The sequence below is a fragment of the Callorhinus ursinus genome, unplaced genomic scaffold, assembly GCF_003265705.2.
Source record: "Callorhinus ursinus isolate GAN/ISIS: 27379988/994484 unplaced genomic scaffold, GSC_fseal_2.0 scaffold3, whole genome shotgun sequence".
NCBI lineage: Eukaryota > Metazoa > Chordata > Mammalia > Carnivora > Otariidae > Callorhinus > Callorhinus ursinus.
In genome coordinates, this window is record NW_027397065.1 from 85,094,387 (window position 1) to 85,224,404 (window position 130,018).

Consider the following 130,018-nt stretch of genomic DNA (forward strand, 5'->3'; position numbering starts at 1 on the left):
TTTGTAGAGCAGACCTCCTTGGAGGCGCTAAAGGAAGTGTTTCCTGGCAGAGGAGAGGGTGGGTTGGGTTATTGTTTAGTAAAATGAAGGTATTGCCACCCTCGGGGGTAGAAGCTGGGTGCATTTGCTAACTGCGCATTATAAAGCATGCATGTTCCCTGAGCTCAGCTGTGGTGTAAGCCCATTGTGTGGCAGTGACCACCCGAGGCCTCCAAGTCTCCCTGTGGGACTTGGGGACAAGGGGAGCCAGCGCAAACACTAAGCTTGTATTAGCCACGTCTTGCGTTTTTAGGGTTCTGATGCTTTGGCGTCTGGCACCTTGCTGAGCCTGGGGTGACCACCTGTCCCAGGGATAGCCAATCCCCAAATGTAGTAAATGAGCGCGCTTTTGAAAGATAAGCCAACCAACCCAGAGCCTAGACCCCGACCCCCTCTTTTATGGGGCTGTTGTTCCAGGCCACCATCCCCCTGAAGGAATCAGCCCAGAGCCAGGTACCAGACTCCTAGGGGCAGCCCTTCTGCCCAGAGCCCATGGAAGTTACCCAAACTAGCCAGTTCTAAGCCTGCCTACCATGCCTGCCTTCCCCCTCCCCATGGAAACCACAACAAAGGCTCTTGTCTCTTGCCTGAGACCCACCCTGGTGCTTCGCCGTGTGGCCCCCATGGGGGGCAGGCCCCCTCCTCTTGGGAAATGTGGGTAGCAACCTATCTTTCCCATCTGTCAGCCTTACTATACCTCCAGTTTTCTACTAAGACATTATATTTTAAAAACAAAGCTTGGGCCTGTTTGATCTGCTGTGAGTGAAGAAGCCCCCTCTGTCCATACCCCAGGAGCCGTGTGTCCCCGGGCCGCGTCCAGGACACCCAAGGACAGGCTTCCCCGTGGGAGCAGGCAAAGCCTGGGAGTGCTCATGACCAGACCCAGGCCTGATACTGCAGTGGGAGCTGTGGGGTTTGAAGAAATCAATGGAAGGTCTGGAAGCAAAGAAGACGCCCATCCCCACGCCCAAGCCCCGGTCAAATTGGTCATGAGAAGAAGCAGATCCCCTTGAAAGAGCTGGGTACTGGGGAGCCCGCTTTCCAGCTTTTCCAAAAGGGGAGGGACCGTGAGGTCAGAGGGGAACACCAGGCCTGTGGAATCCGGAGCAAGTCCCCCGCCCCCAGGCTCTCATGCTCACAGGACCCCCATCCCCCAGGGAGCTGGTGAAAAGGCAGTTGGATCCAGGAGGTCCGAAAGCTCCCAGGGCGATGCCTGATGGTGCTGACCTTGGACCCCGCTTGGAGCAGGGGCTGAAGGACGCACTCTGCACAAGGCTTGCATTTACCTGTGAGCCTGGAGGATGGGAAGGAGACTGTCCTATGCCTGGCCTGCCCCACCCCGTCTCGTATCAGATCCCATTGCCCTGTCCCCACCTTAACACACAGAGTCCCCATTCCAAAGTCTGCATTAATTCAGCAACCCAAATGGGACCCTGGTGGCTATGACTGCCGGGGAGCTTAGGAAATTTCTGGAACAGAAGATGGGGTTCTCAGAACGGCCCTGATCTCTCTCGAGGTGCCTGGGTGGCTCAGTCGGTTAAGCATCTGCCTTGGGCTCAGGTCGTGATCTCAGGGTGCTGGGATTGAGCACCACGTCGTCGGGGTCCCTGCTCAGTGGGGAGTCTGCTTCTCCCTGTCCCTCTCCCCCTCCCCCCAGCTTGTGCTCTCTCTCTCTAGCTCTCTCTCTCTCTCTCTCTCTCTCGCTCTCACTCTCTCAAATAAATAAATAATCTTAAAAACAAACAAACAAAGAATGACCCTGATCTCTAGTCCCCTCCTAACATCTCCCGAGGGACCTCCAATCTCTCAGAAATCTGGCTACTCTGCCCATCCCCTTACACATAGATGGGGGTCCAAGAAATGGCTTCTGAATTAACGAGAAAAATCTATCAATCTGTATTTGTGTATTTTGTAGCTCCAGGGGACCATTGAAAGAAAGAAACCTCCCAGAAGAAATAACCGCATTTGCTTATGGCCTGTTTGTTCATTTATCTGCTCTTCTGGAAACCGAGAAGTCCCTATTTTTAGCACCTCCCATGCTCAAGCACGGATCTGTTCCCCCCCTTCAAGCTCTCTTAAAAAGTTCACATTTCCAAGCCTATAAACCGCAAAGTCATGTCATGCTTTCAACAGGAGGAGACAGGGGGGTGGACAGCTGCTCGGGGAAGAGGCCTCCTCTCCTACGGCCCTCAGGAAACACTCATGAGGCAGGAAAGGTAGAGAGCGGGGCCTGGAGAGTCAGCAGGGCTGTTCCCGAGGCAGTCTCCCAGCAGAAGGCCCAGCTCTTCGACCTTGGCTGACCCCCTGCTTTCCCTGGGCTTTCAGAGAGGGGGCTCTGAGGGGCCCCACCTCCACCCACCCTGTTCTCTTTTCACTCCCCGGGTGTGGGGCTGGGGAGGCTCCTCCCTGCGTGGATGGCTCTGCCAAGCCAAACTCACTAAACTGTCATTTATGAGCCGCTCCCTGAAAAATGGGGTGTGAGCCAAGCGTGAGCCCCCATTGTAAACATCATTGCGAGAGGAGAGTTGTCACAACTGGGGTTCTGGGCTCAAGATTTTTCTAGCTCTGGCTCACTGGAGGAACTTGGGCAAGGCTGAATTCTCTGGGTCTCCTTTTCTCCATGAGTGACATGGGAATGATGATTGTAGACCCCGGCCCCCAGGGACAGTCCTGGAACTGGAAAGCGCTCTCACAAGGTCCAAGGGATTAATGCACCACGCAATCATCCGTGGCATCTCTCTAACGTGGCCGCACAAGGAACAGTAGTTATAGCAGCCATCTGCCGTCTCAAAAACAGACCCAGGGAGTCATTAGAAGAGCAGTAAAACGCAGGACTAGAATAGAGAAGATTTCCGAGGCGTTCATCATCTTAACGCCTCTGTGAGGATGGGAGGTGGCTGATAGGAGTGAGACCATCACCACTGATCTTTTCAATCGGAAGGTGCAGGCCGACTGGGGCGGTGCCACCACGAGCCAAGGATCGCTGGCGGCCACCAGACCCTGGGGGAGGTGAAGAAAGATCTTTCCCGAGAGCCCTGGCAGAGAGCACAGCCCTGAGGACACCTTGGTTTGCACTTCCTGCCTCCGGAGCTGTGACAATACACTTCTGTGGTGCGAAGCCCGCCCCCCCCCCCCAGCGCGTGGCACTTAGAAACCAGCACAGAGGGGACCCAGGACCCGGGACGGAGAGGACCCCGAAGGGAGCTCCCAGGGGCTGCGAGAACACTCAGCGGCAGCAAGCAGGGCACCAGGAGAAGACCCCGGTCCCTCTGGTTCCATCTGACCCAGGGCAGAAGCAGATGTTGTGGGTGCCAGCCAGCCAGGGACCGTCGCCAAGCCAGCGTGCCTCCGCGCTCTCTGCCCGCCCCGTCGAGCAGCCCGGCTCCCCACCCATCTGCTTGTACCTGTGGAAGGAGGAGCTCCGTCCGACCAGACCAGACCGATGGCAGGCCTGGATCAGGAAAGACTGTGGTGTGTGTGTTCTCTGAGCTCTGAGTGCTCGCTTCTTGGAGGGCTGCCTGGCTGTGAGTTCTCTAGGTGGGAAACTACAGGGACAGTGAGCCCCGCGTCTCCGCCTCTCATCCTTCTTTCTGCATCATATACCCTCCCTGTTTTCTCACTCTTTCATTTCCCCATTTTGCTAAGCTCCTGTGAGTACCTTGCATGCCAACCCAAATCCTTCCCGCCCGTCCATCAGCAGACCTCAGCACCGGTCCTCATCGGCCGCATGACCCTGTCACGCCTTGTCCCAGGGACACTGGGCTTCTCCTCCCACCAGGTTCGGATGGAGCGCCTTCCTCATCCGTGAAGGCAGCAGGTCTTCAGGGAATGGGGAGCGGGGCACAGGAAGCTCTCTGCAGAGCACCTGGGACAGCCGGGCTCAGGAAATGATGCGCAGCTTCAGGAATCCGTGGAGCGTCAAGGTTAATTGCAAAGACCAAGGGCCGGCAAACAGCCTGCGAGGCAGGAATGGGTTTTCATACGTCTTGAAACAAATAATGCAATATATGTTAAGAAAAAAAAGAAGAAGAAGAAGATAGCAGGAGGGGAAGAATGAAGGGGAGTAAGTCGGAGGGGGAGACGAAACATTAGAGACGATGGACTCTGAAAAACAAACTGAGGGTTCTAGAGGGGAGGCGGGTGGGGGGATGGGTTAGCCTGGTGACGGGTATTAAAGAGGGCACGTTCTGCGTGGAGCACTGGGTGTTATGCACAAACAATGAATCATGGAACACTACATCAAAAACTAATGATGCAATGTATGGTGATTAACATAACAATAAAAAAATAATCTAAAAAATGGGTTTTCGTGTTTTTAAATAGTTGAGTAAAAAAAATAAAAGAAGAATATTTTGTGACATGTGAAAATGATATGAAATTCTCAGTTGGGTGCCCATAAATAAAGTCTGATTGGAACACGGCCATGCTTGTTCGCTTCCACGTTGTGGGCGGCGCTTGCCTTCGCCCTTCAGCCTCAGGGCAGAGTAGCTGTGACAGACCGCATGGCCCGCGGAGCAGAAAATATGTACTAGCCCATGCCTATGAGAAAGGTTGCTGGCAGAGACTCTGGAGCCAGACTGTCTAACTTCAGACCCTAGATCCACTGTTTATCCGCTGCATGACTGGGGGCAAGTTCTCTCTCTCTCTCTCTCTCCCCACCTGCATTTCCATACCTCTCAAATGGGCATAATAGTCCTTATTTCAAAGTATCCTTGTAAGGACTCGATGAGTTATCACTTTACAGTCTTAGACCGGTGCCCGGCACACAGAAGTACCAAGGATGGGTGAACTTATTTTCAGTCTCCCCAGATTCTTTTTTTTTTTATTTAAGATTTTGTTTATTTTTATTTTATTTGAGAGAGAGAGAATGAGAGATAGAGAGCATGAGAGGGAAGAGGGTCAGAGGGAGAAGCAGACTCTCTGCTGAGCAGGGAGCCCGATGCGGGACTCGATCCCGGGACTCCAGGATCATGACCTGAGCTGAAGGCAGTCGCTTAACCAACTGAGCCACCCAGGCGCCCTCCCCAAATTCTTAAACATCACCATCCCATAGTAGAGTAAGGTATATAAGAATTCTTAAGCCTTCCCTCGACTCGACCCGCAAGGGTTCGTGGAACGGATCATTTCCTTTGCTTTTCATCATTGCTACATATGCAAACAGATCCAGGAAGTCTTGGCTCAGACTCCGCAAATCCCAGATGGGTTCTAACTTGTTACGTCAGAGGGAAAAAAAAGTCTGTCTTCCCCAGCAGGTGCAGGTTTTGTTAGACAGGCGCCACCTCCTTACTCTCCAGCATTAAAAGACGTCTTTGCAAGCTCTACGAATCCTGACTGTCAAGCAAAAGCAGAATGATGAAGCCTGGATTTCCCACAAGGACAGGGACGTTTTTCTTCCGTAACCATGGGTGCTGGGGTGGCGCGGAGGGTTCTGAGACAGCATGGGGACGGTGGGCACCGACGGTGTCCTCCGCCTCCTGCTGCTAACATGTGACTGAGCTGTGGCTGCGCTCCTGACCGCTCCACGGGAGACTCGGCGGCTCAGCCTCCTGTGCAGGTGGGCGTGGTCACGTGACTAAACGCACTCCCCGCCCCCCGCCGGGAAGGAGGCGACAGGCCCCACCGCTGCTCCCAGGCCTTAAGCCATCCAGCCCATGCTCCGCCGTGCCCTCCGCCCTGCCGAGAACCACACAGTTGACAGCGACACCCGAAGCGAGGGCCAAACAAAAAGATGGTCAGAACCTGGGTCCCTGAGTGACCCTGTGGAGCAAAGCAGCCCATCACCTTGGACCCGTCCCGGAAGGGTTCTTCTTTGAGAGTGAACATCTGTTAAGTCACTGGCACAGGAGCTTAGCTTTCACCCTTAACTGACACCAAGGCCCTGCAGTCTGCTTCCTTTGGGTTACAGGTGAGGAGACTGTTTGGGCAATCCTCGCCCCCACCCCAAATCCCATACTTGGCTGCAGAACGTGGGCTAGACCCATTCTCTTACCTCTTAGCCCCGAGCTCTGCCACTTACTTAACATGGACACGATATTTACTTTTTGGTGATGGGCCTATGTCACCTCAGGTCTCTGAAAGAATCCACCCGGTACTTAGCACACAGAGCCACCTGCTGCTGGGGAACAGTGTGGGACCCATCAGGAGAGAGAAACCACATAGTAATTCAACCAGGGGGCGCTTAATGTAAGATTCAATCACTGGAACAGGTTTGAGGTTCGAGGAATTGGCCGGTAAGAAGCAGAGAACTAAAGAGTAAACGAAGAGCAGACCTCATCAGGAGTAGCCCTTGCCCCTCAGGACTGGGATGGGGCACTCGAGGGAGAGGACCCCAGGGCTGAGATCTGAACGTCCATGGAAAGGGCCTGGCTGTGGCTGACGGGATGGCAGAGAAGTGGCTGTGGTGCCCAGCTCACAGAACTTGCCAGAAATCTGCCCTCCAAGGTGTCAGGGCTTATGGGGGACGCTGCCTGGCCCGCGAAGAAGAGCGGGCATGCTATTGCCATGGATTTCGAGAACATTTACGTACACACAGTGATCAACTTTTGCCCATCTTTTTTCTGTTTTCCTTAGAGACTTTCAAACTCTTTCTCTTAGAGGGACACCAGTCATTGGACTTAGGGTCCACCCTAAACCCAGGGTGATCCCATGTCAAGAGTCCCAACTTAATTGCATCTGCAAAGGCCCTTTCTCCAACAAGCCACATTCGTACGTTCCACGGTCAAGGCTGAGACACGTCTTTCTGGGAACCATTATTCAAGTGATTACTGTGGATTTAGAAATCCTGTTAGGTCTATAGCAAAGACCAGGTATTTCCCTTCCTTTTGCTTAAGCATGTCAGGGCCTTGACTGGTGGGTATAACTAAAGTGAGGGCCAAGCTGAGGTGGTACTCCCATCAGAGAGGAGGGGGCCAGGACCCTAACCCCTCAGGCCACCACGCCCCTGGTGTAGACAGACTCCTCCACACTAGAGCACGTAGCAGAGGGAGAGTCAGGTGAGCACCAGAGGGCTCTGGTCCCCCCTGTGTGATGTTGGAGAAGCTACTTAACGTGACTCTTCCCCTGCTGTCACATCCATAGCGCAAAGTAAATAACAATAATACTCACTTTCTGGGGTTGCTATGGAGCTTAAATGAGTTAATGTACGTAAAATGGGCAGAATTTTAAAACAGCTCCCAAATTCCCACCCCACTGGTGAACATGCCTTACACAATCCCCTCTCTTTGAGGATCTGGTGTGTATTTGCTTGACCTAGATGACCTTGCCCTTTGGGGGTGAAAAATGAAGACTACCTGTAACTTACGTGTTTCAGTGGCATGGAAGTGATCATGGAATCATGTTAGCTGCTGTTGCCACATACAGCTATAGACCCACATCCCGATGGTTCCTCATCCACAAGAGAGGGAAAGGACCTCTTCCTTCCAGCTCCAGCATGAGAAGTTCAAAAACAGCAATTCTCGTTAATGATTGGTGGATGGATGGATGGTGCACAGCGGGAGGAAATCCAACAGCTACACCACAGAAGGTAGGCAACTTCTCCTTCTCAGAAGTTTCCACCAGTTTCTACTGTGTGCTTATCATTCCAGAAATCCTTTCTGTGTCTCTTATCATGCATATGAATATATGGAGATCTAGCTAGGCATGCCCTTCACCCATTTTTCATGCAAATGACTGAGTGCCAGATGTTTCCCTCTCTTTGTCCTGAGCATTCGCCTCCTCACTCCAGCCGGGGGCATCTGACCTCTGTGTCATGAGGCTTCCTTTCGTCTGGTTTCTGGTTTTTCTTGGCCAACACCAGGCCCTGGCAGAAGATCAGAGAGTGGGGGTGGGGAGGGGGAAATGAGGCAGGAGTATTTGTTCCTGTGGCTGCCTCCCGGGGAGGCCCCCAGGCGTTGGCTACTCCTCTACCGAATCCACAGCTCCTGCTTGGGGTCCGCTCTCCAGCTCCAGCCCTGTGCCAGCCCCCCCCCCAACCCTGTCAGCCCTAGGTCATAAAGTCCCTCCCGTGGCTGCCGTCCCTCATGGGGTCCCCTCTCCCTTCCCCACACTCTGGTAAGCCGTCTCCTGTGAAACGGTGCCCCCCAACAGCTGTCCCACCCCACACTGTGTCCTCATCTGCGGCGAAGGCCAGCACCCGCCTCCTGTGGTTGGTGTGAGAATCCAATGAGCCATAAAACTCACAGGCCCAGAACTTGGCCGGTGCTGGGTGAATGCACTTTGATCTCAGCCGGGCGTTATCCCAAACCAAGAGTCCCTGAGGCCCCAGTGGGTGGCGTTGGCCAGGAACTTGGGACCGGCTGTCCTACTTCTGTTCACACCCCTCTTCCAGCCACTTCACTTTGGATTTGAGCATGACGCTGGGGTTTGGGGGGGGGGGGTGACTGAATGGCCCCTGTGCCCGGAAGGGAGTCATTCTCTATCCCAGGTCTACACCAGCTGCATCCGAGCAGGGGCGAGTTTGAGCCCTGCTCCACTGTGGTGGGTTACACACCAGCCATCCACGCGGCTCCTGGGAAGGACCCAACCGGGAAAGACAGGGCCTTAATGCATCAACCCCCATTTGGTTTCCTTTCCCAGCACCAGGGAAATGGAGCAGATACAAGGAGGGAGGCAGGGCGACAGAAGTGTGAGGTTAGGGTGCCCTGGACGCGGGGTGTCCTTGGCTTCTTAGCTCTGGTTCAGTCTCCTAGAAAAGGGGGTTAATTATATTTCTGCACGCACCTCAGGGGGTTCCAGTGAGAATGTGCTTTGATCACCAGGGAAAAGTAACTCTGCATAAGAGTTAGAATTTTCCCTGGGGAGTGTCTGACCCCTTTCATTCTTTAGACTCCAAGACAAAGAGCCTCAGGCCTCCGAGTGCTTCGGGGACCTTTGGAAAGGTTTAAGGCTTGAATAAAATTATAGGCTTCGAATTATGGACATAGCAATAAGACGCTCAATCAATGATTACTTTACCTATTCCTTCTTCATTAATTGTGAAATTGAGTATACATACATACAAATCTCCCTACATTTGAAAACCATTTGTAAAGCTAGATTTTCTCATGTTGCAAGAGTTCGTAAGTAGGCCAAGCGATTGCCAGGAAGTAACAGCTAATTGTAGTTAAATGAGCGACTTGCAGCTAAATCATTTTCAGAACAAAATCCCGGCCCTGCCTAACTGCCTCAGAACTCATTGGTTGCCAGGTGGTTGCGCATTCCAGAATCATCTCTACTTCCACCTTTTCTCTTTCTCACACATCACGAACACCAACCAACAAAACCCACTTTCTTTAAAGATGAAAAATGCAGAAGCCGACAAAGAGAGTTGGACCAAGTCCATTTGGTCCAGTGTGTCATTTAAAGTCTTTATTTCCTTGTTGATCTGCTGCTGCAAATCCTTCTGGTTGCGGCTGCGAGGACAATGGCTTTGGACGTGCATCTCCGCAAGACAGAGCTCCTAAGTCACCAGGTCAAAGTCGCTATCAGCCCATGTGCGCCTCTGGCTTTTCCAATCCTGCTTTCCCCCAACCCACTCCCCTGCAAGGAAGGGAAAGTGGGTATTTTCCAAACCCACACCTCACAAAGACCAGGGACTTTTTTTTTTTTTTTTTAATGTTCACTCTCCATCACTGTAAAGTCTGTTTTTTAAGTGACTAATTGGAATAATCTTTTTTGGCTCCCGAGGTGCTGAATCCAGATGAGGCCATCTGCCTCCTCTCAGCGTGTGTGCAGAGCGTGGTTCTGAACCCCCAACGATCCTATCGGGGTCCTCAGGGACCCCACCTGTCTCCCTACCACGGAGGAGCGTGTTTGCGGGTCTCCCTCCAGAGAGCCTTTGTTCAAACACTCCAGTCTCTTTGAATGGTTTATTTTATCCAACACGTTAATTAATGATTCTTGCAACAAGCTTGCAGTCAAACCATTTGACTGAGCTCCCCCAAAGACAGTTAACAGTCTGATTGAAAGCCAAACTTCCTATGGCTGTTTTAAAAAGAAATAACTACAGGATATGAAGAAGAAGAAGAAAGGCGATTCAACTGCGGGACAGGAAGAGTCCAAATCAGCAAGGGAATAGGAAAAGTGTTCTCTTTAATGAGACGAGGTCTGCTGGCCGAATGTTAGGAATCTCGTTGTTGAGGAGCAAACGCTCTAGTTTTGGCATACAGCATGGTAGCTTAATTAGGTGCTAGAACAAGATGTTGGAGGCTCGCAGGCAAAAATGAGACAGAAAAGTGCCTCCCTTTATACTTTGTTAGTTATCAATTTAGTTCATTTTCCACCTTCTGTCTGGGAACTTGGGAGCCCTCAACACAGAGGGACAGCTTCTGGGGCTGAGGCTAAGCTGAGAGTGATCCAGAGGAAGACCCACCATGTTGTGGGAGGGGCAGGAACAGAGCCCCCACATGTCAGGCTGGGGTCAGTCTAACCGGCTACTTCGGCAGTCCTTGCTGGGACCGCAGTAAGGGGGCAGGATTGGGGTGGACAACCACTTCCAACTCTGCTGACTCAGAGGCCACCCTAAAGAATATTCTGGAAACCCAGCTTGAACGTGACTGTTCAGATGTGCACTTACCCAGAAGCAGAACCTGCATCCTGGTCGTCCCCCTGAGATGACATTTATGTTCAGGTGGCATCCGCTAGACAAAGGCCAGCTCATGTTTCTGGACCGCGTTCTTTTTGTTTGAATGTTAGGGCGCTCGTGGGCACCAAATCAGACCAAAATAATTTTGAGGGGCTGGAAATTTTTTTTAAGGGAATGCTATTTCCAGTTCTATGACAAAGTCATTCTGAAGACCTACCTTTTGTGGGGCACCTCAGTGGCGCAGTCGGTTAAGCATCTGACTCTTGGTTTCAACTCAGGTCATGATCTCAGGGTCGTGGGATCGAGCCCCCCATCTGGTTCTGTGCTGAGCACAGAGTCTGCTTCAGTTCTCTCTCCCTCTCCCTATGCCCCTAACCCACTCGCGTGTGCACTCTCTTTCTCTCTAAATAAATAAAATCTTTAAAAAAAGACCCACCTTTTGAGACAAAGGACAAACAGCAGAGCCTGTTCACCAGCAGGGGCTGTTTATTCACCCCTGTTGTAGCAGGTGTCAGTAGCTCATTCCATACACGCCCTGCACAGAGACACGCACGGCCTCCCCCACTGGCAGCATCCAGAGCCAGAGGGACACGGCCGATGAAGCTCATAGCCTACCTAAGAGCTCACTCCTGGTGCTGTACGTTCTATGGGTTTGGACACACGCTTAACGATATGTATCCGTCAGTGTGGTATCCCACAGAGTACTTCCACTGCCCTAGAAATCCTCTGTGCTCCACCTGTTCATCCCCCCCGGCAGCCATCTTTCCACTGTCTACATAATTTGCATTGTCCAGAATATCATACAGTTGGAATCACACAGTAAGCAGCCTCTCAGACTGGCTTCTCTCACCTCATAATACGCATTTTAACTTCCTCCGTGCCTTCTTCTGGCTTGACAGCTCATTTCTTTTAGAGTTGATAATAACCCAGTGTCTGGATGCACCAGAGTTTATTTATCCACTCACCTACTTCATTCCCTTTCAAACACCTTATGAGTTTTTTTTTATTTTTTATTGTTATGTTAATCACCATACATCATTAGTTTTTGATGTAGTGTTCCATGATTCATTGTTTGTGCATAACACCCAGTGCTCCACGCAGAACGTGCCCTCTTTAATACCCGTCACCAGGCTAACCCATCCCCCCACCCGCCTCCCCTCTAGAACCCTCAGTTTGTTTTTCAGAGTCCATCGTCTCTAATGTTTCGTCTCCCCCTCCGACTTACTCCCCTTCATTCTTCCCCTCCTGCTATCTTCTTCTTTTTCTTTTTTCTTAATATATGTTGCATTATTTGTTTCAGAAGTACAGATCTGTGATTCAACAGTCTTGCACAATTCACAGCGCTCACCATAGCACATACCCTCCCCAGTGTCTGTCACCCAGCCACCCCATCCCTCCCACCCCCCACCACTCCAGCAACACTCAGTTTTTTCCTGAGATTAAGAATTCCTCATATCAGTGAGGTCATAGGATACATGTATTTCTCTGATTGACTTATTTCGCTCAGCATAACACCCTCCAGTTCCATCCACGTCGTTGCAAATGGTAAGATCTCATTCCTTTTGATGGCTGCATAATATTCCATTGTATATATATACCACCACTTCTTTAGCCATTCATCTGTCGATGGACATCTTGGCTCCTTCAGCAGTTTGGCTATTGTGGACATTGCTGCTATAAACATTGGGGTGCACGTACCCCTTCGGACCCCTACATTTGTATCTTTGTGGTAAATATCCAGTAGTGCAATTGCTGGATTGTATGGCAGCTCAATTTTCAACTGTTTGAGGAACCTCCATACTGTTTTCCAGAGTGGCTGCACCAGCTTGCATTCCCACCGACAGTGTAGGAGGGTTCCCCTTTCTCCGCATCCCAGCCAACATCTGTCGTTTCCTGACTTGTTAATTTTAGCCATTCTGACTGGTGTGAGGGGGTATCTCATTGAGGTTTTGATTTGGATTTCCCTGATGCCGAGCGATGTTGAGCACTTTTTCATGTGTCTGTTGGCCATTTGGATGTCTTCTTTGGAAAAATGTCTGCTCATGTCGTCTGCCCATTTCTTGATTGGATTATTTGTTCTTTGGGTGTTGAGTTTGATAAGTTCTTTATAGATTTTGGATACTAGCCCTTTATCTGATATGTCATTTGCAAATATTTTCTCCCATTCTGTTGGTGGTCTTTTGGTTTTTTGGACTGTTTCTTTTGCTGTGCAAAAGCTTTTTATCTTGATAAAATCCCAAAAGTTTATTTTTGCCCTTGCTTCCCTTGCCTTTGGCAATGTTTCTAGGAAGAAGTTGCTGTGGCTGAGGTCGAAGAGGTTGCTGCCTGTGTTCTCCTTTAGGATTTGGATGGACTCCTGTCTCACGTTTAGGTCTTTCAACCATTTGGAGTCTATTTTTGTGTGTGGTGTAAGGAAATGGTTCAGTTTCATTCTTCTGTATGTGGCTGTCCAGTTTTCCCAACACCATTTGTTGAAGAGACGGTCTTTTTTCCATTGGACATTCTTTCCTGCTTTGTCAAAGATAAGTTGACCATAGAGTTGAGGGTCCATTTCTGGGCTCTCTATTCTGTTCCATTGATCTATGTGTCTGTGTTTGTGCCAGTACCATACTGTCTTGATGATGACAGCTTTGTAATAGAGCTGGAAGTCCGGAATTGTGATGCCGCCAGCTTTGCTTTTCTTTTTCAATATTCCTCTGGCTCTTCGGGGTCTCTTCTGGTTCCATACAAATTTTAGGATGATTTGTTCCATTTCTTTGAAAAAAGTGGATGGTATTTTGATGGGGATTGCATTGAATGTGTAGATTGCTCTAGGCAGCATTGACATCTTCACAATGTTTGTTCTTCCAATCCAAGAGCATGGAACGTTTTTCCATTTCTTTGTGTCTTCTTCAATTTCTTTCATGAGTATTTTATAGTTTTCTGAGTACAGATCCTTTGCCTCTTTGGTTAAATTTATTCCTAGGTATCTTATGGTTTTAGGTGCAATTATAAATGGGATGGACTCCTTGATTTGTCTCTCTTCTGTCTTGTTGTTGGTGTATAGGAATGCCACTGATTTCTGTGCATTGATTTTATAGCCTGCTACCTTACTGAATTCCTGTATGAGTTCTAGCAGTTTTGGGGTGGAGTCTTTTGGGTTTTCCACATACAGTGGAAAGTGAGAGTTTGACTTCCTCTTTGCCGATTTGGATGCCTTTGATTTCTTTTTGTTGTCTGATTGCTGTGGCTAGGACTTCTAATACTATGTTGAATAGCAGTGGTGAGAGTGGACATCCCTGCCGCGTTCCTGACCTTAGGGGGAAAGCTCTCAGCTTTTCCATTGAGAATGATATTCGCTGTAGGTTTTTCATAGATGGCTTTTACGATATTGAGGTATGTACCCTCTATCCTTTGTACTGTGAAGAGTTTTGATCAAGAAAGGATGCTGTACTTTGTCAAATGCTTTTTCTGCATCTATTGAGAGGATCATATGATTCTTGTTCTTTCTTTTGTTAATGTATTGTATCACGTTGATTGATTTGCGGATGTTGAACCAGCCTTGCAGCCCAGGAATAAATCCCACTTGGTCATGGTGAATAATCCTTTTAATGTACTGTTGGATCCTATTGGTTAGTATTTTGGTGAGAATTTTTGCATCCATGTTCATCAAGGATATTGGTCTGTAATTCTCCTTTTTGATGGGGTCTTTGTCTGGTTTGGGGATCAAGGTAATGGTGGCCTCATAAAATGAGTTTGGAAGTTTTCCTTCCATTTCTATTTTTTGGAACAGTTTCAGGACAGTAGGTATTAATTCTTCTTGAAATGTCTGATAGAATTCCCCTGGGAAGCCATCTGGCCCTGGGCTTTTGTTTGTTGGGAGATTTTTGACGACTGCTTCAATTTCCTTAGTGGTTATAGGTCTGTTCTGGTTTTCTGTTTCTTCCGGGTTCAATTTTGATAGTTGATACATCTCTAGGAATGCACCCATTTCTTCCAGATTATCTAATTTGCTGGCATAGAGTTGCTCACAATATGTTCTTATAATTGTTTGTATTTCTTTGGTGTTGGTTGTGATCTCTCCTCTTTCATTCATGATTTTGTTGATTTGGGTCATTGCTCTTTTCTTTTTGATAAGTCTGGCCAGGGGTTTATCAATCTTGTTAATTCTTTCAAAGAACCAGCTGCTAGTTCTATTGATCTGTTCTACTGTTCTTTTGGTTTTTATTTCATGGATTTCTGCTCTGATCTTTATATTTCTCTTCTCCTGCTGGGTTTAGGCTTTATTTGCTCTTCTTTCTCCAGCTCCTTTAGGTGTAGGATTAGGTTGTGTATTTGAGACCTTTCTTGTTTCTTGAGAAAGGCTTGTATTGCTATATACTTTCCTCTCAGGACTGCCTTTGCTGTATCCCAAAGATTTTGAACAGTTGTGTTTTCATTTTCATTGGTTTCCATGAATTTTTTAAATTCTTCTTTAATTTCCTGGTTGACCCATTCATTCTTTAGTAGGATGCTCTTTAGCCTCCATGTATTTGAGTTCTTTCCCACTTTCCTCTTGTGATTGAGTTCTAGTTTCAAAGCACTGTGGTCTGAAAATATGCAGGGAATGATCCCAATCTTTTGGTACCAGTTGAGACCTGATTTGTGACCTAGGATGTGATCTATTCTGGAGAATGTTCCATGGGCACTAGAGAAGAATGTGTATTCCGTTGCTTTGGGATGGAATGTTCTGAATATGTCTGTGAAGTCCATTTGGTCCAGTGTGTCATTTAAAGTCTTTATTTCCTTGTTGATCTTTTGCTTAGAGGATCTGTCCATTTCAGTGAGGGGGGTGTTAAAGTCCCCCACTATTATTGTATTTTTGTCAATGTGTTTCTTTGCTTTTGTTATTAATTGCCTTATATAATTGGCTGCTCCCATGCTGGGGGCATAGATATTTACAATTGATAGATCTTCTTGTTGGATAGACCCTTTAAGTAGGATATAGTGTCCTTCTTCATCTCTTATTACAGTCTTTGTTTTAAAATCTAATTTGTCTGATATAAGGATTGCCACCCCAGCTTTCTTTTGGTGTCCATTAGCATGGTAAATGGTTGTCCACCTCCTCACTTTCAATCTGGGGGTGTCTTTGGGTCTAAAATGAGTCTCTTGCAGACAGCATATGGATGGGTCTTGTTTTTTAATCCAATCTGATAGCCTGTGTCTTTTGATTGGGGCATTTAGCCCATTTACATTCAGGGTAACTATTGAAAGGTATGAATTTAGTGCCATTGTATTGCCTGTAAGGTGACTGTTACTGCATATTGTCTGTGTTCCTTTCTGATCTATGCTGCTTTTAGGGTCTCTCTTTGCTTAGAGGACCCCTTTCAATATTTCTTGTAGGGCTGGTTTCGTGTTTGCAAATTCCTTTAGTTTTTGTTTGTCCTGCAAGCTTTTTATCTCTCCTTCAATTTTCAATGAGAGCCTAGCTGGATGTAGTATTCTCGGCTGCATATTTTTCTTGTTTAGTGCTCTGAAGATATCATGCCAGTCCTTTCTGGCCTGCCAGGTCTCTGTGGATAGGTCTGTTGCCGATCTAATATTTCTACCATTGTAGGTTACATATCTCTTCTCCCGAGCTGCTTTCAGGATTTTCTCTTTGTCTCTGAGACTCGTAAGTTTTACTATTAGATGTCGGGGTGTTGACCTATTTTTATTGATTTTGAGAGGGGTTCTCTGTGCCTCCTGGATTTTGATGCCTGTTTCCTTCCCCACATTAGGGAAGTTCTCTGTTATAATTTGCTCCAATATACCTTCTGCCCCTCTCTCTCTTTCTTCTTCTTCTGGGATCCCAATTATTCTAATGTTGTTTCATCTTATCGTATCACTTATCTCTCGAATTCTGCCCTCGTGATCCAGTAGTTGTTTCTCTCTCTTTTTCTCAGCCTCTTTATTTTCCATCATTTGGTCTTCTATATCGCTGATTCTCTCTTCTGCCTCATTTATCCTAGCAGTTAGTGCCCCCATTTTTGATTGCCCCTCATTAATAGCCTTTTTGATTTCGACTTGGTTAGATTTTCGTTCTTTTATTTCTCCAGAAAGGGTTTCTCTAATAACTTCCACACTTTTTTCAAGCCCAGCTAGTATCTTTAAAGTCATGCTTCTGAACTCTAGGTCCAACATCGTACTAATATCCGTATTGAGTAGGTCCCTGGCTGACGGTACTACCTCTTGTTCTTTTTGCTGAGGTGATTTTTTCCATCTTGGCATTTTGTCCAGAGGAGAACAGATGAATGAGAGAACAAAATGCTAACAGGTTAACAACGTCCCCAGCAAATATACTCTATACAAATCAGAAAAGACCTGAAACCAGGGGAAAAGAAAGGGAAAGAGAGAAAAAAGAAAGAGAAAAGAAAGAAAAAAAAAACAAAAAGAAAAAGATAAAAACAAAAACAACAATACAAAAAAACAGAATATGATCAAATATGATCAGGCTAGTGCACAGATCAGTGCCACACACTAGATTTTGGGCGTATTTTGGTCTGTTAGAAAAATGTGCCTCCTAAAGTTTTAAAGGAAAAAAGACTTATATATGTACAAAATAAGGGTTGATACAATGAAGGGATGGAAGATGACTGTAAAGATGAAAATTATAAAAGATTTTATAAAAGGAATTGATAAGATAAGAAGTTGTTTGAAAAAAGAAAGAAGAAGATTGAAAAAAAAAGAAAAAAAAGGGGAAGAGAATGTGATCAGCAGGAGACTAGAACAAAACCATACACTAGTGATTTAGGGTATATTTTGATCTGTTAGAAGAAACTGCATCTCAAAATTTTAAAGAGAGAACAACTTATATATATATGCCCAAAATAAGATAACTACTATGAAGGGATAAAATATGACTCTAAAAATGAAAAATAAAAAATGTTTTTTTAAAAAAGGGATTGATAAGATGTTGGTTGAAAAAGGGGAAAAGAAAAATATTTTTAAAAAGTTAAAAAATTAACTTTGAAAAACTAATGAATCATGGTAAAAAAAAAAAAAAAAAAAGCCATGAATTCTATGTGCAGTATTCCCCTAGCGCTGGAGTTCTCCCGTTCTCCTTGATCGGTAAACTTGGTCTTGGCTTGCTGGCTGTTCCTGCTGATCTCCTGGGGGAGGGGACTGTTGCCGTGGTTCCCAAATGTCTTTGCCGGAGGCGGAATTGCCCCGCCCTTGTCGGTCCAGGCTAAGCAAGCTGCTCGGGTTTGCTCTCAGGAGCTTTTGTTCCCTGCAAGCTCTGGTGCAGCTTTGGAGGACCAGGGTGAAAATGGTGGCCTCCCAATCTCCGCCCAGAGGAGCTGAGAACTCGGCGCCCCGCTCTTCAGTGCGCCCCCAGAGAAAAGCAGTCTCTCCCGTGTCCCCGGTCTCCGGCCGCACCCCGTGCTCACCCGGCCTGTGATGGAGCGTTTCTGTCTCTGGCACTCGACCCCGTGTGGAGTCTCCAAACCCAGCAGATCCCTGCGGTGCGCTCCCGCGCCGCTCCTCCCGGGGGAGGAAGGGGAGTCTCCCCGGCTCTGCTGCTTGTTGGGTCCCTGCTGGAGGAGCAGTGGCCCGACTGGGCCGCAGATCACAGTTTATGGCAACCCCGAGCTGAGAGCCCGCGCCTCGGCTCCGTCTCTGCAGCCGGCTTCCCCGCTCCGATCCCTGGGAGCTCTGCCGCACTCAGGCACCCCCGGTCTTTCTGTGACCCCGAGGGTCCTGAGACCACACTGTCCCGCGAGGGTTCCACCCCCCGCTTAGCCACTGCAGCGACGTCCCTCCGCGGAGCTGACTTCTAAAAGGTCCGATTTTGTGCTCCGGGGCTCTAGCACTTGCCAGAAGCGGCCGACGGAGGCCCCCTCCCCCGCCGTCTCTCCTCCCGAATATCGCCTCGGATTCACTTCTCCGCACGTCCTACCTTCCAGTAAGTGGTCGCTTCTCTGTTCAGAGAGTTGTCGCTACTCTCTTCTTGGTCTCCTGTTGAGTTCGTAGGTGTTCAGAATGGTTTGATCCCTATTCAGCTGAATTCCTGAGACCAGACGAAATCCAGGTCTCCTACTCCTCCTCCAACTTGCTCCGCCCCTCTGAGTTTTTGATAGAGTGAAAAAGTATCCCGATTTACATTTTTTAGTTCAGATGTTCACGTTAGCAAATTTATTTATAATCATATTCACCTATTCTCAATCTCATAAAACTCCGTCCACGTTTACCTCCTTGACCTAAGCCAGTGTGACCGGTTAGCAACTAGATGAAGTTCTTCTGGTAAATGTCAGTGGCCTCCAGTGATGACAGGACGCAGGGGCTCTATGTCCCTCCGCTATAACCTCCCAACAAGATCACTAAAATGTAAAGCATGGCTCACCCCAAATTCTACCAAATGCACAGACACTTGTTAGCAAGCAGGCCCCAAAGTCATCAGGTCCTTGGTCCCCTGGATGGACACGCTGCATCATAAGCTCTCTCCAGGGCTGACTCAGTGACATCTTATGGCTGGCCTTCCAGCTGGGCCAGGCAGAGGGTCCCCTGGGAAAGAACCAGGCGAGGCAGTGTCCCTGGCTCTCAGGTAGTGATTACACAGGAGGGGGCTCTCTCCTCCCTGAAGCAAATTCTTCCTCCAAACTTTGGGTTTTCACAAGTCTTTGAACACGGATAACTTTAATTAGCATGGCGACCAATCTATAGAGAACCAACAAGCCAAACCATTTTTAAGTTCTCCGAAAAATGATCTAAGGTGTATTAATTGCCACTTCATTTTGAAGACTTTATATAAAGAAAGCAAATAAAGGATCGGGGATGCTCGTTTCTGTTCTGTGGACCAAGTGCTGGTCTAAATTGTCTACTTTGGGGGCGCCTGAGTGGCTGAGTCGGTTCAGCGTCCGACCCTTGACTTCGGCAGATCTCATGATCTCAAGGTTGTGGGGTCAAGCCCCACATCAGGCTCCGTGCTGAGCACGAAGCCTGCTTGAGACTCTCTCTCCCTCTGCCTACGCTCTTCCCCCTGCTCTCTCTCTCTCAAATAAATAAATAAAATCTTAAATAGTCTACTTTGTTTCCTGGGGCCATGATGCTCCACCAGCTAGCCGGTGCTCCCAGGCCCACCGTTCCCAGAACAGATCCAGCTTCAGCAGAAGACACTCTTCCTAGGGGGTCTTAGGTGTGGTTGTCCGGGGAGCAAACATCAGCATTCCTGCTGGTCAGGAGTTTCCAAGGAGGAGAAAGAACAGCCAGTTTTACACTGCCCATTCCCCCCGCCCCCCGTAGCATCCAAATAGATTGTTTTACTCAAAAAGATTTTCTTGCTACGAATCTTCTCCATGTAAGGGTCTGCCAGGAAACAGGGTGAAGAGCAATTATTAAGTAGATCCCAGGACACACCGACCACACTGGGCTTCCACTATGAGAAAAACTCACATAACACACCTATATGGTTAAAGACAAACTGTATTTGGTGCCAAGGTTTTAAAAAGCACTATTTGATATTAAAAAGTGTTCTTCTCTGTAATAATGGCCTCTGTCTTCTGAGTTTTCTTCTCGAGGTTTTCTAAACTTTCCTCGTCAGAACGAAGAAATCTGAAAGTCCTATCATGCCATTCTTTCTAGATTCTCTAGATTGGAAAACAGATAAAGGCACTTATTAGTCATTTCTCACAGCACACAACACAATTCTTATGAAATGCCATCTAATTTAAAGGTTTTACGTAGAAAAATAGATGATTTCCGATCTCTAATCAGTAATTCTTACCTCTAAAACTAAAGCGTTATATTTTCTTGTACAAAAATGGGCATTGATTTCTACATGAAAAAATCAGTACTATACGTTCTTCTTTATTGGCCACTCCAATTTTAGTCACTACTGAAATAAAAGTATCCTTCTATTGGAAAAGTTGGTCCAGTGAAACTCAAAGGTCTTGAGTCTATGAAACTTTGGCATTGCCAACTGCATGTCCCTCGATTTTTCTTCTTTTATCTATAGATACTTCTATTTCTTAAGAGATGGTGAGCATTAGCACATTTCTGCTGCCAACATCCGTGGATGTAAAAATGCTGAACAATATTCATTCTCTATGTCGGTGGGGGAAAGGAGAACCATCTCGAGGGCTCGTATTTTCAAGGTAAAGGGAAACATCAGTTAGCGGTCCTAAACCACATTTTACCATAAACAGCAACCATCTCTCACAGCCCCAGGGGAATCACAGGTGTCCAAGCTTCTCGCTGTGGCTGCTTAGAGGTGAAGAACAGAATGCTGGAGGACGGTGCCTGTCACCCTGACCCCTTGCTCTCCTGGGCGTGACGATTTCCTGCCGCGGTGGCCCCGACAGCTCTCGTCAGGCTGCCAGAGAAAGTGGGCTTGCTGCCTTAGCTGTGCTAACAGCAAATGGAGGCTCAGCTGCAGTGTATCTCCCCAGTTAAGGAAGAGCCACTAACCAAGTGATGGAAGAGAAACACCAAGTGGGATCTTCTTTGGACTTCCCTTGTGAACTGATTCTTCACCCCGGGTACCAGCTAATGGCTACAGAACAAATCTCGCCATGAACGCACCATGCCAGATCCTTCTGGAAAGAGGAAGGGGCCACTTCAACCTTCCAGGGGCTTCCCAAGCCTCCCAGGCTTGGTCCTTGCAAAGCCACCTCCGGGTAGGCCCCCAGGGCATCCTGTCGGCCAGGGCCCCTGGTTGGCCTGCCCAGCCCAGCCTGTCACCCTGCATGCATGCCCTCGGCTCATCAGTACCTGAGTGTCCAGCACCTTCCACTAGGGACGCGTGGATGGGTCTGAAACACTCTTGGAAATGAGCAATGAATGCATGAATGCATGACTGAGTGAATTGATTACTGAATAGGCAGAAGTCCCTCCCACTGCAGAGAGAGGCCGAGTCAGCCCCTCTACAAAGATGGGTGGGGAGCGGGTGGGGAGAGGAGTGCTCTGACCCAGGCCAGCCGGCCACAGCACTCACCCACTAAACTCCGCTGCCCCCGTCCTGTGTGCCTTCCGGGCGCTTGCTGCTGGGATGGATTTGCTCTCAATGGATGAGCAGAAGTTGTAAGATTTAGACAAGCCCAGCTCACGAACTCTGTGCCCTGCTCCAAAATGGGTTACTGGGGTACCCAGGTGCATTCAGGCTTTTCCTGTGAGCTCTGAGGGGGCTGTCCATGTCGGGATGCACAAGGCACCAGGTTATACACCTGACCCCCCAACCACCCGGCAACTGAGTGTGCTTCTCCTTTACCTTCAGCCCCTCCCTCAAGGGGCCCACCGCCGCGCGCCCCCCCCCCCAGGCTGCAGGGTTGTCTGGGGGAGCTGGAGCCTGCACTGTGTCGGCTCCCCTGCCCCCACGACTCCTCTGAAATCACCACTGCCAAGGTCACAATGTAAGGGACAGCTCTGCAGCGGGCCACACTGGGCGATGGCCACCCGTGTCCGCACCCCCCTTCCTGGTGCCCTCTGTCCAAGGGTCACTCCTCCTCCTCCTCCTCATGCTCACCCCCTTCCTCAAAGCCTGGAGCTCCAGCTGCGCCCCCGCCAGCCAGCGCCCTCCTCACCCTGCCACAGCCGGCACCACCTGGGGGGACTCCAGCCCCGGCTGCACTCACTGGACACCCCCCAGGGTCACCCCGCAGGCCCACCAGCTCACAAGGCCTCCCCGCCACAGGTCGCATCCTGGGAGGCAGCAGCACCCTTCAGGGCAGACCTGGAAGCCTGGCAGCCACGCCTCATGTCCAGTTAGCTTCCCAAATCTGGGGCAGCCCTACAGCCTGGCCCTTCTTTGTCCAGACCTTTGCAGAAGTCTCATGCCTTGGGGCGCGGGGGGGGGGGGGGAAGGAGGGTCCTTCCAACCAGAACCCACCACCTGCTTCCCTCTCTAAGCTCTTCTCCGTTGTCACAGTGGGGGCACCGCTCCTCTGGGCTGGGGACCAGGTCAGACTCAGGAGGGCAGCAGGTCTGGTGGGGGCGTGACGCCAGTCCCCTCCTACGGCTCACCACTGGTGGGCAGCTGGGGGTGGTACTGGAGGAATCAGCAAAGAGAAGGGTGGCGCCCTGGAAATGGGGGGCAGGGCCGCAGGGCAAGGGGCCGGTGAGCGTGGCTGCAGAGGAGGGGAAGGTGAGCGCCCGCAGGGACATTGGAGAGGGGAGGGTTGAGTCCCCAAGAACTGTGGCTGTTGGGTGTGTCGGGGCACGAAGAGAGTGTCCCCTGGGAGGAGGAGGGCAAGTCAGTGGACGGCACACAGAAGAGGGGGAGACGGGCGGGGGGAGGGCAGGGATTCTGAAGGAGGGAGGCCAGGACATGGCTGGAAGGGGCGAGGCGGAGCCCAGGAGAGACGCCCGAGGCGGCAGCAGGGAGTCCCGGGGGCTGGCCCTGGCGCCCCAGGCACGGACGGTGCGGGAGGGCAGGAGGGACCCGAGCCTGGCGGTGACGAGCAGCCAAGGGCCCCCCCCCCCCCCCCCCCCCGCCTGCCGTCCCGTTCTCAGGGCCCTCCACCCTGCCTGCTGGCGGGGTCTGAGAGTCCCCTGTCTGTGCGCTCTCAGGAAGAGCAGGACGGGGGCACAGGAGTCACCCCACAAACATCCAAGGAGCAAAGGCGTGACATCACACCCCCCACCTGCGGGGCTGTTGAGATGCGCCTTCTATCTTACTCTTCGACATGCTGTGATTTTAAACCATTGGACACACTGGACTGAAGAATCAAGATCAATTCTGGATGAACTTTTCTTAGAGACGGGATAAAGAGAACCCGACTCCCAGTCCAGCACTGCCCTGGATCACGCGGAAGAAAAGCTGCCTCCTGAGGTTCAGCTTTCTTTAGCACGGCTTGGGGACATCTTGGGGACATCTGGAGCGCAATGTGTGCTGCTCTCCCTCCTGGCAAAGGCCGGATGCCCTGGAGCAAAGGTACCTGAGAGGAGAGAGAGGAAGGACCTTCTCTAGCGGCCCGTGCACGGGAATTCCAGGGAGGGCTCATACTTACACAGTGTCCTTTAAAGTGGCGAGATAGGATTCCGTGTCCACTTCAGGGATGTCCGAGTCCATCTTGGACAAGTATCGGTAGACGTAGGAGAACGTCTCAAACGGGATGCGGGCAGGCCCGCCCTCGGGGTCCGCGGTGAGGATCTCGCACAGGTGCTTCATCGAACTGTTCAATGACTAGAAACACCACAAACCAGGGGGGGGGAGACAATTATTACCTGGAATCGCTACAGTGAAAGCATAAGACACAAGCAGAATCAGCGCCTGAGTATATTTTACAGAAATTCTCCAGCCAGTATGCTCTCAATCGAAATGAAGAACTAGGTGAATTTACACTTGCCATAAACAAAGAAATAAAGAGGAAAGGTTTGATCAAGCGGCCTGAAAAGAATTTTAATCCGCAGGTTTTATTTTATATTAAAATGGGAATGAGGAAGCGTCAGTTTCCTTAAAGCTGGGCCCTAAGCCAGCCCAGAACTCCCCAGCCCCTTCAGTGCCGTGACACAGCCGGGGATGGAGCTATCAGTCACCAACGGGAAGTGCCACCTATGGGGGGGGCGGGGCTCTAGGACAGATGGCCTCGTGAGCTGTCCTGATGCCCACCTGCGATCAGCCTCCATGCAGGCTCCACACAGGGTTAGCCTTGCTCCAGGTCTTGTCTCGGTTCCAGAAAGTACCAGACCTTTCTCCCCTGCACACTGTGCATCTCGCTCATGCTCCTTCTCTCTGTCTGGGTCAGTCACCCCACCTACCCTGGCGGACACCTTGGCTTTCAGCCTGAAAGCCAGCCCCTGGAGAAGCCGTCCCACTCCTACAAGGCACATGCTCAGAGCATGCAGACCCTCCCCCCCCGAGCCAGGAGGGCAGACGGATGGTATCCAATCCCTGGTGATCTCACAAGAGCCTGCATGCTTGCAATCAGCCACGGTGGAAACACTTACACCTCATTCATGGGCTCACGCTGCCAGTCAGGACCCTTTGCCCCTGCAGAGAGCAGGCTGTCGACACTTAGGGGGCTGCACTTAGGAGGGAAAAGCAAGGAAAACACAGGTGGGCCAGGCACAGAGGAAAGCTTCCCAAGTGGGGAGAGTCACACCCAGACCTGCTTGACTGGGACCGTGACAGTGTGCAGGGAACAAACCTGACACCCTTAGGGACGCACAAATGGCTGGAGCCCTGTTTCCTACCCCGACGTGTCTGTGGGTCGGGAGTCTGGGCACTGCTTAGCTAGGTCATCCAGGGCTCCAATCGGGGTGGTGGCCAGGGTATGGGCCTCCTCCGGAGGCTCGACTGGTGATGGACCTGCTCCCACCCTCACCGAATTTGCCGGCAGGGCGCTTCCCCGGGAGCTTGGCCAGCTTCTCACAGTCATATCGGGGAAAATCCCTCCTGCCTCGGCAGGGAGAGGGGGGAAAGGGCTAAAAGGACGTCCAGGGGCCCAGAGTGGCTGGGTGGCTGGCCCGAGGTCAGCCCGCAGGACCGCCACACCCCAGCACCACGAAGAGCACCGGGCTGGCTCTCAGGGGGAGCTGCCCTGTCTGGGCGGCGGCGGGGGTGCTGCCTGATCAGCCCGGAGCTCCCCCCCATCACCACAGCTGGGGCTCGGCTCATCTGGAAAACCCCTTCCCACACTCCCCGGGACCCCTGGCCGTGGCCGTGGCACGAGGCCGGCATGGATGGCGCAGCTCTGGCGTTAGTCTGACCCCGGGGCAAAATGACGCTCCGATGGGAGAAGCGGCCTTGTCTGCCCAGCAGGTGCTTTCTCCGGGGTCACAGCCCGCGCCCCTTCCTCTCAGCACCGGCCTTGAGAGGACTTGGTGAAAACAGAGCTGCACGTTTTATGATCCATGTTCCTCCCTTGAAACTTTTCCGAGACGTGCAGTTATGTTAGCTTTTGCTTTTCCATCCGTCACAGCGGGAGAGAGTCATTACTGAGCCTCGGGAAGGAGCCGGGGAAGGAGGCGGCTGGCACGCAGCAAGCAGCAGGCAGATGAGGTCTGCGAAACCGAGCTGCAAAGGCTTCCAAGGCGGAGGTATTTAAGGAAAACATGCATCAAAGGAGCCCAGCGTCACTGCCTTCTGCAAAGGCCCGATGACGTTAGCAGGGCGAACGTTCCTGACGACGAGATGAGATGTGCGAGATGAGATGTGCGGCAATTTGTATATCCAAAAGGATTCCTAAAGCAACTGGCCTGGCTTTGCCGCCGCAAGCCTGTCTTCCTGGACCCAGATTCCTCAGCTCCCAAGGGCTGTCGGCAGGGAGGCCACGTGCTCGCCAGCCAGGAGACCCTCCTGGGCAGGTGCCCCTCCTCCAGCCTCCTGCCCCGACCCGCCCTCCTGGACACAAGCTGTGCTGGGAGGTGGGGCTGCCAAGCTGCATTTGGTCTTGGCCAAGCGTCTCAGCCTGGGCCCTGTGAGAGATTGGGGCGGAGACGTGAGAGGAAAACAGGCCTGCAGACACCTGCTGTTTCCTGAGCGTCTCGAGGGTTCCAGCTCTGTGGGGTATCTGTTTCAGAATCTTAGCTGCTCTTGGGATGACACACAGAGCCAGCTCACACCTCCCCCAGTGCACTTCCAGCTCGCCGGGAGGTGACAATCTGCACATCTTGCGGGGACCCTTTTGTCCAAAAGAAGAGGGGGCCTGGCTCCGAGGTGTGGTTTGAGGGCACTCAGGAGGGACAGCTCAGCATTGCAAGCAGGGGTCCCACCCCCAAATTCCACTTCTTGTTTTTTATAAAATATTTTATTTTTATTTATTTGACAGAGAGCGAGAGAGCACAAGTAGGGGGAGCAACAGAGGGAGTGGGAGAGGGAGAAGCAGGCCCCCCACCGAGCAGGGAGCCCGATGCGGGGCTTGACCCCAGGACCCCGGGATCACGACCTGAGCCGAAGGCAGTCACCCAACCGACTGAGCCACCCAGGCGCCCCCCAAAGTCCACTTTTAAAAAGCCGGAGGTCCTCTGCACCTACTTCCTCACCCTCCCAGGTCTTTTCTCACCTAAAACGCGGTTCTGTTTGTGGACTCGTGGCAGGGGAGGGTGGGAGACAGGTATCCCCCACCTGGCTGGGACGCGGTCCTCCAGAGAAGCCAGTTCGTTCCAGTGTCACCATCCAGGGGAGGATGCAGGGCCCCCATGTGTGAGCAGCGACCAGGCCAGCAGAGACATGGGGGCGGAGTGCACCCCAACTCTCTTCTCCCAGGGGCTGGGACACTCAGCAGTGGGGTGACTGGTGCTGGGGGCCCAAGGACAGACTTCCCACTTCAGGGGGCAGCTACCAAGCAAGTGTGTGGCTTGAGGCTCCCCCCCACGGGGGGTGGCTGTATCTTTTCCGTGGCCACAGTGTAAACGGAATGTTCATGGCACCCCAGAATGGGCTTAGCGGCGTAGCTGGGGGAGCTGAATGGAAAGCAGGAGGGGAGCGAGCTGGGACACTGCCTCTACCACCGGGCCCCCAGGCACTGGGATGGGATGGAAGCACAGCTGTGCTTGGAGGATACTCTATGAATGCCAACACGAGGGCCGTTGGGAGGCGGACATTGAGAGCTTTTCAGGGTAAGAACCATTTTCAGATAGCAAATGATATTAAGGATCATCCTTAGGAGTTGTTATTCTCTGAGACAGGAAATGTCTCATTCCGTGTCCCAACCTGTGGGCGGCACACACCTGGGGCTACAGCTTCTCTAGCGAGGGGCCCTTCCCCCACCCACTCAGGGTCTGCATTCAAATCCTGCTCAACCACTTCTAATCTGAGTCACTGAGCCGCAGTGAGGTCCCCAGAACAGGCCCTAAATCAGAGGGGTGCTGGGAGGATTAAGGAGAACACAGACAAAGGCTCCAAATGTTCCAGCCCATGATGAGAACTCTAGACGTGAGGCCCGTTCATAAGCAACGTGTTTGGACGGAAGACTGTGTTGCACACGTGCGCATTCGCCCCTGCACACAGGGACATGTTCTTGTGATGAACAAAGTCCAAAGTGCTTCTCAGAGCCTCACAGAGTTGGGCTGGTGGTTTGTCATCATGGAATTTCTCAGTCAGTGGGGGGCGGGGGGTGAGGGGATACGGGACTTCCTTCTCAGTTTTTTTATGTAATAAAAAAGATCTTCGTGCTTAAAAAACGAAGCAGAGGATTTTGATCCACGGCTTGAATGCTTAGGGTCACTGCCGGCGCTGCAGACATGTAAAGATAAAGGCCACAACATAAAATGTTACCCTTCAGCCAGGCAAGGCTCTGCACAGCACGATCTGCCCAGGGCAGCCCCACTGCCCCTCCGCCCCATTCCTAGCTCCCAACACCATACGCAGCGCAGTGCTCGGTGCTCCGGGGCAGGGCAGGGCGGACGGACAGTCGACTCCAGGGGGTCAGGTCGCCTGCTTACCGTGCTCACTCCCGAATCTTCAGCTCTCAGAACAGGACCCGGCACAAAGCCGTGCTCAACAAACATTTGGGAAGGAAGGGAGGGAGGGAGGGAGGGCACAGACGACTCTGAAATGTAAGCAGAGATTCTAGTCTTTGTAGAGACCTTAAGCTGGGTGCATCTGACCAGTGACTGCGAAGACAAATTTAAGAGCACGGAGAGTGCATCTGCCCCCGGCCATGCAGGGGCCGGGGATGAAGGAAGCAGAAATAGAGCCTATTGTGTTGACAGAGCAGCTAGGTTCCAACGTAACAGAAATCCTACGTGGAGAAGGGGATGGGTAGTGATCCATTGTAAATTACTCATCCCGTGTTTCACTTCTCCATTTCCTCCTTTTTTGAAGGTTTTTTAAAAAGCATAAAGATAGGGGCACCTGGGTGGCTCAGTCAGTTCAGCGTCCGACTCTTGATTTTGGCTCAGGTCATAATCTCAGGGTCATGAGCTCAGGGTTGTGATCTCAGGGTCGTGAGATCGAGCCCCGCGTCCGTGCTCAGTGGAAAGTCAGCTTGAGATTCTTTCCCTCTCCCTCTGCCCCTCCCCGCCCTGCCCTGCAGGGAACAACTGCATAAAGATGAATGCTAAGATGCCAAACGACACCAAAACTGTCACCTCGTCACCTCCAAGTCACAGCTTTGTCTTGGTGTACCTCCAAACTCCCCCGGCCAACATGGGCACACAGTGGCTTCTCCCCATCTGCGCCTGGCCGCCCCAGGGCTGTCTGCACTGGAGGCAGGAGTGGGGGGTAGGCCACGGCAGAGCCGACACCCTCACTTCCGACACCTCCCGCTCACCCTTCCCCCAACCCTCCCCACAACACAGACATGTGAACCAGAGGGGACCTTCCCGGACAGTCTGGCCTCAGAGTCCACAGCCCACAGCAGATACGACTGTCGAGGTGGCCCAGCTAGGGGACAGGTCGGACCCCACACTGACCAGCAAGGGTGACAAACAGTAGAGGAGGAAAGGAGAGGCGCGGAGGCTTTCTCGTGCCTTCCCCAGTGTTCAGTCCAGAAGGTGACCAAATGTCTCCACCTAGTGTCCCACACGACACATGGACAAGAAACCCTCTCTCTTGCTCCGGCTTGGTTTTAAATCCTGCGCTTACTTTTCGTGATCGGGGAGGTAAACATTACAAAGATGGATCCCCAAAATATGAAAATTCTTTTTCACCCTTGCTAAAATCTAAATTTCACAGTTAAAGGCACAAAGCATAAACATTAATTCTACTATTAGATATTCATTTTACAGTATTAAAATCTTGCTTTCACAGAGTTGCAGATGAACAACGCGACGTGAAACTATCTTCAGTAGGTACATCTGTCTTTGTCCTTCCCACCCCAACACCCCACGCCCCTGGTTATGTCTGAGCCCCGCTCTGCTGCAGGACGGTCCCTGGCACAAATCAGCCCGGGGCAGCAGTCCTCTCTACCGCTGACGGAAACACTGCCTTTGGGCACTTAGGTGACTCAGTATGCAGCAACCAGCCAGCACCTGGCTTTACTGGGGTTTCAGCAGTTCTCACTGGGGCCATTACGAGAACCAGTAAACAGGGGTCTCTTCACGGAGTGGATATTACACAGCAGAGGCAAGGAATGACCTACAACAGCCTGTGATGGAGGGAGATGGAAATCTAATTGGGAATGAATACAAGTTCCAGAAGATTGCTAACCACAGAATTAGCTTTTCATAAAGTTAAAACCCACGAAAATTAAATACTGTATTTCTTGGGGTATGTATGTGGCCCACAGGAAGCAGGAGATTTGGGAGGGTGGCTGCTTCAGGCTGGGGAGGCAGGGGGATGGCATAGAGGAAGAGTGCAGGCAGTCACGTCAGTGTGTCCGAGATCACGTAGGGTCCCTGGGGGTTTCCTACACAAAGTGACTTCTAAAAATTAACATCAGAGCTGAGTGTGCGCCATGAAGCGAGGACTGAATTATCCAGTCTCTGAGGTCCAAAGACGGGAGGGAGGGGATGGGGGCGCCCAGGTGGCTCAGTCGTTAAGCGTCTGCCTTCGGCTCAGGTCATGATCCCAGAGTCCTGGGATCGAGCCCCGCATCGGGCTCCCTGCTCCGCGGGAAACCTGCTTCTCCCTCTCCTACGCCCCCTGCTTGTGTTCCCTCTCTCGCTGTGTCTCTCTGTCAAATAAATAAAATCTTTAGAAAAGGGGGGGTAGGGGTGAGAAAAGGGCCCGGCTCTGCAGTGGAGGGAGCCCCTTCTTCACACATGTAAAATGGTAACGCTCCCTTCCCTGGCCCCCGGTGTCTCACACAGACACTCAAACACTGGAGCTGAAGAGGGAGCTTCCAGATTCCCAAAGAAGTCCTGCCAAAAAAATTAACAAAACAAGAGACAACAAATGTTGGCAAGGATGTGGAGAAAGGGGAACCCTCTACACTGCTGGTGGGAATGCAAGTTGGTGCAGCCACTCTGGGAAACAGTACGGAGGTTCCTCAAGATGTTAAAAATACAACTACCCTATGACCCAGCAATTGCACTACTGGGTATTTACCCCAAAGATGCAGATGTAGTGAAAAGAAGAGGCACCTTCACCCCAATGTTCATAGCAGCCATGTCCACAATAGCCAAACTGTGGAAGGAGCCAAGATGTCCTTCAACAGATGAATGGATAAAGAAGAAGTGGTCCATATAACAGTGGAATATTACTCAGCCATCAGAAAGGGTGAATACACATCATTTGCATCGACATGGATGGGACTGGAGAAGATTATGCTAAGTGAAGTAAGTCAAGCAGGGAGAGATAATTATCATATGGTTTCATCATATGTGGAACATAAGCAATAGCACGGAGGGCCATAGGGGAAGGGAGGGAAATCTGAAGGGGGAGACTTCAGAGGGGGAGACAAACCATGAGGGACTATGGACTCCGAGGTCTCAGAGGGGAGGCGGGTGGGGGATGGGGTAGCAGGGTGATAGGCACTGAGGAGAGCGTGTGTGGTGAAGAGCACTGGGTGTTCCACGCAACTAAGGAATCACTGAACACTACATCTGAGACTAATGAGGTGCTATACAGTGGCTAACTGAACATCATAAAAAAATAAAGAAAGAAAGAAGAAGTCCTGCCAAATCTTCACACTCCAGCCCTTCCCTTTCACCCCTCCTTGGTTCAGAGACCCCTCACTTTGGGAACTGGAGGGTCATCTCTGTCTTCATTCCCAAGGTTCATACTTCAACACCGCCAAAGTTGCACCATATCTGTTAGCGACTAATCATATATTTTAACTCAAATATAAAATAATTTTACGCCTCTTCCCATAGATGAGGAGAACACAGTATCTGTTTACCAAATGATGTGCAGTTCAATAAAAAGTCACCGATGCATTCTCTTCTAACACTTAAGTGCATTGTCATTTTATCTGCTGTTAACTATTTTAAAATTGAAGCATTCCCAAGTATTTAACTTCTGCAAATTAAAATAATTATAAGCCTACAGGACGCCTGGGTGGCTCAGCTGGCTAAGCAGCTGCCTTTCGGCTCAGGTCATGATCCCGGGGTCCTGGGATTGAGCCCTGCATTGGGCTCTTTGCTCAGCAGGGAGCCTGCTTTTCCCCCTTCCTCTGCTGCTTTTCTGCTCTCTCTCTCTCTCTCTCAAATAAATAAATAAAATCTTTAAAAAAAATGTAAGCCTAAAAATACAACAGGCACTTGAAAAAGAATTGCTTCTCTCAAACAAAGTTACTAAAGTAGTGAAAGTGTTTCTTTCGGTTACTGAAATACCGACATTACTTTTAAGCCAGGCCCCTGATTGCACAGAATTATTCATATGCTACTTGTAGGTACGTACCCCACCAAGCATGCTACATCCAAGTGCTAAAAATTTTATCCACTCCATTTTGTCTTCGCAAGGATCCAATTGCAACAACGCTCTGAAGTTCTCTATTGGCAGGCACAAATTTTTCCATTTCTGCTCAAGATCTGCTAATTCCACATACCGCTTGTGGCTACACTATAGAGAAAACACAGTATGATGAAATTTGTAAGTTTTTAAGTCTATAAGTATATTTTTTAAGTTTTAGAAACCTGTGAAATAAGATAATGCTTATGAATATTTAAACATATCCCAAGCGCCCAACCGCATGCAGGGAAAAGATGAACTCTGTCTCACAACATGGTTAGCCCTGGGAAAGCAGGGTGGGAAGGTGTGCGGCAGGAGGAACGCGGGCAGGGAGGGGGCAGCAAGCTGATATTGGCCTGTTTTACTTCTCAAAAGGAGAAAGGCCTGTGATGCAAACATGGCATGATGTTACGGCTGAGTAAAATGGGCATACACAGACTGGGTATAGGATTCCTTTCTGTCTGTGCGAAGCACTTCACAGCAAAAAATAAGCTTCAATAAATAAAATAAAAACATTGAAGATCCAACCCGCTAAACATGTTAACAGTTAAATGGAAGAAACCTTAAAATTGAAAAGAAATTCATTCCTTCCAGTTTTTTAAATAATCTGTGAAAATTGGTAATGCTTGTGATCTGCTAATAGCATTCTATGTGAAAATTTCTGAGCAATTTTAGCGTGTTTTTCCCCAAGTTACCCCTTCCAATGGTTATTCGTTTTCCCCTAAGATAGAGAAAACCATGGAATAATCCTATTTTCAGAAGTCAATGTACCACAGAAGCACGGTATGTCAAAATGTATAATGGGGACAAATCACTTTAAGATCAAGGTTATACCACTGATGTCACTTTTAGCAACACGACACAGTCATCAGGAATGCCAAGCCTGACTGGGTGATACCCTCCCTATTAACTGGTTTCTCTAAAAGCAAGGGGGTGGGGCGGGTGAGGACGGCCCTCAGGTCTTGGGCAAGGCCGTGCCAGGAAGGATCTCGTCCCCACCCAGGCTCTCTGGACCACACTGCACACCGGACGCCAAAGGGCATTCTGTCGTTCAGAGGAAGGCGGCAGCAGATTATTTCTTAAGCACGTACACAATTTTTATAAGCATATTTCAAGAAGAGACTTATAGCCCCCGTTTGGGAGTTGAATTTCCAGACTTTTAGTCCAGCAGCATCTAGTGTTTTAATTTGGTATTTAAAAGCAATTCTATTTCATTTGCCTACCATCTAATCACGAATAGCTATTTTGGGTTCTTTAAACTAGAAAAAGGCCACTGAACACAGCAGATTCCTCCTCTGAAGAAATCTGGCAGGTGTGCACCGGGAAAGCTGGCCTTGCAAAGCTGAGCCGGCGAGTCTGCCATGTGCCTTGGTGGCGGCCACGCTGTATCTTGTGAAGCTGACGGAGAACAGAGACCCTCTCCTACCTGCTTGTGCAAAACTTTCAGGAGTCCTTGAGTCAGGCCTGTGTCTGTTTTCTGAGTGGCCACGGGCATCTCGATTCTGTCCTTGACAGGAAGTGGATCTCCTCTGGACAAAGCTGAAAAATACCTAACAGCAACAGACATCTTTGAAGGCTCATCAGTACCCAGAAAACACTGGAATTCACGCGGTTTCTTAAACAAGCCGTGAGCGTGACAATGCCCAGGACACCTCCAGGGACACCAGAGTCCGAGGGCGGGGCTGCAGTCATGGCTCCTCCACTCCGCTCCCCAATGTAACCCTCTCTGCATGCCTCAGTTTCTCTGTCTGCAAAGCCCACAATGGCAGGCCCTGTCATAGGGCTCCTAGGAGCAGTGAGCTCAAGCTGCAACAGGTTGGACATGCTGCTCGGCCACCAGGCCATCGGGGGGCTCCTGAAACATGTGCTATTCTTATCAAGCACACGCTAGGAGGGGTCCTGGCCTGTTGCCAAAGGAGGTGGGAGATTCAGAACCCAGTGACCCAAGGGCAAGGTCATGGTCCAGTCATTCTACTTTGACAGTTAGTGTTTGGTCTTCCCTTCACTTGGCCCTACTGCTTTCCAAGGGGGTTGACTTCAACCATCTCTGTTCAACCCTACAGGGTCCTGGATCAGGGAAGTCACCTGTCTGCTCTGCTGGGGACCAACCACTCCACTCCATGACGTCAGATGCCACACCTCCCCCCCCCCATCCTTCACTTTTCCTGCCTGGTATTTTCTTTAGTATTTTTTTTTTTTAGTAATTTTCTTTAGTGTTTTTTCCCCTTAATTGTTCCTTTCCGGGATGCAGATATTAGTGCTTATATTGGGGGTTGGGGGGTATGGGAACAGTTTAGAGCAACAAGTCAGGAGGGGGCACACACCGGCTTCTGGCTGCCGGGGACCAGGAAAGGGTGCCAGGCGTGCTAGAGGTGGCCGGCTGCTGAAGCCACGTCATTCGCCACTCCAATGACTAACACAACAAAAAAGAAACAATATACTCAGGAAAACGCATAGTAAATCATCCACCAGGGCCACAGGCCATCATGTAAAAGGTATGAATGAGAAACATCTCTGATTATGTAACAAAGATAGCTGTTGATAAATAGATACTTGACAGGCTAAAAGAAATGTTACACCTCATCCCCTTTTCGCTCCCCATCCATATTTTGTTGACCTAACAGTTTGAGGGAAAGTCAAAACAAGGGCAGCAATGTGGGAGACGAAGGTGAACAGAAAGATCTAAGGTGACAGGGAGGGGGCATGGGGGCATAATTTTGCCATACTGTTCCTAATTAGGGTTTTCACTTATTCCGGGGACTTTATTCCTTCCTCCCCCTCAACGATCAAGCCACAGCGTCTAAAGCAGTGGTCCCCAACAATTCTCCCACCCCCCCTCCCCAGGAAGGCACTGGCAACTTCTGGAGACATTTTTGGTTGTCACCAGAGGGGATGGATGGTGCCTCTAGTGGGTACAGGTCAGGATGCTGCTAAGGGTCCTATTACACCCAGACACCCCCACACCCCCACCTTCCCCCCATACACCCCCCCAAGCAATTACCCTGTCCAAAGTGGCAACAGTGCCAAGGCTGAGAAAGCCTGCATTAGGGGCGAGCCCCCTGATGCTAATTCCCTGGAGGCACGTGTGAGCAGAAAGCAGCCTTCAGCAGGGGACCAGTTCTCACTCCAGTCACACTGCATGAGGCACCGGTGACAGAACCTAGCTGCGGCATGACTAGCGAGGCTGAGTCACCTCCACCACCTGAAAGCCTCCTCTGTGAAGAGGTTTACCTGAATGCCTCCAGCCGTCTTCCACCGCAGGTACCTCCCTGTGATTCCTGGTTCTCTGCTTTGTCTTTAGCTTTTTTTTTTTTCTTCTTCTTGTCACCGTCCCTTTGCTGGTATGCTGCTCTTCTTCCCGGAATGCCCTTGCCTTGTCTTAACCTCAAAGACCAATTTGCCCTCTTCTGAGCAACATCCCTCCCTAACAGATTCTCCTTCCTGACAGCTGGGACACATCCGAGCCCATTTCACACACACTGCTTAGTGAATAAAGCTTGCTTTTTCTCCTAAACCCCAAAATTGTTCTTGAGAGAAATTAAGTGCATGGAACATCCAGAAAGTGCTCAATTACACGTTTTAAATTTAATGTCCCAAGGGAAAAAAAAATGATTCAATCTTGGAATGTCCTGTTGACTACAAATAAACTCTTGTGTGTCCCATCTTTTATTGATGCTTGGATGATGGTTAAAAACAGAGGCTGTAATTTTTTTGGCAAGAACCTTGAGAGAATCTTTCAGAAGCAACTGACAGAAGTGTCTGTCACAAGACAAAGCACTGGATTAACAGGTAGCCTTGTGTGGTGGGTTCAGTAAGGGCCCCAGAGACACCCAGGTCCCAATCCTGGAATCTGTGGATCTTATTTTGCATGGTGTCAGGGACTTTGTAGAGGGAGAGAGGATTCTGAGATGGGAAAATTATCCTGAATTATCCTGATGGGTCCTAAATGCAATCACAAGTGTCCTTGGAAGAGAGAGGCAGCGAGAGAGAGACCTGAAGATGCCACAGTACTGGCCTTAAAGATGGAGGAAGGGAACATGAGCCAAAGAATACAAGGAATGCAGCTCCGAAAGCTGGAAAAGACAAGCAAGGGATTGAAGTCTCCCTAGAGCCTCTGGAGAGAAGGCCTGACAACTCGACTTTAACTAGGTGAAACTGGTTTTGGACTTTTGGCCTCCGGAACTGTAAAGAGAATGCGTGCCTGTTGTTTTAATTCATCAAATTCTGTGGTTGTTATAGTTGCCACAGGAAACTAATTCACCTTGGTTATACAGTTTATAGGTCAGTGAAATCTGACATGCTAGTTACTAAAACATTTAATTTTTTAAAGATTTTATTTATTTATTTGACAGAGAGTGTGTGTGCACAAGCAGGGGAAGCGCCAGGCAGGAGAGGGAGAAGCAGGCTCCCTGCTGAGCAGGGAGCCCGATGTGGGGCTGGATCCAGGACCCTGGGATCATGACCCGAGCCGAAGGCAGACGCTCAACTGACTGAGCCACCCAGGTGTCCCAAAACATTTAATTTTATACTGGTTCTTGTGATCATAAAATTGAGTTTCTAACTCTGTCTACTGAAAAGGGACGAAGAGCTTTCCTTTCAAAATGAAATGAGTTGGGCGCCTGGGTGGCTCAGTCGGTTAAGCGACTGCCTTTGGCTCAGGTCATGATCCTGGAGTCCCGGGATCGAGTCCCGCATCAGGCTCCCTGCTCAGCGGGGAGTCTGCTTCTCCCTCTGACCCTCCCCCCTCTTGGGCTCTCTCTCTCTCACTCTCTCGCAAATAAAAAAATAAAAACTTTTCTTAAAAAAAATCGTAATGGGTTTATTTTAATGGTTCTAAAGTCTGTTAACTTTGTAACCTTAAAATTATGAATGTCTGTTCCTGAAAACAGGATGTCTGTTGCTAGAAACAGTGAAGGCTCATTTGCCTTCAGTGAACTAAGCTGGGCAAAGTTTAACCTTCTAGCGGCCTTGGAATAATTACCCCAATATGACCTCCGTCGCTTTGGTTCTAATAAACTCAACCAGATCCTGAACCCTGGGAGGATTCTCTAGGATGAGGAATTTAGCCTTACAAGATTCCTTATTAAAATCATTTTACAAATAAAGGGACTGTAGTAGTTTGATTTTATAACACAATGCAGAAACTTTTTGCCCAATGCAATTGCTTTGTAAGTGTTAGTCTGAGTAAGTACCACTCTCCAACAATGGAGGTGTCATTCCTTTGTGGGAAAGTGAACATTTTGCAGTAATTCCTGGGAAGGTCAATCAACCGTGATGCTTCCTAGATAGATACTCAGGCGCAGACAGCACCAATGCGTCGGAGCAGTGCTCCAGGTGTGAGGGCAGGAGGCGCGAGCCGTCCCGCGGACCGGCCGGCCGGCCATCCCAGGCGCTTACCCCGCGGACCACTGCAGCACGTCGGCGGGCTGGGTGCGGATCGCAGCCTTGGTGAACTGCTTCAGGATGTCCGGCAGTTCCGAGGGAATGTGGATCTGCTGCGCGCAGAACATGGTATCGGGAAGCGGCATCGCTCTCCGCAGACCGGGACCAGGCTGGGAAGAATCAAGGTGTGCTGCCTGGAGGGGGAGGCCGGGCCCGTGAGCCTCGGCGAAGGGCCGGGCCGCCCTGCCTCCCCCGGATTTGGAGCCTGGATGGGGGACCGGGGTCTGTGGCCGGGCCGGGCTTGGGGGCGGGCCAAGAGGCTGGCTTCGCGAGGTCCGGGCGGCCGGCCGGGACACTCACCCGCTCCTCCTCGGGCTCTTCGGACAGTGAGGGCCCACTGCCCCTTCTAGCGACAGCCGGGAAGCGCCAGCGGCAGCAATTGTTTCACGGAGGTATCCGAGCAACCGGGACGCCTGACGGCCCCGCCCCTTGGCTCCGCGCAGGCGCACACGCCTCGGGCCGAGGCCGGGCTGCGGCCGGCGCGGGCCTGGGAGACGACGCTTGCGCAGTGAGGCTCCGGCCCCTTTTTGCCACTAACCGGCAGTTAAGGGCGGCAGGAGCTGAATGTTTCACCTAGAAAAGGACCTTTTGATCGATTTCCCACTGCCAAATGTGAAGGGCGAATTCACGAAGGACCCCCCCCCCACTTCCCCTTGCTCTGGCTACGTGAAGCTTACGACGAGATGACTCGGTCGCCCTCAGTAGGAAACCGTTACAATCAGGGGGGCTGGTCGGTGCAGGTAGCACGAGCCCCGCCCCCGAGCTCCGCCCACTCCCCCCCGCCCCGCAGGAAGGACCCTGGCCCTCCTTCCTCCAAGGCCTCGCTCTTCTTGCACGAGCCCGTCTGTGCAGGAAACCGTCCCGGTCTCCAGACCTTCACACGTGCTGTTCTCATTGCCCACTCGTTCTTCCGATATAAGAGCCCCTCAAGAGTTTAGACAGTGGGCTGTTTTCAGCTCAAGGAAGATTGTTTAACTTGTTTTCCTAAGCAAGACAGAATGGTTGAGCCTGATTGGGTCTAGAAAACATAAGCCGCGTCTTCTGATGCAGTAGCTTTGGGTCGAAGGGTAGGAGAACTGCTCCGTTCTGGTGAATCCAGGGCAGCGTACAAGGTGTGAATCATAGCTGTGGCTACCCTCAAACCCACTCTGAATGAAGCCCTAAAGCGCGCCTTCCCCTGCTCACCTCCAGCCAGGAAGAGGGAGAACTAGAATGAGCTATTGCCAGGAGGAGTCAATGACAAGCCCTTCCTCCTGCCCTAGAGGCATCACCCCCAACCATGACTCCAAATTAATAGCACTTCCAAATCAACAGCACTAGCAAAAACTGAGAACAGTCACTATTTAATGTTGATACAAAATGGGAAAACAAGGAATCTCATACAGTGATGAGAGAGAGTATTAATTAGTACATTTTGGGGGCCATTTGGCACTATATTTTGATGACTTAGCAATCGATAGATTTATCCTACAGAAATACTAGCCTGAGTATATAATGTGGACAAAAATGTTTACTAAAGCACATAGTAAAATGGGTAAACATTATAATTGTCTTTTAGAAAACTTAAATCATAATCTTATCCACACAACAGAATACAATTCAGCCAGAATTTTAAAATGAGGTAGCTACTTAAGTATTGACATAAAAGGATGTTCACGAAATATAAAGCAAAAAAAAGCACCCCACAGAGCAGAGTCTGTGATAATAGGAGTCGAATGTACATTTGCCCACAGCACATTCTGGAAGCAAAAACTAAACTCCTGATAGGGGGTTACCTCTGAAAAATGGCACATAGCTTTCAAGTTTTATTTTAACCATATACACATTATTTTGATTCTGATTCATCCATTTATTTATTCAAGAGTATTGAATGCTAAATATGTCCCAAGAACTGTTCTGAAATATAGTAGTAATCCCCAAATAGTTAAAAAAAAAAAAAAAAACTCTGAAGCTTACATTCAAGTGGGGGAAAACATACAAATATAAATAAGACAGAAAAACCATGTGATGTGTTAATACATATGAGAGATAAAAACACAGCAGAAGAGTCAGGAATGCCCCAGTAGCTGCAATTTTAAGGAATGACACTTCAGTAAAAAATGAAGAGCTTGGGGAGAGCCTAGATGAAGAACATTAAGGCACAGCAAGCAGCAAGTGCAAAGGCCCTGAGGTTTGACCTGTTCTGAAAGCAAGGAGGCTGCCAGGAGCACAGGGACCCTTAAGGCAACTGTGAACTTGGGACTCTGAGTGTCATAGTTAGCTCTCTGAGTAGAAGACTAATGTGATCTTAGATCTGAACATGATCATTCTGGATCCCGTGTTGAAAATAACTGGAAGAGAGACAAGAGAGTGTGGGCAGAGGCCGGGAGCTCAGGAGAAACTGCAGTGACCCGGGCAGGAGAAGATGATGGTGCTCTGTACCAGGATGGCAGCAGTAGAGGTGGTGCAATGTAGCCAGAATCTGATTCATTTTTGAAGACTTGCTGTCCAATTGTGTGTGAAGGTTGGGAGAGAAACAAGTGTCAAAGGTATTACCAACATTTTTTGTTTCGCGACTTCATCCAATTGCTTACCAACTGAAATGGGGACGTTTTGAGAAAATAGATTTGGGGTAGGGGCATCATGAGTTGTGTTTTGGACCTAAGTTTGAGATGTCTGGTAGAGTCCACATAGACAGGTGCACAGACATGTCTGGAGTAAATAAGTATGTGCGTGATCTGCATATAGATGGTCTTTAAAACCCTGAGAGTGAGTGAGATCACTAAGTCAACGCATGTAGGTAGGACTGAGGTCCCAGCTGGGTTGACAGGATCGGGTCAGTGAAGGAGTTTAGAAAGGAGAATCCAAACAGGCAGGAGGAAAATGTGGGGGAAGGCTGTGTCCTGACAACCAGGAAAGTGGTTTCACTGGAAAGAGGAACCATTTCAGGTGAGAGCTGAGAAGGAACCACATCATTTAGTGGTGGCCATTCGTGACCTTTACAGGAGCAATTCCAGTGGAAAAGTGGAGCAAACATCTGATTGTAGCAGGGCTGGGAAAGGAGAGGAAAAATTGGAAAGAGTACAGAAAACTGAAGGGCTTTGCTGGAAAGGAACGTGAAATGGAGCAGTTGAAGGAGTTAGTGGGGTGGAGATTTTTCTTGTGGAAGAGATGATACAACATCTGAATCATGGGAATGACCCAACACCACTTACGAGGGAGAGGGAGAACTGCAGAGCAGTGCCTCGAGCAGGTGAGTACTGTGGTCTAGTGAGCCTGTGCAGGGTGGGGGGACCCAGGGATTGCACGTGGGCCCGGGGGCAGCGTGCATACGGGGCATGCACGCTGGAGGCGACGTGCGCGGCCCGCACAGCCTGGTGAGCATATGGGCACAGGTGCAGGTCAGACGGTGAATTGACAATGTGAACGTGTGAAGACTTGTTCTGATTGCTTCTGTCTTCTTGGTGAAACAGAAAAGTCATCAGCCAAAAGAGAAAGAGGGCACTTTGAAGGAAGGTACGAAATGACCCCTTAGAGAACATATATGAACGCTGGTTATTACTTTTTGAGACTGAGATGTAATTAACATGCAATGAATCGCACAAATTTAAAATGTAAATTTAAGTTTTAGCATATGTATACATATCAAACCAGAAGCACATCAAGATAACACACACATCATCCCTCCATTTCTTGATGCCCCTTTGAAGTACCTCCAAGCCCCTCCCCACCGATCTGTAGGTCTGCTTTCACTTAGCATTGAGACTTGTCCATGCTGTGTATATCAAATTAATTGCGTTTTTAATTGCTGAGCGGTATCTCATTGCATGGATGATCACTATCTATTTACCTGTTGATAGGCCTGTGGATTTCCAAGCCTGTTTCCAGCCTTGAGCTATTACAAATAAAGCTACTAGGAATGTTCATGTATGAGTCATCATATGGACTTACTTTTTGCCTGGTCAATAACTAGGAGTGCTAAGTACTTATTGTAATGTTTACAGAACCGCCCAACTATTTCCCAAAGTAGTTATACCACTTTGCTTTCATATGTAAAAAGAAAAATTTCAAAAAGATTAAACTGTATAAAGCATTGTAAAGGCGACTTGCTCTCCCCAGGTTCCTGGCTGTCGCTGAGTGAAGCACACCGCAGGAGCCTGGAGCAGGCCTGGGGCACGGCCGAGCACAGTACAGAGTGCCCAGGGGGACCCTGCTCTGCATTCCTCAGGGCATGCTAGTCATACCTGGACTAGAACCTTCTGCTCGTTTTTCTGCCCCTTTTCCACTCTAAGGGGCTCCTTGAAGGCAGACACCATACGGCAATTCAACTGTAGTGCTCAGTACAGTGTGGGAAAGAAAACAGACACCAAAGCCAGAACACTGTGGGAGTAGGAGGGGAGAGAGTTACCTCCTCAGACCTTAATCCACTTATGCTATCAGTGTTCTGTTGGCAACAAGAGTGGCTGTACACCGTGGGGTATGAGGGGCATTACTGGCCACTTTCTGAGATCCACCATGCAATTTCCTTTGCTGTGAAACTTCAACCTCACAGATTACAGATGCCCTGCGGTTCAAAGAGCATTTCTCCTACTACTGCTGCGTTGAAAATAAAAATGCACTTGATTAGGGCGCCTGGGTGGCTCAGTTGGTTAAGCAACTGCCTTCGGCTCAGGTTATAATCCCAGAGTCCTGGGATCGAGTCCCACATCAGGCTCCCTGCTCGGCGGGGAGACTGCTTCTCCCTCTGACCCTCCCCCCTCTCGTGCTCTCTCTCTCTCTCAAATGAATAAATAAAATCTTAAAAAAATGCACTTGATTAAAAAGAAATTTTAATAAAGTTTTGAACCTAGAAACAAAAGGATCTGTTCACATGGGGCTTCATGCAATTCTTTCCTTTTTCTGCTTTTTACAGTCAACTACATAAAATGGACTTGGTTTTACTCCATTCCAAGTACCCACTTAAAGAGAAAACCTGGTGAGGCTTTGGCATGTGGATCCTGTAAACAGGTGCGGAAGTGGGTAGCATCCTGCCTGCAGCTCAAGAAGAGGGCCTTCACTATTCCCAGTGATGCTGGTCTATTAGTATGGTGAGGGGGCAAAGGGGAAGGGATGTGTTCTCTGCAACTCTACTTTAGAACTTAGAACAGAAGAGAGGAACTATAATCACATGTAACTTCTTTTTCTATGTACTATATTAAAAAATACCTAGACCATCTATGCCGATTAATAACGCACATTTCTGTAATTCTGAGGCAATCTTACAACGAAAAAAAAAACAAAAAAACTAGGCTACAACTAACATTCACTTTATTCAATTTTGTTCTCTTGACTTAGAAGGCAACAACCAACCACATAAAAAAGGGAGCATTTTAGAATATATACACATAAAATTGGTCTGGATATCTAAGGTGTTTGCTTTAATAGAAAATTGATGTCCCAAACAACTACATGTTCTATTTACCCTCTAAGACAGTCATTCCTAGGCCTTACAGTCATTACATTTCCATTATGGTACTACTTTACTCTGACAGAACGAGGCACTCATACAAAACAGATGGGAATGAAAACAGATATACACTGTCCTAACTTTATTGTATTCATGCCAAACATATTGCTAGAGGTTTGAATGAAACCCTTACCTAAAGTGGTTGCTTTTAAAAATGACACAGGGCAGTAAGAGGGTGAGAAGGAAATGTGCCCAAATTAATAAGGAGATACAGACAGCCCAACCGAGGGAGTTAGAGAATCTCCACACACGAGGTTTTGAATACTTTGGTGGCAAGACATTTTACTTTTGTCTCTTCTTGACGGGAACTGAGTAGGCAACATTCTAAAGGAGTCTTTTAAACATAATCATTTAATTTTACAATGTATAAAACTGGTCACAGTAAGTAGAGAGCTTAAAATACTCAATCCTGAAAGTGAGAATAAGTAGCTAACTTGTGAAGTTGAAAAATGTGCCAGTGTTCTTAAGACTGACGCTACAAGATGAACCATGAGAGACGATGGACTCTGAGAAACAAACTGAGGGTTCTAGAGGGGAGGGGGTGGGGGGATGGGTTAGCCTGGTGATGGGTATTAAAGAGGGCACGTTCTGCGTGGAGCACTGGGTGTTATGCACAATGAATCATGGATCACTACATCAAAAACTAATGATGTAATGTATGGTGATGAACATAACAATAAAAAAATTTAAAGAAAAAAAAAAAGACTGGCGCTACATTCTCATGTGCATGTGCGCGCGTACACGCGCGTGTGTTGGGGGGGTGTAAACACAATACAATGGAGAAATGTCCACTACTTCTTTGTTTTAAAAAGTCATGAATTCAACCTAAATTCAAGAGTTACATTTTAATAACAGCATTTGCCAATACAGAAATGACATCTCTAAGACCAAATCATTTAAGAAAAAGTTACTCTCTATTACTTGAATAAAGGAAAGAAAAAAACACAAGAATCCACAGCTATATTAGATGTTGAAATAAAAAATTACTTTTTGTTTACATCTGGAATTGAGATGTCCAATTCCACTGTCTCTCCAGCAAACTAACAGGAAAAAAATCACCTAAAAACATGGAACTTTAAGGCTAGCCATACATAAACTTCACATTGGCATTTTCTTCAGTTTTCACAACTATTAGTATTTAGTAGTTTAAAAATCAAACATAATTTGCTAGTAAGGAACAACTGCACACTTCATACTATGACCATTTCATAACTAGTCATGTGAAACTAACACCCAAATGTTGATTTGTCTTCAATTTATAAAGTTAAAAATAAAGCAAAAAGGTCTTTCCTAATTAACTTCCTTGAAGACATGTAAAATGAAGCAAAACTATGCTCTATTTTATAAAAAAAAAAAATCTACAGGAAGAAGGGCAGCAATACTAGCACTTTCTGAACCAGAGGTTTCAAATGTTTATAAGACTATTGGTTAATAATAAAATCCTGATGCTACCCATGTAAATATTATGCCAGCAAATGCTTCCTTAAGGAAGTATCATCTGATCGAAAAGAGGACAAAGCACAACTGAAAACCAAGAGGAAATCCTTAAGTACAACAAGATAAAGTTATCACCAGTGAAATGGAGGGCAACTTTTGGCCATTCATACACATTCATATATAAGTTTGGTTTTTTTTTTTTTTTTTACAAAATATCTGATAAGATTCATTTAAAATTCTGTAGAATAACAATTTTTAATCTTTTATGGTATCTGCCTAGAGCTCTTCCTGGTAAAACAGATAAATGTGTTCCAATGACTTTATATCAAGATCTACAAATTCTCTGAAAAATTAAAAAAGAAATTTAAATTAATATAATCAAGTTATGTGCCCAATTGATAATATTTTTTCTCCCAAAGAGAACAATTTATATAGACACACACCACAACAGGTGGCATTACATTTCAAAATGCTTCTAATTTTTTATTAAAGTAGGACTAAATTTCTAAGTAAAGGTAGGGCTAGCAAAGACCTTATTTCAGATTACAAGAGAAAGGACTGCTACAAAGTGCCAAAAAGTGTAACACTGAACCCTAAGTCAAGCTTTTTTTTTTTTTTGATACTGATGTTTTAAAATATATTTTTAAAGTAAAGTAATCACCACACTTTGGGAAAAATTGTTGAAATATAAAACATACCAGAAAATTGCTTTTTTGGTAGCTTATGTTTGGCTGACTTTAATATTTAAAAAAAAATCTTCAGATTAGGCTCTATACATTTTAATACTATATGGAAACTCTTTAAGAGTTCCTGAAGACCTATGCTGTCCATTTTTCTCTGAGAACTTCTAGGTTATTATTCAAAAGCAAACACCACCCTTACAATATACCATTACCATTAAATACTTGGATCGTGTGCCCAACTGTTCTATTTCTCTAAACTCCTTACTTGAAGCTTTGGTTATAAGGGGAAACCAGATTTATTAAGTATTCTGTTTTCTGAGATTTTACAACACATTTCCAATGAAATACATTCTTCACTCCTATGTTAAAAGGCTAGCTCAAGCCAGCTTTCTCCTGGACAACTACAATCAAGTTGGTTTTATTTGTAGTTCAATTCTGTAAATAAAAAGCTCTGGAAACTTTGGGATTTACTCAGGGAAAACTAGGAAAAATGTACTCCCTAATCCTCACCCAACGGTGCACTAACCAGCAGGACCAGGTGTTCTAACCAGTCTTCTCTAATGCTGCTGGTCTAAGACCACAAACCACATCTACATTTAAGAAACATCTCAGTGTGTTATGATGCATTGTTGGTGATGTTATTTTATAAGACTTGTGATCCTGCATGACTTCTGGCCACTGCTGCCAAAAAGGAAAAGAAGACAGCTGTGTATGGGGAAAAGAGGGGCTGGAGGGAACTAATGAAAATGTTCTAGTGGACTTGGTTTTCTCTAAACACAGACATGCCCCTAACAAGCACAAAAACCCAACCCCTAATGCTGATCACTAGGAATATTAAATTATCAAAATTAAAAATAATTTCCTCACCTAGCACAAGATACTATACAGTATTATAAACACAGACACGTGAAAAAAAATCAGGCAGTAGAAAATGTACAACAGCTTTGGTGTTATACAAAATAACTTCCAAAAACGATTGACAGTGAAGCACAGAGTTCATGTTCTCTTACCACAAACACTCCACTGCTGATTTCTACTTGTTTCCTTTCAAGTTCTTGGTGAGGTCTGAACAGCCAAGAAAGACAGAATGTACAGTTTACTTAATAAGAACTGCTAGGAACACCATGATACTTGCGCTCCAAAAGACGTCATTAAAAAGTCTTGCCTTTGCACTATGGCTCTGTGGCACGTTTCCTGTCAAGATCACAGCAGGTCCAAAATAAAGTGACAACTAGATTTAATAAATTAATATACATTTTGTTTAAAGATGTACAATGCACATTCTGTTTAATCCAAGGTTTTAGGGTATCCAGGAACTTCTATTTACACATGTACAGATCTCAGACAGCTACGATGTCGGAAGATGCAGGAAGGGCAGCAGAGCCTTGCACTGCTGCTCTCTGAATGCTGAGAACACAAGTCAAACACAGTTAACTTAAAAACAATGCTGAGAGATCACTGGGAAAAATCTCCAAAGAGAGAAGTCCACAAAAAAGGACACGTAAAGGCAAGGGGAAGGTCAAGGTAGTTGAGACAACCACTTTATTCTTGGGACGACTGTGGAGGTGGCGGAGATGTGCCTTGTTTGCCAGATTTCCGTTCATAATTCACGAGGCGTTGGCCCACAAGGTATCTAGGTTGTAAAAACAGGGTGGTTACTCTTATATGATCTTACATATTTAAACATTCTTCCTAAGAGCAGCCAGTGATACAGTTTTTAAATGCAAATCAGATCATTTCCACTTAAAATCCTTCAATGGTTAGATCGGTAGAAGGGAACTAGAGAATGAACACCTGGCAAAAGGCGCACAAGCAGGCACCTCACAGGGAGTTGTAGGCCGGTGGGAAAACAAGAGAACAGCAAATGTCGGAAGGTCTCAGATGCTGGGCAATGGAGCACAGGCTCTGGTCCGTATGTCAGGGGTTCTCATAAACTCACACACTGGGAGGTAAGGCACAGTAAGCTCTTTCAGGGGATTTATCTGGTAAAGGTATTTTATAGAACAGCTTAGGAGATAGATCTGAAGAAAAAGAGACTACAATTATGGCCTTCAGAAAGCTAAGTAGGGAGGCAAGCAGATCGGAAAACCTCTAGCTCTAGAGAAAAGGAGAAATCAAAGGGCAAAGTTTTCAATGAGGTCAAAGGGAAGATGGCAGAGAGGTGAGCGAATGCGAGGGACAGAAGGCGGGCGGTTGTGGCCCAAGAACAGAGCACTGTGTGTTCCTAACTCACATGCTATGATGAGAGGGAGGAAAGGGCCAAGGGTGCAGGGCTGCAGAACTAGAAACAGAAGTGACCACATTGGAATGACAAGATGTCACATCCCCAGGACGACAGCAGTCACTGTGGAGAAGCAGTGGTGTGCCTCAGTAAATGGGGCGACTGGCCTGCAGGTTGACCCTCGAAGGACAGTGGCTGACCAAGCTGAGGATGGCAAAGAGCTCAAGGAGGCCGGGGTGACAGGTACCCATTTGGAGTCAGCACTGCAGACTAAGAAGTGGCCTTTAAGTCCTTAGCCACCTGTGCAAACAGGGGAGAGTGAAGCCAGCCCGTGACAGGGTGGCCCGGGAGCTGGGTCTTTGAGACCCAGTTTACTCATCAATAAAGTAAGAACAACAGTACCATGTCCCATGATCATTGTAAGAAACAGAAAGCATACAAAGGCCTGGCATGTGCTAATGACTCAGGGTAGAAACTTTCACCATTACATTTTCTACCTTGACTTTCACCTACCACTTTTCTGCCAAAAAATACTAGCCTAATGAGGTATTTTGGCAGTTTATGCCAAGTAGCTTAACATGTCACTTTTTAAAACATTTCACTAATCCTACAGTTTCTTCATCCATGATCCCACCGTTTAATACTTTGTCTTCCCAATTTCTTTTCTAAAAGTTAACTACTCCTTTCCACCACTGTTCCCCAGCCAACCAATGGATTTTTAAACTGTGAGGATTTTATAAGTGTTTTAAACAATAACAACTGAATTGACTCTCATGTAATACACACAGCTCTACCTGACATACACGTCATCACAAAACATACCAAGTCATGTCAAGGGGTTAGCATTATGGCAATGAAAAGGCAATAAAAAGCATAGAAAGAAATGGTGTGAGTTAACTTGCCCAGGACCAAAAAGTAACTCAGTGGCAGAAAAAGGAGACTCTGAACCCATCCCCCACTTTCCCTAATACCCCAGCACCCTCCCGTGCCCTGGCCGGCCCCATGCACACCCCAGGCTCAAATACTGCTAGAGAACAGGTAAACAACAGCACCCAAGATGTGGCCTCTGGGAAGCCTGCACTTCAACAGTTTTCTACACGAAGGAACAAATGGGGAGAGAGAAAAGAGTACACTGGGCTGCAGAAAGCGACAAATAAGGAAGGCCGGGTAGGGGGTGAGAAAGGACACCGGGAAAGCTGAGGAGGGGAGCAGGGTGGGGCACAAGCACTAAAGAAGAAAGCAGCAGAAGCCGAGGCCATGTCCCGTTTGCTTCCTGCCTGCAGAACTTACTCGTCATCCTAAACAAGCGAAGTGACACAAACTGACGTTCATCACTGACATCCCCCCCTCTGTTCTTTCTTGGTGGACAGAATTTTATACTCTGACCGCCGAAGTGTACTTGTACTTTTACTGCCAGCAAATGCTTTGGGGAAGCCTTGAACAACCTGAATTTCATTCTTAAAAATATTACTCTTAAGAATCCTCAGAGTAAATAAGGTGACCATATAATCTGCTGTCTAAACTGGGACACTCACAAATAAACGGGGGTATTGTTAACAAGGACACGAGATGGCACGTGTACAGTGGGACTTTCCAGGCAAACCCGATGGAGAGTTATACACTCCCCTTCCCTGCTGGACACCACTAAACCAGAAGAGGACTCAGCTTTCTGTCAGAACACGGAAGGTCAGAGGGTGATTATCCCCGGAAGGTGTTTCCCTTGGCTGCTGTCAGTCTCTCACTGAGGTCAGGTCACAGGGTCCCCCAAACAGAGGCCCTACAATACTTCTGCAGGGGCCTCACAGCCTCCCTCAGCAATGGTCAGAGTAACCCAGTGGTCCCCCGGCTACAGGCAGGGCTGAGGCAGGCTGAGTCCTCATGCAGCCTTATTTTTATCCAAAACTATTTAATATATTGTCAGACCAAAACATTTGCAAACAGACTAAAAACTATTTGGAACAGGCATTAAAAATAAGTCTTCCTCCCCCTTCCTAGTTTCTTCCAGTCTTTTCATCTCCCTAAATGATAACTCTGTATTCCCAGTTGCTTGGCCCAACTGAATCCTTGATAATGCCTTTTTCACACTCAACATCCAATCTGTTAGCGAATCCTGTTAGTTCTACCTCAGAATATATCCAGAATCTGAGCACTCTTCCCACTGATGACTTATATTAGAAAGAAAAATTTAAAAATGAGACATCTTAAGCTAGATGAATGGAAGTCTAGACTTACTTGTCATTTTTAATGTGTTCATAAAGGCGCTTGAACTGGCGGACCTGGAAGGACAAGATCCCCATCAATACCACAACCATCAGTAAAAATGGATAAATTCGCCGGTGGACCAAGTTTTGCATTTCCGCAGTAACACCTGTAAAACCAAAAAAAGAAAAACTCTTAAGTGTATGTGGAAGGACAGGGAAATGAAAATATGTTCTTCCCCTAGGAAGAAGGGACTGGTGGGGCTCAATTAAAACTGAAACTCGTTGTGTGAAATGGAACGAGGCCTGGAGTGAGGCCAGAACGCAGCGGTCCCAGAGAGAGGAGCCTCGTGAAACACGACGAGGGGCGGGACCGTGCTTTCAGGGCCACGCAGGAACCAACCAACGAGAGGATGTTCACTAACGAGGAACAGTGAGAGTCATTCAAAAGAAAGGTCATTGTGGAGAGTGAATTAGTGGCGGAGGCTTCAAATTAGGGAAACCAGATAGGAGGCCACCGCAGTTACGGTGAGAGCCACGGGGAAAGGTGCCAGATTAGAGAATGGGCTCAGGAGGCTAGGTCAGCGGGACTTGGGGACCATTTGAGTAGGAAAGGCAGAGAGACTCAGGTGACACAGATGACCTACAAGGTTTCTGACTCATGCAGCCTGCTGGATGATAACACAAGTCACTGAGAGAGGGAACTCAGAAGAAAAGATTTGGAGGGGAAAACTTTGTGCTTATCATTCTGAATATATGCTGGGTTTAAGGTCCTGTGAGGACTCTTCAGCACACAATTGATAATATCTAGTTGATGAAGCATCACTAAATACCAGCCCCTCTTTGCTTTTCCTTTTATGGTAAAGAACGTTTTGAAAATTAAATATAACAACATTTTTCCTTGATTTTACAAGTATGGGATCACAGCACTTCTAGTCAGAAGACAACCTGAAGGAAATCTGTTCCTATTTTGGGGACAGTGTAAATGTTAATACTTTTTCACCTGCCTAGAGAAAAAAACTATACCAAAGAGCTTTAGGATTCTCCAAATCTTGCCCTAAGTTGTCAAGTCTAAGAAAAATAGTCTTCTGAAATCACTGTTTTAGCCAAATTTATATTTACAACTTAATCACATGGAGCCAGACGGCCTATGATACTGGAAGTGACATTAATATAGCAGTGCTCATGAAGGTCCTCTCTTCGGCTCCCCAGCCAGCATCACCCACCTAGTAAAGGAACCACGCCGGACGCTATGACGTAAGGTACACACAGGGAAAGCAAGAGCACAGAGATCACTGGCGCTGCCAGTTTACGAATGATATAGTGAAGGTCAATGTTCCGGATGCCATTTGCATAAACCTGAAACATGAGGGAGAAAATTAGAACAAGGGTACACGACAAATCCCTCCAATTAACAGAGCAATCTCTACTGAATCCAAGCCACAGGGAGTTACATTTATTGGTTATTTTTTATTGGTTATTTTTCCCAAAGTCAAGACAAATTTTGCACACCAATGTAAGTATGGTGCTCACAAGTTTTTACAGAAATGCATTCACTTCCTTACACTTTGTAGTTAACTCTGCTGAGGGATAAAATAAGACACCAATCTAGAATCCTAACTACACCAGCCTTGCACCATACAATGCCAGACACACCCAATAATGTTAGAGGAAGACCACACAACCTGAAACAACTGCACACACATCTTGTGTGAGTGATCTGTATTATTACTCAAGATTGCATTCATTCTATCTGAATATAAGAAAACATTATCAACAGGAAACATGTTTCTGAAAAGCCTGTATAAATGAAATTTTGACAAATCAAAGATATTTTATATAAAAATTTAATATGAAAGAATTCTACAGTGAATTTTTTTTTTTTACTTCAAGAATTTCTACAGTATTTTCATCTTATCCAGAAAGTTCTAATGAATAGCACTTCAGGGGAAAGAACGAATGGAAGTGGGAAAACTTTGGGAATAACGAAAAATAAAGATGGTGTGCAGAGGGGGACAGAACAGAAGAACACTGTTCCTGTTTTCTCCCCAGCCCTTGAACTTCTGGCCCCAGCAGAGTACCCTGCAACTCAACCCAATCCCTCAGGAATGGGCCAGAGCATTCAGATGTGCATCACAATAGGCTTAACCCTCCAAAGGCATGCTTCCATTCCAAAGAAACCTATTTAACCCCAATGCATTTAAATCAATGCAACAAGGCACCCCAGTGTTTCTCAAACCTTTTACTCAAACTTACACATATGTAGGAGAAAAGAAGGCATCAGAGAGCAAAATATTACAAAGATCAACAACGTTTCACAGCCTCCAACTGTGATTAAACCCTTATTCTTCACACTCCTTTGCAAGGGCCAGAGTCTCACCTGGAGACTCCACAGTGGAGAGATGCATGCGAACATACAGGAACTCCCTGGCTCTCCCTACCTCCAGAAATCTCTGGGTTCAGGAATTTTTTTTGACAATGTTCTTGTGCATACTGAGCTGAGAACTACTGTCTTTATTTCCTATACATCAAAAGATGTACCTTTACTGCTACAGAACTGTAACACCTAATTTGTTTGGCACTAACCTAAGGACAGGAGTGTTGCCCACAAGTACATTTTCTAGACAATTAAAATTTAAAGAAGTATGTACCAAAATCTGTTATGTTAGTTATTTTAGATAGAAATCTTCCTGAAATGAATTATCGTTAATTCCCAGCCTATTATCAGAGTACAGAAGCACAATCTACTTTTTTCAAGGTTATCACCACAATTCAAGTTATCTGACAGTTCCAACAATACAATAATAGTCTTAGGTGCTATGCAGCTAGAATATTCCTAAACAGCTTTGCTTTTTCTTAAGATACGTGTTTTTAGTTTTTAGGTTTACCATTTTTTAAGGCTCTGGGATATATATAGTTTTAAGTTTTTATTTTAATTATAGTTAATAACATACAGTGTTTTATTAGTTTCAGGTGTACAGTTTCAGCTTTACTTTATCAATCTATTTTTTTCTGCCCTTTATTTTTAAAAAGATTTATTTATTTGAGAGACAGAGAGAGAGGGTGTGTGCACAAGCAAGAGGGGCAGAGGAGAGGGAGAGAGAATCTCAAGCAGACTCTGCATTGAGCACGGAGGTGGACACAGGGCTTGATGTCACGACCCTGAGATCATGACCTGAGACAAAACCAAGAGCTGGATGCTCAACCAACTGTGCCACCCAGGTGCGCCTGCCCTTTATTTACTGTCTTGAACAGTAACCGCTTTACGCTACTACAGATTTAGAAAACTGAATACCAAGCCTACATCAGAACTCCTGCCCTGAAAAAAAAATCATATATGCTAATTTTTGCCTTTACTTTAGACAGGGTTTTAGGTACTTTAAGCCACTGGTTAAACTTCAGATAAGGGAAGTTTTAAAAAGAGTGGTTGATGAAAACTCATGGGTGATAAAACAGCGAACTGTCTTCTTAAAAAAAAACAAAGTTATATATGCTTATTAGAGAAAATGTGTAGAAAACTCAGAAAGGTGGAAAAACGAAACGTAAGCACCCCAGTGGCCAAGCACAACCCTGCCACTCACAGTCTCTCCTGAAAGCTGACTCTGCTCACCTGCTCAATTACTGTTTTCAACCACCACTGAGGACCCATCAGTGTTATAGCTGCAATGATTTTGGCGTGCAGGACTCCAAGTGCCCAGTCCTAGGGAAATAAAACCATTTAAGATTTATTTATTTGAGAGCGAGTGAGCAGGGGGAAGGAGACAAGTAGGGAGCCTGATACTACGTGGGGCTCGATCCCAGAACCCTGAGATCGTGACCTGAGCTGAAATCAAGAGTAGGATGCTTAACTGACAAAGCCACCCAGGCGCCCAGGGAAGTAAAAACCATTTAAGAGATTTTCATTTTCAGCAATAAACCCAGCATAGAGGCTATATCATTTTCTTGCATATTTCATTTCAAAACAGAAGTTCTACAGGATTAGTAACAATTTTACAGAAGACTAACAAACACTAGAAAATCCAGGGAAATTGCCCACCCTCCCCCACCCCTCCACCCCCCACCAGAGCTCAATTTCAAGGTTTCTAACAAAACAAATTCTAGTATATTTCAGAAATCTATGGTAGTTTTCCAAGAGAATTAGGAAATAAATAAAACAGTGCCATGATTTTATTTCATCAAACCACCTTAGGCTGCCGTGTTGGTTTTAGCCAAGCTAATTATGTCAAAATAAGCCTGTGGAGCCATGTTTGGCCTAAAGAAACTATCCCAAAGGCTCACAGAGAGCTTCTAGCTCCATTACTGCTGAACTGTTATTAGAACCTCCAGGGCCACACCAGGCTCCCCGCTGTGCCTCTGGCCCGCCCATGCCAGTGTTCCACCCGTGCTCCCCCAGGCAGCCGGAGTCACTGCCAACCCCACCACCCCACCACGTGACGACTTAAAAGCCAAAATCAGACCACATAAGGGTAATTCCCTGCTTACAACCCCACGGTCCTCAGCATGGCACACAACACCCTTCATAGCCTGGTGTCTGGTTTTCTTTTTTATGTATTATTTATTTTTAAAAAAGATTTTATGTATTTATTTAACAGAGAGCAAGAAAGAGAGAGCGCGCACACGTGAACACAAGTAGGGGAAGCAGCAGCAGAGGCAGAGGGAGAAGCAGGCTCCCTGCCGAGCAGGGAGCCCGACGTGGGGCTCAATCCCAGGACCCTGGGATCATGACCTGAGCCGAAGGCAGATGCTTAACGACTGAGCCACCCAGGCGCCCCTTAATGTATTTTTTTAAAAGGTTAACACAGAACATTTAGATCTATTCTTACATAAAACCAAAACTTTTTGCAGAGAAGGCTGGAGTCCTCTGTGACTACCAGCCCAAACCCTGATTCGTCCCCGGCAATGACCACTGCTAACACTGGTATGTGCCCTCCACATTTTTTCCCCTATGCATTTACATGGATCTACACATATTCATCCCACAGAAGAGATGTATCATTTTTATATGGATTTTGCTCATACTGTTTTTCCTTTTCATTGTCCACCATCTTCAGGCTAATGTTCTGATTTACTGATTTGGTTAGTATTCTGAGAGTTTTCTTTAAATGGGGTCAAAGGTTGACGTATGCTCTGAATTCTTGCACATCCTAAAAATGGCTCTTCACTCTGACAAATAGCTCAATGACATTTTGCCAGGATATAGGAAGCTTAGTTTTTCTCCCTTTTCTCTCAATGGCCTGTAGATGCTCTTCTGCTATATGGCTTGTGGTGCTACAGAAAAAAGTCCACTACCAGTATGATTTTCTTTTTTGAAGTTTGACTTCTCTTTACCTTTAGAATTCAGAAATCTTACCAAGATATGCTCAAATATGTGTTTTTCTTATCAGTTTCATCTCAATGTCCACTTCACCAAATCTGATGAGTCCTTTAATATACAGAATCAGAATTTGCTTCAATTCAGTCAAATTTTTCTGTTTCATTCCATGTTGCCTCATTTCTGCACTCTGGAGCTCTTATTAGGGGATGTTAAATCCCCTTCAACTTCCTACTTGTTCAGTTTTGCTCTGTGCTTGGCAGTGGTCTTCCAGGAGCCCAATCTTCACTTCAATGGTGACTACCCACATCTTTAATTCATCTACTGAATGTCTGAGATCCATGCAATTCAGCATCACAGTTTCACTTTGTTTTATTGCCATTGTGTATGCATACGCACAGACTCCCCTTGATCTCCTGCGTTTTTATTCTTCTGTTTGGATGCTCACGGCTTGGTGAGCAAGCAGTTCCATGTCACAGGGCATGTGTTCTGATTGCTCTGCCTGACCTGTTTTTCTGTTGTTGCTGTGCACTCCCTTAGATAAAGCATTTTGGTATTTTTCTCTGCAGGTTCGATGAGGCTCAGGTCTATAACCTAAAGGGCTACAAAAGGACATTTTAGCCGTTTAGACCTTTGGGAGAGCAAGTGCCAGTCTCCTACAGAGAACATGGCAAAAGCCTCCCCGCTGCTTCTGTACGGTCCCAGGCTCCCAGGCATTTGACCCACAAATTCAGCTTTCTTCTGGCCTTTGGGAGTCTAGAAGGCACCCAGGTGAGGTTCATGTTCACCTGAGGAAGTCCACAGACTGCTCAGGTTCAAGCTCTTCAAAGATCCACTGATATATCCAGACCTTTCCCACAGGATAGGACACAGAATACTAGTTCCTCTGCTAGAATTCCAAGAGTCTAATCTCCCATAAATCTCTAGCTGTTTGACACAGGGAAGGCAAGTAGCTTAGAGTCAGGAATGAGACAAAGCAAACTGTTCTGTCAAATGTTAGAGTTTTATCCAGAATTTTTAAAGATACCATGCTGCATATATCCATCTACAACCTGTACTTTTTCTTCTACTTAAAAACATGTCTGAGGGCGCCTGGGTGGCTAGTTGGTTAAGCGGCTGCCTTCAGCTCAGGTCATGATCCCAGGGCCCCAGGATCGAGTCCCGCATCAGGCTCCCTGCTCCGCGGGGAGCCTGCTTCTCCCTCTCCCTGCTTCTCTGCCTGCTTGTGTTCTCTGTCTCTCTGTCAAATAAAAACAAAAACAAAAACAAACAAAAAAAACACATGTCTGAGAGCTATCTATAGCAAAACATACAGTTCTACTTCACTCTTTTTAACTGCTGCACTAAGTGTCAAAGTAAAAATAGATCACATTTCTTTAGTCATTCTCTGCTGATGGACATCTGGGTTGCTTATAATTTTGACATTATAAAAAATGACAGTGGAAACAGCCTCGGTTGTACTTCCTGCCCACATGTAAATGTTTCTTTGCAGCAGATCTGGAAAAGTGAAACTGCTAGGTCATAAATACAAATATTCTTAAAACTGGATAGTTTCCAGTTACTCTGCAAAATGACAATGTTGGGTACTGTCAAGACCACAAAGGACACACATGTAATCGTGCAAGCTGCATTTACTGCTCACTGCAGTGAGGAAGAACACACAGTATGCAGAAGCTGGGGTGCTCATTAAGAATGTTAGAAAAGCTTATTTATGGTATTTCGGTTTGAGGTGCTAGGAGAGAATTTAAGGAAGCAGGGCCTTGCTCTATGTCAAATCCTTTAGAAAGTGAGGTAATCTATGTTGGGTCTCTTCCTAAATTCTATCCAGAAGCAGGGACTAACTGAGACTAAAACTGTAACAGCCAATGATGTTAGCTGGGAATGGGGGGTTGTCTTCTCATTTTTGCAGTTTGGACATGCTCATGTTTTGCCTGTGTTCCGACATGATTATGAAAGGGTCTTGCTTTTGTCTGGCTCCATCACAGTCACATCGCACAAGAGTGGTCTTGTGCGATGCTGATGTTCTGTGAAATTGTTTCTGCCAGACAGGAGAACACCAAGGCCTAGGTGATGATGCTAGGCCGGCTCCTGGATACCAGGGGCCACTTGCTCTTTTTCAGTGCTGCACACTGCCTAACATCAAGACGCAAATAGTACCTATTTGCTGCATTTGCAGTGATTACCAGGTTAAGGCAGCATCTGCCTGACCTCCTTCCATAGTAAAGCTGAATGTTTTCCTTTGGGATATCAAGTAATCTGTAAGAGGACACTTTGCAACCATTCAAATAACTACTTCTGCATTGTAGCGGTGTGAAACACGCCTGCAAATTCCTCTCCCATTAAGTGGTTGGGGTCTATAGCCCCTTACCTTGAATCTGGGCCAACCATTGTGCCTTGCTGGTATCCAATAGAATGTAGTGAAAAGCAATACTGTGGGAATTCTGAAATGAGGTCATAAAAGGTGGCGCAGCTCCTACCTTGTTTGTTGGGGCACTCATTTCTCTCAAGTGCAGTGTAAGAAGCCCAACTACCTTGATGCTACCAAGCTGTGAGGAAGCCCAGGTACATCCAGGAGCTCCAGCCAACAGCCCAGTTGGGGTGAAACCAATAACCAATGTCAATCCTCACAGGTGAGTGATGACGCTTCCAAAGGATTCCTGCCACAGCTCTCAAATCACACTCAGCTACTGAGTCTTCCCAGCTGAGGCCCCAGGTAACATGGAGCAGAGACAAGTCAATATGGCCTGTCTTATTTTCTAGCCCACAGACTCTCTGGACACAATAAATGGTTGTTTTAAGCCACACAGTTGTGACGTAACTTGCTAGACAGCAATAGTAACTGGAGACCCATCGACCTTCACCTGATGGGTTCCGTATCCACTGACAATCCTTGCTGGAATCATTTATTTTGTTAACTATTGCAAAATAGTGATTTTCTAAATCTGTTAATTCCTCTACATTTGTTAGCTAGCATTATTCTGTAAAAAACAGCTTTCCTTCAATCCCGGATGCTATCTGACTATACTGCGATAGAGCTCTTACACAAAGACATCACATGTGCTTACTTCCCTCTCTCTCACTTTCCTCTCCGAGTCTGATCCAGAGCACACTGGATTTGAGGCCGTCCCAGACATATGCTCTGTCTCACTGCGAGGTCTGCCCCTCCTCCCTCGAGTGTCGTTTCCCTTTCTTACCCACTCCTCTACACTCTACTGGGTTGTCCTAGACATTGTCCCCTACAGAAAACCAAATCCCAACTCCCAAAAACCAGGGTAAATACCTCTCCCACATGATGCTACAGCAACCTATGCTTGCCCCAGTCACAGAGCAGCCTACCTGTTACCTGTCTGTCTGGTCCACCTGCCTGTAAGGTGCACAAGAAGTTCCTGCATTGGCCTCATTTCCATCTGAGTGAGTTATACAATACAGGGTTTTAGCACTAATGTAAATATGTGCTGTTAAATGAAGTTTTTGTGGAGGCTCTTCATCTGGAAAGTAGAGGAAGGGAAATCCCACGTAATTTCATTTCCAGTAAATCCACTGTCATATACAAGAGGAAACAGAAACAAGGCTGAGAAGCCTTTGAATGACTGAAGTCAGTGCCTAGCTCTTTCCCCTAGGATCTCTTAAGAATTTGAAGTCTATGATGCTAATTTCTGGCTCTAAATACTATAGAAAAGTTTCCCTACTAGCTTTAAGATCTTTGTTGTGACCTATATAGGTTCGTCAGAATGCTTTTTTCTTTTTAAAGATTTTATTTATTTGACAGAGAGAGAGAGAGAGAGCACAAGCAGGGGGAGTGGCAGGCAGAGGCAGAGGGAGAAGCAGGCTCCCCGCAGAGGAGGGGGAGCCCGACGTGGGACTCGATCCCAGGACCCTGGGATCACGACCTGAGCCGAAGGCAGTCGCCTAACCAACTGAGCCACCCAGGAGCCCAGAATGCTTTTTTTAATAAGCCTGTGACTCTGTGGGAAAACATGCTGTAATTATTTTTAAAATGTAAGTTACTGCTTAAAGTCTCAAACCTAAAAGCAGCAAGATATATCACCTTAACTAAAAAGTGGAAAGATCAATGCATGTTAGTTTTTATCTTTAAATATCAGGTGAAGCCTAAATGAATAGTGACATTTCAACCTATAAAAGACCTTTTAAAGGAATTATATGACCTGCATATTCTGAAGGCAAAAGATTAAAATGCATTATTTAATCGATTTTGTAAGGGTTCCTACAACATAAAAAAATAAGGAGTCTTTCTAAACAAACCACCTGTAATCATTAAAAAAAAAAAAAAAATCAAGGATTTTTCTGATTCCAGGTCCACAAAGAAAAATCATGAGCAAAACTCAGGCACTTACCTGCCATGGGTAAAAAAGAGGAGTCTGATCCAAGGGAACCCTCAGGGGAGCAACAATAACCAGTTCAAACAGGAGCCCCAGCAAGAGCGGGACAACTCCCGCCAACAGCACGGCAACTATCAAAGTCTTCATGATCTATTAGGAAATGAGGCCAGGTCACTAGAGAGTCTTTCTGATTTTCAGCTAAACTCTTTATTCCATTTGGAAATTATTTTTCTTCTTTAACCTGATGCCTAACAGAATATATTATTACCTCACATACATTTTATGTTACACCATTAAATGAAATTTGAATGTGTGTGTACAAGTTCAAGCTATAACAGAAGCATGAAATTATTATGCATTTTTGCTATAACATTCTAAAAAATTCATTTTATTACATATATTAGTCAGGTGGCTGTGCTGTTTTTCTCAATCTCATTCTCAGAAGTAGGCTTCTGTTTGTCCAAGAAAAGCTACTGATTATCCCAAGCTCCTATTCCAATGGCAGCCAACTCACAGGCTGACCTGTGACCCCTGAGGTGGACTGGTATAGGGAGAAGGGCTCTGCATAACCCCAGTGAAGGTAATTAATCAATCTGATCAAACTGGCTCCCTTCAGAACACTCTATGGTCCAACAAAACTCACTATGATGACAGAAATGTCCTATATCTGTGTTGCCAATATGGTAGCCATTAGCCACATGGCTAGAGCCACAGCTCTAGAATTTGAACAAAGCAACACAAAATGAAAATAAAGTCAAAAAAAAGAGAGACCATGAAAGCATCACTACAGAATCCTGATGGAGAAAGGAGTCTTTAGAGTGGCTCTGATGTCTGAGGACCTCCCTTTTTCTTAAGGTAGCCTCAATGAGTACATCTGCTGTTTCAACAAGAGACTAATACGATGTGGGTGAAAATGCAGTATTTGCTTTTTTAAATGGCATACTAAAGATAAAGAAGAGTATCAAATGAAAACTGGTATTAGCTGGTTTATGTATTTTAAATACAGTTATGTCTCATTATCTTGTGGAATTAAATAGCAATTAAAGCCCTCTGTTCATAATATAAAATAAATCTCATGTTTTTCTTTCAATACTAATATCAACTTTCAGTGAAATGAAAATCTAAATTCAGATACAAAACTAGGATTATACAAAAGAAGAGGCATAAGTAATGACCTTAAACCTATTTACCAGTCATAGCCAACATCACAATCAATAAATCACGACACCTGGACAATCATCTTACACTGCCATTTTTTTCCCCACCTTTGTGCAACTAAGTACTTTACTGAGTAATAATTTCCATTACTTACTACACTTTCACATTAGCCAAGACATTCTTGAATTAGCAATAGAATGTGTAATTAAAGGAATCCCATTTATATGAAAAACATATAAAACTTAATCCTGAAGTCAAGATTTTACATATTCAAATAGATCAAAAAATCAAATTTTAGAAAAAATATCTTAAAGGAAATTTCCACTTAAACTGATTTTAAATTCTACAGAATATCATATTCCTTAAAAATTTCCAAAACAACTTTTCTAATTGCATTACTTACTTAAGGGCCTAAGTGGATCACTTAATAGCATGATTTTATTTTTGACCCTTGAATACATCTGACACACCTGACCATGGTTCTCAGAATGAACCAGAAAGCTACTACTGTCTTAAAGGAATGGTCCTTCTAATTAAAAAAAAAATCAATTCTCTTGACACTATCAGCATAATGAAGAAATGAAAGTGAAGATTTAAAGAAACGACTGAAAAAAAATATCCACTACTCCTGTCATATAAGATCAGTTCTTTATTAGAAAAACCTACCATGAGGGACCACTCCTTAACCTTCTGGAAGATCACTCTCCGTCCCTGTGGCATCCATGCCACGAGCACCGTCACTGCCCTTATGGTTAGCCAGCAAACATAGAGACCACAAGCAGCTGTGTAGAGCTCATGAATTTTGGCAGTCCCCGTCCAAAATGACATTAACCAACGGCCAGCAAATACTGAAAACAGAAAGGCTGATAAATGAGATATATGGCTATCTATGTAAAAAGAACTATAATCCTGATGTTCTGCTAGTATTTTCAATTATTTCAATCATTTTAAGTGATTAGTAAAAAGACATCACATTTGGATATAACAATATATTCATTAAAAACAAACAACAACAAAAACCCCCACAAACTCTAAAGAATGCAATTATTTAAGACACAACCAAAGCACAGGAAGTCACTGAGGACAAGCTCTCCTGTGACATCTACTCTGACTGGCATGCCGATTACCTTTTCTTTCAGAAATGAAAAAGATTGAGGAGGTTGTTCTTGTTGTTTTTATCACCAAATAAAATCATTATACACATAATGTGACAAAAGTGGGGAATTTATTTATTATTTATGCTGTCACTACTTTCATCATTTAGGAACATTACAAATAATTTAGATTAACTTCCAATTAACTCATTCATCAAGACAGAAAACTAAGTGTATTTTAATAAGTGAGCATAATAACATTTTGAAGCACAATAATCAAAGAACATATTAATTTACTTAGGAAAAAAGTAAGATCCAAATATGCCAAAACTTAAACAGACTTGAGAAGTGTCTAAAGAACTGCCTCAGATAAAGAGTGATTACAAACAAATTCTACCATGTACCAATAAAAATCTACATCAGGCAAGATGATTTATAAAGTAACTTTCTTCACATGGTTACTCCTCAATAAGGCTAGAGAGAACAGCAAGGTCCAAATGTCTTGTATATTTTTCTATGGATTGATTTCCTCTTAATACAGTACTATGATTTTCAAATACCTAAAAGGAGCTAATGGCTGTGCTGAGCATTTTCCATGTGTTATATAACCAATCCTCCCCAAATCCCCCAAGTAGCTACTATATCTCCATTCTGAAGATTAAGAAACCAAAGCTCAGGAACAGAACCTTGCCCAACCAAGGTCAAGTGCAGGTGGAGGCTGAATTTGAACTCATGCCTATGTGACAAAGCTCATACTCTTGGACCAATGAACCACACTGCCTCCAATTAAATTAAACCAGCTCATCAACAGTTAAGTCTTAAAAGCCGCAATGCTTGTAAGACTTCTTTGCAACCTCACAAAATGGTTTGGGTGTGAAGACAAGTTGTTTTTAAAGACAAATGTTGGGTTCTAGAGGGGAGGAGGGTGGGGGGATGGGTTAGCCTGGTGATGGGTATTCAAGGGGGCACGTTCTGCATGGAGCACTGGGTGTTATGCACAAACAATGAATCATGGAACACTACATCAAAAACTAATGATGTAATATATAGTGATTAACATAACAATAAAAAAGACAAATGTTATGGGAAATAAACACATAGATAAATATAATTTCACATACTTCTAATCAAGTGTTTTTGAGAGGGCAGGGTTACGTTTTTAATTTGTAGTAAATTATCATCAGAAAGTAAACCATGGAGGGAAACAGCCTCCTTCGCCACCTTAAATGCATACTATGACACCAAGCATTTCTAGGATTAAACGTAACTATGTTCTTCCCATTAGATGGTGAGATTGGGTTAACAGGGAAATATTCAGTTAACAATATTTAATGAAATTAAAGTACTTTGACTGCCAAATTCAGGTACTAAACTACATTTCAAGTTTTTCTTAATATTTTTGATAAAAACATGAAAATGGAACATAAAAACCACAAATGTAAAACAGTCCAAAATTCAAAAACTTAAGTTTTCTCAGCAATATGTTTACTACACTGCACCCAACCGTTAATCACACTTTGTCATTTTAACAACTGTGATTATGAGTAGTGAGGATTTAGCAAGCACAGTTCTAAAGGTCAAAGTCATTATTCAGAAACATGCAAAAAATTTTTTACCACCACTTGACGTTAAATCCACTATTCCTACAGATTAGAGAATATTCTCATTATTTTTAGAAACCTCACTTGAAATTATATTTTCTACTTGCTCCTTCCTGACCTTACTAGCCCTCATGGAAAAACTCAAGTATTTAATACAAATTTGATTTATAAAATTACAGAGGTAGTGCTATAATCAAGATACTAACTCAATATACATTTATGTGCTTTTAAGAGATGAAAACTATCTTCCACTTAATGATTACTTAAGCAGCTAACATGTATCAGTATGGTTTAGAATTTTCTGGCTTACTATACACACTAAGTGGGAGGGTGGGGGCAGCAAGCTCTTCCTGAGACTTTGTCACTGGCTTTGGACTCGACCCCATTTACCTCTGACCTGTGCAGAACATGACAAACTATTATATTCATCCACAGTGTCTTGTTAGATAAGGAGATGGTGTCTAGCCAAAATTTAAAGATTAATATTTTTAAATACCAGATGATAAAGGGAAACAGTCTGACTTATTAAGTGTGTAGTAACACCATACAGTGGACTGAAAAGATACAGTGAGGGCAAACATAATTAACATCAAAAGACTGGCTTGAAAAAATTATTTAAGCCACAGATAACTTTTTGAAAACCCATTCTATAAAGAGACTATCTCCAAGAAAACTGAGCGACCACATATACTTTACTTCTAAAACTGAATCAGGAATTTTATCTTGATTTTGTTCTCCCCTCTGTTCCAGTACAAATGACTCCAAGGAGAGGGGGAGCCCTAAAAAGATCAATATCCCATATTCAATCAAAAATAAGGGGCAAACTATTTCAAGTTTATACTTGATGAAAGATACAAAGCATCTTCTCACGTCATTAGCTCATACCTGGTAGAGTAAGGCAGATGAGGCTGGCGATCAGTAAGGTTATACACATGAAGACAATCAACAAAAAAATCTGTAAGGCAAAACATAAGACTGCATAAATGGTTTATGTGCTCAACGTATTTCATGACACCCCTCAAAGAATCAGCACAATTCTCCCAGTAAAAATAAATTGCCTATATTTCCAGGTTTCCTTCCATTTCACATAAAAAGGAATTTTTATTTTAGGTAAAATTAACACAATTTTGGCCAAAAGAAAATATTTGAAATATATTTTCATATAATCAGACACATCAGCAAGTAACAAATATATTTTTTAATCTGAGAGCATACAAATAAAACATAATCAGCTTAAATTCTCCCTATTAATTAAAACTAAAGACATTCACATTTTAATCAAATTCTCAAAAACAAGTTTTCATGAAAGGAGAGTGCTGTCCAATCAGAACTTTGGAACCTGCACGGCCCAACAGCAGCCACCAGCACAAGCGGTCACGGAGCGCCGGACACAGGGTCAGGGTGAACGAGTAATGAAATTTTACACTGCATTTACTCTGGTGTAATCCTACTAGGAAAGTACTTTTTTTTTTTTCCGGCTTTATTGAGGTGTAACCGACAAAATTATAATATAAAGTGTACAATGGGATTGGCTATATGTACACATTGTAAAAGGATTCCCACCATTAAAGTAATTAACACATCATCATACCACATCCTTACAAATTGTATTCACTTTTAATTAAGTTTAAATGTAAACAGCCACACATAGCTAGTGGCTCCTGCACTGAGAAGAGCAGACAAAAAGGGAACACGCTAAGAGGAAAGCAGCTGCCCTGGACAGAAAAGGAGCAACTGTTGCTTGCCTTCTACCTTACCAGGCACCCCTCTTCCCCTGCCCAGAAGGCAAAGCTCTAGCGGGAAGACTGAAAAGGACCTACAATCACACTCTAAAGAGAAGCCTTTAAGGCTGTCAGCTTTCGCTGCTCAAGAAACCTCCTACCAATTCTCTCTGTTCTGGGCCAGAAAGTACCTTCTGCCCATCTAAGAGCCTCATCTCCCAGGACTCCTCCCATCTCTCATGCTCACCTGCATACGCCCCACCCTCTAGATACACTTAATTCCCTGCACTTCCAAACCTACCATGTCTAACCTGCCTCTTGGTTTGGCACGTGCCTGGAGTGCCCTTCCATTTTTCCATTTTGTTCTCTGTCTGGCCTAACCTTAGAGACTTAAAATCATCACCTCCTCCACAAAGATCCCTGAATGCCTTCCTAAAAATCGTTCTGTGGAGCAAGGAGTCACCAACTGTGCAACAAGTTACCTACCACAAAGCAAGTGAGGTGAGGACTAAGACCTGAGAATCAAATTTAACAACACAAAAGCCACCATGGTGACCCTTGTCAGGAAGAGTTTTGGTGGAGTTTGGGGGGGAAGTTGTGCTGGGACAGGCACTTCCTCAACCAGTCTGGACTTCAGTTTCATCAGATGTAAACATGGGATTACTACTCCCTTGCAGTATTGGGATGGATAGTAAGTGGGAAAAACATGAGAATGCCCATTCCAGTTCCTGACACATAGCTAAACTAGATCAATAATGTTAATTTCTTATTTTCACTAGGGTCTTTAACACTGCTGCTTTCAAACAGTAGGGAGCTAAAGCACACAATCTCAACACTATGATCCATCTCTAAAATCTGATAAACTTATCTGACATTTACATATATCAGGCTGCTAATGGGAGAAATAGAGGTTCTTGTCAGGAGACTGTAAGATATGTCTATACAGAGAACTACATGCTAAATAGCACTAATATCAACACCAAATTTCTCAAAAGAAATTTGAAAAAAACTTGACTTCCATTTAAGTCTTCTAGTACCTACCCTGAGTGGAAAATTTAAAGGCCGACGATAAGGCTGAAAGCCAACCGGCCCTCCTTGCTGGAGTATGGCTTGGTGGGCTGCATGTAGGCCTTCCCCCACCACAGGAATAGCGTTGTTATTTCGAGCATGCTGGTTATTGTTAACTTGTTGATTTGCGCTGTTCTCATTTTCTTCCTGGTCTCCCAATAAATAGGAATGAAGATCCCTGTGTAAAAATTACATTCTCACTTCAGATCAGAATAAACAGCAGATATGAGACTTACTTTCTTATTATTACTTAAGGTAGAAAATGTACAAGTAGAATCTGTACACAGCAATGTTAAGTACTTCATTCTGGTCTAAATGTTGGTACCTGCTTTAAAGTAAACCTTTCCAAATTTAATGTTAATGTCCACAACACCCCACAAATCCAGCTCAGCTACTGTGTCTGCTGTGGCGTGGGGCTCAGCTACAGCCTCCAGACCACACTTCGGTCACGGTCACGGCAAACACGCAAGGGCAAGGAGGCGGCGGCCTGGGGCAGGCAGAGACAGGCACCTGCTCAACCCAATGCAACCAAATGCAGATTTCACAGTAAGGTCTCTGCAGAATACCACATATTTTCTGAAAGAAACATTTAAATTACAAAGATCCAACTTTAAAATAAGTATCTAATATGGAAAGCTTGAAAAAAATAAAGGCAACATGTTGACTAAATGCCGGAGAAACCACTTGCCAGGATAGGACTTCTAAAATAATCAGGGTTGGGGCGCCTGGGTGGCTCAGTCATTGAAGCTTCTGTCTTCAGCTCAGGTCATGATCCCAGGGTCCTGGGATGGAGCCCCTGTTGGACTGCCTGCTTGGTGGGGAGTCTGCTTCTCCCTCTCCTTCTGCCCGCCCCCACCCCCGCTCTCTCTTTCACAAATAAATCTTTAAATAAAATAAAATTTAAAAAATAATCAGGATTAAGTTGGTTTGCTTTTAATGCACTGAAAAAAATGTTTACTTATACCCTGTGTAATGCAGGCAAAGAACCTGGGCCAGCCGCAAACCTCTGTAAGAGGGTAAAAACATGCATACCTTCTCCATAAAAGAACGGACAATAATAATTAGAAAAATGAGAAAAATTAAGAATTAAAAAGTATCATATACAACCTGCCGATACCACTAAATGGTCTCTTCTTAAAACTACTATTTCCTGGGGGGGGCGGGGGGGCATGGAACACACTCTGTCAGAAGGGTTATCACGGGCCTACTTACAGCAAGTATCCAGCAGTAACAGTCCATGCTCGCACAAGCCCCTTCAGCCACTGCCGCGTGTGTCCCTGTTCAAGCAGCGCTGGCAAGACCACCTGAAGCAGAAGCAGCTCAAGGGACAGTTCACTCACTGGAGCATCACTAAGACAATTATAAACAGCTGTAATTTACAGTGTGAATCTATTTTCCATTATAATTATATCAATGTTAAACATCTGATGGGAAAACTCCTTGGAAGAGTCTTATGAACTCACCGTCGTTAACACCCCTCCCCAATTCTCCCTTGAAGCCAGCAAGGCTTCCCCCTCTGACTCCTCCAGAACTGCTCCCCACAAGGATCACCTTGGTGTCGTTAAATCTGATGATCAGTCGTGGTGCTCACCTCACTTGCTGTATAGCAGCATGTTACACAACTGGTCACTCCTTGCTCAAAACACATTCTCCCTAGATGCCTTTCTAGATCTGTTAGTTGTCCTTCAGCTCCCTGGGCTGGAGACAATGACGGTCCCAGGCTCTGATCCTCTCTCCTCTCATCTATGCAAGCTCTCTGGATAAATGCAAACTCATGTGGCTTAAAAATACCATGTTTCTGTAAATTTCTATGTACCACTCCGACATCTACCCTAACTCCCAACTTTATATCCAAAGTGCCAACTCAATTTCTCCTACAGACGTTAGACATCTTAAATTGATCATTATCAAATTCCCACTCTTCCCTTTCAACCCTGTTCCCCCACAGCCTTCCTCACCTCAGTAAATGGCAACTCCATTCTTCCAGATGCTCAGGACAGGAACGTCCATCCTTGACTGCCTTTTTTTCACTCCACACTCAAACAGCAAGAGTCCTACTGAGTGGACCCTAAGAACACCCTAAATCTCAATTCTCATGACCTCCATGGCTACTTCCTTCACCTCAGCCACCCTCCCCTCCCACCAGGATCCCGGCATTATCCTCCCAGCTGGCTTCCTGCTCCTGCCCTGGCCACCCTGAGCCAGTCTCTTCTCATTCCAGCAACCACAGTGATACTCGTTAACCTGCACCAGATCACTCTTCTGTTCCAACCTTTCCAAGAACTCCCTAAATCACTCAAGTTAAAGCCGAAGTGCTTACACTGGCTTAGAAGCCTCTCTAGGATCTGACTTCCCAATGACCTTTCTGACCTCAGAGTCAACTACCATGCTTTCCTTCTACTCCAGCCAAACTGGCCTTCCTGCTGCTCCTCAAACAGACCTCAATGTCACTGCACTTGCCCGACCCCCTGCAAGGACACTCCACCTCCAGGAATCCACATGGCTCACTCCCTCAGTACTCCTTCAAGGCTTTCCTCAACTGTCCCCTCCTCAGGTCCTCATCAGTCACTTCTAAATTACAACCCCATTCTGACTACTCTCTCTATTCCCTTTGTCTGCTTCATTTTTCCCCACAGTATTTATGGCCCCTGATATACTATACTATGTTTTATCTATTTCTATGGCTGTCTCCCCCTCACTGAAATGTAAGCACCACAAGAACAGAATTTTCCTGATTCTGTTTTGTTCACTGTTATATATGTAGTGCACAGAAAAGTACCAGGCATATCATGGGCCCTCAACTGTTTTCAATGGAAGAACGGGAGTAAAAACCACCATATAGTCCAAAAACTTTGCTAAACTTCTAGGTATAACTGACTACCAAAATGGGTCTATCCTAACAAATCTAAAGCCAAAACCTGTGCTTCCTGGTTCCATGACCAGATCCAAATACATAAGGACGGAGTAACGATTCAGTTAGGGAAAAACTCAGAGAATAAAACCTTAATTTGGATTTTGAGGAAAGATAACAAAAGCTTGCCAGGCAAACAGGGGGAGGAAGGTTATTCCAAACAGAAAGGGAAAAACAAGGAATAGCTAAGTATTTTAGGGAGACTTAATGGAAGGGAGCATGGCTGGAGAACAGAATTCAAGTCAGACAATGCTGCGACAAGACACTGGAAAGTCAATGTGAGATAATGCCAAGCCTTGCATGTCTTTCTAAATGACCCAGATATTATCACGTAGATTATGGAGAGGCAGGGTGTTAAGGATGGGTTATAAATGGAGAACAAGAGGAAGGCCTAAACTAAGGAAGTGGTAAATCAAGTTGGATTAGATAAAAGATCTTTTAAAAGGAGACTTGGGGTGCCTGGGTGGCTCAGTTGGGTTAAGTGTCCAGCTTTTGATTTCAGCTCAGGTCATGATCTCAGGGTCCTGGGAGCAAGCCTGTTTGGGACTCCATGCTTAGCAGGAAGTGTACTTGAGGATTCTCTCCCCGCCCTTTGTCCCTTCCCCCACTAACATGCTCTAAAATAAATAAATAAATCTTTAAAAAAATAAAATGAGACTTAAAAGATTTAAAGACCAAGTAGAAATAATTGGGTGACTCAGTCGGTTAAGCATCTGCCTTCGGCTCAGGTCATGATCCCAGGGTCCTGGGATCAGGGCCCGCATCAGGCTCCCTGCTCAGTGGGAACCTGCTTCTCCCTCTGTCTGCCACTCCCCTGCTTGTGCACCTTCTCTCTGTCAAATAAATAAAATCTTGAAAAAAGGAAAAAAGAAATCTGAGGAAGAAATCCAAATTTCCTGGCAGATTTCTGTTCAGGTAACTGAAAGGATAATGCAAGTCACTAAAAAAAGGAATACACGAGGAGTGGTAGAAAACAGGTTTTTGGTGACTTAAGCTTTTATTTTTTATCTTTTTTTAAAGATTTTATTTATTTATTTGAGAGAGAGAGAGAGAAACAGCATGAGAGGGGAGAAGGTCAGAGGGAGAAGCAGACTCCCCGCTGAGCCGGGAGCCCGATGCGGGACTCGATCCCAGGACTCCAGGATCATGACCTGAGCCGAAGGCAGCCGCCCAACCAACTGAGCCACCCAGGTGCCCTGACTTAAGCTTTTAAATCAAAAAGATTTTATAACCATAAGCCTTATATCTTATTTTTAATCTATAATTAACTATACAACTATGGTGTATATGATACGCTTTTCATATAAAGATGTTTGTGGCCAACATGCTCTCATTAAGTATGGTAAACATTTTAATGCTGAACACAGGCATACATTTGCAGAAAAATAAGTAAGTCTTCCTTTGGAAAATGTAAATGCTAAACTAATGCTTATATAATCAAAAATGGCAAAATTCAACTATCAAATGATTTCCAGTATCTGTTTAGAAATGAATGTTTTAAATGTATGGACTCTGGATATCAACAGAGCTAAATTAGTAAAGCTTCCAAATTTCAAAAACTCACCTGTAGAGCATGACATTGTATGGAAGAAAATTAGGCAGCAAACTCTTAATTATACGTATAGGAAGCCAGAGCATCAGGAGGACAATGGAGCCAAAGACAATCTGCAGTAAGAAAAAAGGCATGACAGCACTGTAAATCATTCCCATGAGAGACAAGCAGACTCCTGCACATACCCAACCAATACACAATCCAAGTCTACACCCACCCAGGGTCCAGAGCGTTCTCACTCCACACACTATATACATGGGTCACTCTGTGAAAAGAATGCATTCCTAGGGAGGCTGTTCCTCTCTCTCTCTAGGACACAAGGGCTCAAACACAGGAGCCACAAAGAATAATCACTGCATGGTATGTGAAGAGAGTCAGAAACTTACAACGAAGGATGAGAGTTGTCTGCAACTTAATAAATCATTTGGAAGTATTATAAGACATGACCCATATTAATGGCTACAAACTTTCCAAACGGCACAATATTGCTTTTTAAATTTTATTTTGGAAAAACTTAAGTTTTAACTAGGTAATTTCTTCTTCCAGATGGGAAGAAGCCTTGATGTACTTCCGTAAGAATTTAATTTAAGGGGCACCTGGGTGGCTCACTCGGTTAAGCATCTGTCTTTGGCTCAGGTCATGATCTCAGCGTCCTGGGATTAAGCCCCGCATTGGGCTCCATGCTCCACGGGGAGCCTGCTTCTCCCTCTCCCTCTGCCTGACTGTCTGCCTACTTGTGATCTCTCTCTCTCTGTCAAATAAATAAATAAACTCTTAAAAAAAGAGTTTAATTTAAAACCTATTAATGAATCTCCACTGCTCCAATGCATATTAAATGTAATTCAGAAACCCATAATTTGGCAATTATACTACTAAAAAACTAGAGGGCATTTTTGTCTTAGTAAACATTTTATTTATGTTATTGAAGTAACCAATAAAACTATTTAACAAAGAAGTTCTACAAGCTTTGATAAACATAAATTATTCAATGTATCTACTCTACCAATCCCTGACCCCAAAAATCCCCAACAAAACAAAAGGGTAGCACACTTTACTTAAAAATCAGTAAAAAGGTATGCTTACCACTGACAAAATAAATCTTCGGAGATGCCTATAAATGGGCAAATGGATCATTTCTTGTACTGGATTAAAATCTGGATCATTCAAATTCCTTAGAAACCATAAGACGCCAGGTCGAAGTACCTGCAAATATACATGTATATATATATAAATTTTTTTTTTTTACCAATATCTTCAGACTCCGTATATGAGCTAAAATATTAACATAAAAATAAGCTCTTAAAATTTTGGCTTCATAATAAAATGGGCCCCAGAAAATTCACATGGCTTTCCTATGAAAACAAGTTCCTAAATCAGGACCTATATGAAAACTATCTTGTGTTTGATGTCCTTTGATGCTTTAAATCATTCAATGAAAAAAAATTTATTAAGTACAATTTGTCAAGAAATCTAAGTCTGAGGTGAAAAGCAAATACTTTTTTTTAAAACACTGTCACTATATTGCATCATCTGGTAAAAAAAGAAATATGTTGCAATTTATAAATGTTCTAAATAGAAGATCTGATTCCAGTCTTACACTCCTGAGAGGAGTTATCTTGTTAATTAAGAAATCCTAAAGCTTCTCAGCATTTTCATTCTACTGTCTACATCTTTTTTCCCTTTCTCAATGGAAATCACCAACCCAAGAGGCTGTGGGTGACAGGGCAATGGATGAATCTGGGTATCAGCCCTGGGTGGTTCAATTCACTGAGTTACCCCGTGTAAAGCCTCTCAACTGCCCAAACTGTATTTCTCCATTTTCCAAGTGAGGGGGTATATGAACTCTAAGGTTCCATCCAGCTCCCCAATACTAGGATTCTGTACCAACAAAAAACCACCACACCGAGGAGATGAAAATCTTCGATGTAAAAACATTTTATCACTTAAGAGGGTATTTCAGAGGTTATACGTAATTACAGTTTTGAAAAGATTAAGTTAGTCTCAATCACTTGTTTCAAAGAAAGAATACAAGTTTTATCTGCAAATAGACTTTACTGAACTTACACTATATAATTCAGGAGAACATTTTGACTCCAGCCCGCTTCTTAACTCCTCAATATCTCAAAGAACAAAGTACACCAAGAATAGCATTAAGCCTTGATGCTTTTGTATTCCATTCACACTGGATTAGTCGGCCTCCTCTGGCAGCCCTGCACATTTTCCCCCTTGCATTTCTCCATCACCTCTTTCAATGTAGAGTAAGCTGACTTGTCCAATGGCTGTATTCCTTCCCAGGATATACGATCAAAAAGAATGGGGATCCTCTCTTTGTTTCTTACTATTACACATCAGCACAGTATCTGGCCCAGAGTGAACATGCAGTAATATTTGAGGAAAGAATGCGCAGCAGCAAGTATACTTGTCAAAATTACTCATTTTGATACTTCCCACTGCATCAGAATGACTGAGCATGAGATATATACTAATTAAATACTGACCCTACTTTCAGTCTCTTCAAATCAGTAAGGACTATATTCTAAAACTAGGACGAGTACAAGTACCCATCAGGCAAGTGAAACTGGAATCATAAAGGACCCTCACTGTAATTCCATACTTAAGGTGCGTGATTACGTATCTTACATTTTGATCCTGCAAAACCATATCCCCTTTGGGTATTTCCAGCACTGTATTTCCTTGAATGAAGTCCAAGACAGACTCACATCACATAAAATTCCAAAAATTTGTATGAGAAGATGGTCGCAATAACTACCAAATAAAGCAAATGCTTTTAGTTTTTTCCCTCAATCTACTCATCTTTCAAACTTGTAATTTTAGAAATATTAAAACTTGTCAATTTTTGAGACAAATGACTAAAAAGAGTTTAAAGAAATAAAGCCAAACTCACCTACCAGTTACTCCCTCTTAGACAAAAATAATAGAGAAAATTAGTTAGGAAATCATCATAGCCTTTGAGGCACGACTTGCGGTTAAAACAAAAGTCCTTCCCATAAATTTACAGTGTCGGCGTTTCCCTGCAGAACTTACCTCTCTCAGCAAGAGGATGAAGGAGGCGAAGTAGAACACATACACCATTCCCACTAGCCAATGCAGAAACATGGTAGTACCTGGAGCTGACTGAAAGCTCAGTTCTCGATCTTTCAGAGTAGCATCAAACATTTCCTAAACCAAAACAGAACAGGTGAGAGACATTTGTACCACTTACATTTGCCAAATTAACATCTCCATCTTCCAGGAAGTGAACAAATCACTATACGTATGGGTTATGATGTTCTAGGACTACAGTTCTTCTAATGGCATTTCATGGTGTCACAGAAATACAAATGATACAAGGCTGGATATTAGTTCAAAGATGTAAAATGACACTTTAAAATTTTAAATATAAGAAGCAAGACTGATGAACCAGTTGGTGACTAAGAACTTTACTAATGCTGCTGAAGAACCATTTTTGGTTAACAATAACTTTTCAGGGATGCCTGAGTGGCGCAGTTAGTTGGGTGAGCATCTGACTCTTGGTTTCGGCTCAGGTCTGATCTCAGGGTCCTAAGATGGAGCCCCGCATCAGGCACCATGTTGTGTTCTGCACTTGGCGCCGAGTCTGCTTGGGTTTTTCTCCCTCTCCTTCTGCCCCTCCCACTGTCCGCGCTCTAGCAAATAAATTAATTAATTTAAAAAAATACCTTCTTTCCATGGTTACAGGTCTACATTCATGACAAGTTCATTTCTTTTTTTTTTTTAAAGAGAGAGAGAAAGAGAAAGCACGTGCACAGAAGGGAAGGACAGAGGGAGAGAGAGAGAATCTTAAGCAGTCTCCCTGCGAGTGCAGAGCCCCACACAGGGCTCGATCTCACGACCTCAAGATCATGACCTGAGCCAAAACCAAGAGTCAGACGCTTACAAGACAGCGCCACCCAGGTGCCCTTCCTGACAAGTTTTAATAGTAAGGTACAGGTGAAAATGTTATCTCAGAACCAAAAGCAGCTTTTCTACATATAAAATATTTTTGAAAAGTCAAAACCTGATTATCACTGACAGCAATTAAATATTATAATCAGGACTGAGCATCTTAGTTAAAAGAAATGGTTAGAGTTGAATTTATTATTACAAAGACAGTGTTCTTATCAGATTGTTCTCCTTATGTGTATAATGTCTTGGCATTACTGTAAAATTTAGAAGAGTAAAATGAATAAGAAAATTCTTCACTGGTTATTAGAAAGGTTCCAGTCAAAATACTCTGACATCAAAAATTTGCACAAAGCCTCAAGAAAAAAATCAGGTACTCAAGAAAAATTAGTAACATTAAGATTTCACAATGATCCATTCTCAGGAAAAAAAAAAAAAAGGCAAATTATCACATAGAGTTTCCTTTAAAAGGAGTCCATTCTAAAGATCTCCCTTTTTGACACCTTTACATTATTAGATTATATGATAATGAATAATAAACTTACCAGGGAACAGATATCCAGCCACCAGCCACAAATGAGAGGGAACACTCCAATCTCTACCACCACTAACAAAGAGACCTTAAGTAAAAACAAAAACCATCAAATACCATCCAAATGGGGAGAAATCATTTCCAGTTTTAACGTCTAACAGGAATTACCTTAACAACGATATAGCAGACTCCCAGCAAACGACGAGACCTGTGAAATTTAACAAGAGTTGCCAAGCCCTGTAGCATCTAGTCAAGGAAAAATCGAGCATTTAAAGGTACAAAGAAAAGGTACTTATTTACCTGTGCTGCCTAAATAATTAGGTATTATTTGACAGAATTAATTTATTTCATATTTCATCTGCCCTCATCCTCACTACAAATAGCTACAACTTTTACTGAGAGGACAGAAGAAGAGAAACAGTTTTGTCCTTAACAGGAACAACTCTTTGGTATGAAAAATAGTATCACCAAACATCCATGTCAGTTCATTAAAGGATACGTGACAAATTATCAGTGTTATTGCTAAAAGTATATACCCAACTATGGTTGTGATTAGACCTTCAAAATGAGATGCTTGGACCTGGAAATAAAAATAAATAGAATTTAGTTTTACCATCTGGCCTACCTCCCAGCTTAACAATGTATTAAACAATCCAAGAAGACTCAAAGTGAACTGTCTCAGCAACTTACAACTAGACAACCATAAAATCCCCTTGAATGACATCTCTGCAAACCAGATTCTCCCACTGTCAGCGATCTACTCAGGCAGACAAAACAAAAGTAGAGTGATTTGAACGTCACAAAAACAAAAGCCACACGACACTAGTCTGCACTCTACTCCATCCGGAGGAGGACTGCGGGCTGAGCAATGAAAGCAGCAGCGCACCGTGCAAGCAGCCCACCTGCCAGGTATGCCTTAGCTACCTCACCTCCTGCCCCCAGGAGTGACTGCTTAAGTTTCCCCTGCTCTCCAAATCCGTTCCATTTCAGCTTATAGAAAGTAAAAATTTGGACAGTGAGACAAATCTTTTAGGTGCCTGAATTTCAGACAGCAAGTGCTGATAGTTTGGAAACTCAAATTTATCAAAGCACGTATCTGAACTTTTCAAGTTCTTGTGTTCAACCAGTGAGAACTGAGAGCTGTGTTAAATACTGTAACACATCTCTTTGCTCTTTCAGAACACTTCAGAATGTGATCTTTCAGGATTCACAGACACAAACTAAACAGAACATTCCAGAAATGTCAGCTCCTCCTTAAAAGACTAGTTCTTTCTGGGGCCCCTGCAAAACAGTTGTAGTTGACCATTCAAATATTTATCTATCTAAAAACAAGAACAAAATGTCAAAATTTAAAAAAATTCTTTAGAAAACACTGTAGCCCATCATTCCAAGACAGACCAATCCTTTTTTTTTTTTTTAGTTGACTAATATACTATTACTTTTCTAAATTCACTATGGGAAAGCTTAGGAAAAGGGAGAGAAGGAAGCGAGGTAATGCAATGGGTCAAAAATCAGCCTTAAGAAACTTTCCAGTAGTGGGGCGCATGGGTGGCTCAGATGGTTAAGCGTCTGCCTTCGGCTCAGGTCATGATCCCATGGTCCTGGGATCGAGCCCCACATCGGGCTCCTGGCTCAGCAGGGAGCCTGCTTCTCCCTCTGCCTCTCTCCCTGCTTATGCTCTCTCTCTCTCTATCTCTGTGTCTCAAATGAATAAATAAAATCTTAAAAAAAAAAAAAAGAAAGAAACTTTCCAGTAGTATGCCTTTGGCCCACCCAACAGGAAGGAAGACAGTGCACCATGGGATTCAGGACACATTTTCCTTAGCTGGCAACATGACCTACTATGTCTTGAGCTACTGCTAGTTTAAAAAAAAAGAATGAGATCGTCTTAGATAACTATTCCTTTGCGTAAGGCAAACTGAGAAATGAAGTAACTTTACAACACTAGCGTTTACTTAACAAATATCAAGTCTGGGGGCAAGTAATGAAAGTAAGTTTGTAAAAGTATTATACTCACGTGTTCTTCAAATCCCAAGCCAACCAGGGAGAAATGACCAATGTGGTAAGGGCAAAATGCTAAAAGGGGGAGAAAAATTAAATGAAAACTTCAAAATCAAAACAATGAACACTCCTAGTACCAACCCACAGTAAAAGAAACCAGGGCTTTTTGGAGAAATGGAAGATTCCAGAACTGGGGCCAAAAATGTACTGCCTAGGACATTATAACCAGAGAACAACAAAGATATCAAGGTCTAATACGCTCATGACAAAAGGACAGAGGAACCACCATGAAGAGGGTCTTACTGGCCAAGGAAAGGATGACATGAGCATCAAAGAATGACCAAAACTGATGGAAACACACAGAATACTTTACAAATCCATGAGTTCATAATACTCAAAAAGGGGAAAGCCAAAAACAACACAAAGGGAAAAAAGGTAACATTAAAAAAAAAAAAAAAAAAAAAAAAAAACCACTTTCCTCACCCCTGGAAATAGCCCATCAATTGTTTACCCTGAAAACTGATTAACTGGAGGGACAGAATTGTATACCTGTCTTGCTGCTTCTGAACAAACCGGTTCAGGTTAACTAATATATTAATTAGATGCTCCAGTTTAAAAGAAATCAGGAGACAAAGGAGTGAGGCGGCAGACATCATACAGGAAACAATTAGACAAACATAGAAGGCAAGACACTTACAGGACAGCTAACCTAGTCTCTTCAACAAATCAATGGCAAAATAAGGTAGGAGTAGATGAGGGCAGCAAAGAGAAGAATATTCTAGATCAAAAGGAACTTAAACTTAACAACCAAAAGTAATGTGTAGACCTTATCTGGATACTCATTCAAACAAACCAACTGTAAAATGACACTTACGGAGACAATCTAGGAATTTTTAAAATGATGGATTGTCAGGAAACACTAAATTCTGCTAGGTTAGTACAGTGTGATAATAATACTATGGTTAAATGAAAGAATACCCTTGGGGCACCTGGGTGGCTCAGTCGGTTAAGCGTCTGCCTTCGGCTCAGGTAATGATCCCAGGGTCTTGGGATCGAGCCCCGCTTCGGGCTCCCTGCTAGGTGGAGAGCCGGCTTCTCCCTCTCCCTCTGCCTGCCACTCTGCCTACTTGTGCTCTCTCTCTCTCTCTGTCAAATAAATGAATAAAAAATCTTAAAAAATATATTTAAAAAAAATGAAAAAATATCCTTAACATTTTCAGAGGAAAAATTTTGTAGTCTCTTTTCTTCAAGTCTTTCTTGTCATGTTAATAAAATTTTACTTTCTTTCTTAATAAAACTGAATTACGTCTTCCTTATGGCAAAATTAATTGAACAGCATAGATTATTAGGGAAGCAGGGAGGGGGACTCAATCATTAAGACAAAAGTCAGAGTGAATCTATAGGGATCTGGCCACCAAACCTTTTTAATCAAGTATTCCATGGTTGGCATTTTTTTGAGTAAGTATTCCCAACATATGGAAATTTACAAATCATACACACATTTTACTAACATATTACGTGTATTTTAAGCACAAGACGGGGCGCCTGGGTGGCTCAGTCGTTGAGCGTCTGCCTTCCGCTCAGGTCATGATCCCAGGGTCCTGGGATGGAGCCCCGCATCGGCCTCCCTGCTCAGCAGGAAGCCTGCTTCTCTCTCTCCCTCTCCCCCGCTTGTGTTCCCTCTCTCGCTGTCTGTCAAATAAATAAAATCTTAAAAACAAAAAAAAAAGCACAAGAAATTCTTAGAGTAAGAAAAAACTATATGCAGAATTTTTCCCATTTTGTTGTCTCACCCAACTCCGAGAGTGACTCAAATAGACCGCTGAGAAAGGCAAATTTTCAAGTTCCAACTCTATTTACATAGGGAAATACTCACCTGAAGCACCAATTGTGAACAATCAATTTCTATCCTATTACACAGCAACTACTAGGTAAGTATCCTGAAATTAAGGTCACTTTCTCAGTATCATTCCCTTCTACTAGGAGATAGCTGCATTTTAAGTTTATAATTCTGCAAAGTACATAACCACAAGACTCCAAAAATGTAGGTCTAAAATTCCAACAGAGCAACCCAAGTAGGAAAGAAACAGGAGTGTGGCTTAATCCCAATGACCCATTCACCTTTAAGGGAACGTACACTCCTAAAAAGAGGAAAACAACTTGGTTCATTTCAAAAGATTCTAAGTATAATATACATAGATTTATAAAGATTTTTTTTTATAGTATAAGCTTAGAAGGTTGGATTAGAAAAAAATTTACTTAGATGTGATCTGCTTTACATAAATGAGTGTTATCTTTTCTGTAATTCATGTGGTTTTTTTCCCTTTAAGTTCATTTTTTTTTTGTAATCTCTACACCCAACGTGGGGCTCGAACTCATGACCCCAAGATCAACAGTCACATGCTCCTCTGACTGAGCCAGCGAGGTGCCCCACTATAATTCACATGTTAAAGGTGACTTTTTCCTCCAAACATTAATTCAGCATTAAGCTTTTCTTGCAAGAACAAAGACTAAATCTAGAGATCATTTTTTCCTCTCAAAGAAAATTTAGCCAAGAATCAAAACAGTTTCACACTCTCTATATACAATTATTTTACATAATGAAAAAGGTATGCACAATACTTCGCATTTTTATGTTTCCACCCCCCATGCAAAAGGAAACAAAGAAGGAGCTTCCTATTAATTTGCACCATCTTAAATAGCTACTAAAAATTAAGAATCAGTGGAATTTTTTCAAGATAATTTTTTTGAACAAGATACCTGTAAATTTATTTTGTTCTTTTATGGGTAATATTCAGAAATTATTTTTTTGTCTTAACCTCAAATTTACATAATTCAGTGTCTTTTTGACATGATTTCCTGTTGAAGACAACTGCTAAGTCACAATGTGGTCCCCTAACCCAAAGCAATTAACTTGGAATTCAGCGGAAAAACTTTGGAAAATCTTTATTCCTCCTCCTCAGCAGGAATTAAGGATTAACTCACACGCATAAAAAAGGAATTTCTCAAAGATTATCCCTACAGAGTGATCTGTAGCCTGAGGTGTCTCTAAGGGAGAGACAATTCACAGCACAATCTAACAAGAGCCTGATTCTATCAGACTCCACTTTCTTTCCCTTGACAGATGCAGGAATTGAATTCTAAGGCATTGTTTTACTTGATTCAGTTTCTTTTATCTTTCTCAAAGCAGGAAAAACCTGTCACCCCTCTCTTCCTTTCCCTGATTACTCCCAACATCAGGGATTCCTGTGTGGTCACAAGAATCCTCACAGCTGCAGTTGGGAAAAGTGTTTGGAAGTGACTGCATTTACTGGTATTTGGTTCTACAGGATTTCACACTTAGGAAAGGTTCACTCCCTCCTCGAGCCTATATCCATCTCTAGTGACAGCTCTCAAGCCAGGGTCTCTGGTAAGGCCTTGGTCAGGATTCTGAGAAAAGAAACAAGATCTTCGGCCAAAGGGAAGAGGACACAGATAATCAGCACAAAATTAGTTCCAGAGACAGGATGCTGCATATTCTCAAGTCAGTCTAAAATCAGCTTTTTTTTTTTTTAAGATTTCATTTATTTGAGAGAGAGAGAGAGCACATGCGAGAGCACAAGCAGGGGGAGCAGGAGGGGGAGAGGGAGCAGCAGACTCCCCACTGAGCAGGGAGTGCCACGCAGGACTCTATCCTAAGACCCGGGGATCATGACCTGAGCCGAAGGCTGACGCTCAACAACTGAGCCACCCAGGCACCTCTAAAATCAACTTCTATAAAAAGAGATGGAAATGCCAGAAAGCAGAGATGGTAGGTAACTGTGGTCAATGTTGCTTGGGAAAGAAAAGTTATCTGTATACCTGGGGCCTTACTATACAGGATGACTATCTAAAACCGTTTCACATATTCTGGTGTTTAAAAACGGAAACAAGGGGCACCTGGGTGGCTCAGTCATTAAGCATCTGCCTTCGCCTCAGGTCATGATCCCAGGGTCCTAGGATCGAGCCCCGCATCCATCGGGCTCCCTGCTCAGCAGGGAGTCTGCTTCTCCCTCTCCCTCTGCTGCTCCCCCTGCTTGTGTTCCCTCTCTGTGTCAAATAAATCAAATCTTTAAATAAAAAATAAAAACGAAAACAAAATCTGTAACAAGGCTCCTAGAAAACTGAACTCCTATCATACTATCATAAATAACAGCATTATAACCACCACTTACCAAAAACAAGAATGAACAATGTGTTTAAAGACACCACCCAGAAGACATGTTCCTAAAGGAAAAGAGCATTAATAAAACATATTCAATTCTTCTTCCATGTCTAACTGGACTACTCCATTTAGACTGAAATTTTCACTCCATAATGTTGAGATTTCATTACGTGCAACTTCTCATTTTTCATTAGACAGCTCATAAAACTAAGCCTAATAAAATTCAAGTTCATAATGTTACATGCCGGAAAAAAAATCCATAAGCATTTCCTCTTCAGAAATTAGTAAGCCACTACAAACTACACAGATTCTCATAAATAATAGCCAGATTTCATTTAAATCAAATGATGCTGAAAAATTCCAAATGGAGGAAAATTTGAAAATCACATTAATTCTGAACTTCACATCAATGTATATCACACAGTGCTTCTTTCCAGGGTCCATTTTGTTCTCATGGCTTCTGCAAGATCACTTCTCTTCCTTGGTCCCTTTTCTGCCTATGGCACCCTCATTTTCCTAGCAGAGGTCTTAGAATACTCATTCTCACTTGGCCATTCATCCACCCCTTCCCCTATTATGCGTGATCATCAAGATGATTGCTACCTTATGTTAGTTTCAGTCAGCAGGGGTTCTTCGACAAGTAGCTAAAGTCATCTTGATACCCAAAGCCACTTAAAAATCCAAAGTGATTTTAAACTATAGACCCTGAAAAGAGCATCACTTCCCCTAAAGAACAGGTTCTTTAAAGAATTATTCTTCCCCTCTTTACTAATAAGGTAGATAGGTGAGGTTCGGCAAATAGTGGATACCTAACACATGAAACTGAGTCTCACTATGAGCACTGCAAAGCATTAATTAATACACTGCAAGGTTTAAAAGAACACCAAGTTCTTCTGTATTTCATTTTCTTTTCTAAAAATCAAGTACGTAATAACGACCATTTTAAATACTATTACCTTTGTTCTTTGCCAATATTTTCAATGCACAAAACAGACTTTCTTCAACATATCAAGCAATCAAAAATCAAAGGGCATGGTGACCTTTAGTATAAAAAGCCATACTATAAATTTGAAATCGCTGAATCATTAAGATAAATAATTAAGTCACAACTCTATTATTAAAAAATATTAGCTTTACTTACTAGAAAAACTAGCGATCCATCAAGTCCTAGCATCTGAAATAATAACGATATGCATAAATTCAAGATGCAACAGGATTTTTATTCTATTTAGAAAAAAGGCTCACTTTCAATTATATTTAAACATAATCCTTACCTACTACTTTCCAATACAGCTTACCATTTTCAGAGAGTAAGAAACTTGTTTATTAGAGTTTTATATTTGGGCCTCCTTTTATTCCAAATCATACGATTATAAAGTCAAAACAGTTCCATCATGGGTTTAATTCTTACATTAGATAAGGAGCCAGACAAGATTTCATGATATATCAACTGCAGTATCAGAATATTTTCAATTTAAATTTACTTCATTTTACAGAAATCCACAATTTGTTTGTATTAAAGCCCAGAAAACAGAAAAATAGTCAACAATAGATTATAATATTTTTAATATTTTCACTACAAACACCACATCAATTTTCTCTAGAATAATTAAAGTTCTACTGCAGCGTCCAATGACTGTAGCTACAAAATTGGTGTATGCATCTACATATGCCCAACTTTAACACATAGTTTAAGGTTAAAACACTAGAACGCATGATAGAAAGAATCTTACTCTTTCCCACGTAAGCTCTTCTGCAGCTCGGTCCCACTCTAAAGCATTCCAGTTCATGTCATCTGGAAATATAATTGTAGTTGAAAGATTACTGATTGAACCTGAACCATAAATAATAAAACATATGCTTTTAATTTGGTGTTTTGCAAGCTGCTGATGAGAAGCTAAACCACATTATTTGCTTGTTAGGTAATAAGAGTACATATACATAAATATAACACACATAAGGTGATTCTAGATTGTGGTTAAGTGCCAGAAAGGACATAAATAGGATTATGTGAAAGACAGGAACTTAAACTCTCTGAATCGAGAGTGAATCTGGCAAATGTGAGAAAAACGAGGAAGCCAGGGAACAAGAATTCTCCAGGGGTGGGGAGGGGGTGGCAGAAGATACAGTATGAAAGGCAGACAGGGATCAGATCATACAAGGGGACTGGGGAGGCGGTTAAACCTGGACTTTGTTTTGTTCTTTAGTATAACAGAAAAACCACTACCAGATTTTAAAGGCAGGAGAGCACTACGAAGAGTATGTGGAGCACGAGTGGAAGAAAGAAGCTGCGCACTAAGAAACTATTGCGTTAGATGAAGAGAAGGAAAGGATGGCCGCACCAGGGTAGCAGCAGGCTGCCTTCTTGGAGCCTCTGAAGATAGACTTGCTGCTCCCTACAAGGGTCCCTTGTTCCCACCACACAACTTGCTTGTTATCCTTCAGGTCTCACCTCAAATATCACTCACTCTGAGCTACCCGGAGAATCTTATTTAAAACAGACTCTCCCAACAGCAGCCTCAGAGCAACCTGCACATTTATCACAATGTGTCACAAGGTATTTGTACATTTGGGTACTCCTGCTTCTTCACTAGACCAGAAACTCTATGAAGGCAGGGACCTGTTTGAGTGCCTGGCACCCAGGAGTCACTCGGACACCAGCAATGTCCAGTGGACCTGGAGACAGTGCAGTGCTGGACACGAAAACTCTGGAGCGGGGAGGAGAGAAGTGGGAACGGTGAGCTACCGCCCGCTGACTGGTGGGCATGGTCCTGGATCTTCTTTAGATTCTGGAGTTAGACTGCTAGAAAATGAGAAAATGGTTTCCTTAATGGCATCTGTCCTGCAATGTACCTTCAAGAATTCTTCTTTGATATTAAAAGTTGTGCTGACTCAAGAGAAATGGAAGGGAATAAAGTAATGTGTATCAAATTCCTTTTAAAAAATCAGAGTCTAGTACAATTTACAAATCATTCCTTCCTAGCCATCCTATAAAAGTCCTGTGTAGAGTAGGATTTTAAAACATAAAATGAGGGGCGCCTGGGTGGCTCAGTCGGTTATGCGGCTGCCTTCGGCTCAGGTCATGATCCCAGGGTCCTGGGATGAGCCCCTCATCAGGCTCCCCACTCGGCGAGGAGTCTGCTTCTCCCTCTGCCTCTGCCTGCTCCCCCTGCTCTCTCACTCTCGCTTTCTCTCAAATAAACTTTTAAAAATTAAATAAATAATAAAACACAAAATGTGCCCTGCTTCACAAAAAAAAGTATTTACACATATGTATATCCATAAATAAATCTGCCAAAATAAAGTGAAAACAGGTTAGAATCAGAACTCCGAACCCATAAAATTTTGAAAACGCCAGTCCTTCTCCTCAAGGGAAGCTGGAAATGGCCTCACGGCCCCAAAGGCGGGGGGGGGGGGGGGGCGGCGGAGCCAGCAGCCGTTACCCTGGGCTCCGTTGTGGGCGTCGGCCGCGTCCTCCCCGCCCGCGTCGTCCTCCTCCTCATTGTCCTCCTCCTCCTCCTCCACCTGCTCATCCTGGGCTTCGGGGTTCTCGCCCACCACCGCGTTCTCGGCTGGCGGGTGCGCAGGCTGCTCAGGGGCAACATTCTCAGCACCATTTCCTCCCGCTGGAGCCTAAAATGACAGAAGAGCCCAGAAATGTAGCTCACTTGTCTCAGTTCTGCTCTTTCCAAATCGCACTCTTCCTGTTAAAAAAAAAAAACAAAACTAGCAAACGAACACAAACTATTAAAACTCCAAAAAAAAAAAAAAACACCCACCTCTCAAAGTCACCTTTTCTCAAGCATCTGATTTTGGATCTACTCGGCATATAAGAATATAAACAAACTCACTGCACCGTGTATATATTCATTCAGTATAATTTAGGATTTCACAAAGTATTACAGAAAATGGGTCAACAAATCTGACTAACTTTAACACTTCAGGCACATCCCAAGCCAGTTACTAGTGGGGTTACAGAAGTTTCTATTCATGCCAGCAGAGCAAGAATCAAGAATTCAGAAAGTTAAAGCCATTACCTCTTTGGATACATAAAAACAATATATTATAACATGTCACAAAACGCAAAAAAAAAAAAAGGAGGCGTTCAACAGAGTAAAAACAAGGAGCAAGCTGTCTATCTTAACAAAAGCGCAGAGAAACTCCTTCTGGAGCTCAGTTTCAGGAAACAGAGCTGCCTCGGCCAACAAGAGGTCCAGATACAAGGACAAACTCGAAGAAAACCAAGGTTCAGATTTCCCATGACTGCAGTTGGATCTTGCAACAAAGAGAACTTTGGTTGCTTTTCACATGGAGGCTGGGCAAGAAGGGAGCAGCGAAGATTCAGCCAGTGATCCCGACCCCAGGCTGACATCCCTGTACCTGAGCTCTGAGCTCCTGAGGCAAGACAGCCTAGAATTACTTCTGCACCAGCATCTCCACAGTCTGCTCCTGTACGTGAACACTGGGTCTCAGCTACTGTCCAGCAAGCTCCTATAAAGGGCTAAGGACTTCCCTGGGCCCAGCAGCAACCTCTGCCTGGAGGCTGCAGGGTCGGGAGAATTCCTTCATGGAATGATCTGAAGGTCTTCGACACAGAGTTCATCAAGGCTATCTGGTGGAAGCCCAGGAGGCTCTCGTGGAACCTGGACCTGGGGAGCTTTTCTTAGGATGATCTCTGGCTCCTCAGCCATCATCTCAGTTGGTGGTGACCTTATTTGATCATTCTGGACTTCTCTATTTCTTTGTGTCTTTGGTACTGTTCAGTCTCCATTCTTTAACTCTGGGGTAGCAGAACTCAGACTCCAGCACAGGTGCCACACTGGAGGGTGGGGGCAGCCCACGATGAGACTCAAACCCCACAACGAGCTCTGGGAAAGGGCCATAATCCTTCTTTATAAGGCATCTCCTGACTTTACCGACTGCCTCAGGGACAAACATATATTTACTTATATACCTATCTGTTTATACCCATACAGATGTGTAACTTAATTCTCTGTTATCAGTTAAACACTTGAGGAAACAGTTTCTAATTCCTGCTCAGTAAGTAAACCTGTCCACATGGACTTTGTCAGTTCCCCCATGCATCATCCTCCGGCTCTTAACTGGGTTCTGCTACCTACCAAATGCAAAGACAGTTACAGTTAAAGGGGCACCTGGTAGGAACAAATGCAAAGACAGTTACAGTTAAAGGGGCACCTGGTAGGAACAAATGCAAAGACAGTTACAGTTAAAGGGGCACCTGGTAGGAAAACACCGAGTTCCGAGTTCCGTATGGAGTTAATGAAGATTCTAAAAGAGCAACTGCATTAAATGTTTCAAAATATGAGATACAATGATAAAAGTATTAATACTAGGTAAGAAGTGTCTTTTCTTTCTAGTCTCATTTCTTGTATGTGTGACTTGCTAAGGAGAAGTTACACTCAACTCTGTAGAGAAAAAAGTATGGCAGAGTTTGACTGAAATCGAACTGCACACTGACACAGCAGAAGTTCCTTAAATGAAAAATTAAGTTCTTAATTATTTTGAGTATCTTAGAGCCAATTTTTCATAATAAAATCTTATGAAGCATAGTTTTAGTACATAGCTAATATTTTGACATTTTCAGCCCCCTAATTTCTCAGCACGCAAGACACTAAACGTCATTTATCTTATCCTCTATCTCTTAACACGTCTAGCAAATAAATGCTCCTGCATCTAACCTAAGCACACATCTCTCATAAAAAATGAAACTGCACCAGATTGTGTAACAGTGTTCCACTGATTCTACTTTTAGTAATGTTGCTACTGGGAGCAGCAAACACAACGCATTTTACATAAGAAGAAACTGATGAACCAAGAAAGCAGGGAGCCTCTTCAGCATCCTGCAGCATGGCAGCATCATCACCAGGGAGTCTGTATGCTCACTTCCAGGCCAGCATTAAGCAGTCAATCCAAGCAAAGGGAATGAAAGAGCATTTCAGTACACCCCCCAACAATGATCCCAATCTCACTCAAAAATTAAGAAGCAAAGCAGAAGTGCCTTCTTGTGATTTTTTTTGCATTTCCCTTAATCTTCTCCCAAACCTTTTCACTGCCCTGCTTTGCAATAAGGGGCAGAGGACTCAGGGTTTAGATCTTAGAGAATGACAATAATTCCCATTCCTATGCAAACAGAATCGATTCAGGGGTGGAGGGAGTTACCTCATTTTGGTGATGCCCAGCTGCATTGAAGGGTGGAGCAGCATGCTCCAGCCAAATCGGTGCTCCCCCGTGGACTATCTGCTCTCGCAACCACACAAGGCTGATGAATGCACACAGTGTGCATGTTACCACAAAACAACCCTGCAAACAATCCGCCAATAAATTGTCCCTATTAAAAAAAAATTATTTAGAATTACTCCAAAGAATGCTTAAAATTAAGAAATGAAAGGTAACAACATTTCATCTTAAACTAAAATTTCAGGAAGAGCCAGAAGTCAGAATTTTCTACGTAAAAATCAGTTTCTCAGAATTATTTCTGAGAATGGTGAAATTCTATCTATCTTATAAGCTGGCCAAATACATTTGTTTATATATTTCTATTATATAGTAAGTGAAAAATAACATCAGAACTACACAGAAATTAGCTACCTAGCCGTTCTCTGAACATGGTTTAAAAACAGGCAGGCAAAAAGCAAAAACCAAAAGCAACCAAACACTGACAAAGGCCAAGTATGTATGTAATTTATGAAAGCTGAATGACTGTCCAACCCACACTAAGAATTTCCTTATCCTTATTTTACATACAAGTTTAATAAACTTGGTTAGCTGGTACCCACACAAATGAAGATAATCAACAAATCAGAAGAGAAGAACCTCCAGAGAGGCCTAATGACAATGTAAAGAAAGAAAGCTGAGAGATAATCAGTATGCAATGTGCAAGAAAAAGAAGTCTATAATACCCTTTAGATATCTACCACTTAGAAAGCAGATTAAATTTTGATGCTAACTGCAAATATAAGCATGTTATTAGTTCGTCAACAAATCCAGACAGACAGATGATGTTATGACACGTGCAGTACTGGAACTCCAAAGACTTCTTTGTTCTTTTCCTCCCAAGGGGCCTGTCCTTCCCCTAGTCTATGTCTGATTTCAGAATAATTCAAGGAGAACTCAAGAATCCTGGTGGCCTTAGGAAAACCCTTTATCATAACAGAATGACTTTTTCCTCCATGGAAAATATGAGGAAGGGTTCATTTGAGAGACCTCAGCCTACTGGCTCCAAAGTTAATGAATTGATGTGGCCCACAGATATGACCTGAAATGTCTCATGAAGGCAATTCTGGTGGCCCACTAATCAAAAACCTAATCAAAAGAGGAATCCTAACCACTCCCGTGCTAAGGAACCCTCCAGATTATTAAAACTTTGATAACTTCAGACTAAAATACCCACTTCTCTACTCCGTACTTGTCATCAGCAATAAGAATAACAATTGTTTGATGTCAATTTTCACCAGTGACAAACCCTTTGTAGAGTTCTTTTCCCTCATACCTAGAATCTGGGCTGGTTCTGTGACTTGCCTGGACCAAGGTGAGGCTGCCTGAGTTTAGAGCCTAGAAGAGAGCGAGCTGGTGAACTTCAACTCTCACCCTTTTAGAATGCTGCCCTGCGACTACCATGTACAGAAGCCCTGATGGCTTTCTGCAAGATGAGAGGGCACATGGAAGAGAACCGAGGAACACAGCTGGAGCCATCTTAGACCATCCAACTCCAGTGAAACACATGAGTAACTGAGGCAAGCCCAATATATGAACTAATCAGCTGAGCCCAGCCCAAATGGCTGACCCCGAGAATTATGAGCCAGTAAAATTATTGTTTTAAGCCAGTAAGTTTTGGGGACAGTATGTTTTGAAGCAGTAATTAACTGATACGTTGCGCCTACAGATGATCTCAAGAACTGAGCTACAGATGTAAGCAGCTGCTACAATATTAAGAAATTTAAGGTAAAATTTCAGAAATGAGTGTAATACTACAGAGAAAATGAAACACAGCTCATTAAAAAAAAAAAAAGTAGTTCAGTTAAAAGTGCTTTCAGGAAAACTGGCTCAATTCTTCAAACTGTAAAAGGCAGCATGGGATTACAAAACCAAACCACGTTTACAATTTCTTTTGACTATCCCCAGCTATGCCTCTGGTGTTCCTCCTGTGTCAATCAGCAGTCTCACGAAGGCAATTCTGGTGGCCCACTAACCAATCGAGTTAGAAAGGGGGAGCCTGCCAACATAAGACAAGCAACAGCTCTGAGCTTCAGTGATAATTCTCCTATACGTTAACCTAATACTCAAAATTCACATTATAGTTTTTACATATATATGTGAATTTAATCTTTGAATAGCCCACCCAAAGCCCTGAGGCATGATCTTCCTCACTTTACAGAGGAGAAAACGGGCTCAGAAAGGTCCAATGATTTGCCCAAAGTCACCAAAAAACCTGCAGATACAGAAACTATATTCCAAAGCTAGGGTTCCTTCTGTTACAACCAACTACACCTTATTGTATCACCTAAGTGATCACACCCGCCAATCTGTTGGTCGATGGTTCTACCAACAAGAAGTAAAGGTAGTAGGTAAGTAGGATACCACACCTTGTTTGGCATTTCACTGACATGGCTTCCATAAATACCTGTTTTTCATATAGCCAAAGCCTACCAATTTGGGCTTTGGTCAATGTTAACATATTTAGCCATTTAAAACAGAAACCATTAGAGAAATAAAACATCTCTGCTTCATTAAACTGCATAGATCGGAACTCAAGTCACCTTTTCTAAACAACTGAAATACAGACTCGTCACTACCATGCACTCATTAACTACAACGGTTTACAGAATTTTAGCCCAAACTAAATGAACAAGAATACCCTATGTGAAATGGTTCTTTTATTAGCTTATACATATTAAAATAAAACTTCCATCACTCTTAGCAGTCACCCCTTGCTTTTATCGGACTTCCCTCACTACTTCCAATATGCATCTTTGCAGTGAATACAATTCCTAAATGCAAGCCAGAGGTGAACGATGTCATATACACAAAGACATAATGAATAGCGGCTGAGCCGTTTAAGACTAACTTCTTACACTTCTATACTGAGACCATGTTCTGGATGGCTGAGATAAAAACCTGATGTCCACAAACGGGAATGCTGTCCTGTTTGTTTCTACTGCATCACTTCACAAAAGGCCTGTGTTTTTATACAAAGGGTTATCATCTTACGCTAGAGTTCCAAACTTTCAAATGTGTTAAATTACTGCTTCTCTTTTTTGTCACAGCCACAACTAGGAGCACCCTATTTCAAGGCCCCTGTCTACTTCTAAACATTACTTTATCAAAGCTATTCTTTATTAATGAAAACAAAAAATAATTCTAATGTAAATAAGTTCAAGCTGAAAATTTTTATCTATTATTCCCTACAATGCCAAAGACACAGACAGAAATGAAATAACCTAACTGTTCTATCCCAAAAAGGTATTACCAGCAAGTAGAAAAACCAAGTCACAGACACATCTAATGTTTCTAAATATTTAGAAACATGATTAAAAATAATGATGCAGATGCAGGAGACTTAAAAGAACTCCTCCTTAATTTCTTTTCTATCAGAAATACAGTATGCCCTCCTGCTCTCTTCTTTTGCCTTGTGGCTTATTTTTATGGTAATATACTCTGAATACTTCGTTCCATTGGACTGTTTTGTATTGTTCTCTGTCTTTACTGACATAGCAATCGGAAACCTAAGGTCAGCTGGGTACAAAAGATTTAGCAAATAAGGCTTAATATTTAATGATCTTGATATAGTTAATCATTTACAGCATTCCTAATTCTGACTTCTAATTAGAAGTAATAAAAACACATCTTTTTTTTTTAGGTGTACTTAAACTTTTTTTCTTTAAATTTTTTTATTGTTATGTTAATCACCATACATTACATCATTAGTTTTCCATGTAGTGTTCCATGATTCATTGTTTGAGCATAACACCCAGTGCTCCACCCAGAATGTGCCCTCCTTAATACCCATCACCAGGTTAACCCATCCCCCCACCTCCCTCCCCTCTAGAACCCTCAGTTTGTTAAACACACATCTTTCCCAAGAAAACACAACTACAATGCTTAATGTCAAATTAAGATACAGTAAAACAATGACAGTGAACAAGCTTTTAGTCCATATTCTAATAATCACAAGAAACATTTGAAAACTAAATTTGTATTCAAATGACTATGTTGTTAAAAAATCCACGTTTAAATGAACTCTCAGCATAGGAACATGACAACACGTATCTCACACTGCACAGCAGCCTATTTAACATACCGTCCCACCCTTACAAAACAGTCCTTTAAAACGGGTATGTTTTAAAACAAGCATGTACATATGTCAGCTACTTCTACTGTAGCTGTAACTGTCAGACTAAGAGACCTAAATTATTCTTTGTCCTTCGAACAAAAGGACTTTTCAAATTTTAACAAGAATAAAAGCGTGCAGGAAAACTGAGCACTAGCTCTGCTGTGCAGCTTCCCAGCTTCACGAGTACTCACGTGGACAGCATGTCCAGTGGCAGTGTCAGTAGTGAGCTCACGGAGCCAGTAAACAAGCACTTGTAGATACGGCCTACCAAAAAGGGCAAGATGGCACACGGTTACCACACACATCATGAACTCAGACAGGTACTCAATTAAACGGAGGTAAAGTGTAAGCCCCTGAAATATTTAGTCTTTGCAAGGCTGTCCTAAAATACTACATTAAAAAAACCCTGGGGCACCTGGGTGGCTCAATCAGTTAAGCGGTTAAGCGGCCAACTCTTGGTTTCGGCTCAGGCCATGATCTCGTGAGAACAAGCCCCATGTTGGGCTCCATGCTCAGAGGGAAGTCTACTGGAAGATCCTCTCCCTCTGCCCCTCCTCCCACTCACTCTCTTTCTAAAATAATAAATCTTTAAAAAAAAAAACAAAAACAAAAACCCCAACATGGTTAAGCATAAAAACAGTGAAGAGTAAATGTCACACACCAATGTTAAAAGCTTAGATTCTCTATAGACTGACTGACCTGTTTGTATCGAATGAGCTTAGATGTTTGAAAAGGAAAGAAATATATAGTAAAGATCTCTAAATTACAATATGGACAATTTTTTTAACCAAGAATTCTAAAATTCATTGAGTCTGCTCATGAAAATAAAGGATTTCAGTTCTGGGGGTATAGAATTTGAAATTAAGAAGACTTTTCAGAAGAGTATATGCTCCAATAATATGAAGAGCAAACTAACAACCAATTTTTTAAAAACACAGATTCAAGTGTCCTCAAAAAAAAAAAATCTTAAATCTGGCCACGAAGGGAAAAAAAATAAAGTATGGGTGAATGCACAGCCATCCCCTTATCCTCTTAGTCAGAAAGGTAAGAACAGAAATAGGGCCCAAGAGGAAACAGCTGAGATTTTCTTTCTAACCAAACCTGTATATTAGTTTAAGCATTCCCTATAGCCTCGTATCAGAAATTTTCAGCGACTTCAATGGCTGTTTTCAAAAACCAAATCAAAATGAAAAGGTAGGAAAAAATTTCTGTAATAGAAATTTCTTATCTATGTGTATAAAATATTCAAAGCAAGTATGCTTGTAACAAAGTAAAACTGACAACAATCCAAATGTCTGTAAATAAGAAAATGGATTCATAAATTAAAGGCCTCCTTCCTACAGAGTGCTCTGATCCATTTAAAAACTAAGGTAGCTCAAAAAAAAAAAAAAAAAAGAAAGGTACAGTAGCTCAACATGTTCTCACATGGAAAAATACCAGGGTACACCACTAACTTAAAAAAGTTACAGACTATGTATTTTGTGATAGAACTTAAATTTTAATTATGGGCATGTATATGACCATATGTAAACAAGTCAGAACAGAGATCCAGCTTGTTAACTACATTACTTAAATCTTTTAAGTCCCTACTTAACTTTTGATTATTTGATCTGATTTTGGAGAGGTGTGTTAGTCTTCCACTTGACTGTGAACGCTTTACATATTCCAAAGTCCTGTACTCTGGTGCATAAAAGTTCTTAAGTTTTGGGGCACCTGGGTGGCTCAGTCATTAAGCGTCTGCCTTAGGCTCAGGTCATGATCCCAGGATCCTGGGATCGAGCCCCGCATTGGGATCCCTGCTCGGCGGGAAGCCTGCTTCTCCCTCTCCCACTCCCCCCTGCTTGTGTTCCCTCTCTTGCTGTGTCTCTGTCAAATAAATAAAATCTTTAAAAAAAAAAAAGTTCTTAAGTTTTGCTTTCTTATGACTATGCCCTTTACTAATATGAACTATAATGCCTTGCTCCATTTAAAGCTTTTCATCTTGAATGACATCTGGCTGATGAACACTGTTCCTGTGTTCTGTCAGCATTTGCTAACATCCCTCTAGCATTAACCCGGGCTGCTCTGTACTTATTTCTCATAGTAAACCACGTTCCTCTGTACACAACTGTGTAAACTCTTATGATTACAGAAGTTGCAACCTTTCCTCTCTTATTTCCCTCCCTCTGCCCTCCGTCCCCGTCCTTCCTTTTGTTGGACTTTCCAAATATTTGCTGTTTCATACTCTGACCTCTCAGGACAAAAACTCATAATCCCACTTCTATTCTTCTGGCACTTACCTTTAAGTTTTGTTACTTTTTATTAAGATAAAATTTACATGAATCTTAAGTATACGTCTGGGTGAATTTTTATGTATCTACATATCCAGGAAACTGCCACCTAGATCAAGATATTCAGCATTTCCAGCTCCCTGGAAGGCTGCTCAATCCCCTTCCTAGTCAATATCTCCAGCAAAAAGATAACCACCATTCTCATCTCTATCACCATAGATCAATTTGGCCTACTTTAAAACTTCACATAAATGCAATCATACAATCCAAACTCTTTTGTGCCTGGCTCCTTTCTCTCAAAGTAAAACTCATCCATGTTATTCCATGTCCCAATAATGAGCTCTTTTCTCACTGCTAAGTACCACTGCATTGTATAGAAAAACCACAATCGAAAAGATGCCTGTCATTTCCTCATGTCCGCGATCTTTCACCTTGTGAAAGTACTTACTAGACAGGTACTGAAACAAGTGGATGCAGCTTTCATCTCCTGGGTTTTTTTCTCCTCATACGTGCAACTTCTTGTCTCTTTGAGTTACATCCAAGAGGACCCTTGCTCAATCTCCTAGTCCACTACTTCACTTTTCAATAATACCTGTTCTGCTATTCAGTGTATCCCCAAAGATTTTTATCTTCATAAATATCAATTTTATTTATTTTATTTTAAAGAAACACAAGGATATTAATTATACTTATTTAAAAATCTCATTTGCATTTAACTCCAAAGAATCATAGCTACATACTCTGGCACCATATACTATCTACCCTTCTGCATGTCTCTAAAAACAAAAACCCAAAAGGGATCAACTAAGGGCTAGTATACCAACCTCCCTGAAAACCTCCTATATCTTGAAAGATAAGCCTCCCAATTATTCAGGACTATTACAGATACATGAGCTGTCTTTTAAAAGGGAGGAGAAAAAAAAATCTCAAAATAATCTTAACTTTTGCAATCCCTGGAAAGTTCTAATATACTTCAAAGAATAAAAATCAAGATCCTTCTAATTTGATTTTGCTTCTTCAATTCTTTCATGAACTTTCATTATTAGCCTCTGTATGCTGTTTCTCATTCCCACATTCATTCAAGAAAATGATCTGTTAAAAACAGTTCTTAATTTAGGTGGACAATGTTTCCTAAGTGAGGCTTTCCTAATACATGAAATTGTAACATCAAATAAGTATCATTCAAACAAAAATATGATGCAATATTACAAAATTGAATACTTATACAACTTTATAAGTTGTACAACTCCAATCACAGAGAAATGAATACTCACATGCTGTAAGAGGAACAACTCCCAACCATGCAAAGGCCACAAGTGTATAATGAAACCAGTATCGTATTGCAGTGCCAATACTTGTAACCAGTCCGGCAAATATGTCTTGGATGGGAAGCCGTGAAGGCATATCTGGAGAATAAACTAGTAGAGAAAAAAAAAGTACATATAATTTCATAAAGATTCAAAAAGAGCTTAATTCAAAAATATAAAATAGGCATGTAGAGCTAGCTTAACAATTTCAATCTTTGTATTTCCTATTAAAAAAGTGAATCAAACAGTTAAATAATACATTTACCCAAAAGTCCTTTGAGAGCAAATCACATGTGAAATGTAGAAACCAACAAAAAAAGACCTCTGTGCAGGAATAAAGATTCAAGAGAAGTTCACATCCCTCAGTCACTGCCATGAACTTCATGCAAAGCTAACTTATACATATTTCAGCATTTAAACAGTGCTATTATCTGGCTTCCCAAATTATAAAAGATCAGATACAGCGAACAGGAGCAAAAGGTGAAGCTGTTGACATGTTACCAAGAAAGAACCCTCTTAAGTAAAAACCACCATATCACCTTATACCTGTCAAATGGCTAGTAACAAAAAGATAAATGATGTGTTGGCAAGGATGCAGAGAAAAAGGAACGCTTGTGCACTGTTAGGTGTGAGAATGTAAACTGGTGCAGCCACTGTGGAAAGGAGTATGGAGGTTCCTCAAAAAATTAAAAATATATAGTATCATACAATCCAGTAATTCCACTTCTGGGCATTTACCCAAGGAAAACAAAAACACTAACTCGAAAAGATATATGCACCCCTATGTTTACTGTAGCATTACTTACAATAGCCAAGATATGGAAGCAATCCACGTGCACTGGTAGATGAATGGATAAAGAATTGTATGTATACTTATATACACACAATGGAATGTTGCTCAGCCATGAAAAATAATAAGACCCTGCTATTTATGACAACATGGATGGATCTAGAGGGTACTGTGCTAAGGAAATTAAGTCAGTAAGTTGAAGACAACATATGATTTTCCTTACATATGGAATCTAAGAAACAAAACAGATGAACAAACAAAAAAGCAGTAACAGGCATATAAATAGAGAACAAACTGGGAGTTGCAAAAGGGAAGGGGGGGGTGGGCAAAATGGGTACAGGGGAATAAGTCATAGGGATGAAAGGTAGAGCAGAGGGAATATATACAATAGCACTGTATGGCGAAAGATGGTAGCTACACTTGTGGTGAGCACAACACAACATACAGCTGTGGAATCACCATGCTGCACACCTGAAACTAACATAACATTGTGTCTCAACTATATACTTCAATATAAAAAAAAAGAAGACAATGACCCAGTCCTCCTCCCAAATACAAGCCTTAGACACAGCACTCAGAAAGTACAATCTGTAGCAAAGTCATTTCATGTAGAAGCAAACAGCCTACTGACATTTGTTGGCCAATCACACCTCCCCACCCAATTTTAAAACAATAATTAATATTCCAACCAGTAAATTCAGGTCTTCCCATCTCTCTGTAAGATGTGGTTCAACACACTCAGAGAAAGGTTTTGCCATATTTGAGAGAGATTTCCTTTTTAAATGGTTCCAATGAAAACCACTGCTCTACCACAGGTATCTCAGAAAGAACATACAGGAGGAACAAACACCCTTCTCCAGTGAGGCCAAAATAAGGAATTATGATGTGTAAAGTTTTAAAATCAATGATATAAAATTAATGAACGAACTATTATAAAACAATTCACAGCTACAAACATTAAGAAATAAGCTATTAACAAATAGCAATTTTTTGCAATATACCCACAAAGACCACTTACTTTAAGAGGATACTTGATAAAGTCATTAAACCAGTAAATAAAGTTTTTGATAAGATAAAGAGAATGGCCTATGTCAAATGCAAACTAAAATGTACCAACACAAGCTTTTATCGGTCTCAAAATAAAAAAGCTCACATGAGTATTTCCTATGAAACTTCATGAAAATATTCAATTACTTAGAATTAGTCTGCTATAAACCTTAAGTTGCAGATACTATTAAAAAAAAAACAAACACAAAAAAACCTCTGGAAGGAGGGCAATGTACTACAATCCCAGAATGAAAAGTATACTTCAAATTCTTGACAAGCTGCCAGTATAGTCCTCTACTTATTTAAGATGAATAACATTAAGGATCAATCAGTAGGCACAGGAATTATAAAATATAACTGGAATTTTAAAGACCTGCAAAATATGTGCCATAGGCTTAACAAAAATATTAAGCTTATAAAGTCTCATTTTTAAAAAGTGAATTAGGGGGGGCCCTGCCTGGCTCAGTCAGTAGAACATGCGACTCCTGAATCTTCTCTTTATTATTATTATTCCAATCTACACAATTTTAACTCAAAAGATATCCCGTTTGAACAGTGAGGACGTATTTGATAAAATCAAGACATCGTTATTAATTTTTCTGGGTGAATGGTATCAGAGTCACTGTTTTTGAAAAAGAATCCTTATTGTTTAGAGATACATATTAAAATATGTACAGATGAAATTATAAATGATGGGATTTGCTTTAAAAAAGGACAGAGAGGTGGGGAACAAGAACACAGGTAAGGAATACCATGTAAAGGCCATGAGCTAAAAATGAGTCAAACTAAGAAATATGAACATGGGGGTTTCATTACACCTTTTTTATACATTTGAACTTGTCCATAATAAAAAATTTAAAAAGAGGGGCACCCTGGGTGGCTCAGCCCGTTAAGCATCCAACTCTTAATTTAGGCTTAGGTCATGACCTCAGGGTCCTGAGATCAAACCCTGCATGGGGCTTGTGCTGAGCATGGAACCTGCTTAAGATTCTCTCTCTCCCTCTCCCTCTGCCCCTCCCCGCCCCACTAGTGGCGTGCACACTCTCTCTCCAAAAAAATAAATAAATAAATAAATAAGAAAGAAGAAATATTCTATAAATTAAATCACTCTCACATAAACATGCATCTGTGTGTTAAAAGCTGACATGTACTTTTAAAAAATAATTTCCAAAATGTTACAGTTTGTTATTATCAATGACAAAGTTAAAAACAATTGCTTTAAAACTGCTTAAAAACCTTTATGCGTGCAGTTATAACCCAAAAATGCAATGCAAACTTCTAAAGAACTTACTTGGTGTGAAAGCAAATCTGTGCTTGCATAATTCACAGTATTCTTTTCGACTGTGTTTCAGCCACTGAACTAAGCTGCAATCACAAACGCATTCATTAAGTACAGTATTTACAACAAAGAAATTTTCAGGTTTCACTGAAAACCAATGTTCTGTTTTATTAAAATGTAACATATCATGGAGCTTTTATAATTGTGATGGTTTCATATTTACAATATTCTTTTTAACTTTTTATAATTTAATGCCTTCTGAAAGTACAGAACCATAACAGATGAAAACAATATGTATTTCTACTATTAAAAAAGTTCAATTAACTAAATTGTAATCTCCTCAAGGCTAACCTCAACTATGAAAGAATCTCCAAGCATCACATCAGTTCTAACACTGGTCTGATAATACTGCTACCCTGGGTAGCTCGGTCTCAATCCTGGTTGTCACTAAGTGGTTGGCTGTGTACCCAGAACAAGTTACTTTAACATTTCTATGCTTGTTTCCTCATCTGCATAATAATAAAAATATTCCACCTCATGGTTCTAAGGATTAAATGAGTTAAGATGTATAAAAGCAACGAGCACCCAGGCACAAGGCACAAAGCATTACATAAATGTAAGCTATTATCATGCCAAGCAGAATCAGAAAACCTTAACACTTCCAATGAACAAAATAAGCTCTCCATGGTAGAAATGAACAAACAGGTATCACATGTACCCGGAAAACAATAATGCCAAAATAACAAGGAATGGTAATAAGGAATATGGGTAATTTCCAAATTTTCACAACAAAATTAAAAAAAAAATAACTACTACAGAGAAAGTTCATTGAAACAATCCCCCTTATTTTACAAATGACAAAACTGAAGCTCAGACATAAAATTTTCTAACAGGATGACTCACCATTCTTGATGGATAAACTTAATACTGCCAGTACAGACGCAAGGATGATAGAGAGGTTTCTCAGGTGTTCCTTCAGACCGACACACTCTACATATGTCTGTGAATGAAAAAGACAAACTGAGTTATCTTTGATTATAACTTAAAAAAAAAAAAACAGAACCCCCAAACAAAAATGAGTTAAAGCAAGAATCCATCAGCAGCAGAGAAGTGTTATTATGATAATAATAAAGTATATTCCAAAACCAAAAAATTTCCTAATATATAAAAAGGCCAGTTGTTCCTTTCAATGAGAACTGTACTCATTAAACTGCACTCTTCCATAACTGATGCTAAATAGAAATACACAAAATCAGGTCACCAATGGTATCCTAAGAGTTTACAGTTTAAAGTCCTAAGTTCAGTCCTAACAGTTTAAACTCCACAAAAACACATCCAAGGACTTAATAGCAGTGGGCAGCATAGGAGACACCCCTTTAGCTTTACCTCACTCCACCAGAGACCTAGAGATACACACAAATAGGGTGAGGGGGCACCCCAAAACCACAAAGGTGCCAGGACAGAGAGAGGTGAGACAGAGGTCACCTTAAGCAGAAACTACCAGAGCCCAGCACGACCTGGTCGGAGGCCAGATGCAATAGCTCACCCTTTACTCCTCCCCACGTGGTTCTGAGCACATCTGTCCACGTTCTTGCCTGGGGTGGCCCAATACATTGAGGAAGAACCTCAAATGCCAAGAACCATCCCATTCACAGGCTCCATAATGCTCCCTCTGAAGAACAACCTATGAAACCTGGTCGCAACTTTTATTTAGACCTCTTCTCTGTGATCTGCAAGGCGAAGTGCCCACCCCAAGTGGGCAATCTGAAGGGCGACAAGCAGTGTGTACTAGAGACAGGGACTTAAGGAAAACTTTTAAGGAAAACTTTTGATCTCAACAGAGTTCCTCATTCATGGGAAATAACTGCAATCCAAGCCCATCATTAATGGATGTAACCAGTCCCCAGCACCCATTGGGACTAGGGTGCACACACATTGAGCAATGTAGAACTTGGCCCCCAACGTTAAAAAGCACTGTGTCGCTCAATCTGAGCTGAGCACCACTTAGCAAAGTTGAGGGATAATGAGTACTCAGGCTGGCTAACTGGTTAGCGCACTAATCCCCGTCGTTATCAATAAGCCAGGCAAATCACTGCCGACATAGAAAGGCCATACACCACCACCCACAGAAGAGCTTTTGCTGTGCCAGTTCCACCTACATGAGAGCCAGGAGGGGCTGTCCAGGTTGAGTCAAATAAAGCACATGCTCCAGGGCTGTGTCTTTCAGTTACCTTTAGAACCACACCACCCCCCCGCCCCACTACCACCACCCGAAGGACTCTGGTTTCCTGGGAGCAACCTGAGGGTCATGAGAACAATGCTGGCTGTTGGAATCATTTATGTTCAGAACTACATGGGATCCAAGCCTCTTCAAACCTCCCACTTTCACCTTCATCCTTGATTAATGAAAACATCTTTGGCAAAAGCTTTCTCTCTGGTCCGTCTTGCACCAGTCTAAGACTTTGGGCTCTGGCAACGCGGTATGAACATCCCAACGATCCTGCCTAACCAGCTTCTGCAAAGTTCTGACACAAACAAAACAGAACTACACTAGAATTCTATGATTCCCAGGGCAGTATCCTGGCAGCTTGAGTCTGCTTTGAGCACTCTAACTTTCTCCAAATGTAAACTTCAGCCTAGGGAAACTGGGCTAAGAGCCCGGAGCTCACCCAAGGGGGTGGGGAAGACCTGGAAGGACCATCCCGCCGTGGTGGACCTGCTGCTGCCCACATGGGCGATCCAACATCAAGCTAGCATTTTAACTGCACTGAATTCAATACCTGCACTGGAGCTGAGATTACCACAGTGGCCAGCAACCGGACTTGCCCTGCAATGGATCCTCCTTAAAGGAATCAAAATGGACTCACTGAAATAATAAGCTCTCAAAAGAGTCCAGTGTTATTTTTCATCACTGCTCTCCCAGATCTCAAGTAGGTAATCTGCACATCTGCTGCCTTGCTTTGTTGTCGAAGTTGATCATCAAGCTCCCTTTATGGTACCGAGCCTGGATTCCTGGTCAGGGTGCCACCGTAGGCACTATGACTTCTACCTAAAATAGCTGACAGGTCCATGGGACATGCAACTGATTAGGTTATCTGGAATCACCAGAGCTGCTGGTGCCTGTGGGCATCAATTAGTTCCACAATTACCACAGTTATCCAGGTAGGAGCGGCACAAGCACTTAAAGCCATTTGGAACGTGACCACACCAGCCACAAGGGCTAGGATGCCTGTGGATTAACTTTAAAGACAGACATGTGCTACGGAGGGATTAACCAGGTAGGATGGTTTGGGTGCAAATGTGGGTGAGCCGGTGCAGACAAAGGGTGAAGCAGTCCCACACTGTCCTGTCTCCGCAGCCAGCTCTCAGGCAGCTGCAGAAGTAGGGCACAGCAGCGAAAGCGTGGCAAGGAGTATCCTGCATCAGGACACAGTGTAGAGGAAAGCAGCAGAGACACTGTCGCACTCACACAAATGAGGGTCGCCATGTTGCCCTCCAGAAACAAGGTGACTGACTGGGCAAGGACCGCCCTTGCTGGCACACTGCTGCCAACAAGATGCAGGGACAATGGGGGATATCCACATGAGTGTGAACGGTTGATGGCAGTGGGCTTGTTCTGTGATGGGGCCCAGCCCGTGGGTGGCCCAGCCCCAGGTGGCACAAGGGAGCTATGGGGAGGACCATGCATTGGCCAGATTGCGGGGGGGGGGGGGGGGGGGCTGCAGAAGGCACAGTGCGGCAGTGGGGGGAGCATGTGCACAAGACACTGATCTTCAGAAGACCACGTTCAAAGACAAACCAACAAACACAAAACTAAGCAAGCACAACAAATCTAAACCAACTCCAGGGCTCTGCTTAACAGAGTACAGAGTACTGGACTCATCCACCTCTGTTAAGGTTGAAACCATTTTCACTGTAACACTAAGACTTTGCCTTTTACCCTCATTGTCTTGCCAGGATACAGTGGAGTTTTCCAGACGCTACATAACAAAACTGATTGAATGCAGCCAAGATGAAAAAAATCCACCAGCCTCCCATTTAAATCAAACATTTAAGAAATTTGCAAATATAAAACAAATCCACTCTTCTCACCAATATTTTGGGTTTGAAGTATATAGTTATTTCTTTGAAAAAAATTATATTAATATATAACAGGTGTGTTAAGTGAATTAATACTTCCAAATTTTGTTTCATTTTCTAAGGGCAAATGAAAGCTCTTATGAGTCTATGTTTTTTAAGAATTTAAAGGGATCCTGAGGCCAAAAAAGTTAAGAACTACTATTTTTTTTTTGCTCGTGAAACTTTTGGAAGAAAATCAGAGAATAACTATGGTTCTCTCAAAATACACAAATAGGCAAAATTTTCATTATTTTGTAAGGAGTTTCACAAGCCTCCATTGATTCTACAAAAGAAAGGGAAGGGAATATTAGACTTCTCAAGTGCCTTGTTTTAGAACCATGGAAAGTTTTTACATAATCCAAAACAAAATTATAGCAAAATGGAAAATAAGCAACCCCTAAACCAAAAACAAATTACACAAATGAAACATATATATGTGTGTATATATGATAGATTTCCAGTTTAACCACAGAAAAGATTTACTTTAAAGACTTTAAAACAGTAATATGATCATATATCCCTAGTAGGCTATATCGTAAGACAGAAGGAACTGCATTAAATCCTAAACAGAATTCAGTACTCATGGTGTGAAGAACAATAATATTGATAATAATTTTAAAAACTTGGGAGGATAAAACCGGTAAGTAGTACGATGGTGGTAATGTGGTTGTGTGCGTGTGTTTTTTAAGTGATCTCTCAGAATACGTAAGTATTTACAGATGAAAACATTTCGTATATGGGATGTGCTTTAAAATGATCCAGGAGAAGTGTGGAGATGGGAGAGGGAAAGGGTTGAGATGAAAGAATTATCAGCCATATGCTTTATCTGTTGAATCTAGATGCTGGTTATTGGAGGTTATTGCATTAGTCTATTTCATTTTTAAAATTTTACATAATAGGGGCACCTAGCTGGCTCAGCTGGGGAAGCATGCAACTCTTGGGTCTCAGGGTTGTGAGTTCGAGCCTCACACTGGGTGCAGAAATTACTAAAAATAAAATCTTTTTTTTTTTTTAGAATTTTTTTATTTATTTATTCGACAGAGAGAGACAGCAAGACAGGGAACACAAGCAGGGGGAGTGGGAGAGGGAGAAGCAGGGTCCCCGCCAAGCAGGGAGCCCAATGCAGGGCTCAATCCCAGGACCCTGGGATCATGACCTGAGCCAGAGGCAGACACTTAATGACTGAGCCACCCAGGCGCCCCAAAAAATAAAATCTTTAAAATGGGGAAACATTCCATACTCATGGATTGTAAGGACAAATACTGTTAAAATGTCTATGCCATCCAAAGCAATCTACACATTCAAAGCAATCCCTATCAAAATACCATCAACATTTGCTGGAACAAACGATACTAAAATTTGTATGGAACCACAAAAGACCCTGAATAGCCAAAGCAATCCTGAAAAAGAAAACAAAAGCTGGAGGCATCACATTCCAGACTTCAGGCTATATTACAAAGCTGTACCTCAAGAGAGTATGGTATTAGCACAAAAAGAGACACAAAGATCAATGGAAGAGAATAGAAAACCCAGAAATGGACCCTCAACTCTGGTCCACTAATCTTCGACAAAGAAGGAAATACCCAACGGAAAAAAGTCTCTTTAAGAAATGGTGTTGGAAAAATTGGACGGCCACATGCAGAAGAATGAAACTGGACCTCTTTTTTTTACACCATACACAAAAATAAACTCAAAATGGATGAAAGACCCAAATGTGAGACAGGAATTCATCAAAATCCTAGAGGAGAACAAGAACGTAAAGGCAGCAACCTCTTTGACCTCAGCCACAGCAACTTCTTACTAGACACGTCTCCAAAGGCAAGGGAAACAAAAGCAAAAATGAACTATGGGGACTTCATCAAGATAAAAAGCCTTTGCACAGCAAAGGAAACAGTCGACAAAACTAAAAGACAACCTACCAAATGGGAGAAGATATTTGCAAATGCCTTATTAGATGAAGGGCTAGTATCCAAAACCTATAAAGAATTTATCAAACTCAAGACCCAAAAAACAAAAAATCTAGTCAAGAAATGGGCAGAATACATGAGCAGACATTTCTCCAAAGAACACATACAAATGACCAACAGACACATGAAAAAATGCTCAACATCACCCAGCATCAGAGAAATACAAATCAAAACCACAGTGAGATATCACGTCACACCAGTCAGAACGGTAAAAATTAACAACTGAGGAAACAACAGATGTTGGCAAGGATGTGGAGAACAGAGAACCCTCTTACACTATTGGTGGGAATGCAAACTGGTGCAGCCATTCTGGAAAACAGTATGGTTGTTCCTCAAAAAGTTAAAAATACAGGTACCCTATTACCCAGCAACTGCACTACTAGGTATTTATCCAAAGGATACAAACACAGTGATTGGAAGGGGCACCTGCACCCCAATGTTTACAGCAGCAATGTCCACAAAAAACAAAATATGGGAAGAGCCCAGATGTCCATCGACAGATGAACAGATAAAGAAGATATGGTATATATACACAATGGAAAATTAGTCATCAAAAGAATGAAATCTTGCCATTTGCAACGACATGGATGGAACTAGAGGGTATTATGCTAAGCAAAGTAAGTCAGAGAAAGACAAATACCATATGATTTCAGTCATGTGGAATGTAAGAAACAAAACAGTTGAACATAGAGGAAGGGAAGGAAAAATAAAATGAAATCAGAGAGGGAGAAAGACCGTAAGAGACTCTTAACTCTACGGAACAAGCAGGGTTGCTGGAGGGGAGGTGGGTGGGGGGATGAGGTAAATAAGTGATGGGAATTAAGGAGAGCACCTGATGTAAAGAGCACTGGGTGTAATATGCAACTGATGAATCACTAAATTCTACCTCTGAAAATCAAACAATCAAATAAAATTTTTAGGGGCTCCTGGGTGACTGAGTAGGTTAAGTGTCCAACTCTTTGATTTCAGCTCAGGTCAAGATCTCAGGGTCATGAGATCAAGCCCTGCATCCGGCTCCACACTGAGCATGGAACCTGTTTAAGATTGTCCCTCTCCCTCTTCCTCTCCCTCTACCCCCCTTCCCGGCTCGCACGTGCGTGCTCTCTTTCTCTAAACTAAATAAATAAGATCTTAAAAAAAATAAAATTTTACATAAAACCTTTAAAAAATAAACAGTGGTTAAACATGCAATTTACAAATATCACAGTTGAACTTTTATTGTACTGACACTACCGAGTCCAATTTTATCAATGAAGTTCTTCAGCAAGAAGGCTTAACATGTGACTTATTTCATATATGCACGCACGTACAAACACACAAATTTGAAAACTCATGTTAGATTTTTATTTCACTGATCCTGTTTTTAAAAATGTAGTAAAACTTCCATTGGCTATATCTTCATTAGGGGAAGAAAGCAGAGTAAGATTTAAATAATTTGTCTCGACATTCCTAAAAGCCTCTTTATGTACAACAAATAACCTAATTCCAATTTAAAACCATTTAATCTAAATGACTTTAAAATGGAATTTGGTCCAAAAATATCATTAATCTCTCTTGCAGTACTGGCCCTGTTTTTTCCCACATCATGAAGATGTGACTGAATTTTGTTCAAAAGCACCTCATGTATAAATATTACCCTAAATGGAAAGGTGAAGATTGTTGGTATAAATAAACTAGAATGGTGATAAGTCCTAGCTATAAAATACTTCGTAAGGTAAACATCTGGCTGTTTAGCAGGCCCCAATCCCTGCTTACCATGGCATAGTCATACCTTATTAGGAAACTGGAAGCGGAGAAAAGCTGCCAAAGTGAAAGACTTCACCTGCTCTCACTCTATATCCTCAACTAAATTTCCTTAGCTAGTCTGTGTGTGGACTAGGAAGGAATGGAAGCTTCTTCCCTGCCAATCCATGTTGCAGTAGAAAAACCTGAAACAAGGCATAGGTATACAGAGCTAAACATTTTTTCTGCAAGGATACATAAACTATTAACAGTTGCTAACTTTGTGGATCAGTTTTGGGGGAAAATATACATATTTTATATATTTATGATATCTACAGTATATATTTATGTAGTATTTTGCTAATACCTATTAAAATTAATAGTTTCCTTATAAACTTACATTCAAAGACATGTACAAGAACATTCATAGCAGCACTATTTCATAAAAAGACCTCCAAAATGGGGGCATCTGGGTGGCTCAGTCAGCTGAGCGTCCCGACTCTTGATCTCAGCTCAGGTTTTTTGTTTTTTGTTTTTTTTAAATATTTTATTTATTTATTTGAGAGAGAGAGAATGAGAGATAGAGAGCATAAGAGGGAGGAGGGTCAGAGGGAGAAGCAGACTCCCTGTTCAGCAGGGAGCCCAATGTGGGACTCGATCCTGGAACTCCAGGATCATGACCTGAGCCGAAGGCAGTTGCTTAACCAACTGAGCCACCCAAGGCGCCCATCTCAGCTCAGGTTTTGATCTCTGGGCTGTGGGTTCAGGCCCTGCGTTGGGCTCCACCTCCAAAATGGAAACTACTAAACTGTCTATCAACAGCAGAATGGATAAATTTTCGTATATTCACATAATTGAGTATGATATGGCAATAAGAATAAACCAACTAAAACTACAACCACGATTTGGATTTATTGCATAGTGATGTTTAGTGATAACTCACACACACACAAAAAGAACTCAGACACAAAGAATACCTATTCCACATGTAAAAAAATTCACAAACGGGAAAAACTAACATTTATTAGAAGTCACCATAGTAGTTACCTCTAGAGGAAAGAGGCAGTCAAGACTACAAGAGGACTGAAGGGAATGGCCCAGATGAAATCAACACACTTCTCCCTATACCTCCTGCCAAGTACAGCTAAAAGCCCAGGACATTATACATAAATAAACAGAAGATGACTCTAAAAAGTGAAGAAAAGGCAGAGCAGCAAGGGAACTGGTGACCCAAGGAATCACATCCAGTGAGTTCTCTGGGTTTGTGTTTTGCTTCATGTATCCTGGGGACTGGTGCTGGAGGTAGAGAAGCTGACAATCTGAAAACACCAATGGGAAAAGACAAATTTACCCCAAAAAAGCCAAAGACCAGGAAAGAGGCAACCTAACAAGAGGGAAATTTTTAGACAATAAATGCCTGCCTCTGTACCCCAGCCAAACACCACAGGGGAAAAAAATGCAGCCCTGGGCGCCTGGGTGGCTCAGTCGTTAAGCATCTGCCTTCGGCTCAGGTCATGATCCCAGGGTCCTGGGATCGAGTCCCGCATCGGGCTCCCTGCTCAGCGGGAAGCGTGCTTCTCCCTCTCCCACTCCCCCTGCTTGTGTTCCCTCTCTCACTGTGTCTCTCACTGTCAAATAAATAAATAAAATCTTAAAAAAAAAAAAAAATGTGGCCCCAACACCACCTCTAGCAGCCAAGGCCGAGAGGGAAGCAGACCTAGATTAGCTAACTCTATTTTAGTTACTGAGGCCCAACTAAATTATCACCCAAGTTAATGAGGAAATGAGCATTAAAACATAACCGCCAATTACAAGACTGGCTCATTCTTTCAACTTGGTTGTATGATCTTTTCTTGAATGTTTTATTTTTTTCACAATTTAATGTCAATATTCTGTACATATTTTCTATCTACTACTCCAACTTTGTTGTATTCTTCCATTTGTATAGTAGGCTGCTCCCTCTGGCAAAACACATTACACCACTGAAATATAAACATAAAATAACCAGATAGTACAGCAGCTAATGACTAGTGAAGCCAACATTTCCACATTTTACCAAGTTCTCTTCCTTTGTAAATTTTCTAAGTCCTTTGTCCAGCTTACTAACTGGGGTCTTAACAATAAGAAGGCAGTCCAAAAAAAAAAAAAAAAAAAAAAAAATTCAGCAAAAGATTTGAACAGATATTTCACCAAAGAAGGTATACAAATAAAAAAATGCTGAGGTCATTAGCAAACTGCAAGTTAAAATCACAATAGGATGGTGATGGTTGTACAACAGTGTGACTATATTTAATACCAGTGAACTGTATGCTTAAAAATGGTTAGAATGGTAAATTTTGTGATGTATATTTTACCATAAAGAATTTTAAATCACAGTACAATACCACTACATTAAAATGACAAAAAGAAAAAAAAAACTCTTACCATATGATGCAGCAATCATATTCCTAGATATTTAACTTAGTAAAATGAAAATTTATGCTTGTACAAAAACCCGTATGAATCTGGGTTAATAGCTTCACTCATAATTTCCTCAATATGGAAACAACCAATCAAAGCATTCCACAACTGGAGGATAAACTGTGGTACATTCAATATTCTTTTCTACAACAGAATAGTATTAAGCAATAAAAAGGAATGAAATACTGATACATACAACATGAATAAATCTCAAATGCATTATATGTGAAACAAAAGAAGCCAGGCTGAAAAAGCTACATACTAGATGATTCCATTTATAACATGTGGAAAAGGTAAAACTACAAAGACAGAAATACATCAGTGGTTGCCAGGGTCTGGGAGTGGGATTGATCATAAAAGGGAACAGGGATATTTGAAAGGAGGGCTGAATTAGTCCATCCCTTGAATGTGCTGGCTATGTGACTGTATGCATTTGTCAAAAACTCATGGACACTACCACTGATAGATGAATAAAGGATATATATATATGTGATATATCTATATATATATACGTGTATGTATACACACATATACACAATGGAATATTATTCAGCCATAAAAAAGAATAAAGTCTTGCCATTTGTAACCACATGGATGGAGCTAGAGAGTATAATGCTAAACAAAGTAAGTCAAAGACAAATACTGTATGATTTCACTGTATGTGGAATTTAAGAATCAAAACAAATGAAGAAAAAAAAAAAAGGGAGACAAACTAAAAAAAAACAGACTGTTAACTACAGAATAAACAGACGGTTACCAGAGGAGAGGTGGGTGGGGTAATGGGTGAAATAGGTGAAGGGGATTAAGAGTACACTTATCCTGATGAGCACAGGAGTAATATATGGAACTGCTGAATCATTATATTGTGTATCTGAAACTAATGTAATACTGCACTGGAATTAAAAAAGTAAACTATCCCAGACTGAAACAAAACAAAAACCTCATGAACATTAAATAAGGTAAGTTTTACTGTATTTATATTTTAATTTTAAAAAGACTTCCTATAGTACTGTCTAAATAGACATGAGAAGAACAAAGGAGAAAGGATAATGACATGAAAAGAAATTATTGTTCCTTCACTAATGAAGTTGTATACTGAAATGTATCCCAACAAGCCCATTAATTTCATCCAGCCAGATAAGAATTAATGCTGTCAGGGACTGTGGAGGAAATCACCAGCATTGGACATCAAGTATTTCCGGCATTCCATTTTCTGGATAAATAGTAGGACTGTACTTCCCTGCCACCTCTGAAATTAGACACGGACATGTGACTTGCTTCAGTCAATGAAAGATAAGCTACAATGATGTGTATCACTCCTGGGTAGAAAATCTGGGGAGCTAATGAACACAATACATCACACTGCATTTTCCTGCCTCAACGATTGTGGAAGCACACCCTAAGATGGAGCCTCCGTCAATCTAGGTCTCCAAGTGACTACAGTCAGCAGGAGCATCTCCCCCCACCTGTAGTAGACATAATACTCAGTGAGAAAGGAACCTTTTGTTGCTTTAAGCTGCTGAGGTTTGGAGGTAGTTTGTGACAAAGACAAATTAGCCTATCCTGTTTCATAAAGCGTCTCAGCAGGTTGGGGGCAGGGGGCGGAACTAAAACAAGCCCAACTACCACGAATACAATGAAAGAATACACCTATCTTGTATATGAAGACCAACCCTACCACCCAAAACCTCAACAGAGTAACATGACCAAGGTTATAAAAGAAGAATGTCTACAGAAGGCACAGCCTGGGGCCCTTTACTAAAACTGAAATAATAAAGTTTTACGGTAGAATAAAATTCCTGCCACATTTACATGCAGTAAAATTACAAATCTAGCTCAGGCCAAAATAAAAGCATTGCATTTTATTTTATTTGTTATGAATGCAAATCAACTTAGAAACAGCAAAGCAAAAAACTCTTCCCGCTTTTCTTTTCTTTTTTTCCCCTCCACCTCCCCAGGCTCTTCCTGCTTTTCAAAAGCAAAATTCTTCTGTTTAATCCTGTGGGAACTTTTGTTGCTTTATTTGAATACCTAATATCTTCACAAGGCATACCTTCTAAAAGTTCCTAGCACAGTGCCTAGCTCAATAGATATGAAGGTGGTTTTTTGTTTGTTTTAATGAAAAATCTCAAATCCTTGGTGACTGAGTGTGGAGACTGCCCAGGAAATGAGAGGGGGGAGAAAAGAACCACCAGTAAGAGCAGACTCTCAAGTTGGAACTAGTTGCTGAAGTCAACATCCATGTTGGCTTGGCTCACGCCATCAGTTTTTCGAGCCAACAATTCAGCTCACCAAATGTATCCTAAGTACCGACTATGAGAAAAGGAAGAAGAAAACCCTAGAAGTTTTGGGTATATGTCATAATTTTTAGGTCATTATCTACCTTGAAAGTTTTTCCACATTAGATTTCAAAGTGTCTGCACAGTCCTTCTGGTAATTATCCTTCTGGTGATAATTCAATAAACAAAGGACTGTTAAATTATTAGTAGTAGACTTTATTTTTCAGAACAATTTTACATTTACAGAAAATCTAAGATCGTGCAGTGTTCCCATACACACAGCACCCAGTATCCCCTATTATTAACATCTACGTTAACATGGTACTTTTGTTAAAGTTAAGGAGCCAATATTCACACATCATTAACTAAAATCCAGTTTACTCAGATTTCCTTAGTCTTCACCTGATGTCCTTTTTTTGTTGTTGTTCCAAAATCCACCTGACATTTAGTTGCCATGTCTCCTTAGCTTGGCTAAGACAGTTTCTCTTGAGTCTGGCTGTTTTTCAGGCTTTCCTTGTTTTTGATGACTAGGCTTGAGTTGCACCGAGTCAAGGAGAAGTACTTTTGGGGGAAAAGGTGAAGCCATTTTCTACTTCTGGCTCTAAAAACAGCACTGGCAGCTAATTGCAGGTGCTTTGAACTCCTGCAGTAGTTACAGAGATACTAGTGGGGATTCTTTTTTCTTTTTCAAGTTTTATTTCTTTAATCTCTACACCCAGCGTGGGGCTTGAACTCACAAGCCAGAGAGCAAGAGTCACATGCTCTTCCGACTGAGCCAGCCGGGCGCCCCCTGGCGGTCATTTGCCCCGGAGCAGGGGGGCAACTGTCAGTTCAGCAGCACCGGCAGTGGCTCCAACACTTAGGAAGGGTGTGCCAGCTATCAACTTAGTTCACCTCAGTTCCAAATCTGTCCTTCAGTACCTGTCCAGTGGTAAGTCACTGAACTCAAAACATTTTTTTTAAAACAAATTTGTCAGTAGGAGGTACTGGAGGGACAACGCAGGAGGAAGGAAGTGGTTTTCTGGCTCCTGCTGCACTGTCAGGTTTGTTATAATGACCACCTTTTCAACCCTACTGATAAGAACCCAAGACACTCCAGGTCTTGTACCCAACAGGGTACCCAACTCCCCCCACATGCCCATCCATCAACTTTGGCTCTCCTGCACCCTGAAGGGTTACTTCCTGCTAGCCCAGAAACTGTGGACTAGCTCTGGACAACTCCACACTCCTGCACTGATGTCTAAACCACAACAGTCAGGAGTGGCCCTACCTCTTCCGAGTCTGTCCCTACTCGGATACTCACCCTCTTGCTCAGGTTCCCTTTACAGTATTCTTTACATCTCTATAGCTACCCTCTTGCCGTAGCTTAGTTATTCAACTTCCTCTGGTTAACTTACTATGTGCTGTCTGTCTCTTCACTAGATCAAGAGAGGAAAAAAAAAAAAAACAAGATTTAAAGAAGAATCAATCGGAAGTTTTAGAACTAGAAAATACAGGGAGTGTGGGATCACTCCTGGACTTGAGCGCAACAGCAACGTTTGCCTCAAGAAAAAGTACTTTGTACAATTCTTTGGAGTTATCAGCTGAACTAGCTGTTTTTTCCTCCCATGAAACATCATGGCTTGTTTTTGAAACATCATTTTTACCATGGCTAAAAAAACTGAAAAAAACAAAAAACAAAAAACAAAAACAAGTTATTCAGACAGGTCTGGGTATTCAAGCATTTTATCACAAAAGAATGAAGTGAGCCTAGGAGCCAAGGAAAACAACTGACTGTATTTGTTGCCAATGATAAAAATCAAACTTTCAAGCAAAAATTAGGATTTTAGAAAACTTGTGATCACCACAATGAGCCTGACAGCTTCCCCAATACCTAAAAGGCTTTTCAAGATGAGACAGGTAGTGATGTTAAGGAATGTAAGCTTTGATAATACACATGAAACGTGTCAACATTTGGAAGATCTGCATAACTCAATGATCAAGTATCTACCAAAAGACCAACATGATGTTATAAAACCATGCATGAGTAAAAAAATAAACCAATGGATTTTTAAAAATAGCTTTATTAGGGGCGCGCCTGGGTGGCTCAGGTCATGATCTCCAGGTCCCGGGATCGAGCCCCATGTGGGGCTCCCTGCTCAGCGGGGAGTCTGCTTCTCCCTCTCACTCTCCTCTGTGTGCACGCACTCTCTCTTTCTCTCTCACATAAATAAAATCTTTTAAAAAATAGCTTCACTGGGGAATCACTGACATACAATAAAATGCACTTAAAGGGGTTATCACTTTATAAGCTTGTCAATGATGAAACTGTCATCACAATTGAGATAATGAACATAACCATCACCACCAAAATTAACTCAGGTCCCTTGATAATCTCTCCATCCCACCCTTCTCTCAGTCCCATTCCTAGGCAACCATCAGTCTGCATTCTAGTACTATGGATTAATGTGCGTTTTCCAGAGTTGTACGTAAGCGGCACATACTGTGGCTTCTTTCACTTATTATTTTGAGATTCGTGTATGTTGTATCAACAGTTCATGTCTTTGAATCACAGACTAGTAATCCATTGTATAGGTGTATCACAATTTGTTTATGCATTCATCTGTTGATAGGCATTTGGGTTGGTTCAAGTGTCAGGATTTTACAAATAAAACTGCTATATACATTCACATACAAGAGTTTGTATGCATTCATTTCTCTTAGGAAGTCCCTACCAGTACGATGGCTGGATCATATGTTAACTTTTTAAGAAATTGCTACACTGATTTCCAAAGTGGTTGTACCACTTTACATTCCAGCAGTATATCAAAGTTACTGTTGTTCCACATTCTGACCAACATTTGGTACGCTCATACTTTATAATTTCATTCATTCTAATAGATATGTAGTGATAATACCTTATTGTAGTTTTATTCTGTTAACAGCTTTAATGAAATATACATATTATAAAGCTCAACAACTAAAGTACACAATTCAAGGCTTTTAATGTATTTTACAGAGTGATGCAACCACTACCACAATCTAATTTTTTAACATCCTCATCATCCCAAAAAGAAACCTTGTAACTATTAAGTCATTCCCCATTCTTTCTCTTTACATAGATTTGCCTATCTGAGCCATAATTTGGATCACATAAAATGTGATGTTTCATGACCAGTTTCTTTCACTTAGCACAATGTTTGAGGTTCAACCAATTATAATATATACCAGTATTTCATTCCTTTGTATTGCCAAATAATATTCCATTTTCTAGATGTGTTACATTTTGCTTATCCATTCATCAGTTGATACACAATGGGGTGTGAAGATATATTTTGAATTCTCCTAGGTACATACCTAGGAGTGGAAATGCTGGTTCATATGGCAACTCTGTTAACACTGTATCTTACATTCTCACCAGCAATGAATGAAGGTTCCAATTTCTCCACATCCTTCTCCACTGACTATCTGTCCCTTTTGATTATAGTCATCCTAGTGGGTGTGAATTATTTCACTGTGGTTTTGATTTGCATTTACCTAATGACTAGTGATGCTCAGCATCTTTTCATATGCTTATTAGCCATATGCATATATTCTCTGGCGAAGTGTCCAAAACTTCGGGCCTCTCTTAAACTGTGTCATGCGTTTTCTTACTAAGTTGAGAGTTTTTTATATACTCCAATTAAATCCTTTATCAGATATACATTTTGCAAACATTTTCTGTGGCCTGTCTTCATTCTCTTAACAGTGTCTTTCAAAGAGCAGAAGTTGTGAATTTTGATGCCATCCAATTTATCAATTTCTTCTTTTACAGATCATGCTTTTAATGCTGTATCTAAGAAATCTTAGCCTAACCCAAGATCACAAAGGTTTTCTCCTATATTTTCTTCTAAAAGTTTCATAGTTAGGTTTTTCATTTAGGTCTAACATCCCTCTGAGTTAATTTTGGCATATGGTGAAAGGTATGGCTTGAAGTTCATTTTTTGCCTATGAATAGTCAATTATTCCAGCACCATTTGTTGAAAAGCTATACTTTCTCCACCGAACTGCTTTTGTATCTACATCAAAAATCAATTGTCCACATGGGTATGAGTCTATTTCTGGACTATCCTGAGCCATCAAACCAATGGATTTTAATTTAGGTTGATTTAATGTTTTAAAAGGTGAGGTATGCTTTCAGATATAATACCGCTTAAAGAAACTACCACTTGTCGAACTTTGGCATAGTACCAAAGGACATCAAAAATTACCTGAGAGTACACCTCCCTTCTTCAAATTATCTGTGTGAAGTCCAATCTTCTTCATACACTTTAACCAAAACATATCTCAAGAGTAACTGCAGGGGCACAGACGTCAATCTAACTGTCTTCTAACAATTCAGACAAAAAAGATTTGCAAAAAATTGAAACAATGCTACTTTTCTCAATGAAGTTTGTGTCTTGGAAAATACATTTATCATAAAGTTACTTTTGTTAACATGTATTGCATTTGAAGTTCTGTTTTTGGGCCCCTGGGAGGCTCAGATGGTTAAGCGTCTGCCTTCGGCTCGGGTCATGATCCCGGAGTCCTGGGATCGAGTCCCGCATTGGGTTCCCTGCTCCTTGGGAGCCTGCTTCTCCCTCTGCCTTTCTCTCTCTCTGCCTCTCTCTCTCTCTCTCTCTCTCTCTCTGTCTGTCTCTCATGAATAAATAAATAAAATCTTTAAAAAAAAATGTTTAAAAAAAAAAGAAGATAGCAGGAGGGGAAGAATGAAGGGGGGTAAATCGGAAGGGGAGAGGAACCCTGAGAGATGATGGACTCTGAGAAACAAACAGGGTTCTAGGGGGGAGGCGGGTGGGGTGATGGGTTAGCCTGGTGATGGGTATTAAAGAGGGCACGTTCTGCGTGGAGCACTGGGTGTTATGCACAAACAATGAATCATGGAACACTACATCAAAAACTAATGATGTAATGTATGGTGATTAACATAATAAAAAAAAATTTAAAAAAAAGAACTCACCATGTCTGTTTATGCACTGAACTGTGTTGTTTCCACCAGCTCCACCAAAATTCACGTGTGAGTGTGTGTGTGTGTATGTATTTATTAGAGAAAGAGAGAAAAAGCATGAGAGCTTAAGTGGGGGGAAGGGGCAGAGGGAGAGGTAGAAGCAGAAAGCCCACTGAGCAGGGAGCCCAACGACAACGTGGGGCTCAATCCCAGGACCCCTGAGACTGGGATCATGACCTGAGCCAGAGGCAGACCTTTGACTGAGCCACCGAGTTGTCACTGGGCACCCAAGTGGCCCACCAAAACTCATAATATTGATGTCCTAATCCCTTTAACCTCAGAATGACTGTTTTGTAGACAAGGTCTTTAAAGACATAATTAAGTTAAAGATAAGGTCATTGGGGAGGGCCCTAATTGAACATGAGGTGCCTCTGTATAAGGAGATTAGGACACAGAAGCGCAAAGAGAGAAAACCATAGACAGGCACAGGAAGAAGACAAAAATCTGCAAGCCAAGGAGAGAAACCTCAGAAGAAACCAGCCCGGCAGACATCTTGATCTCAAACTTCTGGCGTCAAGAACTGTGAGAAAATAACTTTCTATTGCAGAAGCCACCCAGTCTGTGGTACTTTGTTATCGCACCCATTACAAATACATTACCCAAAACTGAATTTATCTCTTCCCCTTCAGAGCTAATGAAACACTAGAAATCATTTTCAAATCCTCCTCCCTGTATCACCTCACCAATCACTGTATTCTATTAATTCTACCCTAATCTGTTGTTTTTCTTTCTCGTTCTTTCCATTTCCATTGCCTGAACACAAATTCCTGTAATATCTTTCTATAATATCTATCTATGCCCACTGCAATAGCATTCTAAAATATAGTTTGAATTAGTAAGTTTTCCCGTGGGATCTTACTTCCTGTTCTCTTTTTTAAGAACTCTTTCCATTTTACCTGTATTATGCTAAAAATAAGCGATCTTCATGTCCTTACAGGAGAGAAGTAAAGCCCAACTAAAATAAGCCTGGTCTGGAAGAGAATACCCAGATAGCCCAATATTAATCACACACAGCAGGGCGCCTGTGTGGCTCAGTGGTTAAGCGTCTGCCTTCGGCTCGGGTCATGGTCCCAGAGTCCTGGGATCGAGTCCCACATCGGGCTATCTGCTCGGCGGGAGGCCTGCTTCTCCCTCTCCCACTCCCCCTGCTTGTGTTCTCTCTCTTGCTGTGTCTCTGTCAGATAAATAAATAAAATCTTAAAAAAAAAAAAAAAATCACACACAGCATTCCAGCCTAGAAGGTATTCAACAATGGAGGAGACAACTTTTGGGACGTCTGCCCTGACCAAGAATGGACACAGCCAGCCATAACTTTTATTTGTTTTCTTTTTATTGAGATGTAACTGACATATAACATTACTTTCAAGTGTATGACATAGATTCAATATATGTATATATTGTGAAATGATCAGCACAACGAGTCTAACTAAATACATCACCACACGTAATTTTTTCTTGTGGTAAGAACTTTTAAGATCTACTCTCTTAGTAACTTTCAAATATATAATATAGTATTAACTACAGTTACCATGCTGTCTACTATTATCTCCAGGCCTTATAACTGTTAGTCTGTGCCTTTTGACATGATTTTTATTCTTCCACTATCTTCCCCACCACCACCCAGCTACCTGGATCATGGGTAGGCACCTGACCCAACATGGGCCAGATTCTAGCCCCCAGAAATTTGGATTTAAGATTAAGTTGATAAGGAAAAAGATATATTCAAGGAAACAGCCAGTAACTGAATGACAAGACAATGCCTCACCTCTGCTCAAAACCCTACCTCACAAAAGTAAAAGTAAAGTCTTACATACTTGTTCCCCTTCTATACTCCCCCTGGCCCCATGATCTCCCTGACCTCGTATTTTACTTCCTCTTTGCCCAACTCATTCACTCCACTGCAGCTACACTGGTCTCCTGGTTCCTGAACATTCCCGGCATACTCCCGTCTTGAAGATTTCACGCTGGCTATTGTCTCTGCCTAGAATGCTCTGCCCACAGAGTATGTCTAACTCCCTCTCCTACTTTGCTCCTTCTCAGTGAGGCCTTCCTCGTCACATTTAAAACTGCAACACCATCCTCCTCTCCTATTCCCTACAGATTTACTGCTCTCCACCGCATTTATAACCTTCCAGTTATGCCACATAACTTATTTTCTGTCTTCCCTTCCTCCCCTACCAAGCCAAAAGAATGTAAACTCAAGGAAATAAGGGATTTTGTCTATTTTGTTTCCTGCCTAGCACAAAAGCATAAAATAGTGCCTGGCCTGTAACAGGTGCTCCGTAAGCATTTGCCAAATAAGTGCATGTCTGCTTGGTGGTCATAAGCACGCCAAAGCAGTGAAGGTTGATCCGTGGTGAGAAGAGTGAAGCAGACATGTCCGAAAGCAGAGATGAAAGACTATGTGGTTCTAGAAAGATAACTAGTTGTCTGGTTCTGACAACTTCCCATGCTTTTAACTCATTTCTTCCAAATCTGTCACCTCAGGTTTTGCCATAGTAAATACAGAACATGATCAACTGCAATACACTCCAACTCCATACCTTCCCAGTGTGTCTCATAAAGCATAAAGAATAACTGCTTTGGCACTCTATAAAAAAATTACTGATATTTTGTATTGCATTTTGCTAGAGTAAGGAGTGATAGAGCAAAATTTAAAAAAAAAAAAGTCAGGTCTGTACCACTGGACTGAAATGAGAACACTCTACTATAGCAAAATGCATTTAATATCTTCATGAGGGTTTCATATATCAACACTTGCTTGCAACATCTATTCCAACAGTGTGGTGTTTTTTCTTTTAAAAAATGTATATCCTTGAGCAAAAGACAGATTTTTTTCCTGAAACTGAAAAATCTCAGTGCACTGCAGGATCAGACTCCTAATCCAGAAAATGAGGAAGCTGCATATCTAAGGTATCTTCTGAAGTTCAAAGATATGATGATAGCAGTTTATACAACCTACCTACACTCATACAAACTACATATAAACAGTATGAATGATTCATTTCTCCTGTGTAATGAGAATGGATTATAAACCTATTGATTTTACAAAAATAAAATTTAACACACTGAACACTTTTTAGAGATCCTTAAAATCTAGCAAACACTTAATATGAAAGGCCAAAATCCATCTGGCAAATAATCAACTTTCTAACAGAATGCAATACTGTTTACTACAAATACAAAACATTCTGAGCATTATAATATCACATACAGTACACTAGAGAAAAGCAAGACGCTATTTTTAAGAGTGGGAAGAGTTACACTCTACTTGTATCATTGGTATTTTAATAACATTTTTAGTCTGTTGGCTCAGATTAACATATTAAAAAAGTAAACATTATCAGTGTTTTTAACAATAGGAGACAATTTTTTTTTTAAAGATTTTATTTATTTATTTGACAGAGAGAAACACAGCGAGAGAGGGAACACAAGCAGAGGGAGAGGGAGAGGGAGAAGCAGGCTTCCCGCTGAGCTGGGAGCCCAATGCGGGGCTCAATCCCAGGACCACGGGATCATGGCAGACGCTTAAGGACTGAGCCACCCAGGTGCTGCAATAGGTGACAATTTTTAAAACTTAATTTTCTTTACATATTTTTGTAATTTTCTCTCATTTTTACTAAGTCTCCTACAAAAAAAACTGTTTCTTTTATAATCAGATAAAAAACCCAATTGCATTTTTTCAATTTAAGAAATAATCTGTAATAACCAATTTAGCAAACAGAGCAGTTGTTTCCAACCTGTTCTTCGCTATATCATGAAATCCTCTGTAATCCTCCCTTTCCTTCCAATGTTTTTTCAAGTTAAATTTAAATTTAATTTTGAAAATTTCCAAAGTCTTCTGATTTGGAATTTAGTAAAAGTGGACATGAGAAGTATTAAAATTCACTCTCGTTTCATGACTAATAGTTTCATAAAACAAATGCCAAAAAAAGGTTCTGCCAAAATATGTAAATGATTCATCCTATAAAGGCAGTAACAAAAGTTATTTTATCTATTTTAACCATAGTGTCTGACAGACCTGAGTCTGAATCTTACCTCTGACCTTGCTCCCTGTATGACCTTAGGCAAGTCACTAATAATACCAACCCTCCGTTTCCTCTCCATAAAGAGTGGATATTACCTACCTTAAAATGTTGAGAGAACTGAATGAGATGTTTATAAAGTGTTTAGCAAAATAAACACTATATACACGAGCTCATAGTTATTTCAATAGGAAACAGCGTTCAAGTCAATAAATAAAAATCATTTCTATCTTACCCTGATTATAATTTTACAAGTAAAAACATGTTTAAGCACTGGAAGTACACTGAAAACCTTTCTTTCAAAATTCCATATAAAATCAGATTCCGCAATCCCTGAGTTTCCACTAACTACAGCACCATAAACGTAGAGCACTGTGAGTGCCCAGGCTCAAAGAATGGAATTTAATGTAATATGCCAGCACACATCGTGATAAATACTTGCCTTATTAGAATGAGTCATTAAAATGTGAATCCAAAATGACCCGCAATCTACGCAGATGGAAATTCACACACAAGGACCATCTGTCAAAAACAAAGTAATTCCTAACCTCTCAGCAGTTTCACTTTACCATTTTTTCCAAAGGAGTCTCCTGCAGCCACCAGCTTTCACTCCCTGTATATAATAAACACAACTGAGGCATAATGAAAGGAAAACTCTATTTGTAATCAGAACATCTAGGTTCAAATCTTTTATTAGTGTGTGAAACTTGGACAAGCTGTTAAAATAACGAAGCCTGAATTTCCACACCTGTAAAAGAGATTACTACCTACCCACTCTCTGGGGCAACTACGAAAGGGCATGTGTAAACGCATGTGAGTATGCTTTGTAAACGCTCACACACGGACGTCTTCACAGCTGAGGTTCTTACCATCTAAGGAAAGACTTATTTCAAAAAATGGTGAATCGAGATCTACCAATCCATTACATATATAGACAACAGCAAACCTGTATTACTCACTATTGCACACCATGGCAGTATTCGATGATTTTCATCTAAAACCACCAAAACCGCAATCCGTTAAGATTGAAAGACATATCCCCACATCAAGTCACCCCAGGCATAAGTGCGTCTTCACTGATAACCAAACCATCGAGAGACAGGATTATTTATTTATTAATTTCCTCTACAGACTCACGAAATTATTTTACAAATTCTAAAAAGGTGAAAGCGCTTTAAAATAACCTACCTTCGGTGGATAAGCAAACGCATTTAAATACTCAAAAGATATTTATGCCTTATGTATTCCGTTTACAAGGGTTAGCTTGTTCCAAAACAACCATACCCGAAACACACGCACTCACAAAACAAAGCACAGAGAACCCGGCTTACGGGTGTCAGGGATTCAACACAAAATAAACTACACCAAAACAAAAGAATTCTAAACAACTTCCCTCCTCCTAATAACCTCGTTGGACCTTACTCTTCCACGTTCAGTAAACAAATTATTTGAGAGCAGGGACGCAGAGGGCAAGGTTCTTAAATAGGGCTCAGTCCACTGCACTCAGCCGTCACCTGGCGGGGCATTTTTCGCGAAGTTTCAGAGTCAACAAAGAAGTTTTGTTGTCAGGGGGTAGGGCCTGTACAACAGCAATAGGCGAAACGACAATAAGAAAGACAAAACCGGATGGGGGAAGGGCGTGGAATACACCCCCCTACTTCGAGCAGCGATCGCAGCGTGTCCCCCGGGGGCTGGGGGGACGAAGCGGGCGGGGACGCCACGCCGGCCCCGATCCCCGCGGCCCGAAGCCCCCTACCCCGGCGGGTCCCCGCCCTCCGTGCGCACGGGCGGGAAACGGCGGGGGGCGCCAAGGGGTCACCTTCCGCTCCCCCCGGCCGCGGCCCGCCGCCCCTCGCGCCCAGCGCGGCGGACAAACGGCCTCAGGCGCCGGCCCCGCCGCTGTCACCGCGCGCCCCCGCCGCGCCGCCAAGGGGGCCCGCCGCCTGCCTCGAGCTCCGCGGCCGCGGCGCGGACCCGGCCCGAACCCAGGCGCCGGTGCAAGGGAGCTGGCGCCGCCGCTTACCTTCCTCCGCGGTGTCCATCTTGTCTGGGGGGGCGGCGGTGACGCAGCCGCGAGGCTCCCGCGGCCGGGGCCGGAGCCTTCCGGCCGGGGCGGAAAGGGAGGGAGGGGGAGGAGGGAGGAGGGAGTGGAGCCGGGCCCGGGCAGGTGCGTGAGCTCAGGTGCGAGAGAGAAGCGAGAGGAAGGAGAGAGGGGGAGAGGGAGAGGGAGACAGGCTGACAGAAAGCGGACGTGAGAGGGGAGGGGGAGGGGCGGGGAGAGCGGAGCGGCGAGGCGTGGGCGGGGCGCCGGGCGGAAGGGGCGGGAGCGCCCCAACGACGCGCGCCGTCATTTCCGCCGCCGGCGGCCGCGCGGGCGGGGTGGGCTGAGCGCGGGCGGGGCTGCGAGCCTCCGGGCTCCGGGCCACCTCGGTCTTGTTGTGCGCGGCGGGGCGGAAACCTAAGCAGGAGCCGAGCTCTGGTGGCACCGAGGGCGGCGACAAAGGAGGCGCAGAGGCGGGGGTTAAAGCTGCGTGAGCAGGCGCCTGGCGGCGAGGCGGTGAGCGCAGCGAGGGTCCCGCCCGCCCTGCACGGCAGAGGCCGGTCCCTGGGAGGCTTAGGGATTCTCTGGGTGAAAATACGGGCTCTGCGCCCGCTTCTTCCCGCCACGACATGCTAGTGCTGCGTGTCTGGAGTGGGCCCAGGAATATGCATTTTTGTTCGGCACCCGGGTAGTTCTGGTGCACGTTTCGAGGAAGTACTGAAACATCCCTGAAATGTGAGGAGACGCACGCTAACGTTACCAAAATTCCTCCCAGGGAGACTTCTGCATTTGGTTGGAAGGACTTCGATAAACCACTTAGGCCGAGGGTTGAAACATCCACCTCTAATAGAAATCGGTTCAGAGGCGAACAGGGCTTGATATACTGAATTATGGACGCCTACCTGGCCAGAGCTGACCTGCTTCGGCCTTAGAAGAGGCTGACCTCTGCCTCTGTCAGTAGTCTACCTTTCCTCACCATAAGCTTGCCTTTTTCTTTAAATGAAGATCTATTTAGAAAATCCGGTTTAGAAAGACCACCACCCTAGAAGCACCTGAGTAGAACCGAAGATGTATTTAAACCCCGCCCCCAAATATTTTAAACAGTATGCAGATGAGTTGCAAAAAGATTCAAGAATGCTAGCAATCTCTTTTCCATCTGTGTGACTAAAGGAGTCGGAAAGACCCCTCCTCCAAGCTTCCTAAACCAGAATGAATTAGAATAAAAATAATGAAACTTCAGTCCAAAAAGAGAGCAGCCCTTGAAAACTTATGTCACTGATTTGACCGATTTCACTCATGTTACCCAACGCAGGAAGGCAAATTCTTCTTTTTTTTATTATTATTATTTATTTGACAGAGAGAGAGAGAGAGCGAGAGCAGAAACACAAGCAGGGGGAGGGGGAGAGGGAGAAGCAGGCTTCCCACGGAGCAGGGAGCCTGATGTGGGGCTCAATCCCAGGACCCTGGGATCATGACCCGAGCCGAAGGCAGTTACATAATGACTGAGCCACCCAGGCGCCCCGGCAAATTCTTGACACGATAATGGAGACCCACTGATTTCAAGGGCTGAGCTTGAGAATTGATCACATTTAAGCTTTTACTTAAAAATGTTGATATTACAAAGATACAAATGTAGGGACCCGAAGGGGTACGTGTACCCCAATGTTTATAGCAGCAATGTCCACAATAGCCAAACTGTGGAAAGAGCCAAGATGCCCATCGACAGATGAATGGATAAAGAAGATGTGGTATATATACACAATGGAATATTATGCAGCCATCAAAAGGAATGAGATCTTGCCATTTGCAAGGACGTGGATGGAACTGGAGAGTGTTATGCTGAGTCAAATAAGTCAATCAGAGAAAGACATGTATCACATGACCTCACTGATATGAGGAATTCTTAATCTCAGGAAACAAACTGAGTGTTACTGGAGTGGTTGGGGGTGGGAGGGATGGGGTGGCTGGGTGATAGACATTGGGGAGGGTATGTGCTACGGTGAGCGCTGTGAATTGTGCAAGACTGTTGAATCACAGATCTGTACTTCTGAAACAAATAATGCAACATATTTTAAGAAAAAAGAAAAAGAAGAAGATAACAGGAGAGGAAGAAAAGGGGAGTATGTCAGAGGGGGAGACGAACCATGAGAGATGATGGACTCTGAAAAACAAACTGAGGGTTCTAGAGGGTAGGGGGGTGGGGGGATGGGTTAGCCTGGTGATGGGTATTGAGGAGGGCACGTTCTGCATGGAGCACTGGGTGTTATGAACAAACAATGAATCATGGAACACTGCATCAAAAACTAATGATGTAATATATGGTGATTAACATAACAATAAAAAAATTAAAAAAAATGTTGATGTTATCTCCCAAGAAACTGAATTTGAAGGAGACTCATTCCCCAACCCCCATCCCTCCCACCCAACCCCAGCATGGGTTCACATCCCTGTAAGGCCTGTGGTGGAGCACTTCTCCCTGAGCTCAGACCAGGGGCACAGTTTAGGACCACCAACCCCAGTCTCATGTTGTATGGCATAGGGGGAGGGATTCTGTGAGACAGACTTGAGATTTGCTGAAGAAAGTACTGGTAATAATTCAGGGCAGGAATGTAAACACAGCAGAGCTGGGGTAGGACTGGAGGGAAATGTGTGTATGTAGTGAGGTGGAGGGCTCCCTCCTGTCTTTAAGTGTCTTACTTAGTGATGCTCAAAAATATTACTTGTGGAATCGAGAATTGACCCAACGTTTTCTCGTTTAGCCTTTGGAAGTTAAATATAAGAGTAATAAACCAACATTCACTGAGTGCCTGCTTTGTGCCAAGCACTGGTCCTCGCAACAGCCTTTTAGGATACGTAAATCAGTCACACTTTTCTTGGTCGCCAATGACAGGAACCCAACTAAACTTGGAGGCAATGTTGGAGGAATGTACTGTTGATCTGAACAAATTGTGATGGGGGTGGTGATCCAGTGGGCCCGAGGGACTCCTAGAACCAGAGTCCCTCTCTCTGCCTCCATCCCTAAATTCTGCTTCTCTCTGCATATGAGTTTTCCTGCTGTAGGGCCAGCTTCCTCCACGTGCCTGGAGAAAAGGCCACTGGTAGCTCTCAAGTTTCTATCTTCAGCCTCACCATCAGATGGGCTGAGGGTGATGATCTATCGTGCCAAGTTAAAAATTCCCAGGGAAGGACAGGTATTATTGGTCCAGGTAGGTGCCCATCCCTGAACCAGATGATTGTGCTAAAGAGCTAAGATCTGTGAGAACACGGACTCTGCCACTGAACTACATTATTGAGGTGGAGAGAGGAACATTTCCCCTGAGAAAGGAAAGGACAAAATAATAGATGTGCATATAGAATTACTGTTTTCAAATGAAAACACCAACATTATATAAAAATATTTTCATGTGCCACACTTTTATCCAAGGAAACCAATGTTAAAATGGGTACAGAATTTCAATCTGGAACAAATGTTATTTTGATCAAAAGAAACACTTAAAGGTATAGCATACACATAGTTCCAGCCTCATTTGTGTGTGGGTGTCTACTGTGTCATGAGGATATTCTAGTCTAGTAATGCTGGGTTTCCATATAGCAATAAAATGAGCAAGAGGAGACATGTAGGAAAACAGTATAATATTTGGGCACAAACTGTAACAATAACAATAATTAACCAAACTCCTTATTATGTCCAATGAACATCAATAGCCATTCTGTGTAGTGAATATTATACCCATTTTACAGATGAGGAATCCGAGACTCACAACTGATTAAGTAACTAACTCTTAGCCGTATACATAGAAGAGGAACCAGAATTAAAGCACAGGTCTATCCAGCTGCAGGCCTCCCAAGTTTTAAACCTCACCAGTTTGCCATTAGCAGCCACCCTCTACACTGACATTAAACTCAACTTTTTACTGTGAGCCCATGACTTTGCAACATTTGCACAGAATTGCTGCTTAACAAGCATAGATATGGTAATTAGGCAAAATGCCTTACTTTAGGCTTAAAATTGTTAACATTAACAAATTATTGGGGCGCCTGGGTGGCTCAGGCGTTAAGCATCTGCCTTCAGCTCAGGTCATGATCCCAGGGTCCTGGAATCAAGCCCCGCATCGGGCTCCCTGCTCCTCGGGAAGCCTGCTTCTCCCTCTCCCACTCCCCCTGCTTGTGTTCCCTCTCTCGCTGTGTCTGTCAAATAAATAAATAAAATCTTTAAAAAAAATAAATTATTGAAGGCAATTTATGGCATTATCTAAATATTAAAGTCTTCCTATTTTCTCTTCCCTTTTCATTGTCCTTCCTTCCTCTCTTCCCTTTCCATACCACCTTCCCTACCCCTCCATCTTTCTTTTCTATTTTCCTTGCCTTCCACAACAGCGATGTAGGCAAAAACTTGGGGACCAAAGGAAGAGGCATGCAGGTTGGACAACTGATTATGTTGAGCAAATAAGTAAAGATATTGAGAATAATTATGGTCAGACTTCCCACATTGGAGAAAATACTAATGTGGAAAGGGAAAGGTTAGAAAGAACCCTGAGGTGTTGGATTGGAAACATAGCTATCATTATGAACTCACTTTAAAAAATAAGAGCAGATAAAGAAATTTATATATGTGTGTGTCCATGTATTATATATAATACATATTAAATATTACATATACTGGGAATATATATATATTAAAATACATACTGGGAAATACACACACACACACACACACACACACACACACACTTCCATATTGGGACAATTGGCAAAATTGAAATTTGAATAGGGTCTTTGAACATTAATGTATGTTAATGTTGTATCAATATTGATTTCCTGACTTCTTCAGAGATCCTTGTTTAGTTAAATACATACTAGAGTGTTTAGGTTTGATGTAGGATTAGGCTTGAAACTTATAGTCAAATGGTTCAGAAAAAGACTCAGTGGGGGGGGGTGCGCTCGCGTGTGCACATGTGTGAATGAGAGAGGGAGGAAGTTAAAAGTTGGTGAATCTGAGTGAAGGTAGTATGAGAGTTTTTTGTATTGTACTTGCAATTTTTCTGTGGGAAATTATTCTGAAATACTTTTTTAAAGGTAAAATTTGTAGGTGCTGATGGAACTCCAAAGCAGTAGTTCTCAAATTTGGGGGATTAGTCATAAACACCTTTGACAATCAGATAAAATCTATGATTTTTTTTTTCCAGAAAAATCCTATAAGCACAAAATGCCACATACAATTTCAAGGGGTAGTTCAAGTGCACAAACTCCTGGTTAAAAGAACTTCTCAGTTACAGGATTGAGAAAAACTGATAATGTTCATTTCCTTTTCCAAGAATATAGCAGGCTAGGTTATTTAAGCCAACAGTTGAAAATGCTAGGTAAAATATGAAAAGTATATTCTTACACGTTGAGAAAAATGGTAAGGAAATTACTGGGCCAAAATCTAAGGACAAGGGATAAATGGAACCTGGAAGTTGCTTTGCTCAGCTGAGCCAGGCAAACTTGAGCTTGTGTTCTGACAGCTTCCAGAAGCAAGAAAAATAATTATGGAAGCCCAGAACCTGCCCAGCACGAGACTGTGTTAAGGGACCTTCTATTGGGATTCTCCCCAAGGCCCATAGGGCTGCTATCTCCGGGGAATGGTGAGCCAGAAATAAATCTGACCCCTCTCCAAGACATCTAGGAAAAGTTGTCTGCTGATGATACCCACGAAGCAGCCCTAGCATGGATTGCACCCCAAACTCCTATCACCCCAGTGACCAAATAATCTCTGACAGTGAATTCAGTTCAAAATGATCTTGGACCACTGGGAGCCCCGAGCACCTGGTAGAAGCAAATGCAGATTCCCTCTAGAGGAATGCACTGTTTCCTAGCTGTCTTGGTCTGCTGGGGCTGCCATAAAAGAATACCACAGACTGGGTAGCTTAAACAACAGGAATTTATTTTGTCACGGTCCTAGAGGGTAGAAGTACAAGGTCAAGATGCCTTTAAGGTTGGTTTCTCCCGAGGCCTCTCCCCTTGGCTTGCAGGTGGTCGCGTTCTTGCTGCCCATCCTCACGTGGTCTTTTTTCTGTGTGTGCACATCGCTGGTGTCTCTTCTTCCTCCTAAAAGGACTGCTCTCCTACTGGATTTGGGCCCTACCCACATGACCTCATTTAATCTTAATTACCTCTTTAGAGGCTCTATCTGCTAGTACAGTCACCTTAGGAGCGAGGGCTTCAAAAATGAATTTTTGGGGGACTCAGTTCAGTCCATAACACCAGCCCTCAAAGAACCTCCCCAAATAAGTTTACAAGGACGATGAGCTACACACAATAAACATAACCAAATATACATGTGTGTGTATGTTTATGTATGTGTATATATGTGTTACAAGATGCCTTGAGGAAGAACTCACATAACAACAGCCTAAAACATCCCACAAAGACTTCAGATACGGAAATTCCTAGACACAGATTATAAAGAAACTACACTTATATTTTTAAAACGATGATGAAACAATTTTATTTTAAAATGATAATTGTATAACAGAACGACATCTTTTGCCACCATTTAAACACAAACTGAACATTTTTACTGATCCAGAAATAAAGGTATACATAATTTTTGAGGGAGTATGCAAGCCAACACTTGAGAGAACTCTGCACTTTAGCATGAACGAGGCTGCACCTGTCCTTGTGCATACGGAGGTCTGTAGCCTGTGGCTCTTCACTGGAAGTGGCCACCTTTCATTGACTGATGGATCCCTGAGGCCAACACAGGCCTTACATGTAGTAGCATGTCAGTAAATACCGGCTGAGTAAATCAAGTATACTTTTTCAGAAGATACTTTCTGATACTGGAATAAGAACATGTGTATGAAGGCCTTTCTTAGGAAGAGACAAATTCATATCATAGCTGACACTGAACAACAATGATACATTACCTTTAGTGAGTCTGTTCTTTTGTATCTGCATTTCTTGGTTGTAATGAATTCAATTTCAATACTTCATGCAGATATTCTCAACAAGGATGTACATTGAGTCAAATCAAATCATCAAAATAGAGTACCAAGAGTTTCACGTTACTGACCTATTTGGTTATGAAAATCACATAAAAATCCTTTACGATTTAAGCCGAAATGTTACTAACATAAAGGCCTTCAAGATCACAATTCCTTTTCTCTCCAAAAGTTTATTATGAAAATTTTCAAACATACCGAAAAGGTGAAGAAATAGTACAATGAACTATACATCCTCAACCTAGATTCAACAATTATTAACATTTAGCCATATGTATTTTAACTATAGTTTTTCTTTTCCGTATCATTTGGAAGCATGTGTCTGAACACCTTGCCCCTAAACACGTTAGGGTGTATCTCCTAGAGTTAGAATAATCTTTAAAACCACTAGCACCCCATAATAATATCTAGAATCTAAAGTTCCTGTAATTGTCCCAAGAATGCCTTTTACAGTTTTGTTTTAAAAAAATTTTTGCTTTGTTTTTTTTTTTTTAAAGATTGTATTTAGTTATTTGAGAGAGAGAGATACAGAGAGAGAACATGAGTGTGGGCGAGAGGCAGAAGGAGAGGGAGAAGCAAGCTTCCCGCTGAGCAGGGAGCCCCAGGCTAGGTGACCCTTAACGGACTGAGCCACCCAGGTGCCCCTGAAAAAAAAAATTGTAACACAAGCATCCAATCAATCTAACCTCATGCATTGCCACTGGTTTAAGTGGCACCACTTCTTATTCTAAAACAGTCCCAAGGGGGCGCCTGGGTGGCTCAGTCGGTTAGGCGTCCAACTCTTGATTACGGCTCAGATCATGATCCCGGGACTGTGGGATCGAACCCAACACTGAGCTCCATGCTGGACATGGAGCCTGCTTGAGATTCTCCCTCTCCCTCTGCGCTCCCCCCACCATGCTCATGCTCTCTCTCTAAAAAAATAAGAAAATAAATAAGAAAAAATGAAAATGAAACAGTCCCTCTACCTTTTGTCTTTCTGATGACATGCCTGTTGGCAGATCACAGGACAGTTGTTTATATAATATCTTTCATTGTAGATTTCTCTGACTGCTTCTTCCTGTTGTCATTTAACTTGTTCCTTTAGCCCCTCTGTTTCCTGTAAACTGAAAGTTAGCCTAGAGGCTTGATTTGATTTGGGTTAAACATTGCTTTAGAAAGAATATCTCATAGGTGGTGTCATATCTTTCTTATGGCAGCACACAGGAAAGCCAGAAACTCAGGTTGAGCCACTACTAATGAGACTGAGTTTGATCACTTAGTTAAGGTGATGGCTACCGAGTCTCACCGTTTATTAATAATCTGTTGAGTAATACTTGAAAGCCACATTCCTTCATATCCTTTTATTCATATATTCCTCATTAAGGAGGACAGCTAGATTTTAAAGTTATTCTTATATTTGAAATTGCATTTTATCATTAAAAACATTCTTACCAATATTCATAATAACAAGTGTATTTTACAAGATCTTCTAAGCTCTTTATTACGAAATTCTCTTAATTTTTCCAGTGAAATAAAACCTTGTTCTAATTTGTGTCAATCTCCTAATTGTTGCAAGAAAGAAAGAAAGAAGGAAGGAAAGGAAGGAAGGGAGGAAGGAAGGAAGGAAGGAAGGAAGGAAGGAAGGAAGGAAGGAAGGAGAAAGAAAAAGAAGAAAGAAAGAAAGAAAGAAAGAAAGAAAG

The 130,018-nt window shown here is 43.2% G+C and overlaps 2 protein-coding genes across 4 annotated transcripts; both read right to left on the reverse strand.

Moving 5' to 3' along the window:
- Positions 1-20,002: 20,002 nt before the first annotated feature.
- Positions 20,003-37,625, reverse strand: ROPN1L (rhophilin associated tail protein 1 like). Its single transcript, XM_073887107.1, has 6 exons — positions 37,551-37,625; positions 37,209-37,444; positions 33,238-33,361; positions 31,761-31,922; positions 23,542-23,717; positions 20,003-20,184 (listed from the first exon to the last, which is right to left on the reverse strand). Exons 2-6 carry the CDS (start codon positions 37,337-37,339, stop codon positions 20,121-20,123), a joined length of 657 nt encoding a protein of 218 aa, XP_073743208.1. The 5' UTR covers positions 37,340-37,444; positions 37,551-37,625; the 3' UTR covers positions 20,003-20,120.
- A 4,897-nt stretch (positions 37,626-42,522) lies between these two features.
- Positions 42,523-121,575, reverse strand: MARCHF6 (membrane associated ring-CH-type finger 6). Of its 3 annotated transcripts, none has more exons than XM_025867467.2 (26): positions 121,336-121,575; positions 98,618-98,714; positions 97,727-97,800; positions 94,566-94,709; positions 91,213-91,285; positions 86,851-87,019; positions 84,114-84,303; positions 82,404-82,465; positions 81,812-81,844; positions 80,681-80,732; positions 76,504-76,562; positions 74,986-75,066; positions 74,655-74,723; positions 74,500-74,574; positions 73,079-73,213; positions 71,117-71,236; positions 70,046-70,146; positions 66,783-66,920; positions 65,544-65,748; positions 63,667-63,736; positions 60,753-60,949; positions 58,944-59,078; positions 52,888-52,977; positions 50,504-50,636; positions 49,312-49,447; positions 42,523-46,491 (listed from the first exon to the last, which is right to left on the reverse strand). In XM_025867467.2, exons 1-26 carry the CDS (start codon positions 121,352-121,354, stop codon positions 46,401-46,403), a joined length of 2,748 nt encoding a protein of 915 aa, XP_025723252.1. In that variant the 5' UTR covers positions 121,355-121,575; the 3' UTR covers positions 42,523-46,400. The 3 variants fall into 3 exon arrangements, with proteins under 3 accessions (XP_025723252.1, XP_073747191.1, XP_073747190.1); XM_073891090.1 differs by lacking the exon at positions 121,336-121,575 and adding an exon at positions 100,104-100,143 and having other exon boundaries at positions 60,753-60,934; XM_073891089.1 differs by lacking the exon at positions 121,336-121,575 and adding an exon at positions 100,104-100,143.
- Between the last annotated feature and the right edge of the window lie 8,443 nt (positions 121,576-130,018).

Bases quoted from the DNA above. Each gene is read 5' to 3' on its own strand.
- ROPN1L (XM_073887107.1), bottom strand. From the start codon at position 37,339: ATGCCGCTTCCCGATACCATGTTCTGCGCGCAGCAGATCCACATTCCC. The intron at 33,362-37,208 runs GTAAGCGCCTGG...TGTTGCTGTTAG, and splicing joins GTGCTGCAGTGGTCCGCGGG to GTATTTTTCAGCTTTGTCCA. The intron at 31,923-33,237 runs GTAGGAGAGGGT...TTTTCTCTATAG, and splicing joins TGAAAGTTTTGCACAAGCAG to TGTAGCCACAAGCGGTATGT.
- MARCHF6 (XM_073891089.1), bottom strand. From the start codon at position 100,128: ATGTTTTCATTAATCAAGGATGAAG. The intron at 75,067-76,503 runs GTGAGTATAATA...TTTTATTTCCAG, and splicing joins GCTTGGGATTTGAAGAACAC to GTCCAAGCATCTCATTTTGA. The intron at 50,637-52,887 runs GTGAGCAGAGTC...CTCATGTTTCAG, and splicing joins TGAAAACAGTAATTGAGCAG to GTTTATGCAAATGGCATCCG.